General features: G+C 36.4%; 6 protein-coding genes and 1 long non-coding RNA gene across 17 annotated transcripts in view; 3 read left to right on the forward strand and 4 right to left on the reverse strand.

Annotated features, from left to right (window-relative positions):
* Positions 1-4,418: 4,418 nt before the first annotated feature.
* LOC113492265 (pantothenate kinase 3-like) lies at positions 4,419-46,277 on the reverse strand. Of its 5 annotated transcripts, none has more exons than XM_026869700.1 (13): positions 46,091-46,277; positions 38,618-38,715; positions 32,854-32,924; positions 17,301-17,392; positions 15,849-15,967; positions 14,905-15,083; positions 14,028-14,201; positions 12,935-13,066; positions 7,800-7,951; positions 7,111-7,287; positions 6,629-6,764; positions 5,730-5,845; positions 4,419-4,606 (listed from the first exon to the last, which is right to left on the reverse strand). In XM_026869700.1, the coding sequence occupies exons 2-13, from the start codon at positions 38,625-38,627 to the stop codon at positions 4,513-4,515; spliced, it is 1,452 nt and encodes a 483-aa protein (XP_026725501.1). In that variant the 5' UTR covers positions 38,628-38,715; positions 46,091-46,277; the 3' UTR covers positions 4,419-4,512. The 5 variants fall into 5 exon arrangements, with proteins under 5 accessions (XP_026725501.1, XP_026725500.1, XP_026725503.1 ...); XM_026869699.1 differs by having other exon boundaries at positions 12,923-13,066; XM_026869702.1 differs by lacking the exon at positions 32,854-32,924 and having other exon boundaries at positions 12,923-13,066.
* Positions 46,278-46,652: 375 nt separating this feature from the next.
* On the forward strand, positions 46,653-86,705 carry LOC113492259 (charged multivesicular body protein 7). Of its 4 annotated transcripts, XM_026869684.1 has the most exons (13): positions 46,653-47,074; positions 47,572-47,791; positions 48,305-48,479; positions 49,088-49,254; positions 49,732-49,868; positions 50,387-50,474; positions 51,436-51,583; positions 53,152-53,328; positions 53,872-54,051; positions 54,741-54,897; positions 85,413-85,521; positions 86,031-86,137; positions 86,620-86,705. In XM_026869684.1, the coding sequence occupies exons 1-13, from the start codon at positions 46,803-46,805 to the stop codon at positions 86,621-86,623; spliced, it is 1,941 nt and encodes a 646-aa protein (XP_026725485.1). In that variant the 5' UTR covers positions 46,653-46,802; the 3' UTR covers positions 86,624-86,705. The 4 variants fall into 4 exon arrangements, with proteins under 4 accessions (XP_026725485.1, XP_026725487.1, XP_026725488.1 ...); XM_026869686.1 differs by lacking the exons at positions 85,413-85,521; positions 86,031-86,137; positions 86,620-86,705 and adding exons at positions 55,549-55,717; positions 56,040-56,272 and having other exon boundaries at positions 46,803-47,074; XM_026869687.1 differs by lacking the exons at positions 85,413-85,521; positions 86,031-86,137; positions 86,620-86,705 and adding exons at positions 55,549-55,717; positions 56,066-56,272 and having other exon boundaries at positions 46,803-47,074.
* A 3,004-nt stretch (positions 86,706-89,709) lies between these two features.
* LOC113492288 (major facilitator superfamily domain-containing protein 6-like) lies at positions 89,710-109,235 on the reverse strand. Its single transcript, XM_026869727.1, has 10 exons — positions 108,587-109,235; positions 96,198-96,343; positions 95,051-95,666; positions 94,570-94,754; positions 93,996-94,132; positions 92,872-92,987; positions 92,289-92,407; positions 91,801-91,927; positions 90,885-91,034; positions 89,710-90,301 (listed from the first exon to the last, which is right to left on the reverse strand). Exons 1-10 carry the CDS (start codon positions 108,648-108,650, stop codon positions 90,180-90,182), a joined length of 1,782 nt encoding a protein of 593 aa, XP_026725528.1. The 5' UTR covers positions 108,651-109,235; the 3' UTR covers positions 89,710-90,179.
* Positions 109,236-109,514: 279 nt separating this feature from the next.
* On the forward strand, positions 109,515-121,615 carry LOC113492290 (PR domain zinc finger protein 5-like). 2 transcript variants are annotated; one of them, XM_026869731.1, is made up of 12 exons: positions 109,515-110,585; positions 112,027-112,138; positions 112,690-112,806; positions 113,698-113,893; positions 114,432-114,544; positions 114,913-115,040; positions 115,483-115,618; positions 116,696-116,829; positions 117,437-117,569; positions 118,121-118,234; positions 120,787-120,914; positions 121,252-121,615. In XM_026869731.1, exons 1-12 carry the CDS (start codon positions 110,457-110,459, stop codon positions 121,318-121,320), a joined length of 1,509 nt encoding a protein of 502 aa, XP_026725532.1. In that variant the 5' UTR covers positions 109,515-110,456; the 3' UTR covers positions 121,321-121,615. The 2 variants fall into 2 exon arrangements, with proteins under 2 accessions (XP_026725532.1, XP_026725531.1); XM_026869730.1 differs by having other exon boundaries at positions 109,516-110,585; positions 113,695-113,893.
* Positions 121,616-121,689: 74 nt separating this feature from the next.
* Positions 121,690-124,629, reverse strand: LOC113492289 (cytochrome P450 6B7-like). The gene is made up of 2 exons (XM_026869728.1): positions 122,978-124,629; positions 121,690-122,302 (listed from the first exon to the last, which is right to left on the reverse strand). Exons 1-2 carry the CDS (start codon positions 124,347-124,349, stop codon positions 122,109-122,111), a joined length of 1,566 nt encoding a protein of 521 aa, XP_026725529.1. The 5' UTR covers positions 124,350-124,629; the 3' UTR covers positions 121,690-122,108.
* Positions 124,630-129,636: 5,007 nt separating this feature from the next.
* Positions 129,637-140,400, reverse strand: LOC113492291 (E3 ubiquitin-protein ligase RLIM-like). 2 transcript variants are annotated; one of them, XM_026869733.1, is made up of 6 exons: positions 140,100-140,400; positions 139,386-139,794; positions 134,776-135,141; positions 134,165-134,206; positions 131,757-131,934; positions 129,637-129,842 (listed from the first exon to the last, which is right to left on the reverse strand). In XM_026869733.1, exons 2-5 carry the CDS (start codon positions 139,562-139,564, stop codon positions 131,766-131,768), a joined length of 756 nt encoding a protein of 251 aa, XP_026725534.1. In that variant the 5' UTR covers positions 139,565-139,794; positions 140,100-140,400; the 3' UTR covers positions 129,637-129,842; positions 131,757-131,765. The 2 variants fall into 2 exon arrangements, with proteins under 2 accessions (XP_026725534.1, XP_026725533.1); XM_026869732.1 differs by having other exon boundaries at positions 139,964-140,400.
* Positions 140,401-140,570: 170 nt separating this feature from the next.
* Positions 140,571-144,179, forward strand: part of LOC113492292 — a 4,725-nt gene continuing 1,116 nt past the window's right edge. The window contains exons 1-2 of one of the 2 annotated variants that reach the window (XR_003400485.1): positions 140,571-140,729; positions 143,904-144,053. This is a non-coding gene — a long non-coding RNA (uncharacterized LOC113492292). Of the gene's footprint in view, positions 140,730-140,909; positions 141,018-143,903; positions 144,054-144,179 lie in introns of those variants that run through there. The other variant, XR_003400486.1, reaches the window with a different exon arrangement.

The raw sequence follows: 144,179 nt of genomic DNA on the forward strand, positions 1-144,179 counted from the left end.
CCCACGTTTTCAAATGTCACTCCATTCAAATTTTATCAAAATTGGTCGAGCCGTTTTTATAGTTGTAAATTGCATTGTCATCGGGTTTGACGCTACCCTGAAAATTCACGGAAGTGAGTTGCAGAAAACCAACCGGAACGATAAACAAGCTAGAAAAGTGAGTGTATAAAAACGTGGGAAAATATAGTCCGTCAGATAGATAATAAAGAAATATTAGACACGTATTTTTGCCTCTCAACAATAAAAATTGACAAAGATAAACTGTTTTAAAGTATAGAATAACTTGCGACGTAACGACTTTATAAAATTTATACACAATCGTGACGTCACAGAAAGTTTCATTCACTGTAATGCGATCACGGATCAATGCGAAGGACAATAAAAAAATACGTATCCATTATTATACAGAAAACTACAAGACGGACACAGCAAAAAGAAATTGTCATCATCATCATCATCACCGTAATATTACTTTAAGAAATGATGATAGGAAATTGTGAAAACTTGCCTCTTCATTTATATATGACTTAAAGTGATCAAAAGGATATATTAAACCCAACACACGAAACTAAATATAACGGAACAATCATTTATCCATTCAAAAGCAGTTCCTTTGCTAAACAAAAGAAAAAAAAAAACAATTTTCTCTGAATTTTTGTGACGTTTCCTAAACCCCCATTTATTAAAGTCAGATTAAAAAGGTAAACAGGGCTGCCAGTTCTTTAAAATGAGGTGAACAGAGTTTCAAGGGGTGAAGAGGAAATATTTGACAGTCGTTACAGGTAGTCAGAAGCTTGAAAGTCTGACAACCAGTCTAACTAAGGGATATCGTGTTGCCCAGGTAACTGGGTTGAGGAGGTCAGATAGGCAGTCGCTCCTTGTAAAACACTGGTACTTAGCTGCATCCGGTTAGACTGGAAGACGACCCCAACGTAGTTGGGAAAAGGCTAGGCCGATGACGATGAATAAAAAATAGTGTGTTTTACCCCATGCTTGCATAAGAATGCTTTAAAATAACAATTTTATGAAATTCTTGACAATTTTAATATAATCTTTATATTTTATCTTGTTAAACGTTCAAATTTTTTAAAAATCTATTTCTATCAACCCCAAAAATACTTCTACTCACCCCATTTTACCGTTAACAAAAAACTTTATTAATTTAGCAACATAGCATTTTTTTGTGATACAATATCCAATACAGAAAAATCTGTATTCTCATCATTCATCAATATAACAAAACAGTTATATTTTTAGCAGAATTTTCAAAATAAAATTCTGTATCTTTCTTCGAAATTTTGAAACACCGTTTACCTTTCAAACCCGTTCAATGTCAAAATACCTTTAACGATACATAATTGTCTAAACCTAAAACAATAATTAAAAAAGAGGGTTTTTTTATCCCATTTACCGCCATCTCAACATATATTAATAAACATATTATATATAATCTGTAAACTGCATAAAATTAATACGAATTGAACGATTTAAGCTAATATTAAAAAATCTTTCTGTATGTGTTTTGGTTGTAACATATAAGAACACTGTAAATGGTCCCTATTCTGCTATTTACAATGGCCGATGAATTAATAAGAAATTAGATTAAATTTACACTATGCGTAATATTCTGAGCATTTTTTCAACGAAATCATTAGAAATTCAGTACGGGGCGGAACACTCAATACATACAATGAATTTCCAATTATTGTGTTGGCAAAATGCTTAAGAGAATAGGAATAATTTCAAATTTAATTTAATTGCTGTTCATTCATCGGCCATTGTAGAATAGCAGAATCGGGGCCCTGAGTCGCGATAACTTCATTGAGGCGACTTTGAAGTAAAACTTGTTTAGTCGCAACTAGGAGGAAACTGGACGACAATGCAACGGAAGTCTGTTAGGACAATATGGCGTCTGTATGAAGGATTGCAACGCATTGCCATACACCGACACAAAAACGCGGATGACGTAGCACGGTTCAGGTTTAGTCAATAAGAGTCTGACGCCATTTCCTCCCCCGAGGGAGTGGGTGTCCATGAGGATTCCCCCGCCTTACAAAAAAAAAGAAGGACAATATGGTGTCACGTTATCGTACCATCCGGTTTTAAAATATATTTGATTTTGTCAATAGATACTTTATAAACAAATCAATCAAAAATCTTTGAAAAAGAAAATATTAAATTGTACAAAAATGAAGAAGAAGTTTTACTCAAAATTGCGTGTGACGGTAATACGATCTCTTTATCTAGTTTATGACATTCGCAAATAACATGGCTTTCTTTTGGTAAAGGAATTATCGATATCGGTTCAGTAGGACCTGAGATTACCCCTACAACATAACAAACTCATTAGCTTTATAATATTAGTGTATACTATTTTTGTCTAAATACTTAAAAAGGGAAAAATTGGTGTGTCCTTTTATCTAAAAATTCAGTTTAAAAATAAAAAGCGACTAAAAACAAACGTAAAACAACAATAAAGATTACCAAATCAAATATACCACTGAAATATATCAGTCGTTTATTTATTTAATATGTGTTTGTATAAAAAGACACACCGAGATTGTTTACCATTTTAATAACTTTAACAAATGGATGAAAGATAGCCTTTGCCCAGGGTTTTATTTAAGATCTCCGCGATTAAAAAACCTATATTCTGCTTTATAATTTAAGCTACCTCGATACAAAATTTTATCAAAATCTGTCAAGCATTTTAGCTGTGAATGAGTAATAGAATTGTATGCAAGAACGATGATTAAATGAATTATGTTTGAAAATGTAAATTCGTCTTTAAGACAATAGGATATTTTACATAGGCCCGATTTTTCAATCGCCAGATAACTTTTATCTGACGAATATGTTTGACGTTTTGACAGCTTTTGTATAGAAAATATGTCAAACGGCCATATTTATTTATCAGATAGAAGTTAAGTGATGATTGAAAAATCGGCCTTTAAATAATATAAATCTGTTCCGTCCCTCAGAGAGATTTCCAAAAAATATTGATTACGTATTTTTAATTTTATCACATCACTTAAAAGCAAGAAAGATAAAAAGCACTTGAGTTTTGGTAGTGGTGGCTAGTAACATCAGTTGCTAGTAAAAAACGTACTGGTAAGTGACGTCACACGAGATTTTAAATCACTGTGTATCCCCTACATTTTTCGTTTCCGAGATAAACGAATAAATACGTATCCAAAATTTTTTGGAAATCTATCTGACGGGTATGTCAAATACTCAATTAAAATCGCCATTTTCTTTTCGTTCTTGCGTACATATTACTTTCAAATGTCTAATATTCAAGAAAAACTAACCTAAACTGTACAGTTACACCTATAATTAAGGTTAAGCAACCTTCGGAGAGGTTTGTCTAATGATGGGTGACCATATACTAAAACTTTTGTGCTTTCGAAATGAAAAGTCGTTGTTACTGACTGTCATACGTTGATATTTGTCAGTCGTGATGACATTACAGTTGTGACGCAGTCTTACTATGTGATACTGTGTTACAGTAACATGTGTTGTGATGTCAGATAGACAGTCGCGAGGTAACATACGGGGCTCAGCTATCGGTGGAGACTGGAAGCCTAAAGATACTAATATATCTTCGGAAAATTACTTTGAAGGTTAAATTAGCTTGAAACTTTAATTATTCCTTTTTCTTTGAGATATTAATAACTTGTTTTGGAAAGATAAAAATCTTTGTAACGGCGAAACTCTGTCAAAGTCTGTTCTCAAACCAGACCATTTTAATATTAAGTGGTTCAACTTTGATTCGATTTAAGACACGTTTCTTTATTTCTATTATTTTTTTTGCTATAGAGAAATGGGTATTTGACTTAGGGCCGATTTTTCAATCAGTTAACTTCTATCTGAGGAATAAATATGGCCGTTTGACATATTTTCTATACAAAAGCTGTCAGAACGTCAAACATATTCGTCAGGTAAAAGTTATCTTGCCATTGAAAAATCGGCTATAAATAATCTAATTAATTCATCCATCAGATGGATTTCTAAAACATGCAAGAATACGTATTTTTTCTTTTAAAATAAACATGAAAATTATATCAAGTTGAAATCGCTTATGACCTCACTTATCAGTACACCTTTAACCGACAAGTGACGTCATTAGTTAGACTTTCATAGCTTTCAACATTTTTGATACATTTTAATTCGAATTTCTTTAATGATTTAATAAAATAAATAATATATACCGATTATATTTGAAAAATCTTTCTGATGAACTAATTAATTCTGTTAAATACCCAATTGTATGAAACATTGAAATACGTCAACAATATGAATTTATCGGACGGACTTTATATTCTAAAACTCATAAAAACGTGAATATTTAAAACCCAACATATATAAAAACTCTTGCTACTCAAAATTCAACTTTAACTACAAGAAATAAGTCACAATAACGTTTGTACATTGCTTTATATGGTACAACCAATACATATAGGCGCATCGCGATTTGAGTCTTATAACAATGGAGTTAGGGTTGTGTTTCGCTCATCTGTCCGCTTGGTTCTCGGGGGGCGGGCAGCGGTTCTGCTTGTGGTTCTTCGTGTCTAGGTGTAGGAGGCAGCCGACGGCGCCAAAGTAACTGTTGAAAAAGTAAATAATGTTATGTATAGTTATGGGCAAGTTTTGTCCAGCTGTGGGCATTTAATGTGGGCTAGAGCCAACAAATACTATTAAAAATATCAAATTAATTAAAAATACCAGAGTGTATCGCGACTTAGAAGCTGGGTTTATAAAATATTCCGAAATACATACGCGTATAAATTTAGTTGGCAATATTTACAATTACCTTTCTAACATTAATAGATACTTATATAAGTGTAAAAAATGTTGGTGCCAAAAAAAAACAGGTAAAAATACAACTCGACTAAAAACAAACGTAAAACAACAATAAAGATTACCAAAATAAATGTAAATCTGAAATATATCAGTCGTTTATTTATTTAATATGTGTTTGTATTAAAAGAAACACCAATATTACATTTATAAGTACAAAAAAAAATTGAGTACAGATATTACAAAATGAAATTGAAAAATTTACTCATTTACTATTAATTAATTGAACGAAAATAATGCATCTTTCCACCTATTACATAATTTTCTTGTTCAATCACTGGACCGTTGGTAAGCTTTGCTGAGTTTGATACTAGATGGCGTTGTGTGACACTTTTTTTTTTCTTTTTATTTACGGGGTTTTTTCTAAGTAGAAGATGTCACCCCGATGATATACAGATATTTTAAAAATTAACACTTCCATAATATAATAATCTAACTAGTGGCCTGCCCGCAATTTTGGCCTGATACTTTGGGCATTCCACTGTAAGACATTTAATTTAATTGGTTTGTTAGCCATCAAACCTTAGTGTGACACTTGTAGAATATTACAATAGCTGTTTTTAACTATATCTTCTAATCAATTATATATAATTCCCGTGTCACGATGTTAGTTACCGTACTCCTCCGAAACGTCTTAACCGATTTTTACCAAATTTTGTATGCTTATTCAGTAGGTCTGAGAATCGACTAACATCTATTCCTACCCCTAAGTGTTAAGGGTTGCTCACACTAAAAAAATATTTTATTTTTGGACGAAATCTTTTGTTTTTATTCTTTTATAATGTGGCATTAAAAATACATACAACTAGAAATAATTCATTAGGCAAAACAACGTTTGCTGGGTCAGCTAGTAAGGCTATACAACTCACCCCTCATGTTCCAAGAACAATGCTTTGAGCGCGCCTCGAGACCAGTACGACATCGCGTAAGACAACAACTTCATAGAGAGAGGGTTCACGCGGAGGAAGTTACCGCAGAATACCACCTGCAAAACAATATGTAGGTTTAATTCATCTTTTAAATAAAACTTAAATAATTGAAATGAAACTACTTTTACGGATTTTATCGCGGTTTAATTTTAGATTTTAGTTGCCGACGTTTCGGAACCTTTGCAGGTATCATGGTCACGGGCAGACTGAGAAAATTAAACCGCGATAAAATCCGTAAAAGTAGTTTCATTTCAATGTCTAACATTTGCGTAAACCTAAGAAACCACTAAGGTTTACTGTGTTTAATAAAGCACAGTAAAGAATTGTCACGTGACAGTAATTCGGTATGTAAGGATTTCATATTCAATGGCCCAGGGGCCAAGGGGTAAAAACAGAAACCTGCTCCGTGTCCTGGTCTGTGTCCGGACTGTATCTCATGAACCGTGATAGCTGAAAATTGAAATCCTAATTTCCATAGATGATTTTAGTCTAAAACTATATTTGGCTAATGCTATTATTACTCCATTCAACCTTAAGCTGTACTCAGAAACCAAGCCTCACTCTCTCGACTTGCTCGTAGCTGGCGCATAATGGCGCCCAACATGGGGCATACTATACTACCATCTCCCAAACTCCATACAACATTAATCTCCACTCAAACGGAAGCAGCTTTCACCCTCTCGACAGCTCATTACTATCATTACAGACACCTTCTCGATCTGCTCGTTGATAACACAAAGCCAATTAAACCAATGTCATCAATAATGGCGCCCAACATGGGACCCACTATACTACGACCTCTCAACACTAAGCCCTACTCAATGGCAAGGCCTGCTCACCCTCTCGATGTGCTCGTTGCTGGCGCAGAGCCTGGCGATGGAGCCGATGTTGTTGGTGATGGTGACGAGCGTGGCGCGCGCCAGGTCCGCGCGGGACACGCGCGCGCGACGCTCCGCAGAACACATCTGACCGAAACTGGTGGATGCACAGGGGTAGGTTAGGATATAGTTTCAAAATGGTAGTTAGCTATGTCTAGGAAACGATTGGTAAGGTTTTTTTATGAGAAATAGTGTAATTAATTATTATTATTATGAATAATTAATACATTTAATAGATCTGAGAGTCAGTAACCATCTATTTTTAAAGATAAGGGCTGTCCAGCATAAAATTTTTCATTCGTATATACACTAGAAACTACGTTTGCCGCGTCTGAAGCTATATGAATCGTTAAAAAAAATCATTTTTGTGTATGTCGATGAAACTCCCCGTGAAAATCCGTTTATCAATGTCTTTTATCACCACTATCCCAAAACCCACCCACCTGCTAGCCACCAGGTCCCCGGGCAACCCGAACCTGGCGTAGTCCCCTCCGTAGATGTCCCTCACTAGTTTATCGACAGTAGTGTTGTCACCAGACGCTGCTAATGCTATCGCTTCTTCAAAACTACTGCATCCTGTCAGCAAGCAGCACAGCCCTAGGAAGGTACCGCCGCCTAGACTGTGGGAGAAAGAGAAAGAGAAAGATATTGTTAAGAAAATAGTCAAAAATCAAAACGGCTTGTTGAAAAAAAATGAGGGGGATACAACGATTTATATGTCGCTTGACATCACTTACCAGTACGTTTCCTTACTAGTGATGTTTTAAGCTCCAACTACCAAAATTTAAAGCTTTCTATCATTCTTACTTTTTAGTGATGTAATACATGAAAAATAAGTATTAAATAAGTATTTTTTTATCGTTTTTTTTAAACGACTCCCTCAGTAAGGTATTTAATCCTTGTATCGCGGGGGCTTACACAAACATACAAGTCACGTGCACAAAGACACCCAGACTAGGGACAAAGGTCCATGAGGATTCCCCCGCCGCCGCCGCACCAAAAAGAAGGCATGCATACGAGATACGATGTTATTTTTGTTTTGATTTGTATACGTATGTTATGCTGTTGGTTCACTAAATGAATAATGAATGATGATGACACACAACCCAATAGAACCCTCCCCCATCCTGACCTGGTCCCGCTGACCCTGTAGTAGTCGTTGGGCGCGTTGACGACGAGCACGGACACGCCGCTGCCGACGTTGACGAGCAGGAACGGGTACGGGGACGAGAAGTCGAACGGCTTGCGCACGTACACGCTCAGGGCGGCTTCGGAGTACGGCGGCTAGAGGGAGGAGAGGAAAGGTTGATTAATAATGTCCGTATGGATTGAGGAGCCACTTTCGATTTAAAAAGGAAGCTCGCCCCCTTATTTAGTAGGGAAATCAATAATTTTGTAGACCGAATTCTGAAATTTGTAGTATAATATGTCTAAAGTTATGTAACTGTGAATGTGGCTCCTCAATCCAAACATCTGAATTGAGGAGCCACCTGAAACACGGAAAGTATTCCATGTATATTTTTGAAAATTTTGTATCATTTAGTAGCAATTGTGTATAGTGTCTACTAAAAATTTGAGCCCAGTACTGTTTATATTCAAGAATATACAATACTTTTAATGTGGCTCCTCGATCTATACACAAGAGCATGAATTGCCATGAAAGTTATTGGTCAATTTATATTCCACTCTAAAGACATTTAGTAGTAAGTGTGTTCGAATTTGTAGTATATGGACAAAGTAGTAGACTGAGCGAATTTAATAAATAAATGCATTTCATTTGGCTCCTCAATCGTGACGTCTGCATAATAAATAATTGACTGTACCTACCTGAGATCAAAACGGAATAAAATACCAGAGACACTAACATTTAGTATAAACGGTCTACTAAATACATATGCACAGATCAACATTGTATATGTTCGGTATCTGAAAAACAAATCACTTCTAAATATTCCTTACGAATTCGCAATTTAGGGTGACCATGTTATATGAATTAAACTAGGATGATTCATTTTTGAAATTTAATTTTTCGACAATATTCGGTACAAAGATTCTTCATAGGTTTAGGATATTTAGTATCTAGTCAATTTCGACATAAGTTAAAGAATGAATTAATATTGGTTGGTCGGTGCTTTTATGAATTCTACAGTGAGAATCATAGTCATCATAACAAAACATCTCATCATTCGCTGGGTAGTGACATTTATAGTGACCCATTCCAGCTTCGCTAATCGCAGGGATAAATTCTATAACGCCTATTAAAGTATATAAGCTACTTGAAATCATTATAGTTTCTGGTACCTCGTTTACTCTAAACCTCGTAGAAACATTTAGTTCAAATGACACTGTTTTTGATACAGTATATTTACACGGTTACAAGATGTGCAAACGTTATTTTCTTCTACAATACAAATTGCATCTTCTAAACTTTGGATTCCAAAAACATACCGAATATTGTCGAAAAATTTAATTTCAAAAATGAATCATCCTAGTTTAATTCATATAGCATGGTCACCCTAAATAGCGAATTCGTAAGGAATATTTAGAAGTGATTTGTTTTTCAGATACCGAACATATACAATGTTGATCTGTGCATATGTATTTAGTAGACCGTTTATACTAAATGTTAGTGTCTCTGGTATTTTATTCCGTTTTGATCTCAGGTAGGTACAGTCAATTATTTATTATGCAAACGTCACGATTGAGGAGCCAAATGAAATGCATTTATTTATTAAATTCGCTCAGTCTACTACTTTGTCCATATACTACAAATTCGAACACACTTACTACTAAATGTCTTTAGAGTGGAATATAAATTGACCAATAACTTTCATGGCAATTCATGCTCTTGTGTATAGATCGAGGAGCCACATTAAAAGTATTGTATATTCTTGAATATAAACAGTACTGGGCTCAAATTTTTAGTAGACACTATACACAATTGCTACTAAATGATACAAAATTTTCAAAAATATACATGGAATACTTTCCGTGTTTCAGGTGGCTCCTCAATTCAGATGTTTGGATTGAGGAGCCACATTCACAGTTACATAACTTTAGACATATTATACTACAAATTTCAGAATTCGGTCTACAAAATTATTTACTTTCCTACTAAATAAGGGGGCGAGCTTCCTTTTTAAATCGAAAGTGGCTCCTCAATCCATACGGACATGATTAATAGATGAAAAAATATCTAAAAAGTAAAAAAAAAATCCTATATTTTAATATATTTTTGTTTGTTTAGCCATTACTGTCTAACTGCAAGGTAAAGGCTTCCCTTAGATTCTTCCACTTTGTGTGGTCTATTGCTTTTTTTCCAATCCATCTTTCAAAAATTGAGTTACAAAAATCCAACCGGAACGACAAACAAACAAGAAAGTGAGTGTATAAAAACGTGGGAATAAAAAATCTTAGCAACCCACGTATTTTAATGATTTCAAATGGGTTGTTATAAATTGTATTGTCATCGGGTTTGAAGCTACACTGAAAATATCAGCCAGCTAGCTTATCGGGAAGTGCCTCAAAATTGAGTTGCAGAAATCGAAGGACAAAAATACAAACAAAAAAGAAAGTAAGTTTATAAAAACGTGGGAAAAATTAAAAGCCCAACAAATCAAAACAACATTTATGAATTATTGAATTAAATATAAAATCGGTCCAGCCGTTTTTATTGTTGTAAATTGCATTGTAATCGGGTCTAAAGCAACTATGAAAATAGAGTCTATTTAAATAAAAAAAATGTTAAACCAAATCAAAATTTAGTTGTCCCAGCAAACGTTGTTTTGGTGTACAAACGAGTTTTGTTGAGATTTTTATTCCATTTCAAAATACGGGGCATTAAATACATTGTCAGGACTCGAACCTGAGACTGCTTGTGTAACACAGCTTAGCCATTGTTGTATGTAACAAGTATCACACAAATATTACAAGGTAAAGTTTTAATGTATATTTGTTGCCACTTAAGCTGAAACAACCAGTCCATTTTGATAAAATTTAGCGTAAAGGTAGTTAACGATATATAAGATATTGAAATGAAACTACTTTTACGGATTTTATCGCGGTTTAATTTTAGATTTTAGTTCCCAACGTTTCGAAACCATTAACCCTAACCATTAGCCAGTCCTTACCATCCGTCAATTGTCACATACCTCTACAAGATGCAGGAGTATACAAACTAGATTGTGACTGCGGCCTCTCTTACATCGGTCAAACCAAACGAAGCATAGGGACCCGCGTTAAAGAACACATAGCTGACGTCAAACACCGCCGCTCAACGAAGTCTGCAGTCGCCGAACAAGCTGAAGGTTCCAGCCATTATATTAGATTTGACCAACCACAGATCCTTGCTAAAGAATCCAAATTCCTACCTAGGATGTTTCGCGAGGCTATTGAGATTAAAAAACACCCTAATTTCAATAGAGAAGATGGCTGGAAGATATCACCTACTTGGGATCCTATAATAAATAAACTTAAGGCCAAACCCAAAAGCAGCGCTGCAAGACATCAAGACACAGTGAGCTCATACTGCGTAAGTCGGACCACAAATAATTAATTAAAATATGAAGGTAGAACGAGCAACATCTTCCGTCAAGACGAACGCCATCTCAGTCTGCCCGTGACCATGATACCTGCAAAGGTTTCGAAACGTCAGGAACTAAAATCTAAAATTAAACCGCGATAAAATCCGTAAAAGTAGTTTCATTTCAATGTCTAACATTCGCGTAAACCTAAGAAACCACGATATATAAGATATTTTTTCTTAATTTAATAAAGAATCCCACATTAAATTAGTCAGATGAATACTGGATTTAAAAAAAATTAAAAGTAAAAAGATGTTTCGTGCCTCAAATTAAAAATATAATACTTAGATTTGACTTTTCTGAATAATTAAAATTGTATAGGAGAGGCGGCTTGTGACGTAACGATATCGTAAAATTTATACACAATCGTGACACAAATACAGTGGCTGGAATTACTTCCTGCCACTGTATTTGATCAATTTGTGTTTCCGAGACAAATTACAAATAAGTATCCTATATTATTGAAAAAAAAACCCCATTAGTATTTAATCACATTCACAAAGACACTCACGTGTCTGATGACTCACTCCAAGCCATATTTTATCAAAACTGGTCCAACTATTTAAGAGTTACGAGATCACAAACATACATACACATTTTGACTTCGCCTCTATGATATAAGTGTGATATTATGATATAGATGAAACAACGACCATACAACCCTTAAACACCTCACATCAGTTGAACAATGTCAACAAATCAGACTTTTTAATCTTATTAATTAACAATTTTTAATTGGTTTCGACCAGTACCATCATCATCCTAGCCTATTACCAACTATGTTGGGGTCGGCTTCCAGTCTAACCGGATTCAGCTAAGTACCAGTGTTTTACAAGAAGCGACTGCCTATCTGACCTCCTCAACCCAGTTACCTGGGCAACACGATACCCCTTGTTTAGACTGGTTGTCAGACTTTCAAGCTTCTGACTACCTGTAACGACTGTCAAAGATGTAGGAATAACAGCCGGGACCCACAATTTATATATTAACTAGCTTTTCGCCCGCGGCTTCGCCCGCGCCGAGGTCGGTTATATCGCGTTTCTAAGAGAACTCTTCAAAAGTCCGGGATAAAAACTATCCTATGTTCTTCCTCAGTAATAAGTAAGTAATCAATTCAGTGGTTTAGACGTGAAAGCGTAACAGACAGACAGAGTTACTTTCGCATTTATAATATTAGTAGGTTTTCCACAAACTTTGAAGATGAATAATTTTTACTTGAATTAAAGTGATTTAAAATAGCATTAAGGTTACAAACTTACAAACAAACATAAAGGTGTAGCTAATAAATGCGCTATAAAAAGGGGCGTGACGTTATATATGAGTTGATGTCACCATATCGCATCGTGGTCCAGTTACCTATTAGCCGGGCTTTTATTAAACAAGTTTTGACGACCTCCGTGGTCGAGTGGCGTACGCACCGGTTTCAAGGTGTCGCTAGCTCTGAGGTCCCGGGTTCGTTCCCCGGTCGGGTCAATGTAAATATTCAAATTTCTACATTGTCTCGGGTCTGAGTGTTTGTGGTACCTTCGTTGTATCTGAATTCCATAACACGAGTGCTTTCGCAACTTACTTTGGGTTCAGAGCAATGTATGTGATGTTGTCCGCATTTATTTATTTATTTAAGTTTTCCTGAGGTGTGTATGTGTTGTATGGCCGTCGTAAACTAACATACCGAGTCACACACATGTGTATGGACGGGCTGCTCGTCGGGCGTGGCCCAGTAGTAGCACTCCTGCGCGTTCATACTGTCCACGTACAGCACGCCCGCTATTAACGCATCCAATTCGTCCATTTTCGATAGACGCATGTTTACTTCCTGTAATTAAAAGGATTCTGGTGTTAATTGGGTATAAAAATAAAAAATCTAATTAGTCAGTTAAATAATTATAAAGTATTAGATAGGTATTTTTTCGTTGAACAGAAAAACTTGACAAAGATTAACTGCGTTAAAGTTAGGAGACATAACGAGACTTGTGACATAACGTGCAACTAGAGTCACTAATGTGACGTTTTAAAAATGCCAAGAAAACGGCCTATTTGAAATAAAAACTTTTGATTTTAATTTTCAACGATATGGTTTCATTCACTGTAATTTGATCAATTCATGTTTGCGGTAGAAATTAAAATAAACGTATCCATTATTATATAATCAACTACAAGACGGACACTGGAAAATAAATTGTCATCATCCCTATTGACTGAAAGTAATTAAAGTGTTGATGAATAAAGTGATTGTTTTTTCTTGGCCTCACAATTGCATATTGGTTTTGAGTCCAAGACACTTAAAATTCTGTAAAAATAGGCTAAAAAAAAATACACTAGCTTCACAGATGTATGAGACAATTTCAACTGTTTTTCACGGTTCAAAAGTAAGAAATATATATGTATTTATTAAATCTATACTAATATATGAAGCTGAAGAGTTTGTTTGTTTGTTTGTTTAAACGCGCTAATCTCAGGAACGGAACGGTTCGAATTGAAAAAACCTTTTTGTGTTGAATAGGCCTTTTTTCAAGGAAGACTATAGGCTATATCACGCTGCGACTAATAGGAGCAAAGATACAATGGAAAATGTGGAAAAAAAACGGGGAAAATTCTAACCACGTCGACAAAGTCGCAGGCAACAGCTAGTTACCTTTAAGAGGTAATACGATATTTTTAAGCAATCGAAAACTTTCGTTCGGCATCTTCCCTACGGTTGTCAATTATTGCCTGTATTTGCATATCATCATAGAGCGCATCACCTATAGTGTGCTTTCAAATGATTGAGCTGTTACCTTAATAAAATCCTCCTCAAATTTGTAGGCCCCGCCGCCGGTAGCGTATATGGTGTTGACGAGGTCGGCCATGCCCTTGGAGCGCGCCAGCTGCAGGAACGCGCCCACCTCCGAGGTCGGGAACCGGATGAAGTGCAGCGTCCCGCGACGACCGCGGATCTCGACGTTGTCCATCTGATGAGGGACAGGTGTTGGACGTTACAAGACTTACATCATCATCATAATCAACTTTCCTTGGTTTTTAGAAAACTTACATCATGATAATAACTTTCCCCCAACTATGTTGAGGTCGGCTTCTAGTCTAACCGGATGCAGCCGAGTTTTTTTTCTATGTAAATGTTTCCCGCAGTAAGAAATTTAATCCGTGTATCAAATATACAAGTCACATGCACAAAGACAACCAGACTCAGAACAAGTATTCGTGGATCACACAAATGCTTGTCCTACGCGGGGATCGAACCCGCAACATGAAGCGCTCAGTAGGTTTGGCTTGGCGACCTTAACCACTCTGCTATCCGTGCAGTCAAGTATACCATCATCCATCATCCTAGCCTATTCCCAACTATGTTGGAGTCGGCTCCCAGTCTATTCGGATACAGCTAAGTACCAGTGATTTACAAGGAGCGACTGCCTATCTGACCTCCTCAACCCAGTTACAGGCAACACGACACCCCTTAGTTAGACTGGTTGTCAGACTTTCAATTCAAGCTATCTGTAACGACTGCTAACGTATAGCTTAACCTCGAAATATACAACTCACTCGCCGCGTCAGCACTCCGGTTAGGTCTAAAACTAGTCATGCGATCCCGATACATACGCGTGAGTAAACCGTTGCATGATTTAATAATGAATCATTCTCACGATAGTTACTCCTTACCTGTAAGTGCACATCTCGTCTTCCAGTCTTCCCATACGCCGAGTTTCTGGTGAGATACCGTCTGATGTTCTTGAGGACTTCCGTTTCCTTGTCGATCTCGCGGCGGTTGGTCTCGCGCGGCTCGAAGTACACCAGCTTGGTGAGGGTGCCGCCGATGTCCATGCCGAACCAGGGCATAGCTGGGAGGTGGGAGGTGAAATGAATTAATGTTATACAACGCCCTCTAAGTTTTAAAGTAAGGAAAGCGTGTTTTATGAGGATAAGATAATTGATAGACATATTAGAGAAATTACATTCAAACACAGAATAATTGGAAGCGCTCATCACACAAACACTTATTCTGGGTGGGATTCGAACCGCCGATCAGGGGAAGTAACCACTGTCAGCTTATAAATCTAAATTGTGGTTTTGACTAAGAGGACACAAACAGACAGACAGAAAGACATACAAACAGAAATGCAAACAGAAAGAGAGATAGGCAAAGTCACCAACATACAGACAAATAGACAGATAGGCAGACAAAAAGACACACGCATAAACAGACAGACAGACAGACCGGCGGAGAGACAGACAGATAGACCAGACACACTGCGAGACAGACAAACGCACCGACATACAGAAAGCCAGTGAAATATACAGACAGAGAGATAGGCAGACATAAACACATAAACACAGAAACACAAATAGACAGAAAAAGAGTCAGTCAAATACCCGACGTACAAACAGTTGGACAGATAGGTAAATTAAAATACATACGCATAAACAAACACACAGACAGAAAGAGAGACAGATGTTAGACAAACAGACAGACGGACGGACACACAGACAGACAGATAAACAGATAGACGGAAAAACAGACAGATGGACAAACACGCAAAAACACAGACAAAAGAGATACGAACAAAGACATCGACATATAGACAGTCAAACAGTCAGACACTCACGTGGCGCGTCGGTATCGGGCGGCGTGGGCGGCGTGGCGTCCACCATGTCGACGCAGTTCTTTTTACTCATCGCGGCCAAAGTGTAGGGGGTGCGGCGACTGCGTTTGTATAGTTTAGTCCTGAAAGTATACATATTTAATATTATATATACACCGTAATTTTTTTGTCGTCTTACAAAAGCAGCCCAGTTCATGTATCCAATGACTAGAACACGTCATGATAAAAAAGTAGGTATTTATGAGATTTGAAAACAAATTAAATGCAATATTTATTTAATATTATGATGCAATTCGTAGTTTTTTTAGAAACACGGTGAAGGGCGCGGGCGGCGGCAATTTTATCATTTTAAGAGTATATTTCAGATTTATTAATTTATTCCGCATTTATTTATTTATTTATTTATTATTTCTCTTGTTTAATTTTCTGCGTATTTATTATCTTAGTTGATGATAAAAAAAAAATCGCGCCTAGGGGTATTTTACGTCGGAAACATGAACTGCTTTTGTAAGACGACTAAAAAATCACCGTGTATAAATGCGGACAACGTCACATACATTGTTCTGAACCCAAAGTTAGTTGCTAAAGCACTTGTGTTAAGGAATTCAGATACAACGAAGGTACCACAAACAAAAAGTCCCGAGACAATGTAGAAATGTGAATTTTTACATTGACCCGACCGGGTATCGAACCCGGGGCTTCAGAGCTAGCGACACCTTGAAACCGGTGCGTACGCCACTCGTCCACGGAGGTATTATGGTTAGACACGGAAATTAATAAAGAAATCGACTCGGAAACTAACATTTTTGAACCGACTTCAAAAATGAGGCTTTTAAATCGTCAGGTTTTTTTTATGTTTACTCAGAACTTCGGACCGGATGAACGTTTTCAAGTTTGGCTCAGCAGTATTTATTTCAATACGGTTGTATGTATGTATTTATTTTAATTAGCCTTCAATTGTAATGGTACCTAATACAAAATATTGAATCTCTATTTTGAAGTATTTTGATAGTAGGTAACTATCGTGAGAATGATTAATTATTAAATGATGTAACGATTTACTCACGCATATTTAAGGACCCGGAGTCCTTAAATATGCTTGAGTATGGGTCCGAAACTAGTCGGGCTACCCCGATAAATACGCGTGAGTAAACCGTTACATCATTTAATAATATTGAATCTCCCCATTTTTTCTTTATTCTGTTAATTTCTGAGCCTGTACCACAGCCTTTACTGACGAAATCGTCCAATAATTTGGGCTATGGGCGTAATTGGGGGTAATTTATCACTATCTAAACTACTTAATATTATAAACGCAAGTTTATTATTATAAATCTTCAACTACAAAACGACTTTACCAATATTCAAGAAATTTAGTATAGAAATTTAGTTAGCTGATACCTTTAAATAATAGAGACCCTATAGTTTTGCCCAACAGTGGGATGTGATACTTACTTAACTAAGGAGCGTGGTAGCGTGGGGAGCGGCGTGGCGCGGCGCTGGCGGCCGCACGCCGCAAGACAGCCCTCACAACGGTGCAGGCGCATCTGGAATAACAAAACCATATGTACATTGAAATGAAACTACTTTTACGGATTTTATCGCGGTTTAATTTTAGATTTTAGTTCCCGACGTTTCGAAACCTTTGCAGGTATCATGGTCACGGGCAGACTGAGATGGCGTTCGTCTTGTCTTCATTTCAATGTCTATCATTCGCGTAAACCTAAGAAACCATATGTACATATCATATACAGCGTGGTGCTACATTGGTGACATTAATTTCACATACAATCAGTTCGATATTACATTCAATAAATTAATTTAAATAGCGCCACGTTGTATAAACATACTAGCTGTTGCCCGCGACTTCGTCCGCGTGGTTAGAAGATATAAGTTATGAATTTTTGAACGGAAACCCTCGAAGATAAATAATTTTCCCGGCTTTTTTCACATTTTCCATTGTATCTTCTCTCCTATTAGTCGCAGCGTGATGGTTTATAGCCTAAAACCTTTCTCGATGAATGGTCTATTCAACGCAAAGATTTTTTCAATTTGAACCAGTAGTTCCCGAGATTAGCGCGTTCGTAATGTGACATCATGCATACCGTTTTAATCAGCTGATGGAAATCCATTCTATTTTGGAAAGAACCGTTATCTTCTTTCTAATTATTTTGATTGAATCCTATTAAATACGATTATCTACGCATTTGCTAGCCTTATGTCTTGGTATGTTTGTAACTACGATTTATTATTTTCACGTTTGTCAGTTTTAATCGGTTGCAATTGTTAATTTTTGAGTACTAACTGTTACGCGTGACTTTGCGTGCGTGTTTAATATAATATAATATTCTACAACTATCACACAACGCCATCTAGTCTCAAACTAAGCAGTGCTTGTATTATGAGTACTAGACAACTGATAAACATACTTAATAATCTTCAACTTACTAATCTTCTAACCACGCGGACGAAGTCGCAGGCAACAGCTAGTAATATAATATACCACAACTTTCACACAACGCCATCTAGTCTCAAAGCTGTAATTATGAGTACTAGACAGATAGCGGTTAAGCTATAACCGCATAAGTGAATCGATCACAAGTTAAGGTGCGCTTGACGCGGTTGGTCCCTGGATGGGTGACCATTCTTGTCATAACGAGTTCCTCCGTGTTTCGGAGGGCACGTTAAATTGTGTGTCCCGGCTGATTTTCCTACATCTTTGACAGTCGTTACAGAAGCTTGAAAGTCTGACATCCAGTCTAACTAAGGGGTATCGTGTTGTCCAGGTAACCGGGTTGAGGAGGTCAGATAGGCAGTCGCTCCTTGCAAAACACTGGTACTTACCTGAATCCGGTTAGACTGGAAGCCGACCCCAACATAGTTGGGAAAAGGCTAAGCCGATGATGAGACAGATTTTTTTAGTCTAATATCCTATCGTGTATTCGCTGTGGAGTTTGTTCTTCATAGTCAGAGTCACTTTGAAAATTTAGTTTTGTTAATCTATATCTAAACTAATATTATAAAGAGATAAAGTTTTGTGACTCGGTTACGTTGTAAGGATTTCGGAAATACCTTTACTAATAGAAAGCCACGTTATTTGTGAGTGACAACGCCTATTTTCAGATAACCAAAAAACATTGGATACGTTTTCTTTATTTTGTAAATAAAAAATGAAGCATTAAAAATTGTATGACGTCACTTACCAGTACGCTGTTTACTAGCAAGTGATGTTAATAGCCCCCGCTACGAAACTATAGTGCTTTTATGTACCTTATTTTTAATGATGTGATAAAATAAAAAAATACGTATTAAATAGTTATTGAGAATCTGTCTGACGAACTAAACAGATTTATATCAAAAGATTTAGTCAAATACTCTATTGTTTAAGTTTTTTACAACAAATTATTATACACTTTTTATTCATATTATTTCTGTAATGACAGACTTACGTCAAATAATAAAACATATAATAATATACTCACTTATTACTTAATTAATTATCACACACAAAAGGAACTTAAGTTTTAAATTAAAATTAAAAACTTTATGACAATTAGTTTTTTTCTTGACGAATTACGGACGAAGAATAAAGTATGGCGTAGGACTTATAACAATATATATTATTATTTACAATCTTTGCTATCATATAAATATTATAGAATTATAGTGATAAGATTAAATTCAAGTCGTTTATATTATTTGACATTGTTAAGATTAAATATGGCGAATATCCCCTGCAAAGTTATGTCATTTTCTCTGTATGAGAGGCCTGCAGAGGGACGGTTACAGGCTGGTGTTATTAACAGCTTCGGTAATGGCGCCCCACCGTGGGGCAGCTCACAAGCGTGGTGATCAATGCTCGTTCTCTGTATGAGAGGCCTGCAGTGGGACAGTTACAGGCTGGTGTTATTAACAGCTTCGGTAATGGCGCCCCACCGTGGGGCAGCTCACAAGCGTGCTGATCAATGCTCGTTCTCTGTACGAGAGGATTCCAGTGAATTTTTACAACACAAAAAATCTTCGCAACTGAACAACTGCCTCACACTTGGTAACTAATTATTATTCAGCGTACATTTAATTAGAATAAATTCAATTGTATTTATGTATGCATGGAGCCAGAGGTCAGACAATGGTCTGGATTTAACAGCTGATGTTGAAGATACAAATTCATTTGCTTCTAGAAAATTCCAAACGAAAATAAATAAGACTACCGCTGCAAAGAATTTAATCTTAATATCGCGGGGAGTTTCACTACCATCAAGTCACATGCACAACGACACCCAGACTCAGGACAAGCATTCGTGGATCACACAAACGCTTGTCCTACGGGGATCGAACTTACACGTCGCGCAGTGGGTTTGGCGTCCTCAACCACTCGGCTATCCGTGTAGTCAAATTTTCGCCTATTTTTGTTTTATATAGAACAATAATCTTTAAAGAGGCTCTTTTTATGATTTGTTCATCAAGAACCCCAGCTTGGGTATAGATCTCCTCCAAAGATACCCATGCGTCTCGGTCTTTATGCTACGTCAGTCCAGTTTGGGTCAATATCGAAATCAGTTCAGCCGTTTACGGGGTAAAGGTAACAAACATACACTCGTACAAAAACTCAAACTTTCGCATTTATAATATTATGGCTACTTTTTTGCATCTTGCCATACTGTATCCCTTTCCGGGCAAAGGCTTCCCTCAAATCCTAGACTTAGACTTATACCTAGATTCTGATAGACTAGTAATCTATACTAATATATAAAGCTGAAGAGTTTGTTTGTTTGAAGGCGCTTATCTCAGGAACTACTGTTCCAAATTGAAAAATTATTTTTGTGTTGAATAGACCATTCATCGAGGAAGGCTTTAGGCTATAAACCATCACGCTGCGACTAATAGGAGCGAAGATACAATGGAAAATGTGAAAAAAAGCAGGTATAAATCATAACTTATATCTTCTACCCACGGGGACGAAGTCGCGGGCAACAGCTAGTATAATAAAAAATGTCTAGACTTTAAAAGAGACTGTGACCCCTGAGTTTCTTTCGACATTTCATCTCAGGGTAGTCAGATAGGAAATGTCGCCTCCAGCGTTCTCAAAAAGACATGTAAAAGTGATGATATATCCTACTTACAGAATAAATTATGTCATTTCATAAAATAAATTTAATTATTAAATGATGTAACGGTTTACTCACGCGTATTTATCGAGGGTGCCCGACTACTTTCGACTCGCGATCCCGCCGCGTCTGCTCATGATTAGGAACTCCGGTTGGGTCCGAAACTAGTCGGGCTACCCCGATAAATACGCGTGAGTAAACCGTTACATAATTTAATAATGAATCAGTCTCACGACAGTTACTATAAAAATAAGTCTAATTCTTCAAAGTTTGATAACATCAATATTTCCTTTCTAGAAAAACAGATAAAGCCTAATTATTTTTTTATAGATAAGTTATATAAGATCTATAATTGATAACTAGATTTAATAATTAGACAACAATCGTTATGCAAAATTTAAAGTATAATATCACCATTATTATAGTAACTCTTTTCTTTAGGGGATTGGAAGCTCGTGGCTAAAGCATAAGTGAATCGATCATAGGTTCAGCTAAGCTTGACGCAGTTGGTCCGTAGATGGGTGACCATCTTTGTCACGAGTTCCTCTGTGTTTCGAAAGGCATTTTAAATCGTTGGTCCCGGCTGTTATTTCATACATTTTTGACAGTCGTTACAGGCAGTCAGAAGCTTGAAAGTCTGACAACCAGTCTAACCAAAGGGTTCCGTGTTGCCCAGGTAACTGGGTTGAGGATTCGCTGATTAAAGCACTGGTACATAGCTGAATCTGGTTACATTAACAACAAGCAGGGAAAGGATCCCTTAATGTTTCTGTGGTCCTCAATATTTCACGCAAAAATCGTTAAATATACCTAGTGTTGATGTACTATGACCATCAATATACAATGTGACCTTGTAATAAATGATACCTAATACATAATGGATTGATAAGTAAAATTTTGAAGGTTATTTACATGAATATTAAAAACTTGAATTACATCAAGCAAAGTTGGACTTTGAAATTCATAGAAATATACAGTACTAGAGGAGCTCGTGGCTGTGCTATAACCGCATAAGTGATTCGATCACAGGTTAAGCTATGCTTGTCGCGGTTGGTTCGTAGATGGGTGACCATCTTTGTCATAGCGAGTTCCTCCGTGTTTCGTAAGGAACGATAAATTGTGGGTCCCGGCTGTTATTCCTACATCTTTGACAGTCGTTACAGTCATGTAGTCAGAAGCTTGAAAAGTCTGACAGTCAGTCTAACCAAGGGGTGTCGTGTTGGCCAGGTAACCGGGTTGAGGAGGTCAGATAGACAGTCGCTCCTTGTAAAACACTGGTACTTAGCTGAATCCGGTTAGACTGGAAGCCGACACCAACATAGTTGGGGAAAGGCTAGGCCGATGATGAGAAATATACAGTACTAGCTTTTCGCCCGCGTCGAGGTCGGTTATATCGCGTTTCCAAGAGAACTCTTCAAAAGTCCGGGATAAAAACTATCCTATGTTCTTTCTCAAGGTCAACTCTATCTCTGTACCAAATTTCATTAAAATCAGTTCAGCGGTTTAGACGTAAAAGCGTAACAGACAAACAGAGTTACTTTCGCATCTATAATATTAGTTGGGATAGTGATATATACCAAGTACCAAGTACCAATTTATCAAGTATTAATAGTATACACACTTATACTTGTACTAGCTATTGCCCGCCCGCTACAAAATCGAAAATGATCCCACAGGAACATAAAATCGAGATAAAAACTATCCTATGTGTCAATCCTGGTTATAAACTATCTGTATACCAAGTTTCGTCTAAATCCGTTCAGTGGTTTTCGCGTGAAAGAGGAACAAACATCCATACATACAAACTTTCGCTTTTAAAATATAAATAGGATCTCTTAATCATTACAACAGGATAACACGTCATAAATAACTATTTATGACTCAAGAAAGATAATTCGTCTATCTTATCTGTGAATTATATTTACAAGAACGATTTAAATGTGTAATCGTTTAACATTGCATGATTGCGACGTACTTTCATTATTTTATCACCAAATTTGAGACCGTAACAACGTCGCTTAACCTCGGCCTTCGATCAAATATAAAATAATTTGACCGAAAAACTCTAGTCAGTCCTTTACTCCTCTCCTAATTATTTCCAAAAGATATCGGATACGTAGAAATTATTATTTTAGTAAAACCCTCTTGCGTTCCACCATCTTTGATTCATTTTATATACTTTACTAGCTGACCCAGCAAACGTTGTTTTGCCGAATATATTTTTTTCTAGTTGTATGTATTTTTAATGCCACATTATAAAAAAATAAAAACAAAGAAATTCGTCCAAAAAATAAAATATTTTTTTTTAGTGTGGGCAACCCTTGTCGCTTAGGGGTATGAAAAAAAGATGTTGTTCTATTCTCAGTCCTACCCAATATGTATACAAAATTTCATAAGAATCGGTCGAACCGTTTCGGAGGAGTACGGTAACTAACATCGTGACACGGGAATTTTATATATTAGAAGATTAATATTTAAATTAATCTGTAAATCTAAATCTAAACGTTTTAAAAAGGATTTCAAAGGAAATCCATTGATCATTTTATTATTTATCTTTGTTTTTTGTTGATAATTTTTTCGATTTGAAAAATGTCAAAGTCACCATTCACATTGTATCGAAATCGGTCCAGCCGTTTTTATAGTTGTAAATTGCATTGTCATCGGGTTTGAAGCTACCCTGAAAATTTCAGCCTGCTATCTTATCGGGAAGTGCCTCAAAATTGAGTTGCAGAAATCCAACCGGAACGAAAAACAAACAAGAAAAGTGAGTGTATAAAAACGTGGGAAAACACCCTATCTAACCGACTGCAAATAGGAGTATTATCTCAAATCATTCATAATACTTTAATAGTTTATTGGGCATTAATATTCGTATTTATTTAGTCGTTTTACTAAAATAATAAAAACTTATTTACCTCTTGTTTTAATACTTCATTATAATTACGTGTACGTTAATAAATTAATGTAAATAAACACGTGACCCTGAAATTGAAGTAAGCAACGACGAACACAAATAATATTTATTTTTAAATTACTTTAGCGAATATTTAAGTCTTATTTTTTATTCCTGACGCAAAAAGAGGAGTTTTTTTTACTTTCAAACTACGCCATCTAGTCTCAAACTAAGCAAAGCTTGTATTATGAGTACTAGTCAACTGATAGACTTACTAATATATCTCTAGATACATACACATTATATATATAGATAAACTACACCCAGACACAGGACAAATGATCAAGTTAATCACTCAAAAAATTGTTCTGTGTGGGAATCGAACCCACAACCTCTGGCATGGCACTCAGGGCGACCAACTACTAGATCAACAGGCCAAGTATAGAGCGACTGTCTATCTGACAACACAACACATGTTACTGTAACACAGTATCACATAGTAAGACTGCGTCACAACTGTAATGACATAACGACTGACAAATATCTACGTATGACAGTCGGGAGTAACGATTTTATATCTATACTGAGCTATGAAGATGTAAACAGTTTGACATTTCGTCACTCGAAGCAACTGAGTAATTTTCATTACAGGAAAATCCATATTTAAATTAATTAATAATAATTAGACATCATACACAACAACAACAATAACATTTTAAATTAATTATCATTGTACTTGATGTTGCGCGTGAGCCCGCTCGCTTTACATTGAAAATGATCCCACAGGAACATAATAAGGATAAAAACTATCCTACGTGCTAATCCAGGTTCTAAACTATCTGTGTACCAAGTTTCGTCTAAATCTGTTCTGTGGTTTTTGCGTGAAAGAGGAACAAACATCCATACATACAAACTTTCGCGTTTATAATATTAGCAGGATTATTAAAATTGTTTTACAACAAATCTTAGGAAAGGGCCACCGCCATCCAACGTCTAGCATTTAGCCGGTACGTCAACTATGTTGGGGTCGGATTCCAGTCTAAACGGATTCAGCTAAGTACCAGTGTTTTACAAGGAGCGACTGCCTATCTGACCTCCTCAACCCAGTTACCTGGGCAACACGATACCCCTTAGTTAGACTGGCTGTCAGACTTTTTCAAGCTTCTGACTACCTGTAACGACAGTCAAAGATGTATGAATAACAGCCGGGACACACAATTTAACTTGCCTTCCGAAACACGGAAGAATACGCTATGACATATCATCAACATAGTAATGCATTGCAATTCATCACACACCTAATTAAGTTTACATATATAATATACAATAGTTCTGCATCTACTTTGGATTCTACATGTCTGTTCTGCCATAGAACGGGGATGAATAATCCCTGGTAGATACCCCATCATTTTAGATTAAAGTTCTCAACAAGGCCTCTGCATGTTGGACCTGTGTCCCCGTGTACGGCTTTAAAAAGGACCGGGTCCCTTCTCATGAAGTTAACCCGTGAATGAAAAATAAATAAATACAATATCAAAACAAATTAATTGTAAATATTTTCCTTACTTGATGTATAGTTATAACTCCAGCTTGTTCCGTCATTTTTCTTTAAATAAATTAACACTAATATCACAGATTGAATAAATAAATAAATAAATATTAAATCTTAAAACTCAATCACATCACTTAATCGTCATCAATCTCCAAGTCCCATAAATTAGCTAGACCACTTAACAGATCACGTAAAACTGAATCAACGATTTTATTTAAAAATATACAGTAATAGAATAATATCCACCAGAATTCGATCACTACGCGGAAGTCTGTGGACATTGACACGGCACGTCCGCGCGCGACTGTGGCTCGGCGGCGACTGTTACGTTTTCAGCGCTTGATTTGTATTTCGAATAAGCGCGGGCGCAGATAGCGTAGCGGTTATCAGTCGATAGTCGGTGAATTAATTGATTTGAGGTCGTAGCTACATGTTGTGGACTTTAAAATAAATAAAATTGTTTCGTTGCTGAATGGAATAGAGTTAAAATGTTTGCTCATTTTTGAGAAGTTAAAACATAGTATAGGGAATGTTTTTGCAGATGCATTAAACGCTGTGGGAAATTTCAATTAAATGAAAATCTTTTTTCAAGACACTATACCAATTCTGAAATATTAAGCAGAATGTCAACCAGTATTAATTTTCTTTGACAGGCTCATCTAATTCAGTCAATAGCTTGGCATTTGACATTACTGCCGTGACAGCTCATGATTAAGGACTCCGGTTAGGTCCGAAACTAGTCGGGCGATCCCGATAAATACGCGTGAGTAAACCGTTATTAAATAAATAATCTAGAATCCTAACAAAAGGTATTATAAAAATAGTTTCTTCAGAAAAAAAGATACTGGTCTTTGTATACATCTATACCATTATCTTGCAGACAAAACAAAGTTTCAAATAAAAAAAGTCCAAGACAGCTCAGCCAGCATATCTCAGGATATTTCAAGGGTGTGTTGCGTCACGTCAGAGGTCTACGGGCGGTTTGCACTCTGACACCAGGTTGCACATCAACCAAACGATATTAACAAGTGTAATAGCTCAATCAAATCTTCCGAGTGTTTATTTCTTATTTATAGCCATAGGAACACTATTTATACATTAGGCAATTATCCAATTAATACATTCATAAAATGGTTATTAAATGCATGAGACATTCTTCGATCAGGGTCAGAGGTAAAATACTTATTTTAAGATGTTACAATAGTCATCGCGAAATCCAACTTCCTAATCTAATATATAAAATTCCCGTGTCACGATGTTAGTTAGCGTACTCCTCCGAAACGGTTCCACCGATTTTTATGAAATTTTGTATAAATATTGGGTAGGTCTGAGAATAGAACAACATCTATTTTTCATACCCATAAGGGTTGCTCACAATAAAATATATTTTTTTTTATTTTTTGGAAAAACTTGTTTGTTTCTATTGTTTTATAATGTGGCATTAAAAAAAATCGACAAAACAACGTTTGCTGGGTCAGCTAGTAATATTATAAAAGCAAAAGTTTGTATGTATGGATGTTAGTTCCTCTTTCACGCAAAAACCACTGAACGGATTTAGACGAAACTTTGTACACAGATAGTTTAATATAATATAATATAATATATCCTGGGACAACTCACACACGGTCATCTGATCCCAAGCTAAGCAGAGCTTGTGTTATGTTAACCAGACAACTGATTAACTTACTTATACATTTCTAAATACATACATATTATAGATAAATTACACCCAGACACCAGAACAAATGATCATGCTCATCACACAACATATGTCCTGGGCGGGAATCGAACCCACGACCTCCGGTATAGCAGTCAGGGTCACTAACCACTAGACCAACTGGCCCGTCAACCGCCCCAGTTTATAACCAGGATTAACGCATAGGATTGTTTTTACCCAGATTTTATGTTCCGAAGGGATCATTTATGATTTGTAGCGGCCGGGTCTGCGGGCACCACCTAGTCACTGGTAAACAGTGAAGGAAAACATCGAGAGGAAAACTGGATTCTAAGTATGTGACGCTGGAGGTTTCACAAACATTCAAGTCACATGCACAAAGACACCCAGACTCAGAACAAACATTCGTGGATCACACAAACGCTTGTCCTACAGAATGGAATGTCGATACGTCGCGGAAAATTTGGCGTCAAACACTCGGCTATCCGTGCAGTCAATTTTCATTTAGTTTATAATATTAGTACGATTAAATGGTTACTTCACCCTATTTACATCGCATAGCCGGGTAAGATCATAGGCCAATATATAAGATATTCAAATCGATGCAGTAACAGTATTATAGAAACTAATTATTATGTATTTGACGTCATTTGTCACTAATCTAGCAATTAGAAACAGTTTAGGGCAAAAGTTTATCTAGAAATCTTTACTAATGTTAAGCTGAAGAGTTTGTTTGTTTAGATCAAAATCAAAATTTTTTACTGCAAGGATAGCTGAGTGGTTGATGTCACCACGCCAAACCCACTGAGCGACGTGTTAGTTCGATCCCCGTAGGACAAGCGTTTTTGTGATCCACGAATGCTTGTCCTGAGTCTGGGTGTCTTTGTGCATGTGACTTGAATGTTTGTTATGCTCCTCGACATAAGGATAAAATTCCGTCAACGATAAAAGTCGTTCACTTTTATGTTACAATAGTGACTCTAGATTCACGGTTCCAAAATGTCATTCCTATGGAGAAGAACCGGCAAGAAACTAAAAAACTATTGGTTCAATTTAAAAAAAAAAAAACAGTTTTAGATAGCCCACATATTAAGGAAGGCTTATAGGCTATCATCAAGCTATGATTAATAGAAGTAGATCAGTAAAAAAATGCAAAAAGCATTCTCGGATCACACAAACGTTTGTCCTACGGGGATCGAACCCGCGTCACGTCGCGCACTGTCGGTTTGGCGTGGTGACCTCAACCACTCAGATACTCGTGCAGCATTATTATATAAGTCCTGTTACCTAGCAACATACATTTCACATTTATATATAGTTAACCAACGTGATTGACTCGGTCACCAGTCAGCGCGGGTTAAACACGCGAGCACTATCTTTATTACCTGTAAAACATCTTATATAACTAATATGTACTATGTTAACGAGATGAAAACCGATAAAGTGCGAGTCGAACTCGTTATTGTTAAACAATTCGGTTCGATAAAATTTGTGAGTAGCCCTCAAAATTCTTGAAATCTTTTGCTACACGCTGATCCGGGTATAAATTACTAGCGAAAATGATCCCACGGGAAAAGATCGGAATAAAATCAAAAGGTTTTATCTCAAATAGGCCGTTTTCCAGGAACTTTCAAAACGTTACAATGATGGCTCTAGTTGCACGGTTCCAAAGTGTCATTCTTATGGAGACGAACCCACAAGAAACTATACAAAAATCCTATGTGTTAATCCAGGTTATAAACTATCTGAGCACCAAGTTTAATCTAAATCCGTTTACTGGTTTTGCGTGAAAGAGGAATAAACATCCATACATACAAATTTTCTCGTTTAAAATATTATTAGGATATGCATGTAGTAACAATACCGTTATTTCAATATCACAGATAGACTCTCCAATATGATTTGATGGTTTCGGAAGGCACGTAAAATCGTGGGTCCCGGCTGTTATTCATACATCTTTGACAGTCGTTACAAGTAGTCAGAAGCTTGAAAGTCTGACAGCCAGTCTAACTAAGGAGTATTGTGGTCTGTAACTGTGTTGAGGAGGTCAGATAGACAGTCGCTCCTTGTAAAACACTGGTACTTAGCTGAATCCGGTTAGACTGGAAGCCGACCCCAACATAGTTGGGAAAAGGCTAGGCCGATGATGACTCTCCAATATTAGATAGATTAGTAAAGATATAGTTCTAACAACAAAAACAATATTTTGCTAGTATTTTAATCGCTATTTGTTTGCTATGACATCTGTCATCAACATATTATTCAAATGATGTAATACAAACGAATATAAGACCATAAACAAAATGATTAACACTCAAACATTGTAGACGATAATCCGTCTCTTTCTAACCCGTAGCAAATGTAATATGTTAGAGTGAGACAAAAGATCCTTTACGTAAATATTTTGCCAATATTGTTATCGTTGCGAATCTTTGTCGATAAATATGTTTAGAAATTCGTTATAACTTTGTTTAGGAATTGTTTTTAACCATTGATATATTAAAAAAACCCGAAACCCGAAAACAAAAAGGGTTTCCTTACCCCAAAGGGCTCCGCTCTGCTTTTTATTTAATAAGTTATCGTGGTTTTGCATTTATTTTACAGAGGCAGGGTTTTTGTAAAAAAAAAAGATTTTTTTTTAATCCCGCATTAATTAATTTAATCCTTGTGTGGCGGGGAGTTTCACAAACATTCAAGTCACATGCACAAAGACACCCAGACTCAGAACAAGCATTCGTGGATCACACAAACGCTTGTCCTACGGGGGGATCGAACCCGCGACTTCGCGTACAGTGGGTTCGGCGTGATGACCTTAACCACTCGGCTATCCGTGCAGTCGAATTAAAACTTTTTTTTAACTTTTGTTTAACATTTGTGTTTGAGCAAAAAAATCACATAAAGATTATTCACCTTTTAATACTCAATCAAACAGACACCTGTTATATCTAAGACATTATATTCGTATGTTTGCACAGACGTATCTCATAAATAAATAATTTATGACCGCGTCCAGTTGACTTTGTCCTAGTTTGCAAAAGTTCTTGGTCCATTGCGTAAATGTAATAATTTATTATACGTTACACAATATCTATACGTAACTTTTTAACATTGACATTGGGTTATTGGCAGTTTCTATAATCTTTATTGTATGTCTAATACTACTGTAGGTATGTATATCACTGAACTCCTAAACGGCTGGACCGATATGCGAAAAATTATTTAATGGTTTGCGATGCGATTCACAAAACGACTTTTTTTTCAACATTACATAGTCGCAACTTCGTCCACCTTCTGGAATTCTTTTAAAACTGCAAAAATTAACGCGCCTTTGACGAAACCAGACAAAAACAGCATATAAGTATTTTGATCCAAGACGTTAGCTATCTCCATACCAAATTTCATCGATATTGGTCTCACCGTTCGAGCGTGAAGATGTTACAGACGGACACATTCCTACGTTCACATGTTTAATATTCGTGTGATAATATACGTCCTAATATAGAAGTTATTATATCGGGTAAACAGATACGTAGCTTTGCATATATTGAGCCCTAGTTTCCACAAGAGATGTGCGATGGAAATGTGTCGTGCGAGGATGTCCGCTGAGTTACCACCAGAGCTGTGCTGACCTAGGCAAGGTAAATGAAGCGATTCTGTTGCTTCTCTTAATAAAATAAACGCGAACAACATCACATTGTTCTGAACCCAAAGTAAGTCGCTAAAGCACTTGTGTTATGGAATTCAGATACAACGAAGGTACCACAAACACCCAGACCCGAGACAATGTAGTATGAATTTTTACATTGACCGGACCGGGGATCGAGCCCGGGACCTCAGAGCTAGCGACACCTTGAAACCGGTGCGTACGCCACTCGACCACGGAGGTCGTCTTTACAAACACATCCCTCGCTACGCATCTGGTGATAAAACAACATAAGCCTTGGTATAAAAGGACCATTTCAAGGTCAATTTGCAAGTAATTTGTTATTATAACGCCCTTGACCTTATTTACTCTATTCGAATGAGGTTTAAGTGATAGTATGTGTTAATTAATAAAAACATTAAGGCGAATGTCAACACATTTTTGCATTAGTTTTGGTTAGTAATATTTAAGATTCAAAAGATTAAGACGAAAAATCTGAAGCTAGCTGACCGTACGAAAAGACTTAAAGAAAACAAATCCCTTGCATTATCACAATTGAATTCGAGGGTATTTTATTAAAATCGCGAAAGTTTCCAAAAACATTCAAGTCACATGCACAAAGACACCCAGACTCAGGACAAGCATTCGTGGATCACACAAACGCTTGTCCTACGGGGATCGAACTAACACGTCGCGCAGTGGGTTTGGCGTGGTGACCTTAACCTCTCGGCTATTCACGCAGTCAAGCTAGGTTTGTACCTAGATTACATACTTCACCGACAGTCAGTCACTAGATCAGAGAGACAGTTACATATGATATACTAGCTGCTGCCCGCAACTCCGTCCGCGTGGACTTCAGTTTACAGCGCGCGCTGGTTCCCGTTTCCGTGGGAATGCCGGGATAAAATGTAGCCTTCGTTAACATCAAATTACATAAAACCCACTGGTCTCAAATTTCATCATTTTAAATAAACAACATTTAAGCCAAATTATAAAGCCGTAGTCCGTTCCAAAAAAAATGTTTCATATCAAATTTCACTCCCCTATCCCCCGCCTTACCATCCTTTTCTCCAGTTAAAAAGTAGCGTCTATCCTTCCTCAGGCTCTACACTATCTGTGTACCAATTTCATCAAAATCGGTTCAGTAGTTTTGGCGTGAAAGCACGACAAACACGCATATATACTTTCACATTTATAATATTAGCATGGAATACAGATAGGAGAGTTCTCACGTTGTACAGGAAGGTCAGAGGTCACTGTAAAGAGACCTCGTGCATAACCGCGTGCAGGCGCCCGTGTCACGGTCCTGTCATGTGTCACCTTTAACCTATCATATCTTTATAACGACGCTGTAAATCGGCATAGAAATAAAATCATTTATTCTGCATGGAGGATATATCATCATTTTTACATGTCTTTTTTGGGAATGTTGGAGTCGACGTTTCACATCTGACTACCCTGAGAAGAAATGTTGAAACAAATTCAGGGGTCGCAGTCTCTTTTAAAGTAACGACTATTTTAAAATGCGAGTTTAAGTGTATAAAGTAAACTAAATAGATTTTAAAGAGTACAGATTTAAATATAATGAAGGTTTAAATCAAGCTTTTCAGACGTTTTTTTTATACACTCACTTTTCTTGTTTGTTTGTCGTTCCGGTTGGAGTTTTGCAACTCAATATTGAGGCACTTCCCGATAAGCTAGCAGGCTGAGATTTTCAGGGTAGCTTCAAACCCGATAACAATGCCAACTACAACAGATACAATAAATACCTGCGAGGGTATTTAATTTTTTTTTAATCTATTATTTATTACACCCAGTCAGCATCCCTATTGACTATAGCTAAGTAAAAATGTAGGTAATCAAATTCTACACACTAAAAATATATACCACATTTATTCTAGACTTACATGACAAACTATGACTATTACAAATAGCTATTAAGAACTAATATAAGCAATCAAATTTTGAACTACCGGGTTCCCCCGCTGTTAAATTTGTCTCCGGCGAATCTGCCCCTAAAAAGTATTCAAAATCGAAATTTACTACTAGGTACTAAAGACTATATGCCGCATAACCAAACTAAGAAAAAACTAAAATAAATCTTGTACTCTATGGAATTAGTTTGACATAAGCTCACAAGTCGTATTAGAAGATAAATCGAGATATTTTGACAGTTCACTTGGCGGGAAAATAGGAAAAACGGGATGCCTGCGGAAACAAGGATTGGATTAGGTTAGGTTATTTTGTCGTTGGACTCCCCTCCACTCAGGCGAGGTCGGAGTGCCGCTGGGTCTTTTTAGTGGGTATACCGGGAACGTCGTTTACCGGGGAGTACCGGGTAGTCCCACATACCCATCTCTCGCCCCCCGGCGGGAAGGGGATGCGTAATAGCATGTTTTCCCAGCGACAAAAAAAAAAGTTTATTTTGTCGTAAAGATTAAAAATCGCTAAATTAACTTTGAAAGAAGACGTATCTATTGAGGGATATTTTTTTAAAACACAAGACTCTATCCCACTATTTTGTCATCAAACGAAGCTAAGAACTTTCTTGATTAAGCCATCAATATTCTATTTAACTGCACTTTCATTTGAGTGCCCACTTGAGTATATATAAAGAAATTCTGATATTCCTCCCATTCCCCCCCTCCCCACAACTTTTAATACAGGCCTAAGAACACTCACCCGTAATTCACCTTTTACAGAAAAAGAAAACTAAATTGACATTGCTCCCGTTCGGTAGATATTATGCCACCGACAAAAAGACACTTCAAACTTATTATTTTGTGACAGGGATAAAAAATCCTAAAATTGAATTTTTTCTTTGGTAAAAAAAAGTACCTAGTCTATACTAATCTATACTAATATATAAAGCTGAAGAGTTTGTTTGTTTGTTTGAACGCGCTAATCTCAGGAACTACTGGTTCAAATCAAAAAATTCTTTTTATGTTCAATAGATCATTCATCGAGAAAGGTTTTAGGCTATAAACCATCACGCTGTGACTAATACGAGCGAAGATACAATGGAAAATGTGGAAAAAACAGAGCAGATATAAATCATAACTTATATATTCTAACCACGGGGACGAAGTCGCGGGCAACAGCTAGTTTGATAAATGAAATCCTTTTAGTAAAATTCGAATTAGAAAAGGAGTACCTATCGAGAAATATAAGCAAGTTGTAAGACTAAAAAAATACGAAAACTAGAGCCCGCGAAAACGAAACAATATGGCGCATTAATGACATAATTCTAAACCAAATAGGTGTGAAGCATATAGGTTATGTTTCGTAAAATATACAGAGGCTGAATGTTAATTATTATATTATTATTCTGAGAAGTAAATAGAGAGCGGTTGGTGTTGAAAGTTTGTCAAAATATGCAATGCAATTTTCTTAATTTATGCTAGGGTTTTTCGCGGTAAATTGAAAGATGGTTGATAGTATTTCAGTTTGTTTGTTGGCCCATCACTATTTTAAGGCTTCATACCTATGCAGCTATGAAGCAATACGGTAATTAGGGAATACGCATAAAATTTGAAATGGCCTAAAATATTTTTTTCTCGAATACCTACTTATTATCGTAATATTATAATGAAAAGGATTTTTTTTATTTACTTATTATTTAAACCCCTAAAATAATATGCAAAAAGTGCAAAATAAAGGAGCGAAATTCAAACTTCCAAAACGCCACTATTGGTCGAACGAAATGTGACGTCATCTGACACGACATTGTATTCATCAGCTGAAAAGTCCACAGTAAACACTAAGGTAAACACCCACTGGACGTGTCATGTGACGTCACGCAAAGCGCGCGCAAAATGGCGGCGTTTGAACTGCTTACATTTTTTGAAAGTTTTAAATTTCATTTTAAAAAGTATCTAGAGTATTTTGAAAACCATTAATATTTTTTTCTACGTTATAAAACAGTAAACTATGAATTTAAGACAAAAAAAGAAAAACATGAATATTCCCTATTTATTTTCGTAGGTCTCCAAGAAGAACTTTTGTGAAATGTCAATAAATAAAAGTAACTTCATCGCCATCTATTAACAGTTTACGACACTAACTAGATAAGAATCGTTCTAATCTGCCGATACTCGTATCAGCGCCATCTATGATTTCCGTCGAGAACTAACTCGTAGATCACGCGATGAAATAATGTTTTATCTAGCGTCCAAATACTATGGCGCGAAATAGATGAATTATCTATTTTTAAATATATTTATTAAGCAATCGTATGTAATTTAAATGTATTACATACATATGTTATTACAATAGCAAATTTTTATGCTGTAATTTCATACAGCATTTGCTATTTGATAATATTAATTTAATACTAAAATGATACAAGTTCTCTCTTTAGTTGCGAATTGCCATAAGCTAAAAGGAAGAATATTATTTTCAATTCAATTGTACTGTTTTCATCTGTTTTATAACTTTTACTGTTGCAACAAGCGTTGCAAGATTTTAATTATTCTTTTGTCTTTGCAAAGAATACACATTTTTTTATTATCCCTAATAATGTGTTTTTAATGGTCTACACGAGGAAATTTTGAATCAAAACTATATAAAGACATGAAACGGCAAAACAAAATAATTTCGTCATTTGCATTTTTGAAACATTTTATTTTGAGTCACTTTTCAATATAATCGAGTATTAACGTCTAAAAACGTCTATCAATCTTATCTACAATCAAAAACGACTTACGGCCGCTTTCTATATTCGATCTCAATCCCTAATTTACGGATCGAGATTGACATTTGAATCCATTTACAACTTTTAGTGTTTCTATAACCGATCCATGGATCGTTTTCTCGATCTTTTTCTTCAATCTATCTTTGGGAGGGCGGATCGAGATTTTAGATTGGTATTTGTATGAAAGTGACAGTTATGCGTTTTCTATAACCGATCTCTGGTTTTGACAAATCGATTTTTGACGTTTTTGATCTATAATTGCGATCCCCAATTTTTTACGGATTGTACTGAGAAATCTGTGAAAATGGAAATATTTTCAAGTGATAGTGATAGCGATCTTGAAGTATTAGCTCGGCTATCGGACTGGGATAGTAGTAACAGCGACGAAGAACAAACTCTGTCCTCAAAATTTGTAATTGTGATTGTGATGTATAGAGTGGCTGTTTTTTTTCTGTACTTTACTTGTAAACGGGGGTCAAGGATTTAAGCTGAAGACCAGCGCTCAGTAATTCTTTTGGATTGCTAAGCATAAGCTGATGCTTAAACTTTTTTGCTTTCGGTATTATAGTTTTTGTGTACTAAGTACACTTTTACCAATATCTGTAATACTGGAATCAATAGATAACGAATAATAACGATTATAATATTCTCGATTTGATTTATTTATTTAAAAACATGAAGTATCATTACAGGGTTTACCCTAATGCGACAACTTAGAACTTAAACTAAACAAAAATTGCAACTCACTACACTATTAAAAACACATAAACACGTCAGTCTGATTTTGAAGAAGTTGGTGGTGTGGAGAGCTCTTGTAAGAGGTGCTTTGGCGAGCAAATTTGTTCTCGCTGTAGGTGCGGGCTTCGCCGCCGCCACACGAAGGGGTCCGGTACACACGCTCAAGCGCTGCAATACTTCCGGGTGATTCTCCACTCCACGAATCACCTTCACCAAGAAGACGACCAGTGCAAACTCCCGTCTCATATACAGTTGATCATTGCCAACCATGCTCAAAACAAACAGAGTGGGATCCATGAGTAGGTAGAACGGATACACCCCATACAGTTTCTTGGACAGATGGCGCGTGAACTTATTCTGAACGCGCTCGAATATTGCCGCTGTATTCTATTCTATAACTGAGACATCGGAAACACAAACAACAAATAAACTTGCGATTTTAAAATATATTATGTTAATGTCAAACTGACTGACAACTTTTCGATTGACTGACGTTCCGTTACTGATCAATAAACGTTTATTGTCGTTTATACTTTTTCTAATCTTGAGGTAGAATTACAGAATTTTACCGCTACGACTTGCCAATCATTTATTTTTGTATTTTGTGCACTTACTAGTGATTATACATAAAATAGATAAGCTTTAAGAAAAAAGTCACCATTTTACACATTAATAATCGCTGAAGTACTTTTTCTGCACATGCGTAAAACAAAACGTTTAGCAGGGCGATCTATCCGTTTTTTTTCGATGGATTTCGAGACGAGATCGATTAATGAAATGCAGATTCAAGCTCAATCGAGGGATTGAGTAAAATCTGGATTGATCGGAATCTTAGATTCGGGATCGAATATAGAAAGCGGCCGTTAGTCACAAACTCATGACGCGAAAACGCGCGTCATCGCGCGACAATGCGCTTCGTGAATGAGGAAAACTGTCAACAGTCATTTCAAATTTTGAAATGGCTTGAGTAAGACTAGGTATTCTATACCATTATTTACAATGGCCGATGAATGAATGGATATAAGATTAAATTTAACGCTGTTCGTATTCTCTTAGGCATTTTTTTAGTAATTATTTAGCTTTTACGTATTCTCCTAAGATTTTTGACAACACAATAATTATTAAATGATGTAACGGTTTACTCACGCGTATTTATAGAGGTAGTTCGACTCGCGATCCCGCCGCGTCTGCTCATGATCAAGGACTCCGGTTGGGTCCGAAACTAGTCGGGCTACCCCGATAAATACGCGTGAGTAAACCGTTACATCATTTAATAATGAATCATTCTCACGACAGTTACTATCAAAACATGATTGTAAATTTATAAAATTCACAGTGAGTATTTTTCCCTATACTGAATTTACTAAGGACTCTTAGGAGATTATGAATACTGCCCAGACGAATGCTGGATAGAAAACGTATATCCGGCTTGAATGTTAGCCGAATACCGGGTATCCGGAAGACAAACCTCTCATCAATTTCATCTCTAATAGAAATACAAAAAAGACTAGAGATGCGCCGAATAACTATTCGGTATTCGGTATTCGGCATATTCGGCAATTTTTTCACTATTCGTATTAGGCCGAATTATTCGGTTTGGTGCCGAATATATTCGGTCCTTTTTCTTCTCCGCCGCATTACCCGATGTAGAACTAAAAGATATAACTTATTTTGTTATAAGTCTACGAAATACTATGAAAAAATTGTTGAATTAAGATAATAAAATAAAAGCAAATAAACTTTAACTCAGTATTTATTTTTAACCAAAAATCAACATATTTATTTCTTAAACAACAACATTTTACTAACAACTTTCTAGTCAATATTTATTTTAATTTTAAAAACGCTTTAATCAGTCTTCAGTTATAAATTTTACTTTTAGACCTCCAAACAAAATATTTCAACCATAGATCAAGATAATAATCCCTACTAATATTGTAAATGCGAAAGTAACTCTGTCTGTCTGTCTGTCTGTTACGCTTTCACGTCTAAACCACTCAACAGATTTTAATTAAATTTGGTACAGAGGTAGAGTTGACCTTGAGAAAGAACATAGGATAGTTTTTATCCCGGACTTTTGAAGAGCTCTCTTGGAAACGCGATATAACCGACATCGACGAGGGCGAAAAGCTAGTAATATTTATTTCTGAAACTAAACAGTTAAAACTTAAAATTAACATTTTTTTTAATGTTTAAGCAAGTAAGGACATGTTGAAACCTGTTTACGCGGCGAGGCAATACAATTTTGAACCGAATAGTTCGGCCGAATATTCGGTTCGGTAAACTTTAAACCGAATAGTATTCGGCATTCGGTTATTCGGTGAAACCACTATTCGGCGCATCTCTAAAAAAGACCAATACTCGCTCACATTCAGCCAACAATTGTGACCGTCAGCGTAACGCGAGTTATAAAGGTTATACGTCTAAGGTCACGAGGTCATATAAAGGTGAAAGGTTAACGGTGACTCACCTAACACCATACTGGTACGGATCCACCACCAGCAGCTGCGGTTATCATGTCAGGTGGCAATTGTTTCTAATGTCACCGCAACAACGCCATCTGTGTACCTGGAAAGGAAACATATTTTAGAATTAATTAATAGATTTAAAAAACCTACGTTTTGTAGAAAGGTTTGAAGCTACCCTGAAAATTTCAGCCTGCTAGCTTGTAGGGAAGTGCCTCAAAATTGAATTACAAAAAACCAACCGGAACTACAAACAAACAGACAAGTGAGTCTAGAAAAACGTGTGAAAATTAATATTTATGATTTTGGAACCTTAAAGTTCTAAGACAGGTTAATAAAAAAGTATTGAATGCGTATTTTTCGATGATTACATAGTAACTTCACTTGCTAGTTAAAAGCGTACTGGTAAGTGACGTCACACGCGATTTTATTTCACTGCATCCCTTATTTTTTTATTTACTAGGTTAAAGAAAAAAATCTTAGTCAATATTTTTTGGAAATCATTTTTTTTTTAAACTTTTGAAATTGCAGTTATAAAGAAATAAGAGCGTCAAACTTAAAAAAAAACAAATCCTACCCAATAAAATGAGATTCTCTTGCCAGTAACCCGAACTTAATATCCTCTCTCTTAATTATCTTACGGCTGATAACCTGGTGTCAGACTTTAAGCTTCTGACGTGACTTGACGCACCGTTGACAATTCTCAAGTGTGCAGGTTTTCTAACAGCGTTATTTATCACATAAAAAAACTTATAAAATTTATATACGCAAGAGGTTAACCAAGAACAATATAAGTTATTTTTTTAAAACACACTGACACACAACCATACAGCCAGAAACGTCAATAACAAATAAAAGGCGAAGTGATTGAAATCGCGATAAGACAATTTATTCTTTTAACGTTTAAGATAAGGGTATTTTTATAACAATAACAATAGAAAATGATTTAGAAAGAATATTAGGCGGTTTTCAGATGGAACAACTTTAGTAGACAACTGGAAACATTTTCAAATTGACTGCACGAGTGGTTGAGGTATCCACACCAAACCCACACAGCAGGACGTGTCGCAGTTTCGATCCCCGCGTGTGAAAAGCGTTTGTGTGATCCACGAATGCAAATTCTGAGTGTGGGTGTCTACGCTCATATGACTGAAATGTTTATGAAAACCCCGCGACACAAGGCGGGAGTCATTTTCAAGAGACACTAAAAATCTCTTCGGCAAAATAACTAAAAACTACCGCCTAAAGAAGTCTGCAAATATGTTTGCTACAATAATAACTGCACGCGTGCGATTGACGACAATAAATTGTTTAATGGAAGCTCTAATTAGTGTGACAGTGACACACAAATGACAGCTGTGTTAGTACACAACGTCACTGTGTTGACAAGGGTTAAAACAAAGATGGCGGCATGTGTCAAAATGAAAAACTAACTTTTGAATAGTTGTTTCATCTGCATAGCGCCTTAGAAAAAAATTGACGGTGATAAAATCGTATCCGGTGTAGATTTTATCTTGGATGACATTGAAATACACAGGTCATCAAGATTCAACTGTGATTTATGTTCAAAAATAAAAATAGGTACTAAACACCTTTAGTAACCTCTTTCTAAATGAGTAATGTTTAATAATAGACCCCTTTTTTTTGGTAAGGCGGGTTCGTCCTCGTGGACACCCACACCCTCGGGGGATGGAAATGGCTAGTGTCAGACTCTTACTGACTAAACCTGAACCGCCGTGCTACGTCATCCGCGTTTTTGTGTCGGTGTATGGCAATGCGTTGCAGTCAAATTCAAATTTATTTGTTAAACATAGGTGGTACACTTGGTTGAAAATTACAGTCCTACATAGACTAATAATAGACCCTTGAGTTGGTTTCGACAATAGGTTTGACAAAGATGAACTGCTTAAAAGTTTAGGTGAGGAGGTAAAATTTATATCTACCATATTCTGACGTCACTCGCAATTCACATTCGCATTCACCATAATTTGATCAATTTATGTTTGCCAAGGTCAAAAGAGGAAATACATATGTACCGTGTCGGATGATAAAAAAAAAAATTTACCATCCCTATTCCTTTAAGGATAGTCAGGAGGAGTCAACGTCAGCGAGCTTAGAAGAATTAAAAAAATTAGTCAAGTACGAGACAAACTTACGACACTAAGGATTCCGTACAAAATAGCAGCAACCAACCAATTTAAGGACGTATTAACTTTTGCTTAAAAAGTGATGCAACGGTTTACTCACACGAATTTATCGAGATTGCCCGACTAGTTTCGGACCCAACCGGAGTCCTTAATCATGAACTGTCGGCGAGCGAGAGAGTCGAACTGGGTCCGAAACTAGTCGGGCACTCCCGATAAATTCGTGTGAGTAAACCGTTGCATCATTTAATAATGAATCATTCTCATATTATTATAGACTGCGTCACGATAAAAATTCTTTAAAAATTGGAATGATTTGTTGCTTCTTTATCCTTCAAACTATTTGTCATGACTATTCCACAGATAAAGATTTATTTTCCCGCGCAAATAGCTATTTGACAGTTGAGACCACCATGCGAAATGGACGATTTTAGAAAAAACATTACGATAACGTTAGGTAAGAGATAAAAATGACATTTATTAAGATTGTTTTAACTTTTTTAAGACGTCTGTTCTTGGAACATAATATGACGCAAATCTGATTGCAGTGAAATCTATGCTACATAAAGCTGAAGAGTTTGTTTGAAGGCGCTTAGTTCAGGAATTACGAGTACAACTTCGAAAAAAGAAAGTTTTAAATATAGATGTAAGCCCATTTATTGAGCATACCATTTATCAATAGGAGCAGAGCAGTATCTAATGATATATGTTACAAAAACGGGGAGAAGATGCGTGCAAGCAGATCGACTAGAAATTGTACCGCAGAGGTCCCCACGCCGAACCCAACGCACGTAACGTGTCGCGGGCTCGATCCAAGCGTAGGACAAGCATTTGTGTGATCCACGAATGCTTGTCCTGAGTCTAGGTGTCTTTGTGCATGTGACTTGAATGTGTACGCGACACAGGGATTAAATTCCATAATACGAAGGTCGATTTTGGAAAAAAAAACACGTAAATAATATAATACCACATCTTACATAAACCGTACTATTTCTTATCATTGTCACACCTTTCACAGTTTAATCTGTGTTGACAAACATACCTGTTAAAGATACGATTATCATGATAAGGATTCCACGATTGTAACAAACGTTTGTTTAGAAATGTTTTATTGATAAGAGCTCGGTATATCTGCTAAATGAGGTGAAGTATTTCAAAGAACTCTTTCTTTTTCAATTGAATAGCGTATTTGACTAAGGGCTGATTTTTCAATCACCAGTTAACTTTTATCTGAGGAATAAATATGGCCGTTTGACATATTTCCTATACAAAAGCTGTCAAAACGTCAAACATATTCGTCGAATAAAAGTTATCTGGCAATTGAAAAATCGGCCCTAAATCTTTTAATAAATATCTGTTGAAATCTAAATTGAGCAATTTTAAGTTATGTAGTTTATTCTGTATTTTAAGAGGGTTTAAATGGAAATTCTTTTATAAATGGAGTCTAGTTTGTTGTATTATAGACTACATAAAATTTCGACTTAAATTGGTTATTATTGAAAGGGCTGGGAAGATAACCTGGAAATAACACGTTTATTTAATATACCCAAAAGTGTAGTATCCCTAAATGCCTTCCACCACATCATAAAGCAATATTATTTTAGTAATTTCTAAGGTTTAAGCGAATATAAGACATTGAAATGAAACTACTTTTACGGATTTTATCGCGGTTTAATTTTAGATTTTTGAGAAGAACGAGTAGCATCTTCTATCAAGACGAACGCCATCTCAGTCTGCCCGTGACCATGATACCTGCAAAATTTTGAAAAGTCGGGAACTAAAATCTAAAATTAAACCAAGATAAAATCCGTAAAAGTAGTTTCATTTCAATAATATTATTGTATTGTGGAAAGGTGACAGCGCAATTAATACTTTAACTACTCCGTTGTCTCCGCGACCCAAAATGTATCTTGGCCTCTGATACGAGAGAGCGCCACCTCACCCGATCCTTGGCCACTTCTCGCCAGTCATCGGCGTGAAGCGCCCGAAGGTCCGCCTCATCTGTATCACTCTAGCGATACCTGGGTCGACTTCCAACACCACAGGGCGACTTCCTGTTGGTCGTCCCAGATACGCTCTCTTCACACCGCGATCTTCTCCCATCCTTTCGACGTGGCCGAGCCAACGGTGTCTGTGAGCTATTATTTCTCCAATGATGTTAGAGATGACTGCGAGTTCCAATGCCATGTCAACTACATCTCTCTTCTTCATACGCTATAATATTATTAAATAATGTAACGGTATACTCACGCGTATTTATCGGGATCGCCCGACTAGTTTCGGCCCTAAATCATGAGCAGACGCGGCGGGATCGCGATCGCGAGTTGAACTGGCTACCCCGATACATACCCGTGAGTAAACCGTTACATCATTTAATAATGAATCGTTCTCACGATAATTACTATCGCTATAATATTAGATACTTTCAGACATGGGCCCTTGAATTGAGTAAAATACAATGTATCTGTCTAACTTCAGAGCGTAGCTAGTTAATAAATAACAAAGCAAGTTTATTAACGTGCAAATAACGTTGATTGCTTTAAATTGTTTGATTATTAATGGCGCAGTAGTTAATAGTAAATGGCGCCCGTGCACACGGCGGCATAGCTGTGACAGATGACGTACGTCGAACAAAATTAGGATATCACCTATTTTTTTTATATCTTCACTTTTATTTTATTGGCCGGCAATAATCGAAAAAGAAAATACGTGGATAGTCTGTTTCGGGTTTCCATTTTCATGGACAAAACTCTTCCTTATGGAAAAGGGAATTAAAGTCGAACAGTTGTCGTTTAATCTATATCTATACTAATATATAAAGCTGAAGAGTTTGTTTGTTTGAACGCGCTAATCTCAGAAACTACTGGTTCAAATTGAAAAATTATTTTTGTGTTGAATAGGCCATGCATCGAGGAAGGTTTTACGCTATAAACCATCACGCTGCGACTAATAGGAGCGAAGATACAATGGAAAATGTGGAAAAAACAGGGCAGGTATAAATCATAACTTATATCTTCTAACCACGGGGACGAAGTCGCGGGAAACAGCTAGTTTTCTAATAAAATTAAAGAAAGTGTCCGAGGGTCTTCTTGCAGGGGCACGGGCCCGGGGTGTTTTTAGTCGGTGAAAGTCCGATATATCGCCACACCGTGCTTTAGGCGTGAACCTCAACAACATAGTTTTTTGCCGCCTAGCCACAGTACAGGCCTGTTTTTTGGCAAAGTGAGTTTTTATCTTCGTGGTCTTTATGAACTCTTCGTGCCCAGCCACTCGGTTAAGGAAGTGGGTAGTGTCACACTCTTACTGGCTAAACCTGAACCGTGCAACAACTCCCGAGTTTTTACGGCGGCAATGCATCGATTCATCGCGCTCCAGTCAACAGGCTGTTTACAAGGCATACCGTTGACAATGCAAAAAAGAATATACACGAATTTAACTGCGTATCATACGAATTCGCGCGCTTTTGCAAAAATCACCCAACATGAAAAAATCTGTAGCTTGTAACATTCGTTTACGGAATTCCCTAATAGCTTCAGGGCAATAACATTACGAACAAGTATTTTTTTTAGTATTAGCTTTTGTTCGATCATCAGACCAGCTCGGCGTACTATAATATCGTATTGGCGCCAAACTATGACCAAGTTATGGCTGTTTCCCATATATTTTTCGACTACACACACGACACACATGGATAGCCGAGTGGTTGAGGTCACCACGCCAAACAAACCGCGCGCGACTTGTCGCTGGTTCGATCTCCACGTAAAACATTTGATTGATTGACGAATTTTCGTTCTGAATTTGGGTGTTTCGAATTGTATCTTGAATATTCGTAAAACTCGACAAGGATTAAATTAATTGGTGTAGGAGCCATTCCTGATATGAAACAAAGTCTTTATCAAGAGTGTCTATGTTTAATTCAGCCATTTTATCATGAAAGGGTCACAAATATACACACTGACTCTCAAATTTTTGGTCTCAAATGCGAAAAATTTCAAGAACTCCATGTTTTCAAGAACTTTTCAAAGTTTCATCCATACATACATACATTGCAAATTGAATAAAATATAAGCAAAAAATGACACATATGACAAGGTCAGAGATAATAAATAATCATTTCACATCAGAGATAAAAGTGTAAAACAATAAAAACTACTCATGATAAGATTTGACCTTAAAATCAAAATGGTGGAAACGCTGACACTATCATTGTGATAAAAGCAGAAAAAATGTTGATATAATATAACAAATTATGCTCTTGAAAATGTATTGCTGATTTTGTTTCTGTTTAAACATTACTTGCATTTTTTTGCATGACTGTCTACAAAAACTGAATTTAAAGTTAATTTTTATATGTGTAAAAGTTTATTTTACAACATTTTTATTGAAACTGAAATGTTTTTCCATGTAAGAGGTTTCGTTGGAATCTCAACATAACAAAATGTTTTCCAATAAGTTTAACTTATATTTTATTTGTACACCACCACAATGTATATGAATGTCAAAATTTTCAAGCAGTGTTTATTTTTTTATGATTATGGTTGTACACTACCAATTATTTATTTTATGATTGAATCATAACAAAAATTGACCTTTGCCTAATTTAATCAATTGCAAAAGTAGGGCAATTTTTATCTTAGATAATTTAAGCCATTAAATTTATAATCTTAGAAATTCTTATTTGATTGTTAATTTTGATTATTAATTATCAAGCCAAAATAATAGATAGCCATTTCATTATTAAAAAAAAACGTTTTTAATTATTTGGTTCCTGAAAAATTAATAAATAAACTTTATAGTTACACTATATTTTAATTCTAGATTGTGTTATTAAAATATGTCAGCAATAAAAATAAACCTTTTGATTCATAATATTGAAAATGTACGTCATTAAAATAAATAAACTGCAAATAGCTATTCAAAACGTAAACACAACACAACAAGAGCATAGACATTAGCAATAACGTCTACTTTAGGAGTTACAACAAGCCAAGGTAACAGTTATTCAACCTAATACTTTTTTTATTTGCTCAACAAGCAAAGTAAATAATACACGACCAAAGATCATCGTAATTACGAGAACCGAGTACAAAAACCAGTTTCGCAACTTTGAGTACACATAACTGCACAAATACACTGACAAATAACGCTATACCTCACTGACGTGATGTAATACGCCCATATAAATCGACAAGTAGAATATTTAAGACCTGAAATTTCATTTAGCTGCGGAATTTACATAAAAAATACGATACATTATGATGTGTGTGGCGAGACCAACCTGATCTTTCGCAACACCCGCTGAAAACTTAGTCTGAATTAGCGTCAAAAACTTACCGGTAGTGAATAATAAAGCGTGTCCTTGATTCACTTGTAATATTTAATTCTTAAAACAACGTGGAAAATTAGGAAAATACCGTTTCCAATACATTAAGAACGATGCACGAACGTAGACACAGATTAAAAAATAATGGTAAAAATCTCCAAATTGTATGTGTTGACGTTTCAGTTTGATATTGCAAGCAGTGATATTTTGTAATGTCAAATACGTATTCTCGAATCATGGTCACAAAAAAGTATTGATATCTCGATGTGCTCGTTGCACATTTTTATTTTAAATTTTATAAAAAGAGTAATTTGGCAAACGTGTATGTGTGCGTGTTATAATTTGAAGTATATTTATTATAATATACTCATCAATAAAATTGTAACATAAGGAGAGATAGCGTAGAGTTTTAGGCGTGAAGAAATAAAGATTATCAAAGCGTTCTATGAGTAATTATACCACAAAACTCCTAAATCTGATAACTAAAGTTCTACTGCTTAAATTTCTTATTTCGTACTAAACTAAACAAAATATTTCCAATTTATATGATTCTTACATTGTAAAGCGTTTTGTAACGTTCAATCAGCTGGCATCCCTAGCAAACGTCAAAATTTTTCGCACGCCATTGTGTGCGGAAGTCACCCATTTTTAAATTCCAAAAATCACAGTTTTACAACAACAAAAATCAAAATACAATCATCAAAATAAACTTGTTAATCAAAAATGGGTTTGCCAGGTTGTGGTATACCCGAGAGTGAGCTGCCGCCATGCTGGTCTGACGACGTTCGGATGAACGCGCTATTCGCACCCTTTCGTATAAAAACTGCTAATCCCGAGTCTTGGGATATGAAGATGAAGTTCTGGTCTGATATGCTTAGGCAGTGGTGTAGAAGTAGGAAAGATCCTATAGTGTCTGCAGCCGACGCAAAAGCAGCATTTTGCAGAAGAGGTCGCACCCCTGCGTGTATGGACATCGTTATCGAAGAAATGTTTCGGTGAGCATTTGAATTTTGATCTATTCTATTGCCTGATAACATTAAAAAGATAATAAACGTCTATGGTGCGCCTGGCGCCATATTTAGATATTACCGTGTTATTTTTGCGAATGTAAACAAAGCATGTTTTTTTAAATTAGGGTATTATTGGCTCATTATATGGTTATTAAATGTATTAACATGGTGTAATAGAACCTTGCTTTAGTAAATAGCAACATGATCAAATTAATAACACTTAAAATGTATCTTAAGTACCTATCTCAAAGCAAATGCAAAACTACATGTCTCGTAATATTTTTTTTGCCTAAAATCACCATGCTTGTTTTTTTTACGTAGTCTCTATTTATTTTAAAGTATCTTGTTAGACTTCTAACTGCAGCAGTGGACTGACGAAGGTTTAATTAATTAATGTATCATCTATCATAGATGTTAGAAGCCACTGATGATGAGCCAAATTAATTTTCACTAAGCAAAAATCTTTTCCTATTTCTCTATAGAAATGGCGACCTTTCCCCCTTATCAAAATATCACCAAATACTTCACAACGGACCTGAAGGCTGGGTCAAGTGGGGTGCTCGGCTGGCGTTCAGGCCCGCTGCCTTTGCTCTGACTGCTGTGGCATCCTTCATGCCATCCCGACAGACGCTAGACAATGACGGCTTGCCGAAAGCCAGTATTGATTCCACACAGCGGTTTGTGCTGGAAAGTGCTGTCAAAGTGAGTATGTTTGTTAATTGTGAGAGATTTTTTTAAATGAAAATTATATATGAAATCACATAGAATAGGGCAAATGTTGCATTGTAGTACTGTTTAAAGCTAGAGAAACAGTTTTGGAACCAAAATGAATGCAAAAACTTAATCAGTAAGAAAATATAATTGTGCCTTAATGTCATTGGGATGTTTAATAACATATTATCCTTATATGCAGGTATAGGCCTTGTCAGTGGTCAGCGCAAGTGCCAAAATAAAAAAAAACTAACAAGACTGCTATTTCAATCATCTGTCATAGATGTTAGGGTCAAAGTAGAGGCCACTGATCCTACTATGATGTATAATGTATGGGTGTATGAATGATTTTTATCTTTCACTCAAAAACCACTAAACAGATTTAGTTGAAACTTGGTGCACAGATAGTTAACACGTAGGATAGATTTGATTGCCGGGGCCTTATAGCAAGTGGGCCTGCAGACAGCAGCAATTTGATTCATAACATTGCTCTCTATATTACAGGAGCAAGCCACGGAACTACTCCAGAACTTCCCGTCCGACTGTGAACGCATAGGTACAATAGAGGAGCTGATGAGCCGCTGTGAGTGGAACCGGGGGAGGGAGGGCTTTGAACTGCTGCTCGGATACCTCGTGTCACAAGGAATGGCTTGCAAGAAGGGAGATGTTGTTAAACTGGGTAGGTTATGTATTTTTCTTTCTAGGTTGTAATGCTAATGACTAACCCAGAGGTGTGGTTGTGTGATGTTGTGTTTCTTCATAAATTTTATGAAATTGTCATGTTACAAGCCTCTGTTAAACTGCACTTTAAAGCAGTTTATTTTTGTGAATTCACATGTTGGTGTTTGGTAAAATTAACAATATGTGTCTAATATTTTTCTTAAAGAATGAAAACTGATATTTCTTTTTATACCCAGTCATTATCTCTACATTGATGGGCATATTTAGTTATTGATTCAGCTATAGGCTCATAGCCGGTCCTGGTACTGGCTAGCATTGTCTAAGATGGCAATAGGATATTTTACTAAAGAAATCTAAGTAGTCAGAAAGATGTCCTAAAAAATTTGAAAGCTGGTTTTTTATTCCATTACTGAAGAAATAGGAATGGTAGTAGGGAGTCGACGTCACAGAACATTTTAAATTTCCCTTTTTTTGTGTACAATTTAAAAGAAAAATTACGTATCCAATGTGTCTACGATCTGTTTCGTGGACTAACCAGATTTTTTTGTCAAAGACCCTATGGTATCACTACGAAAACCATAACATAATGAATGCTATCATTGTCAGCGGAGCCGGACAAGAAAGCGACCCCGGTAACAGAGTCGGACGAGGCGCTGGCGAAGCTGGTGTGCGCGGAGTCGCGCCTGGAGGCCGCCGCCGCGCGCCTGCTGCGGGAGCGCGCCGCCGCCCGACACGACGCGCGCGCCGCGCTCGCGCTCGGGAACAGGCTCGCCGTCAGTACCACACACCAGATAGGCACTAACTGAGCACAGCTTGTATTAGGACTACTCTCTCTCTCTCTCTCTTAATCAGTCCCTCATATCTGAGGATCGTGGTCAGCATCAGGGCCACATTTGGAGCGGATGATTTTGAAATGATCACGCTCATCATGTTCGCATGGAGACTGTCCATGGGAAGCGGTAATCGATTGACATCCTTGGCTTCATTTCTTTTTTCCACATTTTTATGCACTCACTTTTTTTGTTTGCTTGTTTTTCGTTCCGTTTAGATTTTTGACAACTCAATTTTGATACACTTCCCGGTAAGCTAGCAGGCTGATATTTTCAGTCTAGCTACGAACCCGATGACAATGCAATTTACAAATATGTGGATAGATTTTAAGATTTTTTGAATCTATAAATTCTTCCTAAACCATGGCAAAACAACGTTTGCTTTGACAGCTAGTATTACTTATGTTTTTACCTCACCAGGCAAAGAACCACCTTCGTCGGAAACACAAGACCGACCAGCGCCTAGAGAAGTGCACGAACGCTTTGGACAACGTTCGTCAGCTGTTGCAGCAGATGAGGGATGTTCACGTAAATGTCGCCATCGTCGATACTTATAGGTCAGTGGTTTCATAATCTTTATATATGAAAAAAGGATAGCTGACTGATTGACATAGAGCAGACCCACAGAGAGCCCAAACTGCTAGGGCTAGGATGGTGAAATTTGGCATGCAGGTCCCTGGCTTCGAATTCAATCCCCGCTTAGGAAAAGCATTTGTGTGATCGACGAATACTTGTTCTGAGTCTGGGAGTCGTTTTGAGAAAGAAAAAAAAACTGCCTAAAAAAATTGAGAATAGTAAATTGTAAGGTGACCTTGTACAGCAGTTGTTTTTCCAAGAAACTCATAACCAAAAAACCTTCAGACATACTTACAAATCAAACGTCTTTTATGAGTCGTTTAAAACACTAAAACCTTCTCTTGAAAGTAACAAATACTTTTCTAAAAACCGCATCCAAATTGCTTCAGCTAAACGCGAGATATTTTAAAACATACATACTTACAAACAGGTCAAGCTGAGAAACTTCTTTTTTTCAATGACATTATTTTACTTCAAATTGTGATGTTTTTGTTCGCAGGACGAGTGCAGACGCTATGAAACGCAACATGACCGAGAATGGCATTGACGAAGATGCCGTACACGATACCATGGACGATCTGAAGGAGGTCAGTATTGTAGGACGGTTGAATATGGCTAGTTATGTCACTGTTGGACAAAGGTACCTTCTATTAAGTGAGACAGGTATTGATTGGCTGTAATTCATTCTTCAAAAAAGTGTATTCTTCAAAAAACATGTATATTTTCATAATAACTATCGTGAGACTGATTAATTATTAAATGATGTAATGGTTTACTCACGCGTGTTTATCGGGGTAGCCCGACTAGTTTCGGACCCAACCGGAGTTCTTAATCATGAGCTGACGCGGCGGGATCACGAGTCGAACGATGTATGTATATTTTGACTTCTTATCAGATGAGATGGGATAGAACAGGCTTTAATTAGTTGTAATTTATGCTATTTACGACTGAGGAATCTGTGAATGCAAGTCACTTGTAAACTAGGGGCGGAATAAAACAACGGACGTGTCGATAGCACACAGCAAATATTCGCAGTCTGTTGCGGCGGTGGTGACAATCTTAAAACTAGTTCTAGTCTAGTTTTCTAATGTCTAAATATTAAAACATACATCACAACAACTAACTTCAAAATATTTACATATTATTGATATTTAAAATCTACATATATACACATAAAATAAGTTACAAAAACAATAATTAAAATAAGGTATCAAATATACTTTAAAAAAATTAGATATGAAAGCCTGAAAGCTAAGCCAAGAAAAAATTACTCATTTTAGGGTAAATTCATACTCTGGCTAGCTTCAAACCCGATGACAATGCAATTTACAACTATAAAAACGGTTGGACCGATTTTGATAAAATTTTAATGAACTTTAAAAACTTAGGTATTTCGATTTTTTAAATCTATTAATTCTTTTGACTACACCAATAAATTGCGATGAACCAACAAAACGTGCAAATCTCTTTCTTACGCTATGACATTTTATCATACTTACCTGCTAATAAAATAAAATAAAGTTGGTTAATAATTTTCGTATCTCACAGGTAATGGAACAATACAGCGAGGTTGAGAAGGCTCTCGGTACCAACATAGATGACCTGGACACAGCCGAGCTGGAGGACGAGCTGCGGGACCTGCTGGCGGAGGCCGGGGGCGCCGGGGCCGGCTCCCCGGGGCCCGCCCAGAAAGCTGGTAAGGGTACTAACTGTTTCAACAAAAGAAAGGGAAAGATTTGTTTGTTTGAATAGGCTTCGAAACTACTGAGCATGGGCTATAATTTATTTTGAAACATGTTAGGGATCCGTAAAAAAATTGCGATAATGTAACTGTTGATATTTAGGTAGGGGCTGATAATAAAAACACTCAGAGTCACTTGTACGATAATTTTATATTGCCTTTTAAAACTTGGAAGTATTACGACTGGATCCTACCACACGGTATGACATGAATTAAAAGCGTTAGACATAGATTGAAGTAGAATAACAAGATGCGGACAACATCACATACATTGTTCTGAACCCAAAGTAAGTTGCTGAAGCACTTGTGTTATGGAATTCAGATACAACGAAGGTACCACAAACACCCAGACCCGAGACAATGTAGAAATGTGAATTTTTACATTGACCCGACCGGGGATCGAACCCGGGACCTCAGAGCTAGCGACACCTTGAAACCGGTGCGTGCGCCACTCGACCACGGAGGTCGTCGGCGACCTCGGCCGGCTTAAATGTGTCATTCTAAGAACTGTCATCTTTAGTCACTGGTGATGGGCTCCTTTTTCCGCACGTAGGCTCCAAGTCGGCCCATTGTGCGTGTCATCTTTAGTCACTACAAAGATTGTTTTTTGCAATCTCAATGGAACAAATCAACGGTAACCAAAGGTGTAAAATCGGAATCCTATTTCTGCGTGCGCTGCTAATACTATTGACAACAGAACAAAATTATGTACTACGGGTACATGGTGTGGTACATGTATCACGGTATTTCATATAGGCCGTATCACAGGCACTTTTAAAACGTTACAGTAATAGCTCTAGGTGCAATGTTACGAAATGTAATTCAGGACAAGGAGAGGACAAGAAACTTCATAAGTCACTCTTTTAAAATATAATTTTTCTAGCTGTTGCCCCCGACTTCGTCCCCGTGGGTAGAAGATATAAGTTATGATTTATACCTGCCCTGTCTTTTTCACATTTTCCATTGTATCTTCGCTCCTATTAGTCGCAGCGTGATGGTTTATAGCCTAAAGCCTTCCTCGATGAATGGTCTATTCAACACAAAAATATTTTTTCAATTCGGACCAGTAGTTCCTGAGATTAGCGCGTTCAAACAATCAAACAAACTCTTCAGCTTTATATGTTAGTATAGAAGTATAGAAAATAATATAACATTGGTTCCACAACTTTCACACAACGCCATCTAGTTTCAAACTAAGCAGAGCTTGTATTATGAGTACTAGCCAACTGATAAACATACTTATATATTTCTAAATATATACATAATATAGATAAATTACACCCAGACACAGAACAAACGATCTTTCTCATCACACAAACATTTGTCCTGGGTGGAAATCGAACCCACGACCTTCCGGTATAGCAGTACGGGTCACTAACCACTAGACCAACAGTCCCGTCAAGTTGCTGAATAAACGTCTCTTTTATTTCATTTCAACATACAGACGGACAAAAGGTCCCACTAATAGTCCCAGTAATCCAACACACTGAAAATTGAGTATTAATATTAAAATATCTTTCCAGCGACGAAGCTACCATCACCGCCGTCGTCGCGACCTTCTCGCAAGCTCTCCGAGCGGGACTTCGTGTTCGACGGAGAGGAGCGGATGTTGGCGGAGCTCAACGAGCTGGGGATAGAGGACGCCAGCCCCCGCGGCAAGGAGCGGAGGGAGAGGGTCGCCCTGGCTGAGGGGGAACCTGGTGAGAGTTTGGTTTATGGCGGAGCTGATGGCGGAGAGGAGGAGAGGTTGGTGGAATGAGGAGGCTGGCGGAGTGAGAGAGAGAGAGATAAAGGTAAGTGGTGGTTTGTTCAATTGAGGCGGCGGAGAGGAGCGGAGGCAGGTGGAATCGAGTCTAGACTGGTGGAGAGAGAGAGATACATGTGGGTGGTAGTTTGGCTTCTTGATGATGAAGAATCTTAGATATTGGCGGAGTTAAACGAGCTGGGGATAGAAGACGCTAGTTCCAGAGGATTATGAGACAAGTGAGTGGTAGTTTATAAGATGTTTGATTTGGTATCAGTTTTAAAGGCTATGCCCATAATATATGGTCATATCAATATGAGCTAAAGTTTGTTTCCTCTTCACATTATAACGGCCTTACCAATTTCGATGGATTGATCACACACGCAAACGGACTCGCTAGAAAAGTGTCACTAATAGAATTTCTACACAACCATCCTTCAAAATTTCTCTTGACATTAAACATTTCACCCCAATTCTAATACTCCCATCGTTATTCCAGAACCATCAGTCGACAAGCCTCGCTCCCCGAAGCTGGCCAGCCCCAAGCCCACCGTCCCCATGAAACCCTCGCAGGCGTGGTACCCGGCCGCGCGCGAGTCCCTCCGCGCCGGCGTGTGGGACAACAACAACGACGCAGACCTCAGCTTCGAGCTGCGACAGGACGAGAGGCTGCATCCAGGTATCATATACTTATTTATTTACTAGCTTTTCGCCCGCGTCGAGGTCGGTTGTATCGCGTTTCCAAGAGATCTCTTCAAAAGTCCGGGATAACTACTATCCTATGTTCTTTCTCAAGGTCAACTCTATCTCTGAACCTAATTTCATTAAGATCAGTTCAGTGGTTTAGACGTGAAAACGTAGCAGACAGACAGAGTTGCTTTCGCATTTATAATATTAGTAGGGATTCAAATTAGACTACAAAGTACTGGCCTGTTGGTCTAAAGGCCAACCAGACGAGATAAAAAACGTAAACAAGCGGACCGTTACTGAGTTACATCGCGATAGCGAGGGATTATTATCCCTGTCCTTATCACTCGTACGCGCAGTTATGGCGTGAGTTGGTCGATGAAAGCTGTCGTTATGTGTTTCGTGGTACAAGAAAGCAGTCAGTACGGCAGTTGTCAACATTTGATCCGCAAGGTTGAGACAAGTTCATTCCTTCATTTTTGTCAAAATTCGAACTTTGGCAAATGTCATGAACCCCTGGAAGTTTGTTTACATTCTTTATCTCGTCTCGTTGGCCTTACTACATATAGTGGTTAGTGGCCCTGGTTGCTATACCGGAGGTCGGAGGTTCGATTCCCATCCAGATAGTATTTTATCATATCTCTATCCTATTATCTACACCCTCGTACCTCTCCGACCCAGGCCAGCAGCTGAACGTGGACTTCACGAGTCCCGGGCGGCTGTACGGCGCGGACTTCCAGGTCCGGGACCACACGCTGAGCGGCGGCGTGTGGCTCTACAACACGCGCGACACGGACCTCAACCAGAACTGCGGACTCCCCAGCACCGACCATGTCAGGTCAGTCCACAACATAAGGGATTAGTAGATTAAGTATAGTATTCAATATTGAAATATTTTCATATTCAAATTCAAATTCAAATTTTATATTCAAATTTTTGACTGCACGGATAGCCGAGTGGCTGAGGTCATCACGACTAACCCACTGCGTGTTAGTTCGATCCCCGTAGGACAAGCTGGGGTGTCTTTGTGCATGTGATCTGTGTGTTTATGAAACCCCCTGCGACACAAGGATTAAATTCCTTACTATGGTAGTCTTTTTTTTAAGAAAATAAAGAACACGTCGGGACACATCTATAGCTCTGACTATGGGCCATATTCAGAGCTATAGATGTGCCCCAATATGAGGCGACGAGGCCAATGCTCTTTACATGTCGGCCTCTAGAAAGTGACCCACCGGCTCACACTACTGGCCGGTGGAAGCCCGCGGTCGGTGTTTGAAGGATTGCAACGCATTGCCACACACCGACACACAAACGCGGATGACGTAGCACGGCGGTTCAGGTTTAGTCAGTAAGGGTCTGACACTACCCATTTCCTCCCCCGAGGGAGTGGTATAGGAGGAAGGGTAATATCTTACGTCATTAACCGCCTTGGTTTAAAATCAGTCAAAACAATACTATTAATATACATGTTTTATTCTGCTTCCAGTACTGAAAGTCCTGGCAAGTCTACCGTCCCCGGACAGTTCCAAATGGCCCCGGGCGGTGAGCGTAGGAAGTCCACCCAAGAGTTGTCCAATCAGAAACCAGAAGCGAGCGTCGAAGAGTTGGAGCAGAGGCTCAACAACCTCAGAGGATTTAAGTTATAATATTAGGATGTGAGTCACTGTTTTATATGACTATAGTTTAGTTTAAAATTAAATTAATAGATTAAAAAAATCGAAACACCCACGTTTTTAAACATCACTGCTTTAAAATCTTACAAAACTCTGTCCAAACCGATTTATTCGAGAATAATCGTGGAATAAGTTATTCCTGGTAGTTACTTTTGTATAAGTTCGGGTTTGGTCAAATCGACCCTTAAAAAAATCTAAAAACCTTAAATGTCAAAAACTACAACAAATCTTAAATGTCACTGCATTTAAATGTTATCAAAATCAATCCAGCCCTTTCTATAGTTGTAAATTGCATTGTCATTAGGTTTAAAGCTACCCTGAAAATTTCAGCCTGCTACCTTATCCGGAAGTGCCTCGAAATTGAGTTGCAAAAATACAACCGGAATGACAAACAAGAAAAGTGAGTGTATAAAAACATGGGAGAATTGGTAAAAATATAGGTAGATATATCTGGTTAAAGCAATAGATAAATTATAATACATATATGTGATGGTAAAACGGTGTGAATAGAGTTTCAAGGGGCGAACAGAAAATTGTGTTTTTAATGGGGTGATCCGTTTTCAAACATAAATATGCTTAAACACAATTATTTTATGAAAAGCTTGAGAATTTTCATTTATAATGTTTATATTTTCTCTTGTTTAACGTCCAATCTTTAATAAAACTCTGTTACTATCCACCCAAGAAATACCTCTATTCACTCCGTTACAAAGTAAATAACTCGAAAAGGAAACTTGGTTATCAAAAAATTGACTTATCAAAAACAAAAAAAAAATGTGTACCCCATGAAACTTACTGCGTCTTAAAAGTAATATTATTATGGTCGTGGAAGTGTGACGGCAATACACTGTCGTACTACGTGACTACTCTGACCGGCCTGTTGGTCTCGTGGTTAGTGGCCTTGACTGCTATATCTGAGGTCTTGAGTTCGATTCGTACTAAGGAGAAAATTTTATGTGATGACCCTTGTAGTTTGTTTCGTGTCTGGGTGTTATTTATCTATATTAATTAAAGTGTCAAGTACAGGTTACCGTCTAGATGATAATATATGTATATCTAAAACGTCCAATAAAACCCGGTGCGTACCTTAGAATCGAACTCAAAACCTCTATGGTCGCAGTCTTACCACTAAGCTATAACAGCTTCATCATCATCATCCTAGCTTTCTCCCAACTATGTTGAGGTCGGCTTCCAGTCTAACCGGATTCAGCTAAGTACCAGTGTTTTACAAGGAGCGACTGCCTATCTGACCTCCTCAACCCAGTTACCTGGGCAACACGATATCCCTTGGTTAGACTGGTTGTCAGACTTTTCAAGCTTCTGACTACCTGTAACGACTGTCAAAGATGTAGGAATGACAGCCGCAATTTAACGTGCCTTCCAAAACACGGAGGAACTCGTTATGACAAAGATACGCGTCAAGCGTAGCTTAACCTGTGATCGATTCACTTATGCAGTTATAGCTTAGCCACGAGCTCCTCCTCTTCTAAGCTATTACAGCCGCACTCTAATAATATTACTTAAAAAACTGAAAATATTCATACTGACTCGAAGTTATAAAAATAATTATAAAGTGTAAAATGTATATTGATATTTGACTGAATGTTAGACTAATGATCTGATATTTAATTATAGTTTTAGATAAATAATAATACAGGGTATTTGACTAAGGACCGATTTTTCAATCGCCAGATAACTTTTATTCGACGAATATGTTTGACGTTTTGACGGCTTTTGTATAGGAAATATGTCAAACGGCCATATTTATTCCTCCGATAAAAGTTATCTGACGATTGAAAAATCGGGCCCTTAATCTTAAAAATAAATCTGTTAAAACCGTCAGACATATTTCCAAAAGATTTGATGATTTTCAATAAGTATTTTTAATTTTATCACAACATCAAAAAGTAAGGATTAAAAGCACTTTAGATGATTTAAATGTATGGTAGTGGTGGCTAGTAACATCACTTGCTAGTAAAAAGCGTACTGGTAAGTGACGTCACACGAGATTTTGAATACTGAACTTTTTGTTTACGAGATAACAGTGAAATACGTATCCAATATTTTTTGGAAGTCTGTCTGACTTATTAAACAGATTTTTTTTAGTCAAATGCCCTATTATCAGCAATAATAGTATGTGTTGTGATAGTGAAAAACATGGCGAATAGTTTTATCGTAATGTGACTGTATGAACCTTCTTGTATAACACACGGCTTATATTATATGCCTATAAATACATACTGGTAGTCTGATTAAGCCCATGCCTTGGGCGAAAAGATTTCATAATCATCTTTGTGTAATTCGAACAAATATAGTTCATTTTCGACAAATTAAAATTATTTTGCCTTCATCAAATACTTATAATCTATTTCTTTAGGTATTTAAAAAAAGGTTGACAATATTGGTGTTTCTTTGACAAAAAACTCAGTTTTAATAATAAAATGCTACGAAAAATAATTAAAGATTACAAAATCAAAATGAAATATGTCAGTCGTTTATTTATTTAATATGTGTTTGTGTAAAAAGACACACCCGTTTAAATTATCTATTATAAGATTGTTTACCTTATTTTAATTACTTAAACGAATAGGTATATACGAAATGTTCACATATAGCTAATCAAAGCACGCTTATACCGTGTACTAAGTGATAAAATCCAAGAGTTGTCTTACCTAGATTCTTTCAATCATCAACTTAACCCTTGTTAACTTCTATCTGAGGAATAAATATGGCCGTTTGACATATTTTCTATGCAAAAGCTATCAAAACTTCAAATATGTTCGTCCAATAAAAATTATCTGGCGATTGAAAAATCGGCCCTTAATATTATACCGGCCTCTATCCCACTGTTGGGCTAAAGCCGCTTCCTATAGCAATAATGTGTAAGCATTGATCACCATGATAGCTCATTATGGATTCCAGATCTCTAAACGATGTTTTCTGATTAAATATTGTTATGTGTTTGCCAGGATAAAATATTTACGTTATTGTTGCAACACCAAAAAAACATGATAATGTTACAATAATATAAGTATCCCTTTATGAAGACAGTTAGAAACATTACCTACACTATCAACAATATTAATTAAATATAATTGGAATATAGAAAAAAAAAACATTTGCCATATTAGTTAATAAAAAAATGATAGATAAATAAATAATAAAATAAAAATATAAAAAAAATGGTTTCGTTAACTCATATCTATTCAAATGTCATTAAGTTTTGTAAATATATTAGAGAAATATGGCTGGTTCCATTTAATAAGTAATGAAAGGTGTATTATTATTAATTATTATAGTATCTTAAATCACCTGAGTAAAACATTGTTGATTCTGCCACCAGATTGACAGTTGTCAAGACTTCTTCAAGTTTTTTAAATGGACAGTTTTAAATGTAAACTAAATACATTTCAAACGATCTATATCTGTTTTAGATATCTAGCAAAAACGATATGGCCTCAAAATGAACTAATTATCCTATTTTTTTATCCATATTGTCAACTACCTTCATACCAAATTTCATCGAAATTGTTTTAGTCGTTACAGTGTAATAAAGTCACAAACTTCTTTTTAATATTAACGTGATTATTTTGACAAAATGGTGTTTAAAAATGTGTTGGTAATACAGTTGTTATTGCAAGTTCAAATTTTACAGTTAATTGCTAAAATATTGCTTTTGCTAGATACCTAATACATGTGGCAGTTATTCTTGTAAGTAATTGTATAAATAAATAGTTGATAAACACTGGTTAGGTACTATTAGATAGGATATCAAAAATTTTTGGAAAAAAATACCAAAAAAAAATTCTAATGTAAAAATTAAGGGTTACATTTTAAATTGTGTAAAATTTCGGTGAAGGCAAGAGTTGGAGGTTTATTGCTATTCATATACTCAAAAATCTTTGAAATTTGCCAATATTGTTCAGATTTTAGTCCTATTAAATAAGTATTTGACTGAATATACGACTGGCCTGTTTATCTAGTGGTTAGATGCCCTGACTGCTATACCAGTGGTCGTGGGTTCGAGTCCCACCCAGGACAAATGTTCGTCTGATCAGCTCCATTATTTGTTCTGTGTCTGGGTGTAATTTATCTATAATATGTATGTATTTAGAAATATATAAGTATGTTTATCAGTTGTCTAGTACTCATAAAAGCGTGACAGACATCCACACATAAAAAAAATGAGTTATTAGTTTTTGTAGGGTTTAGCATCACCCAATAACTCTTGCCTTCACTTTATTATGGTAATTTTCGTTTTAATTGACTAATAATACCCCTATTGAGTTGTGACGTGTCTCGTTTTAATATAAATAATTATTAAATTAAATTGTAATAATGTAAATACTCAATTAAGTGCCTTTAAAATGTTCTTACTTGCTAGACAAATTATATTTTTAGAATCTTTAATAGGAACCTCTTAAAATACAGAAACGTAAGTCTTTAAAAACTATATGCTGTCTTTTTGGTCTAGTGGTTAGTGACCCTGACTGCTATACTGGAGGACCTGGTATCCATTCCCAACCAGAACAAATGTTTGTGAGATTAGCATGTATGTTTATCAGTTGTCTAGTACTCATAATACAATCTTTGCTTAGCTTGAAGTTGTGAATACATTTCTATTCATTCAAGTGATTTGATGAATGTTAAAGCTTATATAAATGTGATTTGTCTAGCAGTGTTGGTGTAAGGTAGATTAAAGATAACACTGCCAAACAATATTAATGTCATATAATAAATGTAGTTGCAATACTCATATAGAGAACGAGCATTGATCACCACGCCTGTGAGCTGCCCCACGGTGGGGCGCCATTACCGAAGCTGTTAATAACACCAGCCTGTAACTGTCCCACTGCAGGCCTCTCATACAGAGAACGAGCATTGATCACCACGCTTGTGAGCTGCCCCACGGTGGGGCGCCATTACCGAAGCTGTTAATAACACCAGCCTGTAACTGTCCCACTTAACTTTTAACTGCAGTTAACCCATGTCTCGAAATTAAATACTGCCATAATGTATCATTGTAGTTCAATCTCAAAATAAAAACCAATCTACCCTACACAAGAGGACATTTAATAATTTTAATAATAAATATAAAAGCAAGGAGCTACACGGACGCTATTATCGGACCCTTCACGGGGCCGATGTAGATTTCTTAGCGTCCGTGGCCTGGCTACGCTTCGGAGATCTCTTTGGAGAAACCGAAGGGTTTGTATGTGCAATTATGGATGAAGTTATCATGACGAATAACTACCGAAAATATATAATTAAGGATGGTACAGTTGACATCTGTCGGGCATGTCACTGTCCCGGTGAATCCTTGAGACATATAGTTTCGGGATGTTCTCGTCTTGCTAACGGTGAATACTTGCACAGACATAACCAAGTGGCCAGGATTATCCATCAGCAGCTTGCTCTGAAATACAAACTTGTGGAATCTGAGGTGCCGTACTATAAGTATGTGCCCGACCCAGTTCTCGAAAGTGGTCATATCACACTGTACTGGGATCGATCTATCATCACTGACAGGACTATTGTTGCCAATAAGCCTGATATAGTGGTGATCGATCGATCAGAGCGTCGGACAATGATTGTTGATATCACTATCCCCCATGACGAGAACCTCGTGAAAGCAGAAAAAGAAAAACAATTGAAATATTTGGATTTAGCTCACGAGGTTGTCGACTTGTGGGAGGTGGACTCGGCAATCATTGTCCCGATAGTCGTAAGTGCCAATGGCTTAATAGCCAAGAGCCTCGATCAACATCTTCGGAGGCTCTCGTTGGGCGTCTGGGTCAAGGGTTTGATTCAGAAAGCGGTACTTCTGGACACGGCGCGCATCGTGAGGAGGTTCCTCTCTCTGGAGCCCTGACCACCGGCAGCTTGGGCCCTGTACCCGTTGCCGGTTGGACACTATTTTTTATATTTTTAAATGTATGTTGTTTTTTATATATATTTAAAAATGTAATTTATATGTATTTTAATGAAATAAAGGAGAATATAATAGTGTGATATATCCTGATAATTATAAGTGGCTTAATACTGATTGTGAACAAAATGTAATTATTTTTTTAATATGTTTGTTTCTATATGATATATGTTGCGTAATAAAGTCGCGAGCGTGGAATGTAACGTGTTGCTATAAAGAATGGAAAAGATCAGTGTCTGTAACTCTTAAAGCAGAACAGTGGGTGAGGGAGATAGCGCCATCCCGCGACTTCGTCCTCGTGGTTAGAAGGTATAAGTTATGGTTTATATGTGCCCTGCTTTTTCCACATTTTCCATATATCTTCGCTCCTATTAGTCGCAGCGTGATGTTATATAGCCTAAAACCTTCCTCGATGAATGGTCTATTCAATACAAAAATATTTTTTCAATTTGAATCAGTAGTTCCTGAGATTAGCGCGTTCAAACAAACAAACAAACTCTTCAGCTTTATAGATTAGTTTAGAAGTATAGATATAGCGCTGTCTCGCTTTAGCAAAGGTTAGCTCACGCGTATTTATCGGGATTGTCCGAGTAGTTACTGAAAGTTGATTGTAGCTATAAAAAATAGTCGTTCATTAGCCCGGAGTGTCGTTATAATTGAAAAGCTTTAATGACAAACGTACAGACACGTCAAACTTATAACACCTCTGTTTTTGCATTGCTGGTTAATAACAATCCTTCATAACGGATTATATCGATATATGTTTCAGTAATTTTGGCGTTTAGTGTCAAACATTTAAAGACAGAAACTTGCATTGTTAAAATATTCGATAAATTCACGAGTGTATCTCTCAGTCATGTTAGTTGTGCTTTAAGAGTTATTAGAACACAAATAGGGTTCCGTATTGAAATTATTACACTTGTATGTATCCTCAGAATGTCAGCCATATTAAAGAACTTTGTTTCAGCAAAGTACTTAATTACTAATAAGAAAATTCTCGCTCTTAGCTGTCATTTTCTCTATGTTAGGTAAAATGAAGTAATTATATCGCTGTCGACCGTCATGCTATCCTCGTCATAAATAGGCATTTCGTACGGAACCCAGATTTAAATCGAATTGAACTAACATAAGTGCGTGTTATAAAAATAGGAAGAGACTGGTTGTATGGTGTAACAAATATAAACTGATTTATTAAGATATTATTTTAATAATTGTTGTGAGTTTGTAATTTTAAAAAGTGTTTTTTACAACTGTCTCGATGATCTGAAACTGTTTGAATTTAATTTTTCGTATGGCAACAAAATAGTTGCGCGACTGTCTGGCAACTGTTGACCGACGGAAATAAAACTTTTTTGTTGGCAATAAAGTGGCAGATTAGACAGTTTTAATTGAAAGATAATTGCCAAACTTGCTTGCTTGCTTGCTTGCAGGGGGTCTGGAATCATGCCCAGAACCCCTGGACCACGGGATCGGTATGACGTCCCTTCCACCCTGTATAGAGTATCGGGTATCGGTGAATTGTTTTATCTCCCGTTATAAGTTTAACTCAGCTATGATATCAAACAGTTTTGGTAAAGACAGTTTATTATTTTATTAGTTAATATTTTTGTATCGGATAACTTTATTATGGTCTAGTGATATATTTTGTAGCTTTATTTATATATGTTTTGTTATGCATATCGACTAAATGTAAATAGGATGTAAATATAATATACGGACGTGCCAACTTGTGTTTTATTTAGAAACTAGCTGTTGCCCGCGACTTCGTCCCCGTGGGTAGAAGTTATAAGTTATGATTTATACCTGCCCTCTTTGTTTCACATTTTCCATTGTATCTTCGCTCCTATTAGTCGCAGCGTGATGTTTTATAGCCTAAAGCCTTCCTCGATGAATGGTCTACTCAACACAAAAATAATTTTTCAATTTGGACCAGTAGTTCCTGAGATTAGCGCGTTCAAACAAACAAACAAACTCTTCAGCTTTATATATTAAAGTATAGAAAGTTTACGATTAAAGATTGGGATTTGTATTTTAAAATCTTTACAGTATGGACTAGTGTTACTACTTTCTGATATATTTCAAATCCGTTGGAGTCTTAGAAGCTTTTCTTTCGTTTGACTCAAACAAAAATATACATGTTTGAGTAAAATTATTTGATCACCGCCCTTGAAACTACGAGACCACCACGATTTATATAAATTACATTAGCAATTAAATTAATCTTAGGTTCACGATCATGGCGGCAAAAACACATCCCATAAGCAATTTGTGTTGTTTTTTACTTATAATAATGACATCCTAACCTAATTGAATGCGGCCAATGTCATATTGTCAATATGGTGTTTCGTAATTGTTTTTAATATCTGTCAGGAAAATTAACAAATAATATTGGATTAGTAAGTATTTTTTCTTTTGTCAGAAAAAATATATCTGTAAATTATTTGTAGTATAATTTAGACTCTTTAACTTCCAAATTTTTTATTTAATATTAGCTTTGCGCCCGCGTCGATGTCGGTTATATCGCGTTTCCAAGAGAACTCTTCAAAAGTCCGGGATAAAAACTATCCTCTGTTCTTTCTCAAGGTCAAGTCTATCTCTGTACCAAATTTCATTAAAATCAGTTCCGTGATTTAGACGTGAAAGCGTAACAGACAGACAGACAGAGTTACTTTCGCATTTATAATATTAGTAGGGATCACCTGGCTGCTATAAATTACTAGCTGTAGCACGCGATTTCGTCCATTTGGTTGATATCGGATTAGTAGTTTAATAGTAAATTTCTTTCTGTTTTTGTAATATTTCATTACTACTCTGCTCGTATTAATTAAAGCGTGATGATAATATATATGGGATATCTAAAAAAGGAAGAATTTACAAATTATACGGTGGTTCTGAGATTAACGCCTTAAAACAAACATACAAACTATATTTTCAGTTTAAGCGTAAGTATAGATTTCAGCGGCTTAATTTATACAATACTTTCAGTCTATCCGGCTACATTTCTTTCATAATTTGATGTTTTGAGGGTCAGATTGCATCCAATGCCTCTTCGTCCCAAATGAGATTAAAAATAACATTCAACTTATACTTAAGCCAAGTAAAGTGTTTCATCACTTGCCAATATCGCAATAAAACCTCGTTACTCTTATAAAATTTTAATCTTAAACTTGACAGTTCGATAGTTCAAGCAAATAATCGATTACATAAATCGATTTTAAATATAGGTAAGTTATCGAGTAATCTTAAGCTTTTAAATTATGTAAGTTTCCCTTTCTATAGCTAGAATAGAGCGGTAACGTTTAAGGTCATAGTTCATATCTTGAGACTGGCTGTGTCACTATTTGTCAGTTGTCTGTACGAAGCGGTAGCGTGTCTGTTTAAAAAATAAATCTGTCAACATTTTTAGCGGGAATTTTTGTTTACAGATATTCTTGTTTTTGTTAAACATATTTTTTTTTATAAATTTGAGTTATTTGTGAATAATTTATTTTGAAAATTTTAAGTTCAGTTTTCAGTTGTTATTTTGTGATTTTTAAAATGCATCTCCTTTCGGCTGTTTTAATGGTAAGTGTATTGTTTTTATATTACTTTATTTTTTATTTTATGGTTAATCAAATTTTCTATGTGTAATAATATATAACGGTAAATTCGAATACACCCGTTTTGTCTTTATTAATTGCAGATCCACATTACTGTAGTTATTATTTAATAGCACCGACGATTGTAATAATAGGTATCTATTAATTAGATATCTGCTATAATTGCGATTTTTAAACACATATTTATTTATTTTTATAATAAAATTATGTTTTATTATTTTTTATCTGTCCTAATTTCAATAATGAGACACAGTCACTAGTCATACATAAATAATGTTTTTTTTTTAATAATTTGCCACCATTTTACTTTTTAAATTTAAATACTGAAATGTATATTGTCTTACCATCTTAATAGACTCCAAATATTTTTAGGTTATATTTCATGAGTTGACATTTTATATAACACAAAACATTTACATCTTCTGGCTATTGTTAACAATGTTTACACTTACGCAAATCGGTCACGTACTTACGGCGCGACCATTGTCAAATCATTGATCTAGCTAACTCAGTATTTTGTCCGTTAAATACCTATTTTAAATCTAATATATAAAATTCCCGTGTCACGATGTTAGTTACCGTATTCCTCCGAAACGGCTTTACCGATTTTTACCAAATTGTATCAATAGGTTTGAGAATCGGCTGCTATCTATTTTTCATACCCCTAAGTGGTAAGGGTTGTCCACCCTTAATATTTTGTCTCCACTGTGATCATCGACAAATCAAATCAAATCATTTATTTCGCTTTAAATATGGGTACAGACAGATGTTAGTATTTAAGCCAAATTTAGTTCCACACATTATGCCTTATGCAGCATGCGAAAGTATGAACACCAGACATGGTGTTCATACTTTCGTGACTGTCAGGCGGTACGTAGTTCGCCGGGACAGCTAGTATTATACATATATAGTTATCCATATTAATATAATAAATGTATCTCCGTCTGTTTTGCTTTTACGCCAAAACTACTGAACCGATTGTTATGAATTCTAGTACACGGATAGACTAAAACCTCAGAACGGAGGCTACTTTTACTAACAGGAAAAGAGGGTTATATAAATTATCTACGTGTCACGTTGTTTTTCCGCGGTGGAATCCCGCTTTCCCGATTTCAATCGAATTTAAACACCGTGTGTAGCTTGGTACAATTTCAAAGATGGATAGATTGCATCCCTAATAATAGTTCCTCCTAGGCCCTTACTTACCACGCGGATTATTAATTTATCACGCGGATTAATATAGATTTTATAATTTATACAAATTGGTAAATTGTTTGGTGGATGTTAAATATATCTAGGTAACAAAGCGACAGCGTGCTATGTTGTGGAGTTTGTTGCGCCGTTTCTTCTTCACAGCTAGAACACTTGGGAAGCGGTGAAGGGTGGGCGATACGGGGAGCTTTCTGTGTAACTATGACGTGCAATAAGTGCTAGTTTGTAGCCTATTTTAAATAAATGGATTTTGATTTTTGATTTTGATTTTGGTATAGTATTTATTTTCGTTGTTATTTATTATTATTAATCTTGAATCTTATCTTATAATCGAGTTCTTTCGCTTTTCGGGTACGTTAAATTGTGGGTTCCCAGCTGTAATATGCACGTCATCGTTGACAAGAAGGCAGAAGCTAGAAAGTCTGACAACCAGTCTAACTAAGGGGTATCGTGTTGCCCAGGTAACTGGGTTGAGGAGGTCAGATAGACAGTCGCTCCTTGTAAAACACTGGTACTTAGTTCTTAGTTGCATCGGGTTAGACTTGAAGTTGACCCTAACATATTTCTGAACAGGCGATGATGATTATGATTATAAATATCTTTATCCTATGTGAACGGAATGGCTGCGTGCTGCTGGGAAGTTTGTTGCTCTGTTTCTTCTCTCACAGCAAAAGCACTTAGGAAGCGGTGAAGTGTGGGCGAAACTGGGTGCTGTCCAATGTAATCTGACCTTCAAAAAGTGCTACCTAGTAGCCTAATTTGAGTAAATGACTTTTGATTTTCAGTTTGAGCCAGCCCTTAGATCCTGGTGAAGTTATTTCCATAATTAATGATGGAGATTCCTTATGATGTTGTAACGTATAAATACATGTTTAACACTTAATTAATACTCTAAGTTAAGTGTTTGAGTTTAATTAATTACGGATTTGAGTCTCGAAGCATAAAGACAAGTTTCCAGTGTACTATGTTTGTAGCACCATAGAGTTTAAATGGCTGAACCGATTTCAATGCGGTCTTTTTTTTAAGTAGTTTCGTTATGGGCATCTCGATCTTGTAGATTTGTAATCCTTTTCTGATTTTTCAACGTGTTTTATTGACATCCCTACTTCCCTACTAATATTATAAATGCGAAAGTAACTCTGTCTGTCTGTCTGTTACGCTTTCACGTCTAAACAACTGAACTGATTTTAATAAAATTTGGTGCAGAGATAGAGTTGACCTTGAGAAAGAACATAGGATAGTTTTTATCCCGGACTTTTGAAGAGGTCTCTTAGAAACGCGATATGACCGACCTTGACGCGAGCGAAGCCGGGGCCGAAAAACTAGTCTTGTATAAACAATACATATTATTACAAAAACAAAGAAATTGGTACATTCATGTTTGAGAGTTCCGTAAAATCTGAACCATATTAGGTACTAATGCTACGTTGTCTATCCGTTTGACCCTAGTGAATCTCACAGTGAATCTCAGATAACAAATAATAAAAAATAAAGTTCGACGTTAAGCATACGTATCTACCAGTCAAACCAGTGCCGGCGTTGGGGGGGGGGGGGGCGTGATGGGGCGATGTCCCAGGGCGACAAATTCTGGGGGGCGCCAAGGTCTGAAGATGGAGTCTCTTGCCTCTCCTGGCGCAAACCCTCAGAACTGTGCTCTACTGTAGAGGTGGAATACTTCCACCGCCAAAGGTAACGCTAAGGAAAGATGAAATTCTTAATATCATTTTACTTGGGATCAGCAAAAAACTAACACTTGATATTGCTTCTCTCAAGTCGGCGCCACAATATTTTCGCCCGGGTGTCAGTGGCCCTTACGTCGGCACTGAGTCAAACATTTATTTCTTTGCTAATATGTATTTAGCAGCGGAATAGCCTTCAGCCTATTTGTACGGAATCCTCCGTGTCACGAGTCCGACTCGTAATTAACGGGTTTTTCTTTATAGGTATCACCTGTCATTCGAATTGCGCCACGGATTATTAAGAGGTAGACTTTTTGCAATAATTTATTTATTTTAACTTTTGCTGGCGACCGGACACACCCAATTGTTACAAAAAGTGAATGTTAAAGGTTAAATATATAGATTTTAAAATTAGACAAATTAGGCAATAGAAAAGAATCTGTTTCTGTATGAGAGGCCTGCAGTGGGACAGTTACAGGCTGGTGTTATTAACAGCTTCGGTAATGGCGCCCCACCGTGGGGCAGCTCACAAGCGTGGTGATCAATGCTCGTTCTCTGTATGAGAGGCCTGCAGTGGGACAGTTACAGGCTGGTGTTATTAACAGCTTCGGTAATGGCGCCCCACCGTGGGGCAGCTCACAAGCGTGGTGATCAATGCTCGTTCTCTGTATGAGAGGCCTGCAGTGGGACAGTTACAGGCTGGTGTTATTAACAGCTTCGGTAATGGCGCCCCACCGTGGGGCAGCTCACAAGCGTGGTGATCAATGCTCGTTCTCTGTATGAGAGGCCTGCAGTGGGACAGTTACGGGCTGGTGTTATTAACAGCTTCGGTAATGGCGCCCCACCGTGGGGCAGCTCACAAGCGTGGTGACAATCATGGGCTGGTGTTATTAATAAAATCCACTTATTATTCATAAATAATTGAGACTCTGATCTCAAATATTTGATGTTTACGTAAGCCATTATTATGTATATTGATTGGCGTTAAAATCATAATGTGTTTGATTGTAATTTGCATAAAATTGGTTTTAAGGTTATCCATATTACCAGTTAAGAGTTAGTAATAGTTTAAGCAGCTTAGGCGGGTTCAAAGTTTTTTTTTACTTGCAAACCCAACCTCCAATCTGCCTCAAATCCGTCCACAATTCGCTATCGTAGTCCACATGACACCTGTCCAAGCAGTAAGCATTTAGATTCACTCTTCACCGCTTCCTACGCCGTCCATCCGCTGTCTCCCTTAGTGTGGTGACTTTGGCCCAGGGATCATAGATTACACTTAAAAACCTTCCTCATGAATCACTTTAACTATTAAAAAAAAACCTCATCAAAATCCCTCGAGTAGTTTCAAAGATTTAAGTGGTCAAGAGGAAATGGGAATGGGGACAGAAAAAGCGGTTCTGTTTTATAATATGTAGTGGTAACCACGCGGACGAAGCTGCAGGCAACAGCTAATCCGATATAAAATACTAGCTGTTGCCAGTTCGAAAATACCACGGGAACATACAATCGGGTTAAAATCCATCCTATATGTTAATCCAAGTTATAAACTATCTGTCAATCAAATTTCGTCCAAATCTGTTCAGTAATTTTTGCGTTAAAGTGTAACAAACACCCGTCCATACTTACAAACATTCGCGTTTATAATATTAGTAATATTCATTGTTTACGCTTAAAAAAGCTGTGTGAAACCTAAAACTTTTATTTTTCTATGAATACTTCTACACAGGTTAAATATCATAGAAATCTAGACAAACTTGATATTATTACGCTAAATATATTTGAGGTCAGGGGGCAACGAATCAGGAATAATAATTAGTTTCCAAGTGTTGCCAAACACTAAAATATCTTAGTTATCGATTTCACATTGAAAACTGGCAGAATACATCGTTGGTTCTTGTAAAAAAACTGGGAAAATGCGAGTCAGGGAATATACTGAGGGTTCCGTAAAAGCTATAGAAATAAATACTTAATTTGCAAAATGGAATTGGACTCCCGTAATATTTATAACTGTACCAATCGTTGCAGAATCTCCATTTTTCCGCGTTTTTATACTAACACCTTTCTTGTTTGTTTGTCTGTCGTTCCGGTTGGATTTTTGTAACTCAATTTTGAGGCACTTCCCGATAAGCTAGCAGGCTGAAATCAGGGTAGCTTCAATTTCGATGACAATGCAATTTACAACTATAAAAACGGCTGGACCGATTTTAATAAATTTAAATGGAGTTATATTTAAAAACGTGGGTTTCTAGATTTTGTAAATCTATTAATTATGTTCTTTATCTATACTCCTTCTCAATTTACATCTTTATTCATTTTTATTATTTTTTCTCTTGTTTTTCAGCAAAATAATGGATTTTGCCACATTCTCTGACTCTAACGGCGTAAACTTGGAGTTTTAATTTTCTCATAACTTGAAAAAAAAATTACGTACATTTTAATAACACGTTTTCAATGATCTTGAGTGACAAAAAGTGTCTTTATAAATGTTCTGTTTTTCTGTTCGTCGCACGGAATCCAAATAATAGCCTCAATTATTTTTACAAAGTAGAAAATTATACGAAGGATGTTGAATTCAAAATTAAATATAAGTAATAATTCATAACTACATTGTGTCTTGCGGTTTTACCCGTGTAATACCTATACAATTTTGTGTAGTTATCGGGTAAAATTAAAAAGAGTGGACTATGTCTGTAATAAAGTCTACTTACCTTACCAATATTAAAAACGCAAAAAAATGTATCTATGTATGCATATTTGGTCATCTTTCACGCAAAAACCACTGAACGGATTGAGACGAAACTTGGCACACAGATAGTTTATAACCTGGATTAACACATAGGATAGTTTTTAATCCGACTTTATGTTCCCGTGGGATCATTTTCTATTTGTAACGTTCGGGCCCGCGAAAACAGCTTGTTTTGTCATAAAATATTAAGTAGTTTTTGTATTAAATATACGAAACATCTATTCATCACTGCAGAGACATACAAGGTTAATATGACCAATTTTAACTGCACTATAGCCAAATGGTTGATGTCATTGATGCTGGGTTGGAATCGAACCCACGATCTCCGATATAGCAGTCAGGGTTACTAGCCACTAGACTAACAAGCTAGTCAAATACCTATTCCTTATATTATCTATACTAATATATAAAGCTGAAGAGTTTGTTTGTTTGATTATTTGTTTGAACGCGCTAATCTCAGGAACTACTGGTTCAAATTGAAAAATTATTTTTGTATTGAATAGACCATTCATCGAGGAAGGTTTTAAGCTATATACCATCACGCTGCGACTAATAGAAGCGAAGATACAATGGAAAATGTGGAATAAACGGGGAAAATTCTAACCACGTGGACGAAGTCGCGGGCAACAGCTAGTTTAATTTATAAAGTATTTATTTATCGAAACTTTTTTATTTTTGTTGAAAGCAGACGACGTTTATTAATTTCAACAACATTTTAACATTAGAAATAAAAAAGTTCTTTAAGTATATATTTTAGAAGTTTTATAGTGTTTTACTTATTCTAGAAGTTATTTAAAGTTTTTGTTTAAATTATAATTTCTTAGATTTAATCTCTTCTAATATATAAAATTCCCGTGTCACGATGTTAGTTACCGTACTCCTCCGAAACGGCTTAACCGATTTTTACCAAATTTTATATGCGTATACAGTAGGTCTGAGAATAGAACAACATCTATTTTTCATACCCCTAAGTGTTAAGGGTTGCACACACTAAAAAAATATATTTTTTAAACGATTTTTTTTTGTTTTTCTTTTTTAAAATGTGGCATTAACAATACATACAACCAGAAAAAAATATATACGGCAAAACAACGTTTGCTGGGTCAGCTAGTTTTAATATAAATCTCACGTTACATTGTGAGTGCCGATTGTTATTCATACATCTTTGACAGTCGTTACAAGTAGTCAGAATCTAGATAGTCTGACAAACAGTCTAAGGGGTATCGTGTTGCCTATAACTGGGTTGAGGAGGTCAGATAGGCAGTCGCTCCTTGTAAAACACTGGTACTTAGCTGAATCCAGTTAGACTGGAAGCCGACCCCAACATAGTTGGGAAAAGGCTAGGCCGATGATGATGATATTTGTGAGTTTATGACGTTGTATCTCATTATCTATTGAACTCATTTTGGAAATTCTTTTAACAATAGAAAGCCACGTTATTTATGATGTGTCACAGACCATATTAACCTAAAAATACTCCCTAACGTTTTGGGTAGGGTCAGAAAGATACTTAAAAATTTCGCCATTTTTTTATAGTCAATTTGCATAGATTATTCCTTTTTTATCTGTGCTAATATTTTTATTGTCTTTGCCTTGAGAAAGAATACGATATTTATAAAAATTAAATATGTATTATCTTATGAATTTTAATTGTATTTCGTAATCGGGTTTGGTATAAGTAGATAATTATCTATTATATTATTAAAACATATTTTTTCTGTTCATTTATCTATTGTTATGCAAAATATGTAAATAATTAAATTAAAACTATTAGAAATCGTCACAAAATCCGGTAGTTTTGTCTAGTTTCTCGCAAAGAGCAATTCTATCGAAAAGTTTAAATACTCAAATGTATTGAACTGACAAGTCAAAGTTACGTCACTTGTCGAAAAGGAACGTCATTCTCATACATTTAAATATTATAATAAAATATAATATATCCTGGGACAACTCACACACGGTTATCTGATCCCAAGCTAAACAGAGCTTGTGTTATGGTAACCAGACAACTGATAAACTTACTTATATATTTCTAAATACATACATATTATAGATAAATTACACCCATACACAGAACAAATGATCATGCTCATCACACAAACATTTGTCCTGGGCGGGAATCGAACCCACGACCTCCGGTATAGCAGTCAGGGTCGCTAACCACTAGACCAACAGGCCCGTCAAATTTGAAGTTTTCTACTCTATTATAATGTTACATACATGATATACATAAGATTGTCAATGCGCCATGTTTAATGGAGGGCATAATGGTGTTTTAAACACTTTTGTATACGACTTCGAAGAAGGTTCAACTTTCAAACAAGGGCTTTGTGTTACTATCCCAATAATTTTAAACATATTATCATTTACTAGAAAACAATCGTTTGCCAGCACAAAAAACAAACGTCTTTCCCATCTAGAATGAGCAGTTTTGTAATCCACGAATGCTTGTCCTGAGTCTGGGTGTCTTTTATTATTTATTTATTTATTAAACAGTTGTCATAAACATTTAATTAGTGCATGTGACTTCAATGTTTGTGAAACCCAGTGCTGGCGTTAGGGGGGTGCGTGATGGGGCGATAGCCCAGGGCGACAAATTCTGGGGGGCGCCAAGGTCTGAAGTTGGAGTCTCTTGCCTCTCCTGGCGCTAACCCTCACAACTGTGCTCTACGCTAGTGGAATACTTCCACCGCCAAACGTAACGCTAAAGGAAAGATGAAATTCTTAATATAATTTCACTTGGGATCAGCAAAAAACTAACACTTGATATTGCTTCCCTCAAGTGGGCGCCACAATATTTTCGCCCGGGGTGTCAGTGGCCCTTACGCCGGCACTGGTGAAACCCCCGCGACACAATTTATAGAAACTTCCTTATAAATACAGACAAATCAACTTACTTGATCGTTTTAAGTAAGCAGAATAAACTTTGTGTACAAAACACTCAAGTAAAACATTTAATTTTCCAAATAAGTTGGCAATCAATTTGTACAGTTAGAAACAGAAGTTCTATCCTTCAATGAGCTTTAAAAAACAACTTAATGCGGATAAATTCAATGTGTCCCTGTTTTATTTTATCCTTCTTATCGTATGGTTGATGTACAACCTGGTGTCAGAGTTTAAACCGTTTGTCGACCTCTGACGTGACGCAACACACCCAACGCCGGCGTTAGGGATGATGACTGGGGATAAAAAGTAAAAATCGATTTAGTCCCTCAGTTAGATTCTTCTTCTTCTAATATATAAAATTCCCGTGTCACGATGTTAGTTACCGTACTCCTCCGAAACGGTTCGAGCGATTTTTATGAAATTTTGTATACATATTGGGTAGGACTGAGAATAGAACAACATCTATTTCTCTTACCCCTAAGTGTTAAGGGTTGCTCACACTAAAAAAATATATATTTTTCGGACGAAATTTTTCGTTTTTATTTTTTTATAATGTGGCGTTAAAAAATACATACAACTAGAAATAATTTATTAGGCAAAACAACGTTTGCTGGGTCAGCTAGTAATTAATTAATATTAGACACATATTTTTGCCTTCATCTGAACAACTTAAACGGATAAAGATTAACACATATTAAATAAATAAACGACATATTTCAGTGGTATTTCATTTGGTAACCTTTATTGTTGTTTAACATTTGTTTTTAGTGGCGTTTTATTTTTAACTGAGTTTCTAGACGAAGAGGCACGTCAAGATTGTTTACCTTTATTTAAATAACTAAAAAATGAAGTATATTACAGTTAAAACATACAAAACACCAATTCCTAATGTCACTGAGAAACATTAGCGTATAATAAATTTATTTGTGTTAACCCACTTTTGTCACCGACAGTACTTAAGTGGCACTTTACTCAATAATCGTTAAGTTATAGAAATAAGTGATTCTTGCAAAATAACCATATTTTACGGAATTAGACAAAAACTTGATTATAAACTTAGGTTGTGTGCACACCTGATGAATTGTGATAAGTTTTAAATAAATCGTTTTTGTTTTTCCACATCATTGGCATCAATTTTAGTTTATTACACAATATTACTAGTTGTCCCAGCGAATGTTGTTTTGCCATGGAGCTGAAAACCCCCTTACAAGAATGAAGAAAAAAATATTCTTATGTGTATTAAATAATAGATGTTGTCCCATTCTCAGACCTTATAGTCCAAGCACACAAAATTAAACTGTAAGAAATGGGTCGTGCCGTATCAGAGGAGTTTCAATTTAGTACAACATGACACGAGAATTTAAAAAAGATATATTTTCTTTTCTTTTTTTTATAAAAAAACGACTCCCGCATTAAGGAATTTAATCCTTGTGTCGCGGGGGGTTTTACAAACATACAAATCACAAGCACAAGACACCCAGACTCAGAACAACCATTCGTGGATCACACAAATACTTGTCCTACGGGGATCGAACTGACACGTCGCGCAGTGGGTTTGGCGTGGTGACCTCAACCACTCGGCTATCCGTGCAGTCAACTATCTTATGAATAGTTTCGAACTTTTATTTGTATTAAGTAAATAGAATAGATTATTCTTAGTACTCATAATGCAAGCTTTGCTTAGTTTGAGACTAGATGGCGTTGTGTGTAAGTTTAACTAAAGAAAAAGTTGAAGTTATTTTCTATTACTGTTTTTTTCTACATGAGTGGATTTTTCGTTTGATTAAATAAAATTTGTTATATTATCTACGTTACTACATACCCTTACACTAAGTGCACTACGTAAGTAACTTGACCTCGAAACTCGGATAGTCTAAATGATGACTGACTTTCATAAGTGCTTCTCGCGTAGTTAGGAATCGCAATCGTTATTAAATGATGTAACGGTTTAGTCACGCGGCGGGATCGGGAAACTAGTCGGGCATCCCTGTTAAAAACGCGTGAGTAATCCGTTAAGTACATCATTTAATAATGAATCAGTCTCACGATAGTTCATCATCGGCCTAGCCTTTTCCCAACTAAGTTGGGGTCGGCTACCAGTCCAACCGGTTTCAGCTAAGTACCAGTGTCTTACAAGGAGCGACTGCCTATCTGACCTCCTTAACCCAGTTACCTGGGCAACACGATACCCCTTGGTTAGGCTGGCTGTCAGACTTTTTCAAGTTTCTAACTACCTGTAACGACTGTCAAAGATGTAGGAATAACGGCCGGGACCCACAATTTAACATGCCTTCCGAAACACGGAGGAACTCGTTATGACAAAGATGGTCACCCATCCACGGACCAACCGCGTCAAGCATAGCTTAACCTGTGATCGAATCACTTATGCGGTTATAGCTTAGCCACGAGCTCCTCTCAGTCTCACGATAGTTATTATAAAAATATTGCAATCGTTTTTGTGTAACCCTCATATTGATAACTGATTTCAATACTTTTCAAAATCTTTTGAAAGCTTTTTCAAACTCAGAACTTAGACTGGATGAACCGATGTTTGCATGATGATTTCTTTCGGCTATTATTAATACATCTTCGACAGTCGTTACAGGTAGTCAGAAGCTTGAAAGTCTGACAACCAGTCTAACTAAGAGGTATCGTGTTGCCCAGGTAACTGGGTTGAGGAGGTCAGATAGGCAGTCGCTCCTTGTGAAACACTGTTACTTAGCTGAATCCGGTTAGACTGGAAGCCGACCCCAACATAGTTGGGAAAAGGCTAGGATGATGATGATTTTAGACTATTTGAATGGAACTGTTAATTTCGCGAATCTGAATCGCAAGTGCACGAAACTTTAATATTCTATCTATGAAGCAATTGTTAAGGTTTTGTAAAACTTAACTTTGATTACAATTCGTTAAATAATTATAAACTAACTATCATAATACTAAAATATTTGAAGACGCAAAATTCTATGAGATCAGAACTATACTATAATGATGCATGATGATTAATCATTTTAATTTTATAACGTCTGTGGTTAATTAAGTATTTATTAATGAGTAAAATGAGATTGCCAACGGCCGTAGTGGTTAGTGGCCCTGACTGTTATACCGGTCGTGGGTTCGTTTCCCGCTCAAGACAAATGGTTGTCTGATGAGTTTGATTATGTTTTCTATGTCTGGGTGAAATTTATCTCTATCAGGTGTGTATTTATAAATATATAAGTATGTTTATCAGTTGTCTAGTACTCATAATACAAGCTTTGTTTAGTTTAAAATCTAGATGGCGATGTGTAAAAGATTATAAAAATCTCTCTTTAAGATAAGGCTTAATTCTAAAACTGGTGCACAGTAATGCTTGCCCTGCGCGGGGATGGAACCCGCGACACGTTACGTGGGTTTGGTTTACAATTCCACTCTGGTATCCGTGGAAGTACCTAGGCAAGACAGTTTCGACGTTAAAATTTCTATTCGTTTATGGGCTATAAAATTTTGCTTCTAATTACATGAATATTATTTTAGAAACAAGTTTATTTTATAGATTATCTTGTTATTTAATCACGATGTTATTTAATTTCATTGGTTTACTGTTTTTACCTATTATATTATATTACTAGCTGTTGCCCGCGACTTCGTCCCCGTGGGTAGAAGATATAAGTTATGATTTATATCTGCCCTAATTTGTACACATTTTCCATTGTATCTTCGCTCCTATTAGTCGCAGCGTGATGGTATATAGCCTATAACCTTCCTCGATGATCGGTCTATTCAACACAAAAATAATTTTTCAATTTGGACCAGTAATTCCTGAGATTAGCGCGTTCAAACAAACAAACTCTTCAGCTTTATATATTACTAGCTGTTGCCCGCGACTTCGTCTGCGTGGTTAGAAGATATAAGTTATGACTTTTTCTTCGCTCGTATTGGTCGCAGCGTGATGATATATAGCCTAAAACCTCTCTCGATGAATGGTCTATTCAACACAAAAATATTTTTTCAATTTGAACCAGTAGTTCCTGAGATTAGCGCGTTCAAACAAACAAACAAACAAACTCTTCAGCTTTATATATTAGTATAAGTATATTAGTATATAAATAGATGCCAACGATATCTTCGCTACGTTTCATCGATTTTTAATTTCTCGCGCGGAGATTTTAATATTACGATAACTCATTACCTATTCACTTTTTTGGTGTAGTGTAAAAGGCAATTTTGTTCTATATTACATGTATAATATATCTAACTTATTTATTTGGATAAGGATTAATACTGTATTGTTAAAAATAGGTTCGTAAATAACCCATAATTTAACTGTATTAAGAAAACACATAAAAATGGTTATTGTGGGTTATCCTTGGAAGATAGACATATACCACCGCGGATTTTTTTGTAGATTTATTAAAGAGGTACAAACCCGCCATACATAGTTTTGTTGTAACTCAAAAGGTTTTGGCAGCGTTCTCGAGGAAAGCTCTCGAATGGCTTAATTTTTTCCGACATGTTTAACTAACATCGTTGTAATATTGTCAGTTTACACAAAACCTAAACTTATTATACACTAAAACCTTCCTCAAGAATTGCTCTATCTATTGTTGAAAACCGCATCAAAATCCGTTGCGTAGTTTTAAAGATTTAAGCGTTCATAGGGACATACAACATGACACATGACAGAAAAAGCGATTTTGTTTTATACTATGTAGTGAAGTATAGAAGTATAGATTAAACTAGCTGTTGACGCGACTTCATTCGCGCGGCCATGAAGATATAAGTCAGGTTTTTATCAATCGGATCATTAGATTTAGAGTCCACGCATCTTCACACCTTTTTCCCACGTTTTTTTATACACTCACTTTCTTGTTTGTCGTTCCGGTTGGATTTTTGCAACACAATTTTGAGGCACTTCCCGATAAGCTAGCAGGCTGATATTTTCAGGGTAGCTTCAAACCCGATGACAATGCAATTTACAACAATAAAAGCGGCTAGAACGATTTTGATACAATTTGAATGGAGACACAGTTAAAAACGTGGGTTTTTGATTCTTTAAATGTATTTTTTTTTTGTAATATTTTTGATTACTGCTCTGCCCCTATATTTAAAACATAGCGTGATACGATACAACTACGTTTGCTGGTTCAGCTAGTAGGTAGATATTATTAAATGATGCATCGGTTACCCCCACGTATTTATCGTGATTGCCCAAGTAGTTTCGTACCCGACCGAAATCGTATGAATTTCAATGTTAAACAATCTCGGTTATTCACAACAAAGTTCGCTGCGAATTTCAATAAAGAATACATGAATTTTACACTTCAAATTACATTCACAATCGCCATTTTGATTAAACTTTGACAGATGAAACGTCAGCTATCCCGCCAAAATGTCACGTTCGGATACGTTGACAAAACAATGGTACATATATAATTACATTGTTTTGAATCGTGAATGGCAACCTTTGCCCTTTTTGATGAAAACGATAAATTATTTTGAGTTATCTATTGCTTGTTAGCTATTTCAACGTCAAATGTCAAATATTTTGTATGTTTAACATCCATCTTGGAATCTGTTTGGAGTTTGACAAGAATTGTAGACTCTGAAAGGTAGGTACTTAGATAGAAAGATAGCTTCAACCAGTATGATTTTAAATATTTAACTCAACTATTCAAAGCAGTATTTGGATTTTGTGTAATTGCCTATAACTCTATTTTTTATAATAACTATCGTGAGACCGATTCATTATTAAATGATGTAACCGTACGACTCGCGATCCCGCCGCGTCTGCTCATGATTAAGGACTCCGGTTGGATCCGAAACTAGTAGGGCTACCCCGATAAATATGCCTATAACTCTCTTGTATTTAAAATTGTAAAAATAGTTTATTGGACTTTTCATAGAAATGACGTCCACGGGGATCGAACCTGCGACACGTCGCGCATAGTGGGTTTTATAACACCGGAACACAAAGGTCAAAAGAAACATGGGTGGGTTTTAGTTTTAGTTCAGTAGAAGTCTGACACTCCCTTCTGTTCAACCCAAAGCGAGAGGTGTCATTTGATAATTTCCCATCCGAAACAAAAACATCTATATAAGAAAACTATATATAAAATGAGGAAATAAGTACTATGTAAAAATATATATATATATATACAAAAAATATTTAAATCTAAGTATATTGTAAATTAATTCATTAAAATATGTAAATCAATCATAACTCTTTCATAAAACGTTTTATTTTTAATTAATTGTTACTGTTTTAATGACCAATCTGACAGTTTTTGTGTTGACTAATTGGCAACAGATTATAAAATAATAAATTATCTCAATACGGATAAATCAAATTGGAGTTGGTATCATCATTCCCCTGCCCTTATCCCAATTATTTTATTTGGGGTCGGCGCAACATGTCATCTTCTTCCATACCTTCCTATCGGCCGTCATCTCACAAGAAACACTCTTTACAGCCATATCGTCTTTCACACAATCCATCCATCGTTTCTTTGGACAGAATAAATTGGAGTTGGTATGAAATGTCAAAATAAATTATTTTTTACCAACAATTGCCAGTTGCTACGCCCGGCCCGTTACAAATTGAAAATCATCCCACGGGAACATAAAATCTAGATAAAAACTGTTCTATGTGCTAATCTAGATTCTTTAAATGTAAAAAAGTTCTGCCCTGGCCCTAGCCAAAGCAGTTAGACATAGCTCACATACCTATCGAACTCCAAGTCGCAAAAAAACTATTAGACATAGCTCAAATACCTACCTAACTCCAAGGCATAATAATTGGTGTTGGAAATCGATCTCACGACCTCCGGTATAGCAATCAGGGCCACTACAACTACACCATAGGTCCTGTTAATAAAATTAATAAAGTATAACAATAATATAATGACTTCCAAAAATGAACTGCCTACGTTCACAATCCCACAGCAAAAGTTTGTTTCAAAATGGTTTAGCAATTTAGCCTAATATGGTAACAAACATATGCAATGTCAACACTTTAAAAGCTTTATTAGTAAATATTTTAAATTCCCTGTTTCACATTTTACGGCCGCTTAGTCATAAAAACTAATGTCTTATGTAAATTTAAATTACTTTGTTATAAAATCATTACCTGTTGGGATTTGTTAAATAGTCGTAGATAATCTTATAACATCAAAGAAAACGGTCAAGTTCGAGTCGGCCTCGGACACGAAGGGTTCCGTGCCAATCTATTTTTATTAATGGTTATGGCAGCAAGATAACACTAATATTACTATCATCACTATTTTAACTCATGATTAATTAATTCATACTAATGTTATAGATGCGAAAATAATTCTGTTTGTCTCGCTTTTACGCCAAAAGTACTGAACCGAATGTAATGAATCTTTGTAAACATACTATAAGTATGTTTATCAGTTTGTACTTTTTAAATAAATACATATTATAATAGATTTAAATTACACCTAGACACAGAGCAAATGATCGTGCTCATCTCATTAACATTTTTGTCCTGGGTGGGAATCGAACCCACTACCTCCGGTATAGTCAGGGCCACTTACCACTAGACCAAAAGACCAGTCAAATCAAATGATTCTTACATTTCTTACTAATATTATAAACGCGAAAGTTTGTATGTTTGTTCCTCTTTCACGCAAAAACCACTGAACGGATTTAGACGAAACTTGGTACACAGATAGTTTATAACCAGGATTAACACATAGGATTTCATGTCCCCGTGGGATCATATTCGATTTAACTGCTAGTCTTACATAAAAACATACAACGAAACCAAAATCAACTTTAAGGTCTTCACACACAGCAGCTATAATGCATATTAATGTACATTACATCCCGGGATGTATAGCTTTAAATTATCTTAATGTATCACACACACAACAGGCAATTTCATGTATCTTTTCTATATTTTTGAACATCCTTTTCGAAGAGAGATATACGGAAATGAATTGAGATGTATTAAGATGTATCGAAATATCCTACTACTATTATAAAGGCGAAAGTTTGTAAGTATGGATGTATGGATGTATGTTACTCTTTCACGTAAAAACTACTGAATGGATTTGAATGAAACTACCACAATATAGCTTATACATCAGAATAACACATAGGCTACAATTTTTGAGGTTTCTAATGTGAGGTCGTAAAAAAACTCATTTTTTGCGCTTACATTGCAAACGCTAACTGAATCCTACAAGATAGATAGAAGGCAGATAGATAAATAGAAGGCAGGAATAAATTATAACTTATATCTTCTAACCACGCGGACGCAGTCGCGGGCAACAGCTAGTAAATGTATATTTTCGTATCGCTCTGTACTTTAAGATTCGAAGATGTAAAAATATACATTATAGTTGTCGTGTGTGGTCTCCTGACGGTTTCTATGGAAAGATGTAATGAGATGTATCGTGCTGTAATGTACATCTCTACATCATAGCTGCTGTGTGTGAAGCACTTTATCTATACTTCTATACTCTATACTAATATATAAAGCTGATGAGTTTGTTTGTTTGTTTGAATGCGCTAATCTCAGGAACTACTGGTCCAAATTGAAAAATTCTTTTTGTGTTGAATAGACCATTCATCGAGGAAGGCTTTAGGCTATAAATCATCACGCTGCGATTAATAGGAGCGAAGATACAATGGAAAATGTGAAAAAACCAGGGCAGGTATAAATCATAACTTATATCTTCTACCCACGGGAACGAAGTCGCGGGCAACAGCTAGTTTATAATATAATAAGCGTAGATATCGGCGTTTTAGTATGTACTATAAACGAATTTACATTTTAAATTTCCCTGATTATCATAAATACAACGAAAAATCTTTTTTACGCAATTTGACTCAGTTTAGCATTGACCATGGGAATTATCATGGAATGAAGGAGTGGTTGCATGAATCATATGCGAGGTTGTAGGCTCGAAGCGTGGTGATCAATGCTCGTTCTCTGTATGAGAGGCCTGCCGTGGGACAGTTACCGGCTGGTGTTATTAACAGCTTCGGTAATGGCGCCCCACCGTGGGGCAGCTCACAAGCGTGATCAATGCTCGTTCTCTGTATGAGAGGCATGCAGTGGGACAGTTACAAGATTTAATTACAAAACAATTTTCAAATCTTTTAATTTGCTCGTAAACCTATTTACACATATTTTTAACGTTAATTAATGCATTATGTGTGAATGTTATGTGTCAACTATTTTATTGACTATTACCAATTGACAGACCTGTTACCACGTCTTGAAGTATTATTATTACAGTGATGAAAAGAGATAGCTCTACGCTGTGTATTGCGCTGTCCTGCTTTCACAACCATGATTATATTATATTAACACGTGATGGTAGACCTTCTGTTACATACTCATAAGTCGGTTTTCAGCTTAATATTTAATAACGGTAGAAGGTAAGTAGTTGTTGCCCGCGACTCCGTCTGCGTGGACTTCACGCGTTCGGTGGTCCCCGTTCCATGGGAATACATCCCTTTAGCGATCCCATAGCTTTTAAATTTTCCTCGGGAACTATTCCGAAAATGGGGATAAAAGGGTAGCCTATGTTCTGTTCCATGTCAATGGCTATATGCATGCCTAATTTCATCCAAATCCGTTCAGCCGTTTTTGCGTGATTGAGTAACAAACATCCACACTTTCACATTTTTAATATCAGTAAGGATTGTAGTCACTGATTGATCAAAGTACCGTGCCACAGTAATAATATTTGACAAAAATGATTTGATGGATGAAGGGATACAGGGAAATAAATTCACTTGTGACGTCACTTACCAGTACGCTTTCTACTAGCAAGTGATGTTACTAGCCCCCACTACCATACATTTCATCACCTTAAGTGCTTCCTAACTTTATATATAAATGAAAAATATGTATACCTACAATATTTTTGGGAAACCTGTCTGACGGACAACTTACATTTTCGTAGTCCAAAAATTCAGATATTCTTTATTTACAAGGAACGGAACAGATAAATAAATTCTTTAAAGTTGTTTTACGAAGTATGGTTTTGTCAAATTACCATATTATTTGTGCTATACACCGTGATTTTTTAGTCGTCTTACAAAAGCAGCCCAGTTCATGTATCCAATGACTAGAACATGTTCATGATAAGAAAATTGGTATTTATGAGATTTGAATAAATTTAAAATGCAATTGTTATTCAATATTATGATGCAATTCGTAGTTTTTAAGAAACAGCTCGGTTGCGAGCGCGTTCCGTGCCTTGTAACAATGGTGAGGGGCGCGGGCGGCGGCAATTTTATTTTTTAGATAGCATTAGCATATTTCAGATTTCTCTTGTTTAATTTTCCTTCGTACTTATTATCTTAGTTGATGATAAAAAAAATAATAATCGCGCCTAGGGGTATTTTACGTCGGATACATGAACTGGGACGATTAAAAGAACACCGTGTATAAAAACCTAATTTCGCTTAAAGTATTATTAAAAATCCTTATTGACTTCAACTGTCACAATGACAAACAACCTAAATTATTTAGTTACAAATCAATGTTACTATTACAAAATTTAATTCGCTTTAAAGAATTACATAAGTAAACATTTCTTATATTGACAAAATTAATTGGCAAGTCCATTTATATACGAACGATAATTCAATGGAGAGGTGTTAATAAATTTACTTTTATGTAACTGTCAAGAATGACAGTATTTTGAAAGGTCTTTTCTTGTATTTTTTTCGTAACTACGGACTTTATTTAAATCTATACTAATATATAAATCTGAAGAGTTTGATTGTTGGTTCGTTTGTTTGAACACGCTAATCTCAGGAACTAGGTTTTTGTATTGAATAGACCATTCATCGAGGAAGGCTTTAGGCTATATACCATCACGCTGCGACTAATAGGAGCTAATATACAATGGAAAATGTGGAAAAAACAGGTTAGGTATAAATCATAACTTTATCTTCCAACCACTCGGACGAAGTCGCGGGCAACAGCTAGTAGGTCGATAAAGGTCACCGCTGCAAAGCCATATGGCGAGACGTGTCGCGGTTTCGATCCCCGCAGTAGAAAAATAAAGAATAGAATAGAATATAACTTTATTTTCTATGAATCCCGCCGCGTCTGCTCATAATTAAGGACTCCGGTTGGGTCCGAAACTAGTCGGGCTATCCCGATACATACGCGTGAGTAAACCGTTGCATCATTTAATAAGGTACATAATTATTTCATAACTTATTCCTTATATCGCGGGGGGCTACACAAACATTCAAGTCACATGCACAAAGACACCCAGACTCAGGACAAGCATTCGTGGATCACACAAACGCTTGTCCTACGGGATCGAACTAACACGTCGCGCTCAGTGGATTTGGCGTGGTGACCTCAATCACTTGGCTATACATGCAATTATCATTGTAAATAGCAGAACTGGGCTTTTCCTTGGGATGGTGAGCTTCATGAAATGAAATAATTTATTCTGCAAATAGGATAGACGTCATCACATTTACATGACGTTTTGTAGCTAGCTGGAGCTGAAGTTTCCTAGCTGGGTACAGTGACTACCTTGAAAAGAAACGACTCACTCGACTATTCATATCGGCTATCCCGTTCAAATAATAAGATAGTATAAGTTATAATAATTTAGATTATATTGCTTTTCTTCCGCAGATGCTGGCGGCAGTATCCTTGTCTTCAAGCCAGAGTGATGATGAGATCATTAGACAAGACTTCGACGGACCACACGAGGATGGCTCTTACAAATGGGCATTACAAACTGGTAATATTAAAGAATAACTTTATTTCGTATTTTTACACTTTTGCTAGGATTCCATGGGTGGAAGAGAGTAATGGTCAAGCCTGCGGGTGGTGGCGAGACCCTGTCACTCGATGAGCTAGAAGCCAAGAAGGAGACGGGTGCAACGTTTTTTCTTCTCTGGATGTCAGTTGTTATAGAAAATCTTAATATTGCTATTTGATACTTGTTTTCCTAATTTACGCTGTTTTTGCAGACATTATTAATAATGTAAAATGTTACTATAATATTATATTTTGAAAAGAGTAACTTATGGAGTTTCTTGCCGGTTCTTCTCCATAAGAACGACACTTTGGAACCGTGCAACTAGAGTCAGTAATGTGACGTTTTAAAAGTGCCTGAGAAACGGCCTATTTGAAATAAAAACTTTTTGATTTTGCGCAATCGTTCTTATGAGGAGTTAAAAATGGGCTCATTATACCCATCATCGGGCCAAAAAATATACAAATGAATGATCATTATGTTTGTATTAGGTGGTGGAATATTTCATGAGCAAAAAGGAGGTCTGCAGCCGAGTAGCTCCGGGGAGCCGAGCCTGTTCGTCCAGGGGCAGTATCAGTACACAGCGCCTGATGGACAGGTATAGTTACACGGATCTTGAGCGCTGACCTTGACCTGCGCAGAAGTGATGTTTTGGGTCCCTTTTGCGGTATGAAGTGAGGATATATAAAAAGATTGATTGCAGGCATTGTGGGTCAGTTAGTCCAGGGCCCCAATTCCGCTATTTACAATGATGATTGCATGGATAGCCGAGTGGTTGAGGTCACCACGCCGAACTGAGTGCGACGTGTTAGTTCGATCCCCGTAGGACAAGCGTTTGTGTGATCCACGAATGCTTGTCCTGAGTCTGGGTGTCTTTGTGTATGTGACTTGACTTGGATGTTTTAGAAACAGCCCGCGATTCTTTTATTTAGTTATTAATCTGTTTAAATTATAACACTTATTTACTTTTACATTAAGCCCCACAAAAATATTTGCACAGTTTGCCTGTGTAACAAAATATTATAAATCTAAAACTATATCGAAATCACTCAAATAACGTTATTGTTTCTTCATCCTCAGGTGATAAACGTTCTCTACACAGCTGGAGAGAACGGGTTCGAGGCCCGGGGCGCTCACATCCCCACCCCTCCCCCTATTCCTATCGCTATACAGCGAGCACTCGACTACCTCGCTACGAAACCACCGACAACTGTTTAAAGTGACAAAAATACACAAGTGACATTTCTCCATTCCAGAATGACACTTTGGAAGTGACAAGTATTTTAATTCCAGAAAGACACTTTGTTTAATGTCAGTTCAAATATCATATGATACGGATAGCCGAGTGGTTGACGACAACACGCCAAACACATTGACCATGATGGTTGACGATTTGATCCCGTAAGACAAACATTTGTGTGATCCACGAATGCTTGTCCTGAGTCTGGGTGTCTTTGTGCATGTGACTTGAATGTTTGCAAGACAAGAAAAATATCCCTTACTGTGGGAGTCATTTTTCTTTATAGAATAGAGGAAAATTACTGACTTTTAAGATTTTAATATTCATCATCATCAGCCTTGAATCCCACTGCTGGGCATAGGCCTCTCTTTGTCTGCATTGGCTTTGAACTGTCATTTCCATAAAATCAAGTGTTTTCTTTTGACTTAAACGATTGTTGTAAAGTGGAAATGTCACTTGGTGAAGGAGAAAAACAGAACATATCGTAATATAAGTGTTTCTAGTTTATATTCATGAATTAACTTTGGCCAGTTTTAATTTGTAAATATATAATAATTATTTTTAATAAGATTTTTTAAGACGTTAATATAATTATTTTCATTTTTTATATTTTATAACATAGAATTAAAGATTTTACATGTTAATATCCAAGTTGTAAATAGAATAGAAAAAGAAGGCTTTATCAATCTGATTTTCAAAACTAGACTTGTTCAATGAGTTGCTATTGTATTATGACACATCATCATCATCCTAGTCTTTTCCCAACTATGTTGGGGTCGGCTCCAGTCCAACCGGTTTCAGCTAAGTACCAGTGTTTTACAGAGCGACTGCCTATCTGACCTCCTCAACCCAGTTACAGACAACACGATACCCCTTAGTTAGACTGGTTGTCAGACTTTCAGTCTTCTGACTACTTGAAACAACTGTCAAAAATGTATAAATCATAGCTCATAATTTAACGTGCCTTCCGAAACATGAAGAACTCGTTATGGCATGATGGTCACCCATCTATAGGCCGACCGTATCAAGTGTAGCTACACATGTGATCAATAATTTTCCAGTTACAGCTACAGAGAAATACCAATATTCTCATATACATACATATCTGTTAAATAAGTACAAACAAGATTTATTTTAAATATATCTTTGTATTAGGTATAATCACGGAAGAAAGGTTTAACCTAAGATAAAACGAATTTATATAGTCATAAGGTGAAAATAAAACAAAAAGAAAAATATAAAAGTCTTTTATTTATTTAAAAATATGAACATTAATAATATATTTTAACAATCATGAAATATGTACAATTTATTATAAATAAACGAAAAAATTCAGTCATTGCATCAATTCGATCCCGATAAATACGCGTGAGTGAACCGTTACATCACCTAATTATTATTAATTCATGATTATCCAAAAAAAAAATGGAAAATATAACTACATTCGGATTTGAATACCCTGTATTTCTTATTAAAAGTGACATAAAGACTTACAAACATGTTTCTCAACTGTTTTTAAAAAATATAGACAAATTAACATTTTATTTAATTATTATTGTGTTTGTTCCAAAGTCACTTCAAGAGAATCTATAAATTCCTAAAGAAATTATCAACCTAGTCTTTTCCCAACTATGTTGGGGTCGACTTCCAGTCTAAGCGGATTCAGCTAAGTACCAGTGTTTTACAAGGAGCGACTGCCTATCTGACCTCCTCAACCCAGTTACCTGGGCAACACGATACCTCTTAGTTAGACTGGTTGTCAGACTCTCAAGCTTCTGACTACCTGTGACGACTGTCAAAGATGTAGGAATAACAGCCGGGACCCACAATTGAACGTGCCTTCCCAAAAGGAATATAGATATATTTGGACTAGCAACACAGTCAAAAAAATATAATTCATAATTTAATTAAATATTTGATCGTCATTTCCCAAGCTATGTTGGTGTCAATTTTCAGATTCACAGATTTATGAACACGTAATTATTAAAAGAAACTTTGATCGCTTCAAAATATTAAAAAACGACAAATTAAATAAAACCCAAATATACAATTTAGTCGAACACATAATCAGTTCATTATTTTTAATAATAGTCCTATAATTTATTTAAACATTATTGCTTTCGTTACATTCTTTTATGAATTTGAATCAAGTTAGCTATTTACATCAACTACATATGTACTTTAAATAATTAATTCCTGATCATTTTACACAAAATAAAATAATTCAAGCACCTATTCTTTTCTTATTTATGATCGTACTAGCTGTTGCCCGCGACTTCGTCCCCATGGGTAGAAGATATAAGTTATGATTATTATCTGCCCTGTTTTTTTTTTCACATTTTCCATTGTATCTTCGCTCCTATGAGTCGCAGCGTGATGGTTTATAGCCTAAAGCCTTCCTCGATAAATGGTCTATTCAACACAAAAATATTTTTTCAATTTGAACCCGTCGTTCCTGAGATTAGCGCGTTCAAACAAACAAAGAAACAAACAAACAAACTCTTCAGCTTTATATATTAGTATAGATATAGAAGTATAGATTACAAAGTAATTATCTCTAAGTGATGAAAAAACATAAGAAAGATGGTCTTTTTCAAGGGTGTGTTGCGTCACGTCAGAGGTCTGCGGTCGGTTTAAACTCTGACACCAGGTTGTACATCAACCATACGATAAGAAGGCTTAATTAATATAATATTAATAATATAAATAGTTGGTTCCTTTTGGTAAATTTCTTTACACAAGTGACATTCCTAAAAGCGCTGACAATGGTCAAATAATAAATAAATAAAATTTGACAATTGTCACACAGCGCCATCTAGTCTCAAATTAAACAAAGCTTGTATTATGAGTACTAGCCATAATATAGATAAATTACACCCAGATACAGAACAAATGATCATGCTCATCACACAAACATTTGTCCTGGGAGGGAATCGAACCCACGACTTCCGGTATAGCAGTTAGGGTCACTAACCACTAGAACAACAGGCCAGAGAGGCCAATATACTGGAAAGACAAGTGACGTGACTTTGACTTCGTCAGCGTTAGCGCGAGGAGTAATGAAACTTTTCTACAAGGATTGTACAAAAAGTATAAATTCAATAATAATGGCACAATTATTGCAAGTCTTAAAGCTATTTAAATTAAAGATTAGTCACACAACTGACCTATTATTAATTTGACGACATTTCATAATGCTTCCATGATAAGCAGTAAAATGAGATAATCTATCTTTAAAATTCTACTGAACCAAAACTTTAACATTATATAAAATCTGTATATAAAAATTAAAACGACTTACACCAAAAGTCAGGGAATATATAAATTACAAAGATGTAAATAATTTACGCGATTCAGCCGTTGTTTAATTAAAGCTTAATACAACGCCATCTGTTATCAATTACCTGTCGTCCTTAGTTTCACTGTTGAGTGGTACGACCGTGTCCTGATAGATGGCGTTACTGTGCTCTTGAAGCATTTTCACTCCTTCTTCGGGGATTGATTCTGGCGCTGATTTTTCAGCTGAAAAATTATAAAAATATTTGGTGAATAATGCATTTATAATAATTTTATAAAGTTCTTAAGCTTTCTGGACTTTAAAAGGCTTTCAGAGACATTAATAAAATTAGGATGGATTTTTATTTTTTACACCATCATAAAGAAAATATATTAAATTGGATAAGATGGCAAATTAAATTTAGAGCAAACTTTACATAAAAAAAACAACAAAAGTCATAAACATCAACAAAAATTATGTAAGTATATCTAAATTGAAAATTACTACCAAAAATTGCTAGAGAGAATCGGTAGAGCCGTTTCGGAGGAGTTAGTTAAATCACGTACCGTAAAACGGTGAATAGTTTCAAGAGGTGAATAAAAAATAGTGTTTTTTAGCTGCATGAATATTTTGTCACATAAAAATGCTTAACAACAATTATTTTCGTTTAATCTTTCTACTTTGTCTTGTTAAACGTGCAAATTTTAATAAAAAAAAACTCTATTTCTAACCACCCTTAAAAAAAACTCTATTCACCCCGTTTTACCGGTACACCGAGACAGGAGAATTTTATATAATGTATTAGATATACATAACAATATTAATTACCTTTCCGCTCATCACTCCTGGAAACCATTGCGAACAGCACCGCGTGGAGTCCTGACCCCAAGATGGCCGCTACTGCCATCACCCTGAAGGATCCTCGTCCGCCCAGCCAGCTGTATAGCTGACCCCCCACCAGGGAACCTATGGCGAAACCTGGACAACAGGAAAACAAGAACTCAAAAAAATAGATTTATTAAATTCATGTGATTTAGGTATAGGTACACTATACATAAATAAATATATATATATTTTTTTAAATGCGGACAACATCACATACATTGTTCTGAACCCAAAGTAAGTTGCGAAAGCACTTGTCTTATGGAATTCAACGAAGGTACCACAAACACCCAGACCCGAGACAATGTAGAAATTTGAATATTTACATTGACCCGACCGGGGATCGAACCCGAGACCTCAGAGCTGGCGACACCTTGAAACCGGTCCGTACGCCACTCGACCACGGAGGTAAAGGTCTGTAATTTATTTATTTATTATTGGATCTCCAACAAAGAATGCACAAAAATACATTTACAAACAAAAAATACATTTGTGTTGTGCTCCCTCAATTACAATCGATCACAGCGATAATGTTGAAGTAATCGTTTTTTATTTATATACGGTAAATATACAGGACAAATATAACATTATCATATGAGTTTATTTATTGTGCACTTAGCAAAACATCCACATTATTTACAGTTTTTGTCTGTCTGTTATTTGTTCCGGCTAATCTGAAATGGCTGGACCGATTTCGACGGGACATTTATTAGCATATCAAAAATTAGCAGACGGAGATACACTAGATACCTTAATTTCAGCTTAATTTTCTAACCCTCTATTTAACACAGATTGATAAGTCAATAAGTCATATATTCCACAGTCACGCGAGTATCTTTGCCCAGCAGTGGGCTGCACTCACCGACGCCGTCGTCCATGCCAGCAACGATCCCCTGCACGGTGGCGGAGTACCCCTCGGGCGCCACCGCCGCCGCGTAGCCCACTATAGTTGAGTAGCATAACGCGTATGTAGGGCCTTGTAGCAGGGCCTGAGAAACAATATATAGGTATACTATGTTGATATCGGCTTCCAGTCTAACCGGATTCAGCTAAGTACCAGTGTTTTACAAGGAGCGACTGTCTATCTGACCTCCTCAACCCAGTTACCGGGGCAACACGATACCACTTGGCTAGACTGGTTGTCAGACTTTCAAGCTTCTGACTACATGTAACGACTGTTAAAGATGTATGAATAACAGCCGGGGCCCACAATTTAACGTGCCTTCCAAAACACGCAGAAACTCGTTATGATATAGATGGTCACCCATCCATGGACCGACCGTGTCAAGTGTAAGTAAATGTTATTATTTGACATAAGAAACCGGTATTTTAAATATAGGAAGAACTTACCGATACCACAACAAGATGCCATGGGTTCGTTATAAGAGATATGCAGACCATGCGCAGTCCGTAGAACAATAAGGACACAGTCAACGTGGTCCCGTAGCCGAGGCGTTTTATTATTTTACCTACGGAACGTTAAACATATGTTAGATGGTTTTCGAAGTGAAATATGATTGAATTATTTCTTTTTTATCTATGCTAGGATAAATATGGAAAGGGGAGAGGCCTGCAGTGGGACAGTTACAGGCTGGTGTTATTAACAGCTTCGGTAATGGCGCCCCACCGTGGGGCAGCTCACAAGCGTGATCAATGCTCGTTCTCTGTATGAGAGGCCTGCAGTGGGACAGTTACAGGCTGGTGTTATTAACTGCTTCGGTAATGGCGCCCCACCGTGGGGCAGCTCACAAGCGTGGTGATCAATGCTCGTTCTCTGTATGAGAGGCCTGCAGTGGGACAGTTACAGGCTGGTGTTATTAACAGCTTCGGTAATGGCGCCCCACCGTGGGGCAGCTCACAAGCGTGGTGATCAATGCTCGTTCTCTGTATGAGAGGCCTGCAGTGGGACAGTTACAGGCTGGTGTTATCATACCTGAGAAGGAGAAAAACACCAGTTCTCCTAGGAAGCTCTCGGCTGCTATAACGATGCCTTCAATAAGTTTGATCTTAGCCGTATGACCAGTTTGTTCTGCCAGCTCTTCTAGAAACCTGGAAAAATGGAAAAACATATAAAATCCCAGTACAATTTTAATGTTTTATTTAAATATCCCTAAAAATTAAATGGATTAATCCATATTGAATTGCTATTCGTTCACAAATTGAAAAACTAGTCCAAACAAGAGTAGTACAATTTTGAAATATGTATTTGATTATAATAAGTGGGAAAAATTGGAGTAAAACGCGAAAATCATTATTCACACCCTAAATTATTCACACTCAATATCGAAATGGAAAGCTTTTGTAACAAGAAGGCCGTTTCCAGGCACTTTTAAAACGTTACAGTAATAACTCTGCACGGTTCTAAAATATCATTGTTATAAAGAGAAACCGGCAAGAATCATTTTAAAAATAAATTATTACACTAGAATGGTATAAATGTTATCTAATCAAGTCGTGGTGGCCCAAGTTCAATCCCAACGTAGGTAAAGTACTTTCGACTATTTTAATGATTCTAAGACGCCACTGGCAAACGTTTCACTTAATTACGGAGAGGAAACTTAAATTAATAACATTGAAAAGGAAATCGCAATAAGCTAGTGTGGCGATCAATACTTTAGACTTCATCATCATCATCGGCACATATTCGTCCACTAAACACAGTCTTCCCCAATCACACGCCATGAAGATCAATCCTCGTCATCGCATCCAGCTCCTGCCATCTAGCACAGATCAACACTCCACCATGCTTGAGGGCTAAACTTATTCTAAACTACCTGTTGCCCGCGACTTCGTCCGCGTGGTTAGAAGATAAAAGTTGGGAAATTTTTAACGGAAGCCCTCGAAGATGAATATTTGTCCCGGTTTGTGCCACATTTTCCATTGTATCTTCGCTCCTATTCGTTAGAGCGTGATGTTATATAGCCTAAAACCTTCCTCGATGAATGGTCTATTCAACACAATAAGATTTTTTCTATTCGAACCAGTAGTTCCTGAGATTAGCGCGTTCAAACAAACAAACAAACTCTTCAGCTTTATATATTAGTATAGATAACTTACCAAAACATATAATAAATGATGAAACTATCGAAGGTGCCGGCTACCACGGCGAATATTATGAAAACGATCACTTTTGGTATTTTCAAAACGTCCCTCAAAGCCTTGCCCGAGTCCTCCGGACTTGATAACGAAGGTAGCTGAAAGAAAAAAATACGAAATCTAGTATATATATTTATATTTATAATGAAAATCGTTTTCACGAAAATGAATTTTCGTGTCATGATGATTGAACTCCTCCGAAACGGCAAGTTACACGCCACGTTAAAACATAATATAATGGAGAGATTTGAACTCTCGGTCAGTGACCTGAAATCTATTGGCATGACCAGTTTATGTTCAAAATCGGTTGAAATTCCTCCATTGCATTTTAAGATCTCACTAAATTCAAAATTTATCAAAATCGGTACAGCCGTTTTTATAATTGCAAACTGCATTGCCATCGGTTTTGAATCTACCCTGAAAATTTCAGCCTGCTAGCTTATCGGGAAGTACCTCAAAATTGTGTTACAAAAATCCAACCGAAACGACAAACAAACAAGAAAAGTGAGTGTATAAAAACGTGGGAAAAACTCACTGTAAGTTTCCTACAGCTATACAGATCTACGGCGGTGGCTATCAACGCCAGGATGAAGGCTGGTGTGAAGTCCTTGTATTCCCCGGAGACCACGTCTATGAGCCAGCCACCCAGGAGAGCTGTGGCACCATACCCCACTGTACCCCATGCACGCTGGGCCCCATACTTAGACCCACGGTCGGGACCTGAGAAATAGCAAATAAGTTTATTTAGTCACTATAATAGATAGATATTTTGAAAAGAGGGGAGAGAAATACTATTTTAACTTCATAAAGGAACTTTTGATTTGGTTATGTTTAATTTTGTCACCTTGGTTTTGACTAACTCATTTTTTTTTGGAACTAGCCCGCCACACATGCCCGTCATTGCAACTCCTGTAAATCAGGGTCTACCAACGAAAACCACCGAAACACTTAAGTTGGGTGTATCCCAGGGGGAATGATAAACATACATTCTGTAAAACATTCAAAATATAACTTACCCAGTACATCGAAACAGACAGCATCTCCTATACAATTAGCCACGTTAAACGCGACCGTACCGACACACATTAGTATCACGAACGCCCAAAAAGTACCAGTCATATAGAAACTGTCACTGTTCTCCACCACAACAACTTTAGTCCGACTATCATTCTTATTAAAATCGACTAAAACATTATCCATAGTCGATTTCTCGATACTTCTTTTAGTCCGATTCGATTCAACTAAATCGATCTCGTAACATAGCAAATCGCAATTTTCTTTCGGAATACAAGTGTAGTCGCCATTTTGGAAATCGTTTAAATCCATAGACAATGTTGAACAGGATTTATTTGACACTTCATTGTCTATGTATATAGTGTTTATGAACGGTGTGCTTGACAGGTAAACTTCAAAATGGTCGGCAATAGTGCAGTTCCAGTGACATTTGTACTTTTCTAAGTTTGTGTCGTTTTGGTATTGTTTTAGGTATATAGTGTTGTTCAATTTGTAAACGGATTCTAGAATCTTCGTGTCGTTGCTTTCTTGAGGGTCTGGCATCGGGAGAAACCATAGGCCACAATACGAGCTTGTCATTACAATGATTAGCAGCATGAATACTAGTTTTCTTTGCGCCTGAAAAAGAAAAACATTTACATTTATAAGCATATTTAATTACAAATGGAAAAATATGGAATTACTTCACCTAGCATATTTAACAAATAATCGGGGCAACAGAAGTCAGAAACATTCAAGTCACATGCACAAAGACACCACATCAGGACAAGCATTCGCGGATCACACAAATACTTGTCCTACGGGGATCGAACTAACACGTCGCTTACAATTTGGCGTTGTAACTTTTACCACTCGGCTATCCGAGCAGTTATATTGTGTTTGCACATCAACGATACGAATAGCAGACTAAATTTATTTAATTAAGATAGGTGGACTAAGGTAGACTGAGGCGGTGACAGAATCTTGGCCAAGACAAGGCAAAAGAAGCGTCGGTCGTCCGGGAGCAACATGGGTCGAAGACATAATAAAGGTCTCGGGTGGAGTCTGGATGAGGCTAGGACAGGACCGTAGAAATTGACACGAAAGGGGAGGCCCAGCAGTGGGAGGATAAAGGCTGGATGATGATTATGATGATGAATAATTTCTTACCGGCCAAAAATCAACAACATAGCCAAACAGGGGCTTGGCAGTTGCCCAAAGAAGTGGCAGAACAGCCGTCACAAGCCCCATGACGGCTGGAGACACTCCTAACTGACGTCCGTACACATTGATCTGAGGCAGAATCGGTCCTAGTGCTGTAAAAGAAAAAAAACTCTCATTAATCCTTTAGCAGTTAGTTACCAATCAATAGGGATGATGACTGGGTATAAAAAGAAAAAATCTCATTAGTCCCTCAGTTAGATAATTGAAAAGTATGAGACACGTATTTTTTCCTTTTTCAGAAAAACTAGAATTGACAAAGATTAACTGCTTTAAAGTTTAGGAGAGGGGGCTTGTGGCGTAACGACAGAGTAAAGTTTATACTCAATCGTCACGTCACGCGTAAGTTTCATTCACTGTAATTTGGTCAATTTATGTTTGCGGGACAAATTAAAAAATACGTATCCATTATTATACAACAACTACAAGACGGACACTGCAAAAATAAATTGTCATCATCCCTATTCAGCCTATGCTGGGCATAATCCCTCTCCTAACGAGAGAGCGCCACAACACCAGGTCATCCGTCTTCTGCCGTCCGCATGGAGTCCGAGCCGTTATAAACTTACGACTGAAAAAGAGGGATGTTTGTCTGTCTGTGGCAACACAGCTCGCCGGCGGATCGAACGATTTCAGCTAAGTTAGTTTTGTTGCGCGCAACTTCTTCATCCTGGTTTCGAAGATTAAATCTTCGTAAAGAATTTTTTGAACCAGATTTATAATTAAAACTGCTGAGACCTTATCTCTGTTTTTGTAACATATTTCATTACTGCTCTGCTCCTATTAATTAAAGCGTGATGTTAATCGTTCAGCCTTCCTCAGTAAATGATCTATCTAATATTGAAATAATTTTCAAACAGGACACGTAGCTTCTGAGAATAAAGGCGACTGCCCACTACACCGTACCATACCATGACCGTGCTATGAACGTGTCAGGCAAAAAAATATTCTCTATATTAAAAAGGCGACGATGCTGGTCGGTAACGGCACGGGCTAGTGGGCATGGTCGCATACTTTTGAATACAGAGAGGCAGACTCCTTTACTCGTTCAAAAAATACAAACACTTGAGGTTTATAATATTAGTAGATATAGATATATTAGACTGGTTGGTTTATAGATAGTGCGATGACGCATTTTATAATGTACAGTCCCTCAAGACTAATATTAGCGTGATAAACAAACATGCTTATTGCATTTTATGTTATTATTTTTATACATGTACTAGCTGTCTCACCAAACGTTGTTTTGCCGATTTTTTTTTCTTGTTGTATGTATATTTATGCAACATTTAAAAAAAAAACAAAAGCAAACAATTTAGTCCAAAAAATAAAATATATTTTTTTAGTGTGAGCAACCCTTATCACTTAGGGGTATGGTAAGTAGATGTTGTCCGATTCTCAGACCTACCAAATATGTACACATAATTTCATGAGAATTGGTCGAGTCGTTTGTTCAATTACGTATACCGTGACACGAGAATTTTATATACATACTAGCTGTTTCCCACTGTTTCAACCGCGTAGTATTTTTTTCTTTGCCACAATTTTCTCACCGTTTAAGGGTGATTCTCCGGAAAAAAGTAACACAAATTAAGAACATCATTATCCTCACCACACTTTTCATACAGCAGATTGCTTGTTTTAATATTATTTTTATCTAAGCTTGCAAAGTACTACGGCTATTACTAGATGACGTAAACATTTTAGCATCACAGTGACGTGAACCAGTTGGTGAGGATAATGACGACCTTAAATACCCTTAAACCTTCCCTGGACTGGTACGAATATTTCAAGACTAAAATTAGCCAAATCGGTTCAGCCATTCTCGAGTTTTAGCAAGACTAACAAACACCAATTCATTTTTATATATAAGATTTGAATAACTGAGGGTCCACCACGTCTTATTGCGAGCTTTTAGACGTTGTCTCTTTACCCGCTGTTCACAATACAAAGACTCAAAAAACTCTTAAAAGTTTTAGAGTGTCTTAGTAATAAAACTTTTGAAATATGCAGCTATAAACAAAAACACGGTTCCAAGAATAAAAAAGGACATTCCTACCTGACGTTTTTCGGATTTGTTTTAAGGGTCGTGTAAATTATTAGGGACTCATTATCAACCTTGATATATAGCCAAAATATTCCATAAATTGCCGGTTGAGTGATTATCAAAGAGCGTTTAGTTATGACTTAAATTAATGGATTTAGAATATCTAAAACCCCACGTTTTTAAATGTCACTCCATTCAAATTTTAGCCGTTTTTATAATTGTAAGTTGCACTGTCATCGGTTTGAAGCTACATTGAAAATTTCAGCCTAGCTTATCGGGAAGTGCCACAAAATTGAGTTGCAAAAATCCAAACGGAACGACAAACAAACAAAATAGTGAGTGTTTAAAGACGGGGGCAAAATACGCAGTTAGAAACAAAAAAAATAAGAAAATAAACGAACAATTCTACCTGACTTTTTTCGGCTTTGTTCTAAGGGTCGTGTAAATTTTTAGGGACTCATTATCAACCCTGATATATGTGGACTGAAACTACTGAAAAAAAAACCGGTTATGTAAGTAAAAAATAACCTGCTAATAGAAGACCGACCGCGACGTCTTAAAAGTAATATTTGACGGGCCCGTTGGTCTAGTGGCTAGTGACCCTGACTGCTATACCGGAGGTCGTGGGTTCGATTCCCACCCAGGACAAATGATTTTGTGATGAGCATGATATGTTGTACAGTGTCTGAGTGTAATTTATCTATAATTTGTATGTATTTAAAATATATAAGTATGTTTATCACTTGTCTAGAACTCATAATACAAGCTTTGCTAATTTGAGACTAGATGGCGTTGTGTGAAAGTTGTAAAATGTTAAAAACAAGATGGTTTATTCCGACTGCCGCTTTAACAACAAATATTATTATAGTGTAAGTGTGACAGCGCAATACATCTCACTCTCTCCCACCCTATATTACGTTGAAACATATAGGTCCTGTGAAACTAGAAAGACATGCTTATAAAACAAGTGTTCAACTTAGTGAGAATTCCCGATAAATGTTTATAAAATATTCATAGAAAGGTACTAATTATTAAACTACTTATTACGTGTTCAAAAAAACTCCCACACTATGTAATTTAATCGTTCTGTCGCGTACGTGTCGTGGCTAAGCTATAACCGCATAAGTGATTCGATCACAGGTTAAGCTATGCTTGACGCGGTTGGTCCGTAGATGGGTGACCATCTTTGTCATAACGAGTTCCTCCGTGTCTCGGAAGGCACGTTAAATTGTGGGTCCCGGCTGTTATTCCTACATCTTTGACAGTCGTTACAGGTAGTCAGAAGCTTGAAAAAGTCTGACAGCCAGTCTAACCAAGGGGTATCGTGTTGCCCAGGTAAATGGGTTGAGGAGGTCAGATAGGCAGTCGCTCCTTGTAAAACACTGGTACTTAGCTGAAACCGGTTGGACTGGTAGCCGACCCCAACATAGTTGGGAAAAGGCTAGGCCAATGATGTCGCGTAGGTGTCACATAAACAAAGATTACCGGAAGTAGGGCAAACATTTGTCTGAATTTGACATGGATAGCTATGAGTTAACGCCAAACCTACTTCGCGAAGTGTAGCGATTTTTATCAACGGAGGACAAGAGTTTGTGTGATCCACGAATGCTTGTCCTGAGTCTGGGTGTCTTTGTGCATGTGACTTGAATGTTTGTGAAATGGTGACGATTATGGTGTTAAATATGTGAGGAAAAAAAAACAGATAAACAGAGCGTTTATAATAAAATTGATTAGCACATAGAATAGTTTTTGCTCCCTTGGTATATTATTTTAATTTTTAGCGGGTGGGAATGCTGGCAACAGCTAGTATCAAATTATTGAGACAAGTAGAAATTTTACAAACACAATTTCGTATCCAAGATTGACGGATTTTTTTATACTTTTTAACTGTCATAACGTGACAATATTATACTGCTCTCTTAGCGACGTAACTTTAAAAATTGACGAGACGTGCAAATTACATTGTCTTAATCTGATAATCATCATAATTACTGTTATAAAACATAACAATGCCATCTTAAACTAAGAAAACATTTTATCTTTTAGTTAATATTGTACTTAAATTAGTACATTAAATACTGGCTACATGATAAGAGTGCATTAATGTATAAATAATAATATAATTCTGTTTTGATTCACGGGATAACTTCATGGGAAGAGACCCGGTCCTTTTGAAAGGCGTGCACGGGGACACAGGTCCAACATGTAGAGGCCTTGTTGAGAACTTTAATCTGAAATGTGATGGGGTTTCTACCAGGGGCCATTTTAGAACATATACGACTTTACGTAAAAACTATCTGACATTTTTATAGGACCAAATGGCAGCTATTTCCCATTAATTAAAAAAAATAATCAACAAAATCGGTTCATTCAGGCAGAAGTTCTGGTTACAAACAAAAAATACAAACGAATCCTACTACTATTATAAAGGCGAAAGTTTGTAAGTATGGATGTATGGATGTTTGTTACTCTTTCACGTAAAAACTAATGAATGGATTTGAATGAAACTCTACCACAATATAGCTTATACATCAGAATAACACATAGGCTACAATTTTTGAGGTTTCTAATGTGAGGTCGTAAAAACACACTTTTTGTGCGCTTACATTGCAAACGCTGACTGAATTCTACAAGATAGATAGAAGGCAGATAGATAGATAGAAGGCAGGTATTAATTATAACTTATATCTTCTAACCACGCGGACGAAGTCGCGGGCAACAGCTAGTTGAGAATATAATTTTTTAAAGTACGTTTTAAGACTAAAAGAGACACCAAGATATTTTACCTTCAAGTACCATAACAAATCGACCTGGTAGAAATTACTAAAACTATTAGCAGATTGCCATTACCTTAAAAAATGGAATATAGATCAGATTGCAATAAGGGAAAAAACCTAAACAAATGGATTATAGACATACTAGCCGCGGACCCGTCAGCTACAAACCGAAAATGATCAGACAGGAACATAAAATCTTGACTAAAACTATCCTATGTGTCAATCCTGGTTATAAACTATCTGTATACCAAGTTTCGTTTAAATCCGTTCAGTGGTTTTTGCGTGAAAGAGGAACAAACATACATACATACACACTTTTGCGTTTATAATATTAGTAGGATAAATAGTCAAGCATTATCCTCATCTTTATTGACTTAAATCTTTTTAATGACGTTAATCTGTCATCGTAAGGAATTAAAGTGAGAATAAAATGGATTTTACAATGACAGAGATTAAATTAACTGCGTAGATACAATTGTAAACACTATTATGAACTCGTGATAATATATTATACACCGTGATTTTTAGTCGTCTTACAAAAGCAGCCCAGTTCATGTATCCAATGACTAGAACACGTTCATGATAAAAAAATAGGTATTTATGAGATTTGAAATTTCAATTCGTAATTTTTTAGATACACAGCTCTGTTGCGAGCGCGGTCCGAGCCTTGTCACAACGGCGAGGGGCGCGGGCGGCGGCGTTTCTTCATTTTTAAGACAATATTTCAGATTTCTCATGTTTAATTTTTCTTAGTACTTATTATCTTAGTTGATGATAAAAAAATAACAATCGCGCCTAGGGGTATTTTACGTCGGATACATGAACTGGGCTGCTTTTGTAACACGACTAAAAAGTCACCGTGTATAATGAATGACTCGTAAGCTATGTAATATGTTTTGATAACTAAATGGTAAAAAGTTGACGCCGACCATCTTTGCGCGATTTGTCAAACGTTTGACTATCGCGGTCTAACTCGCATGCTAATCTCAAAAACTATCTCTTTCTATCTGTCCGTCTCGCGTTCACACCAAAAATACTGAACCGATTGAAATGAAACTTGGTGCACAGATAGGCTACTTTTTTGGAATGGACGACAACTTTGAAATACTCGTGTTTTACAAGGAGCGACTGACTATCTGACCTCCTCAACCCAGTTACCTGGACAACACGATACCCCTTGGTTAGACTGGTTGTCAGACTTTCCAGTTTCCGACTACCCATAACGACTGTCAAAGATGTGTAAATAACAGCCGAGACTCACAATTTAACGTGCCTTCTAAAACACGGAGGAACTTGCTACATCATAGATGGTCACCCATCAACGGACCGACCGTATCAAGCGTAGCTTAACCTGCTATCAATCAACATATGCAGTTGTTATTTAACCACGAGCTCCTGTGGATGCAGCTGAATAAATATGTAAATAAAAAGCAGGTTTTATGCATAGATGACGTCACGATTAAGCAAAGTTTAATCACCTTGTATGAGGAAAGAAAAAACAGTATTTATGAAACAAGTCTTTGGACAAATACAGGGCCATGGAATTACATTGACAGCGAGTGTCGACCATGCTTGTAAAGGCGGGCAGCTTACGTAGAATCTAAAAAAAATATGTAAACTATTACACTAACTGAAATTAATAGGTTTGAAAAATCTAAAAACACACGTTTTCGAAGCTATCCTGAAAATTTCAGCCTGCTATCTTATCGGGAAGTGCCTCAAAATTGAGTTGTGAAAAACCAACGGAAAAGAAAAACAAACAAACACGAAAGTGAGTGTATAAAAAAAAACGTGGGGGAAATGCGACTACATGTGAGAGTGTGGCATGTGTATGTTTGTTATGTCTAAACGCTCAAACGGCTTTACCGATTTCGATGAAATTTGGCATAATGGTAGCTGAAACCTTGGCTTTTATCACACTTTTATTAGACTGCATTCAACTAGGTTTTTGTTTATCTGGCACGGTAACTACACACTTATATATTATTATTATCGTCTAATAAAAAAGTGTGTCCGGAAAAAGCGGGAAGTTTTTTGCGCTGAATTTTCTCCCGAAGCAAAAGCGTTTAAGATATTATAGAGTGGGCGAATCTGGGTGATGTATAATGTATCTCGACCTTCAAGAGCTATTTAGTAGCCAAATTAAATAAATGACTTTTGATTTGCTTAAGACTTTCGACCGACTAGACATGTATTAACAATGAAAACTAATATATACATTGACATACTAGATTTTTTAAATGAAATAATTACCTTTCCAGAAAATCATTTAAGCATTATACTCCTGATGGAACCGGCAAACTGACATACACATCTTCTAATATATAAAATTCCCGTGTCACGATGTTAGTTACCGTACTCCTCCGAAAGGGCTTAACCGATTTTTACCAAATTTTATATGCGTATTTAGTAGGTCTAAGAATCGACTAACATCTATTTTTCATACGTGTCAAACTGAAAAAAAACATATTTTTTGGACGAAATTTTTTGGTTATAATGTGGCATTAAGCAATACATACAACTAGAAATAATTTATTAGGCAAAACAACGTTTGCTGGGTCAGCTAGTATTAATATAAATTACTACTTTTAAATTATAATATACTAGCTTTTCGCCCGCATCGAGGTAGGTTATATCGCGTTTCCAAGAAAACTCTTCTAAAGTCCGAGATAAAAACTATCCTATGTTCTTTCTCTGTACCAAATTTCATTAAAATCAGTTCAGTGGTTTAGACGTGAAAGCGTAACAGACAGACAGAGATACTTTCACATTTATAATATTAGTAGGGATGTATGGTATAGTTACATATATATTAATTATTTAAGAGATCATTTTAACAGGAAAATCTTATAAATGATCACATCTTATAAGCGTTTCTTGAGGAAAACGTTGACGCAAGACACTCAATACATATTTAGTTTAAATGCACATCGGCAAGGACATTCAGGACCGGAATTTGGAAATTCCCTATGCCTACGTAAAAATGTTTAAGATTTTAGCAACGTGAATGATATTTTTAGGGACTTTACCTATAAATATTATAATTATAATATTATATTATTATTTGAATTTATTTATTTATTTAATTATCACACTAATCTACCATAACAGGTTACTTAACCTAATGCGGTAGCTAGGACTAAACAAAGGTTTCAAACATTGAATTATTATGCACATAGTTGCAGGTCTAATTCCAGCAACTGTTTTAATATGTAATTTTCTGATAATTCTCATATGCATAGGCAATAAGTTAGCCTGATACACATGCCCATCATTGCTCCTCCTGGAATTGCTTATATAATTTATATAAGGCCAGCGTATATACATCCCAGTGCTAGGCACCGGCCTCTTTTGGTATAGGAAACCTCTTTATTATACGTATTTGTATAAGTTTATTATCACTAACGACTTTCAAGTGTATTTTCGGATTGTCTCATCCGTAAACTCATTGTGTTTTATTATACAGATAATTATTATGCTGTAATTACGACCTAAATGATTGTCTTAGCTGATAAGACAACAATTATTGCTTGATATCATAATCTAAATAGCAACTTTGATAATAACTGTAACAACGTTTGATATAAAATTGTTATGTTTCGACTTTAAATCGATTTGTATTCACGAGGATCTGATCTCAATGCAGGCAAAGTACTATTCATTGGCCTAGCCTTTTCCCAACTATGTTGGGGTCGGCTTCCAGTCCAACCGGTTTCAGCTAAGTACCAGTGTTTTAAAAGGAGCGACTGCCTATCTGACCTCCTCAACCCAGTTACCTGGGCAACACGATACCCCTTGGTTAGACTGGTTGTCGGACTTTCAAGCTTCTGACTACCTGTAACGACTGTCAAAGATGTAGGAATAACAGGCAAAGTACTAATATACGTTTTTAAAAGTTATAGGTACTTTTTTAATTATTCCAAGACACCACTGACAAACGGTGAAGGAAAACATCGTGAGGAAACCTGGATTACAAATATTGGAATCTGAAATCGCCCACAGTGAGCTAACGTGGTGATCAATGACCAAATCTGTGACTAGTTATGAGAAATTAAATACAAATATGATATGATTCAGGACTTAAAGATATTTTGCAAGGGGTGTATTCTTTTTCCTTAAAAAAAAAACGACTCCCGCAGTAAGGATTTAATCCTTGTGTCACGGGTGATATTCACAAACATACAAATCACGTGCACAAAGACACCCAGTCTCAGAACAAGCATTCGTGGATCACACAAATGCTTGTCCTATATGCAGATCGAACCCGCGCCACGTCGCTCAGTGGGTTTGTCGTGGTGACCTCAACCACTCGGCTGTCCGTGCAGTCAAAAACTAAGAAAATAAATTAAACTTTGAAAATTCACATTCTTGCAGCAGCAACTTAATGCAAAATCAAAATTCATTTATTCAAATTAGGCTCCTAAGTAGCACTTTTTGAAGTTCAGATTACATTGGACAGCACCCAGTTTCGCCCACCCTTCACCGCTTCCTAATGCTTTGGCTGTGAGAGAAGAAACGGCGCAACAAACTCCCCAGCAGCACTGTCATACCGTTACCGTAAAATAAGCGAACATTGAACCACAAGGTTAGGTTAGATAGTACTATTAGATACTATTATGAGTCATTGGGGTCTCCCGTGGCGGGGCAGCGAATTATATTACATAATGGAAGGATATATCAACAGGGGCCTGTAAGGTCATGAACATCATTTTCCCAGGGAATGTGACGCCCGGGCCTGCGCGCGGTGAGTGATGGATGGCTCAGCGCCCCATCTTAAATGTTTTGACAAGCGTTGACAGTCCTGTTAAGGATTTCATTAGGACTAGGTATTATTTAATGTGCATATGTAAAATGTTTTGTATACGGAATTCTTTAGGAATTCGGAGCCCGTGGCTAAATTATAACTGCATGAGTGAATCGATCACATGTTATGCTACGATTGACGCGGTTGCCCGGAGTCGGCTTCCAGTCTAAATGGATGCAGCTAAATACCAGTGTTTTACAAGGAGCGACTGTCTATCTGACTTCCTCAACCCAGTTACCTTGGCAACACGATACCCTTTAGTTAGACTGGTTGTGAAACTTTCAAGTTTCTGACTACCTGTTACGACTGTCAAAGATATATGAATAACAGCCGGAACCCACAATTTAACGTGCCTTCCGAAACACGGAGGAACTCGTTATGACAAAGATGGCCGAACATCAATGCGTCAGAAAAGAAGTTTAAATTCCCTCAGCTCAAGTCATTGGTTCCGGTAATTACCTTAAATTGAACAATTCTAGAAGCATTTATCCGTTCCCATGGTATATGCTGGTTAGATTGACGCGTCAGGAAATAACACTGTACTCCAGATCACTTGACAATTTGTAACGAGATGAATGAGAGAGAGAAATAATAGCTGAACACAAGGCGTATACAAGTTCACATTCTGACTACACGGATAGCCGAGTGGTTGAGGTCACCACGCCAAACCCACTGCGCGACGTGTTAGTTCGATCCCCGCGTAGGACAAGCATTAGTGTGATCCACGAATGCTTGTCCTGAGTCTGGGTGTCTTTGTGCTTGTGACTTGTATGTTTGTGAGACCCCAAACATTATTATTATTTATTTGTAATTATTATATAATACAGAAAATATAAAACTTATGTTAGTACATTGGTCCACATAACTGTTTTGAACAGTTTGACTGTGGACTCTGGTTGAGTCTCATATAATAACGCAAAAATGTTAGTACAATATAATCTAAGTAATCAGGTTTGTATATATAGGTATTCATGTATTTATATTATCTATAGTTATATATAGGTATTTATAATATATGTAGTTTGTAAAGGTAATTATGTAATTATATTATCTAAAAGGTAGTTTTTTAATAACTTTTTAAATTTATTTTTATTAGTTTCATTCTTGATGTCCACAGGCAAACTGTTCAATATATATGGTTACCGTTTTCTTAGGGTCCTATCCCCATGGATTAAATTCCTTTGCGGCGGGAGTAGTTTTTTTTTTAATTGTCGTGCCGCTCTCGGCTTGCGAAAGAGTACGTTCTTAATTCGTCTTTATTTATTATAAGTTCTTTTGATCTTCGGTCTGGACAATACGACTATTTTTAATCTTTTTTAGATTAACGTGAGATAGCTGTCATTTGGTTCCATAAGAAAATCATCTACGTATTTTGTTTCAGTAGTTTTTATTTGCAGCTTGTTGTATTAAATGTTTTGTTGTAAAAAAAATAATATTATTTAAATTATGTTTAAATAGAAAAATTATGTTTATAAAAATACATAGACCATACAATAACTATTGTAAAAATGGATCTAGTTATTGTAAAAAAATGGCTTCCCATAGATATAACGTTATTTCAATTCTTACTGTGCACAGTGCAACCAATCAGCATAATGCATACCTATTTCTTAGTTTATCTGACAATTCATATTAATAAAATATTTCAATGGTTGGCTAAAACAAAAATTTATGTCAGAGACGCAGACACATGCGGATGACCTGGATTCGTTTTTAATTTGTCATGGTAGCAAGTGAAAGACACAATTGGTAATATACTCCCTACAGCTATTCTTCCACATTTGCCCACTTTTGCCCAGCAGTGGGAAATTCAGTTACTTTAATTATATTATGTTAGCAGATAGGTATAGCATAGTTTTTAAATTAAAATAGCTATAAATAGTTTGTGTGTTATTCTAGTAAGTTAATTAAAATTGTGATATTAAATACTTTTTTTAATTTTGTTGTCTATACTATCACATTACAATTTAATTTATGTTAAAAAAGGTTTTATATAAATTACTGAGCTAGTGATAATACTAGTAATATTTTAATTGTGTGTGATGCATAACTAAGTTTTGCTAGCAAAGGTTTTTATTTATTATATAAGAATAAAAGTGTGGAAAATAATATTAGACACAAATTGACCTTGATCATTGTGTTTAATTTGTAATCTTTGCAAATAATTATATATAATTAAACCTAATGTATAATTTGTGGAAATTTTAAATTAATATTAATGGACATGGTTGATTAAGAATATGAGTAAAGTTTATTTAGCAGAAGAATGTAAAGAAAAAAATCCTCCATTTTGTAAAAAAGAATATCCATTCATAAAATTATAACAAAGTTGTTATTTATATCATGACATTGATAAAAATAGACTATCCTACAGTAATAACTTAAAACATTATTTATTTAAAGATAAGATAGTACAGGAATTTTAATAAAGTGCATTAGTATTTAAAATGTACAAAGAGTGTTATTAATTCCTGCGGGAGGTCAATAAAACACTTATAAAACTTTGACCCCAATTCCATGTGGCAGTTTGATGAAGATAATGTGTTTAAATTATTGCTCTTTCTCAATTTTGAGCACATACTGTCATAATTAATTAAATTTAGGTAAATACATAAGTCTTGAAAAACATAATTAGATTAATTAGATCAATCAGAGACAAAGTAAACAATCGTTATTAGATTATATTATCTATGTTTTTTTTTTTACTTACCAGCAAAGAAGAAGAAAAAGTGAGCCTTTATTGGCAGAAGTCCTTTGTCTATTTTAAATTTCATCTTTCTTGATTATATAAAAATATTATTAATTATAATTGTAATTATAAAAGTATGACTTCAATTTTTCAGCGGCAGATTTTTTTTACATTATCATAACTCGTTTTCTAGTCTACTTATTTTTTTATTTCTCACAGTACAGGTTTGGCACTTGCAACAACTTTCTCTGACTAGTAACTTCACTAATTATGATTTAATTCTTAGCACTTTTACAATCTTAGCCATAATTGATGACGCGACGAATGTAGACATACATTGTATTAATAAATCGGTAATTTATCGCGTAAAGTCGCGACGTAAACTTGATTGTTTATATGTCTGACTAGAACTATCAGATAGCTCGATGTCATAATAAAACTGACATTTGTTTGTTTTCCTCCGAGCAGTGTTGTCAGTTCATGATTGTAAATTTCCTTTATTATTTTGTTCAACTTTGAGTAACGAGTGGTATTTTTCAAATGATAAGTAGTCATCTGTTCTTTAAAAAGCCTTTCTGTTTATAAAGTTATAAAGAAAATGAAATGTTTATGCAGACTTTCTCAATATTCTGTAACGAAACAGGTTTTCTTAATAGGAAGAGCTATTGTAACTTTATTTATTTTTTAGTTACTTCTTTGAGCCGTTTGGGGTTGAAACTTTTGGGCCGTGGGGCCCGATCGCCAAAACGCTTTTTAAAGAGCTAGCAAAGCGTCTCGTTGACACTTCTCGTGACCCAAAGGCTGGCTTTTACCTCGCTCAGAGGATTAGCATTGCCATTCAACGTGGCAATGCTGCCAGCCTTTTGGGCACACTCCCAGCCGGCAGCGACGCCGATGAATTTTTTGATGCTTTAATTTAATATTTTTTTGTTTTTTAACTTGTAAAATTGTAAATAAATCCCAATTTAATATTTAATTTTAATTCATGAAGGTAAATAGCGGTAGTCTTTATTTCCCTATGTGAAGAGGTTTTTTTTGTTTTGCGTAGGATATTTTTTAATACATTTTTTCATATTGCCGAAAGCTTTGATGATAAAAAAGTCCTTTTATGTTATTTAAAAGCATCATTCTCAATTCGTTAAGTCGACAGGATACTTGTACGATATTTTCCGTATTTCAATGGAAAAATTCTTAAGTTGGCAATATTAAATTTATGCTTAAGATACACTCGTTTCAAACTTTCTATTGCTATCTCGTATTTTTCTATTTTTGTTCCTATTGCTGTCTCTTGTTTTCAGTACATTTCTTTGTTCTATGTTCTATCATGCTACAAATTCAATGATGCGAATATGGAACATGACCTTCGAAAGTGATGTCCAATCTTAGTTGGAATCGAGGATCGATCGATCCACAATTGCAATTTTTTTACAAAGATACATCGTTTATGTAGAATTTTAGTACCGTACCCACAACATAAATAACCATTAGAGAAAAATCTTTATGCACGTAATTATGAGCATGTTGGTAAATAAGGTATATTTCGATAACGGACTACAGTTCGCGCTACATTATTATTTTCATGTGCAGTTTTTTTTTTAAATATAAAACATCATAATGTTTATAAAATTATGTACCAAGGCTCGTATTTTGAATATTATATTATTATGGATACAGTAAAATACAACGAATTTTAAGAAGGTAGCAATTTTTCTATCTAACTTTTTTTTTATTATTCTTACAAACTCAATTTTAACGAAATCGATTGATTACAAAACTAGTACAACCAAGCCCTAAAGCGCGCGATATTCAATTATTTTTTCAATGTTCATTTGCATTCGAATTTATCATGGCTGGCCTCCTTTTGTAAATATATAAAAATATACACAATAAAATGGAGGACGAGGAGTTTGTAGGTTGCATCAGTTGCATGAACACCAACGATTTATGCGACCTATTTGCTTTGTACGCGGAAAACACGGAAACTTATGCGAAAATGTTTGAAACCTGTTTTGATTTAAAGGTTATATATTTTAATGCTTTTTTCTTATTACATTAGATTATATTTAAAGAGTACATAAATGTATTTTTATACAACCTTCTTCACAAGTTGCTGTATTTTGTAGATTAGTCCTATTTATCATTATAAACCGCAGAATTTCCGACATTTACAAATATTTGTATGAGTCGTAGGTAATTTGTATTTTCTTAGAATTTCAATATTGATTGATAATTTTCTGGCGTCATTCATAAAAATGTTTATGTACCTAGTAATAAAATTAGACTTTTAGTTTTACGCATTAGGTTTATTTTTAATGAGACTAGCAGTTTTTTGACTGATATTTTCATAATAGTGATGAATTTAAAATAAAATATTGACAGTCAATAAAGGAAAAGATCGTGACGACACCAAATTAATATTGAATTCTGAATCGCCTACAGTGAACCTTTTCTATCAATTTTGCAAAGAAAATGTCTTAATATACATCCCCTCCAGGCCAAAATACATAAATACATAAAGGAATTAAATAAATTTTACTGAATAATGACAATTCCCAAACAAGGTAGACCCATACAAAACGTTATCGAACTAATAATAAGCCGAATTTATTAAAAAAAACGTTAATTCATCAAAAAAAATATCCATTTCTGAACACAAAAAAATCTCGGACATCGTTGTTACACTTATAAGGGCCGATCACGTCTGAAAATAAGTTACAGTTGTAAAACACAGATGGCGCTGTACACATTGAAATATGCTTTTTCTGTTTGCAAAAGCCTCACTTTAAGTCACTTTACTTTCTAAACGCCATATTTAGGTACTTAAAAATGGTTACAGATTTTGTAGTAGAGAATCCTTGGTGTCTTTTTATACAAACACATATTAAATAAATAAACAACTGATAAATGTCAGTGGTAATGTTTATTGTTGTTTTAAATTCGTTTTAGTCGCGTTTTATTATCATAATGTTTTTATACCGTAAAGGTACAAAGATTGTTTACCTTTCTTAAAGTACCTATCTTTTTCATATGTTAGGGTCGGCTTTCAGTCTAACTAGAGGCAGCTAAGTACCGATATACATGAAGCTACGAGACTTCCTGTCTGTCCTGTATCTCCTCAACCCACTTACCTGGGCAGCACGATACCCTTTAGTTAGACTGGTAGTCAGACTCTAGCTCATACCCGCAACGACTGTCAAGATGTGTAAATAACAGCCGCGATCCACAATTCAAAGTGCCTTCCGGATAGTCACTTATCCACGTACCGACCGTATCTAGCGTAGCTTAACCCTTGACTGTTCCAGTTGTGCAGTTTTACTAAGCGAGTAATAAATACCCCATATATAGTAGAAAAAAAAACGCTTTTTTAACACGTCTTTGGTGATCGTGGTCTGTGTTACTAGATCACACCTTGCCTATTCCGTGGAAATAGCAAAATAAACTGACCTGCCTCTCATTTTAAGGTACCAAATCATCTGAAATACATTTGTTCGGACTGCGTGGAACATTTGGAGAAGGCTCTCGCATTCAAAGGGCAGACTACCAAAAGTCTGTCCATGTTACAACATGTCAAAGGTGAGGCTTTTTTGAAATATGTTGGTGTCGACTTCCAGTTTAATTCTCACTATAGCGCTTGGAGCCAGTGTTTTACAAGAAGCGACTGCTTATCTGACCTCCTCAAACCACTTTACCTAGGCAACACGATACCCCTTGGTTAGACAGGTTGTCAGACTTTCTAGCTTCTGACTACCTATAACGACTGTCTAAGATGTAGGAATAACAGCCAGGGCCCACAATTTAACGTGCCTTCCGAAACACGGAGGAACTCGTTATGACAAAGATGGTCACCCATCTACGGACCAACTGCGTCAAGCGTAGCTTAACCTGTGATCGATTAACTCATGCGGTTATAGCTTAGCCACGAGCTCCTCAAAGTCAAATAAAGCTATTGAGTAGCACTTTTTGAAGGTCATCTTTTCATGCTGGAGAAAAATAGACCCTTTGTTTACGGCAATAGTTATTAACTCCTGCAGATAGGAATTAATTATTCTGCTGTGGGGATGTTACGAACATTCAAGTCACATGCACGATGCAACCCACTTTAAACACCCCTAAACTAATTCTAGATGAAGAATACCTAGACGAGTCGATTCTAGAAGAAGCGGAAGGCAGTTCCAGCGAGGGTAAGAAACTGGTGGTGCTGAAGAACGTGGGCTCCGATGGAGAGGATGATGATCTGGATGGTAAGCAGAATTTCCTCAAATCTTCTTCATATTTTTGTGGTTAAAATGTAGTTTAGTGTAACGATTTAGTTAGTGTGACTGGTTTTATAAGCCGTACTTATTAAAGTAGATATATACACGGTGATTTTTAGTCGTCTTACAAAAGCAGCCCTGTTCATGTATCCGACGTAAAATACCCCTAGGCGCGATTATTATTTTTATCATCAACTAAGATATTAGGTACGAAGAAAAATTAAACAAGAGAAATCTGAAACATACTCTTAAAAATGATAAAACGCCGCCGCCCGCGCCCCTCACCATTGTTACAATGCTCGGACCGCGCTCGCAACAGAGCTGTGTTTCTAAAAACTACGAATTGCATCATAATAGTGAATAAAAATTGCATTTTAAATTTATTCAAATCTCATAAATACCTATTTGTTTTTATCATGAACGTGTTCTAGTCATTGGATACATGAACTGGGCTGCTTTTGTAAGACGACTAAAAAATCACGGTGTATATTTCTCGTTTAGGTCCGTATGAAGCAATTTTATCTTGATTTAAAGTTTTTTCTATTATGTTTTAAAATCTGCAGATGTTTTGATTTTTATTCGTAGTGCTGTCGAATGTAGACTTGTTGGTTAAAGGTCTATTTTGTGGCCTACTTAATTTCATAAAATGATTTTGAGGAGTTTATTTATGGCCCATAGGTAAAACCCTGAACCCTATTAGGCAGAGTAGACAGTTTTAATTTTCTCAGAATGTATATATCCGTTGTCGCTGGCAAACAACAGCCAAAAATTTTTGGCATAAAAATAACTATCTTCTCAAAAAAGACTTTCCTTACTTAGAACTTATGATTTTATAAATTTAGAACTATCTCTATATCTTCCATTTTCCTCATCTAGAAGATCTAGACGAAGAGCACGCTATCCAGGCTCTGGACGAGACCACCTGCATATACTGCGACCTTCAGCTGCCAACAGTTGAGGATGTCCATGACCATATCAGGACAGTTCATGAGCTGGAACCCCGGACTGGTCTGCCGCTCCGGGAGTGTTCCCTCTGCGGAGTTGCTCTGAGAGACCCTGCGGACCATCATAACAGGTAGGTTAGCAAGAGAAGATGTCTTCAACTCTACTTGGATTTTCTTCTGACGTACATGGGCGTAGCCTAAGGAACTCTACTAAGTGCAATTATAAAATCCGTAAGAAAATTACAAAAAAGGGAGATGGTAGTGGTGGATATGATTGATCAAGATCAAGTTGTCGGAATTGCAATTTTATCCCAGCGTAAAACTGCGATCGCTATTTTTCTTGCCCAGCCATGTCCGACTTTCCAACTGTCCAATAGAACGATCATTCAACACATTTCGGTGAAAATCGTCTAAGCGCTGTGTATGCTATGTGTGCAAAGAACGAGGATCATAGAGTACTTCTTCTACAAAAGATCATTTTGAAGAAGAAGTACTCAATTGGGGCCAGAAAAAAAATACCAGGGCAGGGGGGTGCCTGATGCTCCATCGTAGCCCCTCCAGCCCATAGCTAGCTACACCCATAAGGACGAATATAGGCTGGTATTGTTATTATGCCATTGCCCGCCTAGTTCAAAAACTTGTTCAAATATTTCAAAATTTCTACCTTAGATGTCATGGCGTCAAATCAGATTCAGATGGCCGGAAGTACCCGTGCCACTTCTGCGATAACATCTATGTTAGCAAGAAGGCTTGCTTCACACATCTGCGGATGAAACATGGATGTGAGTACATTTCTTATGATTTCCAAATGACCAAATAGAATAAGGTATTTAACTAAATGTCATAATGTTTAGCCCGTTACACGGAATTCCAAAAAATATTATTTAGTTATTTTTAATTTTAGGAAGATTAAAAAGGATTTTAGACTGCTAAGCTAGATTTGCTAGATTTCAAAAGCATACTGGTAAGTGACGTCACACGACATTTTAAATCACTGTATCGTCTGTAACCCCTTCATTTTTTGCTTACGAGATAAAAGAAAAAACACGTATCCAATATTTTCTGGAAATCTATTTAACGGACTAAACAGAATTTTTGCCAAATACCCTTAAAAATCTTTGGACTAATTTATTAATGAATATTTCTCTAGTAAAACTATGCAACGAACAGACACCGAAATACGTGCCACGGGAACGTAAGAAATGCCACATGTGTAATAGGGATTTCAGTCAGAAACAAATACTGAACAAGCATCTGTGGAAGGCGCATGGATTTGAGGTAAGGAATATTGGGGAAACCATGACGAATAAACTTAGTATATTATGAGCGTTATTTGTGCGAAACACGATGGAAATACAGGGGGTTTTTGGTGTGATTTATTGATAACTGCTTGAAAATAATACATTTTAGTCTAGCTTCTGAAGATTTATGACAAGAATTTTTGCAATAGGAATAATAATTTTCGAAGGCACGCATCTTCTCTCCGTATTTGTAACGCGTACTTTCACCTCGCGTATTTTATCTCCACATTTTTGTATCTAACACTGAATTTTGGAGAAATTTTCAAATCAGACATGTATTTCCTGAGATTATCAGTTCAAAATAATCTTTTATAATATTATTAGTAATGGACGTATCAATCAGTTGTCTAGTACTCAAAAGCTTTAGCTAATTCGGCACTAGATGGCGTTGTATTTAAATGCCGAAATGTTGCCATAAGGTGGAAAAGCGCAAAGCATTCATATGCCCGCTCTGTGACGAGCGTGTCAGCTACGGATCTAACTTCAGCGCGCATCTGTTGCACGCGCACCGCGTCCACGAGCAAGTTGAACAGTTGGAGTTCCACAATATGGATGGTGAGTCTTACCTGGTATAGTTACCGGCACGGATCTTGAGCGCTCGGCGGAAGACTGGGGATCGCTTTGCGCATCGTAAAATAAAACGCCAATCAATTTTGCGTCTTGAGGTGCATGCAAGATCCATGCCGGTAACTATACCCCTAGAATACTCTAGATAACGACCTCCGCAGCTCCGTGGTCGAGTGGCGTACGCAACGTTTTCAAGGTGTCAGCTCTGAGGGTTCGATCCCCAGTCGGGTCAATGTCAAAATTCATACTACTTTGTCTCGGGTCTCGGTGTTTGTGGTACCTTCGTTGTATCTGAATTCCATAACACAACTGCTTTAGCTAGTTACTTTGGGTTTAGAGCAATGTATGTGATGTTGTCCAAAAAAAAAGTGTGCTATCCCATATTTTCATGTTAGATTCAAATCTAGGAGGTCGATCTCGATGGCGTGCGATTGGGGAGGCCTGTCTAGTAGACGAATATGGGCTAATGATGATGTGATGATATTCAACAATGTCGACAGCACGCCGTGGGGATATGTCGGACTTTCACCGACTAAAAACATCCCTAGATCTCGTACTTGTTAAGCCTGGGTCACGGGATCTCTTGCCTGCATGGAGAAGGAAACGGCATCCATTTGTTAATGACTGTTAATGTTTAACACTGTAGAACAAAGCGTATTGCACACAGATGTTTGAAATCATTTTAAAAAACTTGACGATTCACTATTTCAAATCTGAATTCCATTATAATAACAATAAATAGTTTTTCTAACATTTGTTGTTATCCATCTCAAAAATCAATCCCCCTGTGTTCCACTCCCGAGCAAATACCTCCCCTAAATTATCCTTCCACGATTTCTCTATCAGTGGTTAATGGACCTGACTGCTATACCGGACGCCGTGGTTTCGCTTCCCACCAAGGACAAATGTTTATGTGATAAGCACGATAATTAGATCTGTGTCTGGGTGTAATTTATCTATATTTCATATAATATATTTAGATATGTTATGTTTTGCAGTTGTGTCTAGTACTCATAATAACTTGCATCCTTTTTTGAAAAACTTTTATCAAAAACCTACTTCTAGATTTCATGCTATTCAAGAGCGCAATACAAGAGAAAACTAAGTACCGCTTTAGGAAGACGACGGCTAGCAAGCAGACCATTGAAGGAGTTCGATCACATTATATGTGTAGCCAATCGGGAGTGTATGTGTACCAGGTAAGGGGAATACCGGCTGGTGACTGTCCCACTGCTGGGCAAAGGCCTCTGCCTGTATAGGGAAGGTTTGAGCATTGATCACGACGCTAGCATGAGACGATGGATGGATTGTGTGAAAGACGATATGGCTGCAAAGAGTGTTTCTTGTGAGATGACGTCAGATAGAAAGGTATGGATGAAGACATGTTGCGCCGACCCCAAATAATAATTGGGATATGGGAAATATGATGATGATGATGATGCTAGCTCACTGCGGTCGCCGTTTTCAGATTTCAGTATTTGGTGTCCAGGTTTCCTCCTTTTGAAAAATACTATTTCTGCTTGTTTTGGGATCGAATGTGGGATGAAGATTGTTTGAAACTGCTAAAGAATTAGTGTGCTGATCAATGCTTGTTCTCTGTATGAGAGGCCTGCAGTGGGACAGGCTTACAGGCTGGTGTTATTAACAGCTTCGGCAATGGCGCCCCACCGTGGGGCAGCTCACAAGCGTGGTGATCAATGCTCGTTCTCTGTATGAGAGGCCTGCAGTGGGACAGTTACAGGCTGATGTTATTAACAACCTCGCTTAACTTTATGGATGTAAATCTTACTTACCCGATGTTTGTAGGGTAAAGGCAAGCGCCCGGCCCCCGAGCGTCAGATATACAAGACAGGCAAAGCTTGTCCAGCTCATATGATAGTCACGGAGACCATGGATCGGGTCCTAGTGACCTTCTACAAGACACACGTGGGTCACGGCCGTAAGTATACTCAGTAGGACATATCTGTAGAATAGAATTGAATAGAAGTAGCTGACCCAGCAAACGTTCTTATGCCATGTGAAAAGAGGGTATGAGCAAAAAAATATGTATATGTTGTCCGATTGAACCTTGATCTGAATTTGAGGGTATTTGTAAAAAAAAATCTGTTTACATCGTCAGACATATTTGAAAAAAATATTGGATAAGTATTTTTCTTTTTTCTCGCAAACTAAAAATGAAGCGGGTACAGGTGGTTTAATATCTCGTGTAACGTCACTTACCAGTACGGCCTTTACTCGTATCAACTTGCATGTTTTAGCCCCCACCGCCACTTAAGTGTTTATTAAATCTTCCTTAGTTTTTAATGATGTGATAAAATTAAAATTAAATTTTTAATATTTTTGGAAATCTGTCTGACGGAATAGACAGATTTATATTATAAGATTTTGTCAAATACCCGATTGTATGACAGTAACAACCGACGATTAACCTCAATCCTTAATTCTTACCGTCGATGTAGCAGCAAATACATGATCTTGTGTTAATTTTAGCCTGCCCTTACTTTGAGCCACGCGAACCGAAGAAAATGAAGACTGATTCTCAAAGTTCCAATTCAATTGTGATACATGAAACTATGAAGTCGGATCTAGAGCCTAAAGATGAGAGTAAGTCTACTTCTAGAATGTTCTAGAATATGTTTTGAGTTTCAGGGAAAGGTCTGTAGACAGGGAGTGATTTGAAGAGTCGAATGACGTTATACTGCGACGCACGCTATTTTGAAAAATTTAAAGAGGGGTACGAGGGTTCGAAAATACGTTAAGGCGAAAACGCCAAAAAAAGGTCTTGGTTTCAAAGTCCTATGTTGCGAAACTAAATTTGTCTGGGGACAAATTCAGATTCGCACCATTCGCAATTTTTTTGACGTTTAATGTTGATTTTACGTCTTAATTTTTTTCGAAATAGCGTGTGTCGCAATAACGTCATTCGAATCTTCATATCATTCCCCTATAGACAAGGTCACCTCGCGTTAACGCTGACGAATCACTCAAATTTATTGAACTGTACCTCTACCATGAGTTGCCATCGAAAACGTCAATGACGTTACTACAGTCGATAGCGTATAAACGCGGTTCGAATAGTTTACAATCGGACTCATACCATGAGTTTAAAAAACCTTGACGCGCTCGCTATCGAGAGCTCGATTGTTATTGTAGTATTCGTGTTGTCATACTTGTCATGTCGAACGTGCCTAACTTCACGCCTAATGTAGTTGTTTCTTTCTAACGTTGCTTAAAAGACAGAGTAAGATATATATTCCCGAAAAAGCTTCAAATCTACATTAATAATTTCATGCAGGACTACGGTAAACTCGATCGAAACCTTATATGAATAACAAAACATAAAAAAATATTGATTTTGGGTCGACAACATACATATATCCGCAGATTTCGGATTATGGAGAATTTCGTTAAATTCCGATGGCAAAAAACAAACCGCTCAAGTCGCCATCTTTGCCGTTGAAGTTTCGCAAAGTGTTTTTTTTTTAAATTATGCGGTTGATGTAGATATACGAACTCTTTTGATATCACAAACAGATGGACACTTTTCTTCTTGCTCTTCTGGGTTTTAGTAATTTTTCATTATTAAATTGAAAGCGGTGTCGTGGGTACCAAGGAATGGTTATGTGGCGCAACTTTGGGGAGTACCTATGTCTTGCGATTGATCATATACCGATAAACTGTGCATCTATTGAAACTAATATTATGAATGCGAAAATTTCTCTGTCTGTCTGTCTCGCTTTCACGCCAATCCTACTGAACCGATTGTATTGGATTTGAGAGATAGCCTAATGGAAACTGAAGTCCACGTGGACTGAGTCCTGGGCTACAGCTAGTGTTTGAATAATCCTAATAATTTTAAACTTCATAGAGCATAAAATATTCAGTATATTTTAATATAATGTAATATTACTTAATGAACTATTGGTTGGGGTGGAGCCCTCTGTGAACGTTGACTTATTTCCAGCGTTTCCTTAATAATGAATTTATGTGTGTATGCTTCATTGTAAAAAAGTGACAGCGTGTATTCAATGTAAATTGACTTTTAACTAGTGCTACTTGATTTTAAATACTCTCTTGCCGACATGATTCTCACAAGAAATACTCAAAACTAAACAATTACTATAAACCGAATACCGTTTCACACCTTGTTTAGCAAGTGAGTTACTTAACTACAATCGTAATGGTATTTGTCGATACCATTTGTCAAATTTGTGACTCATGGTACCGTTTTCTTAAAGAAACCACCGCAAAACGTTACGCGCTCGCTCCTCGCTGTCGAAGACGTTTTGAATGTTTCGATAGGTTTTATTTGTCAACTCATACTACCGATTTTAGTTTGTCAAGTGACCGCTAGGGGCGCTGTACATTTTGTCATAGATATTTTTTACGCAGACGCTAGCGAGCCCGGTCGCTCAAAACTCATGGTAGAGGTACTGACAAGTCAAAGTCACGTCACTTGTCGAAAAAGAATGTCATTCTCTAGAACGCGCCTAAAGCCAGCAAAAATTGCACACATAGACTGTTGGTCTTGTGGTATGTAAGTGGTCCTGACTGCTATACCGGAAGTCGTGGGCTCGATACCCTCCCAGAAAATATGTTTGCATGATGACCACGATCATTTGGTCTATAAATTTGTGTGTAATTTATATAAATTATGTATGTATTTAGACTAGATGGCGTTGTGTGTCAGTTGTGTACATTTTGATAGTAACTATCGTGAGAATGATTCATTATTAAATGATGCAACGGTTTACTCAATGCATATGTATCGGGATCGCGCAACTAGTTTCGCACCCAACCGGAGTCCTTAATCATGAGCTGACGCGGATTGCTCATGATTAAGGACTCCGATAAGCGTGTGAAAACCGTTATAGTTACCGGCACGGATCTTGAGCGCTCGGCGGAAGAGTGGGGATCGCTTTGCGCATCGTAAAATAAAACGCCAATCAATTGTGCGTACTCGTCGTCTTGTAGTGCATGCAACTGCAGCAAAGAACGAATTTCAACTCGTCCCTCATGTCGGCTATGACGCGCACTTGAGTCCGCCGCAAATACCGCAAAAGGGACACAAAAAATCACTTCTGCGCAGGTCAAGGTCAGCGCTCAAGATCTATGCCGGTAACTATACATCATTTAATAACTCGTGTGCATGTTAGGTGACACAGTAGAGGAGTCGTCGCTGATGTGTGACGCATGTGGGATGTCGTTTGGTGACTCCGATAAGTTTAGGGACCACGTCGCCACTCACGGCTTGGAGCTGTTCCCCTGTCAATATTGTGATGATGTGAGTATTTATAGATTCATATTATAATAGGTAAATTAGTTTATCGTTGAAAAATCTTTAAAAAAATGTAGGTATCCTATTTTTATGATCAATTTCGCAAGGCGGATCCTTAATTGAAAATATGACAAGAGTCACATAATATTTATTTAATTGGTACTTAGACTTTACTCTTATGCTACTAGTATCGGTTTATTAATACGGGCCATGGATTCATTCTGTTGTGGGATCCAATCTCTTTTGAACACAAAAACAATTTCATGTTGCCATCTTCTCACAGCCTCGCAAAATTCAAAACAAATTATAATTATTTTTTTAAAGCCAAGTTTTCTTCTTCTAGGATTTTCAAAATCTGGACGCCTGGACACGACATGTTCGTTTAGAACACAATATGGCTAGTCTGTTTTAAACATCATAGTTATAAATCTTACACCTTGCAGCCATATTTAATATCGATACTCTGACAAATGCCACTCAAGTGTCAAACTGACATTGCACTTGTCAAGTGTGCAAAAAAAATAAAAAATATTGACGTTCTCTAATGTCTATGACCGACAGTAGAACCATAGATTATATTTCGCGCTATTTTCAAATAAGTGTCAAAGAATTATCAATTTTAGTTTTGTACAGAAGATGAATTTGTTTTAGCTTGACAATGAAGTGTTTAATTGTTTATTATCAATAAATAAATATATTTTGAAGTACATTTTTGTTATATTTTATCCTTTAAATATGATGCGTTGTGAAAATGTTCTGATGTTTTTGCTAATAAAGAAATCCATGCGACAATTCAAGCTAAAATACACAACACAACAACATTTTTGGTATATTGGTTGACATTTAGATTGGTCTAGTGGTCCTAGCTGAATATTATTTATAACGCGAATATATTAATGTATGGATGTTTGTCCCTCTTTCACGCAACAATAACTTGTCGGATTTAGATGAAACTTAGTACACAGATAGTTTATAACCCGGTTTATCACACAGTTCGTTTTTATCCAGATTTTATGTACCCGTGGGTTCATTTCAAAAATTTTAGGAAGCTTGAATTTTTCTAGTTTCTTTTAGATTCATTTTGAAAAAATAAAAATCTTAATTAATAAACTGAATATCTTTAATAATGTAGAGGGTCCGATTAAGCGAGACGTCCCATTCTGTTATATTCGACACACCATCATCATGTTTATTTTTTATTTACTTCACAAAAATTCTGGTTTCCCATTCATCCCTTTCGACAAACTTTAGTTTGACCTCCTCAGTCGGTGAAGTTACTGGTGATTTCGGTTGGAACTTTAAATCTCTTTTCATATTGGGTGCTAGCTCCACCCGATACTTCTTGAAAATCGTTATAAGACCAGCTGCCATCTGCATCCTTGCGAATCTCATTCCTGCGAAGAAAATTAGAAATAAAATTAGGTAGGTAAATAAAATCGAAATGACAAATGATCTTTAGCAGAATTGCAAAGACGAAGTAATGTAGTAATTGATACTCTCACATTGACAATCGGATTTCCAAATCACAGTTTTCCACAACCAATTTTCTCATGAAACGGAAGCCAAGAACTCTCTTGATTAAGTCATGAATGTTTTATTTCAGTGAGCTTTTTAAACACGTCAGTAAGTCAGAAGCTTAAAGTATGTAATAATAAATAAATAATTGTGAGGAACGTACGGAAACGAGGCTAATAAAGCCACTCCATTGCCGGCTTAAAAACAGACTTCAACTCCTTCACATAACATAAAAAATATTTAGTTTTTGTTTTTCCGTAATTACTTTTGTATAGTGAAACTTCTTATCTGAATTCCAACAAGGTTGCATTAAACGATAAACGCTACAATAAAGGGTGTATTCACATAAACTTCGACGCTTCTGGTGGATAGAAAAAGACAGAGAATGCGTGGTACTCGAATTCATTTTCACATTACGGAGTTTCACTTCGTCCATGTGGTCCCACATCTCATTTCCATGCACTTTTCTAAGTCCATTAAACACACAATTCTGTTCTCATACCTACACCCGAATTTAAAGATTTTTTATAACAAAAACATTATTAATAACTTACCGATACAAACTCTGGGGCCTTCTCCAAATGGCATATATGTATACGGCTTGATGTTTCTCTTCTCATCACCATAAAACCTCTCTGGGCGGTACTCCAGGGGGTCTGGGAAGTAGTCAGGGTTGTAATGAAGCTTGTACAGCGGCAGATGGACACGCATACCCTTCTCAATCTTCAAACCTGTGGGTAACACGTAGTTTTCTGTCGCCTCACGAGTTAACACACCCAAAACTGGGTATAAACGAAGAGCTTCGTCTACACAAGCTTCTAAGTACGATGTTTCGGCAATACACTCGTGATCCAACGTGTTTCCATGTTTCTGCAAGTATTTATCCACTTCTTCGATCGCTTTTGCCTGCTTTTCAGGGTTTTTTGCCAGTTCGAATAATGTCCACATTAAAGACGTGGATGATGTTTCGAAGCCAGCCCCGAAGAATAAGGCACATTGTGATATTAAGAATTCTGAGTCGATTTCTAAAGATACTATTGGTGCTGCTTCTGATTTTGAGCCTTTTAATCCAACACCGACTAAATTATTTTGTTTTAGTTTCAACATATAATCAATGAAGTCGTTCCGGGTTGTCGGCTGGTAGTTCCGATCTTCAAAAATTTGCGTCAGCATTTTGTTAAAGAAAACGTCGACCTCTCTCGACAATGTTCTTAATCCTAACCCGTAAAAAATCGATGGCCACGTTGTTCTGATGATGTTTTTTATAGCTGGGAATAATGTGAAATTGACAACAAGATCGCCCATTCGCTTGAAAACGTTATTTTCCGTTTTCTCCATGGTTTTCGTTTCGACGCCGAAAGCGCAGGAACAGATGCAATCCATCGTGTACCGGGCTAATATCGTTCTCACATCGAGGACGTTTGACTTCCCAACCTCTTGGTCCAACATATCCTCAAACACGAACGAACATTTCTTGATCAAAGGGAACATATTCTTCATTTTAGAGGAAGAAAAGATTGGGGACAAATTTTGGCGGAGCGCCTTCCATCTATCCCCAAAAGTGAAGAACAGATTTCGTGTAAACATCTCCTTGTGACTGTAGCTTGAGACTTCTCGGCCACTGAAGTAGAAAAAATCCTTTGTGGTGACTAGTTTGATGAGCTCCGGGTCTTGGACGATGAGAGCAGGTTCTGTTCCATAATAGGACCCGATAACAGGGGCATCCGGGAACTTTCGACATAGTTCGAGAGTATTTTCTCCCATATTCTGTTTAAACAGCATATACTTTGAGTAATTCCCAAAGATTGTTGTTGGTGGTAGATGGGGGATGTTTCTCTTCTTCCAATATGTGAACTTTCTCCTTGTGAATAGATACGCGGAGTACGCTATCAATATTAGCGTGGCTGGTAGAAATATCGCGATCATCTTTAGAGTAACGAGACGTTTAATTGTTGTTGATTATGAAACAGTATTTATATACCTTATCATCTGTTATGTAGGTTGGCTATGATTTTGAAGTATTATAGGGCATACCCATTGAAGATTTGTTATAAAATAAATTGCGGGTGAAATTGTATCCCATAGCTTGAAGGCGTTCGCGGGGATACAGGTCCAACATGCAGAGACCTTGTCGAGAAGTTGAGAGAACTTTAATATGGATTGGGCATCTACACCTGCTCTATAGAAGATCAGGTAAGGACGACCTAAGGTAGCTTCAAGACTCTTTCAATTTGTGAAGAATGTGAATTACAAAAGGTAAAATAAAAAAACAGAAGAGATTGTTACAGGACACCATGAAAAATCTACACGCCAAGTTTATAAAAACAACCGTTTTGCCGCCTACGACCTTTTTGGGTTGTAACCCCAAACATCCATCAAAGAGAAACTTGTTTGTGTGTAACTCATGCAAACATGGAGCTAACGTTGGCTTCCCTTAAACAGGCAGACATCATAGATTTCCCAAACTATCAGAGCATGCTTAATTTGTGAAGAATACTTATCAGGGTTATTGGTATAATTATATTATGTGGATTCATTTCATACACAAAATATGGAAAACTATTCCAGACGACTTTAAACACATGAAAATGGAATTAAATTTTACCTTCTGTTTAACCTATTAATATTATAAACGCAAAAGTATGACTGTTTCCATGTTTTTTCGTCTCTCACGCAAAAACCACGGAATGGGTTTAGACGAGACTTGGTACACAGATAGTTTATAACCAGGATTAACACATAGGATAATTTTAATCCCGATTTTATGTTCCCGTGGGGTAATTTTCGACATGTACCTAGCGGTCGGGCAAGTAGCCACAGCTAGTTTTCAATAATATCCACATCAAAAGATAATATATACTATTCATCAAAATACTATGTAATGAACTTTGCAACTGATAGAGACATTGTTGCAATTTACTGAACCCTAGCCACGTGGCTTTACAACGTGTTTATTTCGACGGCAATAATCAAACGTAAATATTTAATTAATTATAGTATTTACATTAACTAACATTGTTTTAAGTTAGATATTACTAATATGTAATAATATACTCCAGAACTCGTGGCTAAGCTATAACTGCAGTAATTGATCGATCACAAGTTAAGCTACGTTTGACGCGGTCGGTACGTAGATGAGTGGCCATCTTTGTTATTACGAAAGACAATATAGTTGTCGGTGGTCCCGGCTGTTATTCATACATCTTTGACAGTCGTTACAGGTAGTCAGAATCTTGAAAGTCTGACAACCAGTCTAACTAAGGGGTATCGTGTTGCCCAGATTGGGTTGAGGAGGTCAGATAGGCAGTCGCTCCTTGTAAAACACTGGTACTAGCTGAATCCGGTTAGACTGGAAGCAGACCTCAACATATTTGGGAAAAAAGGCTAGGATGATGATACTCCAGGACTTTATCGTTGGACACATTCAAAAGGTAGCTTTTCCCGTGACTTCGCTCTCGGGGATATCTATACTAATCTATACTAATATATAAAGTTGAAGAGTTTGTTTGTTTGTTTGAACGCACTAATCTCAGGAACTACTGGCCCAAATTTAAAAAATATTTTTGTGTTAAATAGACCATTCATCGAGGAAGGCTTTAGGCTATAAACCATCACGCTGCGACTAATAGGAGCTAAGATACAATGGAAAATGTGAAAAAAACCGGGCAGGTATACCTAAATCATAACTTATAACTTTTACCCACGGGGACGAAGTCGCGGGCAACAGCTAGTCTGTTATAATATTGATGATGTGATTGAGATACTGATGAAGTCTGAGAAAGAAGTCTAAAACTTAAGCCAGAGTGTCTAGCTATCTCCATACCTGTCACACTTAGCCTATCTATTTAAACGTCAAGAGATATCGTTCACAAACTTTAAAGTTCTCACTCAAATATAAAAATTAGTTTCTTTTTATATTTTGATTTCAGTTTTAGCTGCAAAATATTGTTTGAAAGTAGTATATGTGTTAAACCAAGTTCCTAAATACCTCCATGCCAAATTACATCAAAATTAGCCTATTCGTTTCAACGTCAATAGGTAACATTTAACGAACAAACATACACTCACTCTTACGTACTTCACGTTTATATCTTTGTAAATATTATAAATTCCTATCATCGTGACACCCAGAAGAAGTGGCGGGCAACAACTAGTATCATTACAAATAAACAAACAATTATATTCCGTAAATACCTTTATTAAGAAAAACTACATCTATTAACAATTTTACATCTAACATTATATCACTTTTGTCCTGGCAACACTGTTTCATTCACAAATAGAAGTTAAATAATTAACTTTGAGACACTTCCCGATAAGCTAGCAGGCTGAAATTTTCAGGGTAGCTTCAAACCCGATGACAATGCAATTTACAACTATAAAAACGTCTGGACCGAAAGTGATAAAATTTGATGATTTTAAATCGATTATTTTATTTCAAACTGTGTTGCCACGACTTTTGAAATGGATTATACCTTTCAACAGTTTTAATCACACTTATAATTTTATTGAACCTAACATCTAAATTGACTGTCATTTTATTTTGTCAGATAAATATACAATTACATTAAATGTTAAAGTATAAGCAAGATATGATATTAAAATTCGTGAATACACATTATTATAAAACTACAGTTAATTTTATCGACTTGAATTAATTTCATGACTAGTGTTAAAAAAAACATTTCATTAAATATGTGTTTTACGATTACATAATAGATCAGAAAGCTATACAAAATGAACTGCGGTTTAATTTATTTAAATATGATGACTCAATTTTCTCATTTCATGTTAAATTTAAAAAACCAATTTGTATAATTAAGCATAAGTAAACATTTATCAAATAATTAGTAAAGAAACCATCATTTCCGAAAGTCCATTATGCGATATTGATACATTTTTTTAAATATCCAAAAAACATTATAACGAAAGTTTTTTTACAAACAAATCCAAAAAAATAATAAGTTAAAACGCGTAACAGATGGTGAAAATTAAAAAGTTGTAATAACGTCACATGCCAGTAAAACAGTGCACTGGTAAATGACGTCACACGAGATTTCCTGATCCTTGTTTTCATTTACACCCAAAATAAAAAAGCGTATCCAGTACTTTTTAATATCTATCTAGAAAGACTTCTTAGATTCCATTAGTCAAATACTCAAAAATAACTACAATTTACGAAGAAAAACAATAATTTACGCGTGCATTGACCAGCAGGGCAATATTAAAAGACAAATTGGTCAAAAGCTGTCGTTAAATATTCTATAAATAACTTACATAACGAAGAGACGAGACAAAATCATAAACTTTCAAACATATATTCCTTTTTATAATCTTTGGAGCTAAAACTAAACTGAAACTATACTAATATTATTAAGCTGAAGATGTTCTTTGAACACACTAATCTCAGAAACTACTGGTCCGATTTGAAACAAACTTTGAGTGTTAGACAGCCCATTTACCAAGACCATAGGATATTAACCTTCACACTATGATTATAGGAACAGAGCAAAAAAGAAATGCATAATAAAATAATAGAGCTGTATGCGTCTACTGTATAAATATTGAATCTAATTAAAAATAATCTAAACTTATATAATGCGCGAACAACAGCTAGTTACTAAAATAATAGGACAGACAGAGGCTCGAATAGGCACAGAAAGATATGCAAGAAAGTAGACAAAACAACTGAAGGCAAAGGCAGAAGTGACACAACATATATAGGATGAAAGAGATGGCACAGGATAGAGAAAGATGTAAAATATATACCCTGACCAACACTTGACGCATATTTTAGATTTTATTTGTAAAGAATCTAAATTATCACAGTGGCAAAGATTGCTAAATTAAAAGTAGTGGGGTTGGGACAAATGTTTGTGTGATGAGCACGATCATGTGTTCTGTCTGTGCCTGGGTGTAATTTATCTATAATATGTATGTATTTAGAAATATATAAGTATGTTTATCAGTTGTCTAGTACTCATAATACAAGCTCCGCTTAGTTTGAGACTAGATGTCGCTGTGTGAAAGTTTAGGAATATTATTTTTAATTGAATATCATTTTGTCTCGCCTATAATTATTAATAATTAAATATATAATATAATATATAATATATATTATTATTTGTATCTCTTTTCATTCACGGGCTAACTTCATGAGAAGAGACCCGGTCCTTTTTAAAGGCTTGAACGGGGACACAGGTCCAACGCACAGAGGCCTTCTTGAGAACTTTAATATACAATGTGATGGGGCATCTACTAGGGATAATTCACCTCCGCTCTATGGGAGAACAGAGATGAAGAATCCAAAGTAGATGCAAAACTATTGCAATATGTATGTAAAACTAAATAGGCTATTATATAAATGAGACATGTTAAGTGGACCAGTTCCTTAAAATGATTCGGAGAACTATATTATTATTATTATTGCTTTATTAATAAATATATTTCGAGATCTAATTTTCTTTTGAGCCTTATCTACTTAAGCATTTTAAAGTTAAAAAATATTTGTAAGGCATGCATAGAAGGAAATACAAATTCTTTAAACAGATCCCTTTCATGTGACTTTTCCAAAGTAAAAATTACTTTCTAAATATTCAAAGACACCACTGACAAACGGTGAAGGAAAGCATCGCGAGGAAATCTGAATTCCGAATATTGGAATCTGAAATCGCCCGCAGTGAGCTAGCGTGGTGATCAATACTTATGGCAAGAGGCCTGTGCCTAGCAGTGGTATAGTTTTAGGTTGATATTATTATTCGTGGTCGATAGGTGTACGCACCGGTTTCAAGGTGCCGCTAGCTCTGAGGTCCCGGGCTCGAACCCCGGTCGGGTCAATGTAAAAATTCACATTTCTACATTGTCTCGGGTCTGGGTGTTTGTGGTACCTTCTTTGTATCTGAATTCCATAACACAAGTGCTTAAGCAACTTACTTTAGGTTCAGAACAATGTATGTGATGTTGTCAGTATTTATTATTATTATTATTTATTTTTAATCACAAAAGCGGGATCTTTTCAAAACAAATTGTATCAACTTTAAATATCTAAGTCGTAATTTATAATAAAGATAGAAATAGCTACAAATATTTACAAACGTCAAATTTTAGCGGCAAAATTGACAGCTCAGCTGTCAAAAGCAACAGATTATATTTCTACACGCGAGACTTCTACTCATTTCTTAAAACACTTTTTAGAAAGAGAAGAAAATACTTATTTAATTAACTCGCTTGATATACTTGAGTGCATTTGGTCGTTATCTATCACATAATATTAGTTACATTTCATTTTTATGAACAAATCGGAAGATTTTTAAAAACACAGAAGAAACTATACAATCATAAAATGGTTATCAAACTTTGGGCCCAATATTGGCCAAACCTGTTGGCTACGTTGGATCCATGTTGTCCGAATGCTTTCATCTGAAACCAGAAAAATTACAATTATAACTTCTTGCGTTCTTTTAAATTTAGATAAGGTATCAGCAAATTGTTGCTCTCAAGGTACACGCTCTTTATACACCGTGATTTTTTAGTCGTCTTACAAAAGCAGCCCAGTTCATGTATCCAATGACTAGAACACGTTCATGATAAAAAAATAGGTATTTATGAGATTTGAATAAATTTAAAATGCAATTTTTATTCAATATTAAGTATGATGCAATTTTGTAGTTTTAGAAACACAGCTCTGTTGCGAGCGCGGTCCGAACCCTGTAACAATAGTGAGGGGCGCGGGCGGCGGCGTTTTTATCATTTTTAAGAGTATATTTCAGATTTCTCTTGTTTAATTTTTCTTCGTACTTATTATTTTAGTTGATGATAAAAAAATAATAATCGCGCCTAGGGGTATTTTACGTCGGATACATGATCTGGGCTGCTTTTGTAAGACGACTAAAAAATCACCGTGTATATAAGACTACATTATTTTATAAATTACAAACGACGACCGCGAAGGTTTCATATAAAAGCTTAACTTAACTATCATCATTACGGACTCCGGTTGGGTCCGAAACTATTCGAGCGATCCCGATAAACACGCGTGAGTAAACCGTTGCATCAAATCAATAAGGAATCATTCTCACGATGGTTACTATCAAAATATAAAAACAAATAATCACTTATCAAAGACTTAATTTTTTTTAAATTTATTCTCAATATATCTGGCGGTGTCCTAGCAAAGTATCTTTCGAAATCGATCCCCTTTTAGGATAAAATAGTGAGTTTATATTATAAATAGCTTGCAGACAGTATGTACCAAAGTCCACGTGTAAGAAGTCGCAGGCGGCGGCTAGTATATTAATATTCTGTTCAGGTAGTCTATGCTGTGACGTTTCAAGGCGACATCTGTATCATCTATCAACGTTTTGACAGTTTTTTTACAGTTATGGAGATCCTATTGTAATATTAGTACCAGTCGTTTCTCGCAGGCCCGTCCACTATAAATCGAAAATGATCCAACGCGAACGGTAACATAAAATCTTACCTTTGATATCTTCTAATAGGGATGATGACTGGGTATAAAAAGAAAAAATCTCATTAGTCCCTCAGTTAGATAATTGAAAAGTATGAGACACGTATTTTTTCCTTTTTCAGAAAAACCAGAATTGACAAAGATTAACTGGTTTAAAGTTTAGGAGAGGGGGCTTGTGACGTAACGATAGAGTAAAATTTATACTCAATCGTGACGTCACGCGTAAGTTTCATTCACTGTAATTTGGTGAATTTATGTTTGCGGGACAAACTAAAAAATCCATTATTATACAAAAAACTACAAGACGGACACTGCAAAAAAAAATTGTCATCATCCCTATTCTAGATATAATAGTCTTTATTGTATACCACATTAATACAAGATTGTATACAAATAAATTATTACACGGTGTCACAATGGGCGATTCTATTTTTCTTTTACAACATCATCACTAGCTGTTGGCCGCGTCTCCGTCCGCCTGGACTTCAGTTTACAGCGCGCTGTCGTTCTCGTGGGAATGTCGGGATGAAATGTATGTGGTGGCTTGACCAACCCTTCTCCATTACCCTTCTTAAAATGACTGCAGGGATAGCCGAGTGGTTGAGGACATCACGTCAAACCCACTGAGCGCGACGTGTCGCTGGTTCGATTTTTTTAACGTCTCCCGCTCATGAATATAATCCTTGTGACGCGGAGGTTTCACATACATTCAAGTCACATGCACAAAAACACCCAGATTCAGGCCAAGCATTCGTGGATCACACAAACGCTTGTCCTACGGGGATCGAACTAACACGTCGCGCTCAGTGGGTTTGGTGTGGTGACATCAAACACTGGGCTGCATAAAAACACTAAATAGAACTCACGTATCTCAATCATTCAGCCACCTTCCTACAGTTGGGGCAGGTCTGTTTCTCCTGCAGCCAGGGCAGGATGCACTCCGTGTGGAAGTTGTGCGCGCAGGGGAGCGACGTGATGTCCTGGTTACGAAGCATCACGTCGAAACAGATCGAACACTCCTCCAAGGTCCAGCCGCGTTGACGACTGGAAAGAAAACATTGAAAGAATCTAAATACCCACTTTTTATGTCAAAATGACAAGGTCCGTTTAAATTATAAAAATCGGTACAGACGTTTTTGTAGTTGTTAATGCATTCTTATTGGGTTTGATGCTTTGAAAATTTCAGCCTGCTAGCTTATCGGGAAGTGCCTCAAAATTGAGTTGTAAAAATCCAAACGGAACGACAAACAAACAAACAAGAAATTGAGTGTATAAAAACGTGGGAAAAATATAGCACTTGTCCAGCATTGAGAAATTTAATCCTTGTTTGTTGGTTCACGAACATGCAAGTCACATGCACAAAAATAACCCAGACTTGGACGAATTTATGGATCATAATGTCTTAACCGAAAAAAAGGAGCTCGCGGCTAAGATATAATATGACGCGGTCGGTCCGTAGATGGGTGACCATCTTTGTCATAACAAGTTCCTCTGAAAGCACATTAAATTGTGGGTCCCGGCTGTTATACATACATCTTTGACAATCGTTAAGCTAGAAAGTCTGACAACCAGTCTAACTAAGGGGTATCGTGTTGCCAGGTAACTGGGTTGAGGAGGTCAGATAGGCAGTCGCTCCTTGTAAAACACTGGTACTTAGCTGAAACCGGTTAGACTGGAAGCCGACCCCAACATAGTTGGGAAAAGGCTTGAATGATGAATACGTCACAGCCGCTTTTAACCAACGATTTTTTTCAACAAGCAAATAATTAAAAACCTTAAACACGATTCCACGCAAGTTTAAACTTTAAACTGACAATTGTTTTATAAATATCACACACTTAACAACTACAGAAAAGGATAGGAACGTTGACAATTTATTATACATCCGAAATAAAAACAAAGAAATATTTTTACATACAACCGGCTTCAAATGAAAACTACTCAGCCAAACTTGATGAATAGTGATGATGACTGTGTATAAAAAGAAAAAATCTCATTAGTCCCTCAGTTAGATACTTGAAAAGTATGAGACACGTATTTTTTCCTTTTTCAGAAAAACTAGAATTGACAAAGATTAACTGCTTTAAAGTTTAGGAGAGGGGGCTTGTGACGTAACGATAGAGTAAAATTTATACTCAACCGTGACGTCACGCGTGAGTTTCATTCACTGTAATTTGGTCAATTTATGTTTGCGGGACAAATTACAAAATACGTATCCATTATTATGCAAAAAACTACAAGACGGACACTGCAAAATAAAATTGTCATCATCCCTATTCGCTAAATGGCAACTATTTCACTTTAAATATAAAAGAAACAATCAAATCGTTTCTTGACGTTTCTGAGGTAAAAAAAAAAACTGACGAATTTAACTTCCTTTCGAAGTTGGTTGAAAAATATATTAGCAGTGCCGGCGTTAGGGGGGGCGTGATGGGGCGAAGGCCCAGGGCGACAAATTCTGGGGGCCGCCAAGGTCTGAAGTTGGAGTCTCTTGCCTCTCCTGGCGCAAACCCTCAGAACTGTGCCCTACGCTAGAGGTGGAATACTTCCACCGCCAAACGTAACGCTAAAGGAAAGATGAAATTCTTAATATAATTTTACTTGGGATCAGCAAAAAACTAACACTTGATATTGCTTCCCTCAAGTGGGCGCCACAATATTTTCGCCCGGGGTGTCACGCCTTACGCCGGCACTGTATATTGGTTTAATCTGTTTTTAACTGTCGGACTAAACTGTCAACATTTCTATTACACCATGGGTTTCTTACTTCACAAAACTAGGCTTATAGAAAACCAACCATGCACCAAAACTACATCATTTCTTGATTGCACACACATTTTTCACACCCATACAGGTTTCAAACAAAATATATTATATTAAATTATATCTATACATCTATATTAAGCTTATCTACTAAACACAATTTATTTTATGAATTAAACAACAGAAACAAAAGGCATCCATGGTAGGGGTGCATTTCCTTATAACCTTTAATTAATTAAGTAATTTATAATTAATGTATTCTAATAATGTCGTTAATAAATAATTGAAGATTGTAAGGAATTACTTATTAGTATTTTTCTAGGTTAATTTATCGCCTAAAACACTCTCAAACTAGCTTTCTATAGGAGAAAGAATTTTCCAAAATTTATTCAGTATATCCGGAGATTACCCGTTACAACTTAACAAACTCACAAAATTTACCTCTTTATAATATTAGTGTTAATTAGTAACAAAAAAAAACTGTTAATTAATAAATAATTAATAATCTTACAACGCTTCCTGCCTGATTTGAGTCAATTGATTATCTTGTACCCTGTAAATTATAAAAAAAACAACAGAAATATTTAAATTGGTTAACATAATTTTCTTTCGACGACAATATATCAAATTGAACGGCTTTTAAAAACCCAAAGTAATTACTAAAATCGCTTCCAAAAATCATTTAGTTTTACAGAAAAAAATAAAAATTGGCAGCGAAATGGTTATAACTTTGCAAGTTTAAAAAAACCGGAGTGTAGTTACCGGCACTGATCTTGAGCGCTCGGCGGAAGAGTGGGGATCGCTTTGCGCATCGTAAAATAAAACGCCAATCAATTGTGCGTACTCGTCGTCTTGAGGTGCATGCAACGGCAGCAAAGAACGGATTTCAACGAATCCCTCATGTCGGCTATGACGCGATACGCTGCGGGACAATCACTCAGTCCGCCCCGCGCCTCACTTCATACCGCAAAAGGGACACAAAAAATCAGTTCTGCGCAGGTCAGCGCTCAAGATCCGTGCCGGTAACTATACCTATGTTTAACAGATACACATTTTGGAAACCTAACCTAAAAATATTATACAAAAAGAAGAACCCGCCACCTAAACAAAAAAGAAACTCACTTTTGCACTCTCGGACTTATTACATCACGCACATTTTGAAAGACCAACATGACAGAGGATCTCAGACTTTCATCCAGGTTCGGGAAACCAGCCGAGGACCTGGTCACGTCCCATTCAGCATCCTCTGACGCTGAACTGTCCGGAGACAACTCCTCCATGTCAATAGTACTACCGTTTGACGTCGAAAACTCTTCCGAATCAACAAAATCGGAATTACTTGTGGAATATTCGTCAGTCGTGAAGTCTGAAGAATGTGATGATTGACTGTCGTCTTCAATGCTGTGATCTGATTGGCTGTTCATACTGGTGTCAGTCGTTTCATTCTCGGATATTGTCGTGTACGAATCGTCCGAGTAATGGCGATGGCTGGCAGAAAGAGACAGAATGAGTGATGGAGGAATTTAGAAAGGAGGTTTGGGTATGACAGTGTTAAGTCATGATGATAAATATCTGATTATTACAAGGACCCCCGTATACAAAGGGCAAAAGGAACATGGGTGTAGGTCGGTAGAAGTCTGACACTCTGTCCGCTCAACCCATAGCGGGAGGTCTTTTGATGATTTTCCATCCGGAAATAGCAAATCGTTGTTCTATTAAGGAGTCTGCCCACTACACCGTTCCATACCATGACCGTGCTATGAACGTGTTAGGCAGTAGTGTAGGGCAGTCGCCTTTACAAGTATTTGCTTCAGTATATCATCAACATATGGTAAACAACCTAGGTAGACAAAGAAGAAAAATAAAACTAGACTAAAAACTATTTTTTAACAACATGTAAACACTTTGTGTAGGTTAATATTACTAAAATTATTACATTAAGTATTAACAAATGCATTAAACAAATGCAATGTTAAATTTATTATCCCATTAGGAAAGACACATTTTTCATTTAGATTCAATATAAAAAATAATATTATTTCTCTTGAATCTTACAACTGGAGAAAACACTCTTAATATATTAAGAAAAAAACTACATGCTAGAAACAGAGAAGGAAAAGATCGTAGAGGGGGAAGGGGGAGAGTGAGGTGAAAGGGGACAAGGGGAAAGAGTGGTGGAAGGGGGAGCGAGAAGAGGAAGTGGAGAATGGGGGGGAGGTGTCAGAAGAGAGGGGGAACGAGAGGGAAGACCGTGGAGTAATAAGATTCAAAATTAATTGAGTCATTCAGTTAAAAATACCAGCTACAGCTGTTTCAATGAAGAAAAGAATCACTTATATTATAAAAGTGAAAGGTGTATAATTGTAACATCCTCACACTGAAATGCCTTGACCCATTTCGATAAAATTTTATTGTGTGATGACACACAGAATTAACAAATCGGCTACTTTTCGTGGCTATAGATGACATTCACACAGGGGCTTACAAAAGGTACTCGCATTAAAAAAAGACGGGGAAAGCCCAGCAGTGGGATGACAAAGTCTAGATTTTGAGGAGTAGTACAAATACAAAAGTTTCGGAAGGCACGTTAAATTGTGGGTCCCGGCTGTTATTCCTACATCTATGACAGTCGTTAAAGGTAGTCAGAAGCTTGAAAAAGTCTGACAACCAGTCTAACCAAGGGGTATCGTGTTGCCCAGGTAACTGGGTCGCTCCTTGTAAAACACTGGTACTCAGCTGCATCCAGTTAGACTGGAAGCCGACCCCAACATAGTTGGGAAAAGGCTAGGAAGATGATGATGAGTACAAATACAAAAGAAATTGACAATCTACTCAGAGATAAAATACACTGATTTAATTATAATATTCGTATTAGCAGACCAAACGATGTCGCGATATACGGGAGGTCTGTCCATCAGTCAAAAATCAAAATGTTTTTATTTCAAACAGGCCGTTTTCTAGGTACATTTAAAACGTTGCGGTTGCTTCAATAGGAGACTGACCAACAGACTGACACTTCAGATTTTAATATTGCATAAATAAATTGTTTGAAGTTCAAAAGTGCCATATACTTTTCTAATTGAAATAAAGAATTTGACTTTGACTTGACAGTAATGACTTTAGTTGCGCGTAACGCTCTGTGGACTTCAATTCATTGAGTGACGGAGTTTCTTGCCAGTTCTTCTCCATATGAACGACAATTTTGTAGCCTGTAGTTTTGACCTATAGTCTAGAACAAAGTTTTCAGAGTGGTTAGAAAAGGGAATAATTGAAATAAAACCCTTTTAATATTGATTTTGCTTGAATTCTAATTAGTTGAATTTATACAGTCGTCAATTTAAATTTAACAATCTCATAATTAAGGTCAAATTTGGGCTCAGAATAAATTAGAATATAATCACCTTTTCAAGCAGAAGTACACAAATTTAGTTGTCCACATCAAAGAAAATCAAATCCCCACTTTATGAACTCATGAAAACCCATCATAAATTAAAACTAAATATGTTTTTGCGAGCAGCCGAAGATCCCGATGGCGTGCAATCGGGGAGGCCTATGTCCAGTCGACGAATATGGGCCGATGCTGATGATGTTTTTGTGACCTAGGTATATTTATTTAACTGAAATATACTTATAGGAAGCCCACTTTCAAAAATGTTTTAAAGTAAACCTTTTCGATTTGACAGATTGTGACACTTATACAAACATTCAAGACACCTGGACTCAGAACAAACATTCATAGATCACACCGCTTGTCTTAGTAGCGAAAACTTACCTAATATGAAGGCCGAAGTTAATATTTTTTGGATATTGATACTTTGACAGAATTGGACTGCCCGGTCAGACAGAGGCTCTTATAAAATACAGATTGTGTTATCTTGGTAAGATCACATATGTGAGAATTGATTGCATACCGCTGGTTGGGTTAGGTTAGGTTTCCAACTACAACAGTGTTCCTACTTTCAAGACATAGGTGGGTAAACATTAGAGAGCACACCAACAGTAGTTGCCGAAGAGAAATACCACTCTAGACAGTGCCGGCGTTAGGGGGGGAGCGTGATGGGGCGATGGCCCAGGGCGACAAATTCTGGGGGGCGCCAAGGTCTGAAGTTGGAGTCTCTTGCCTCTCCTGGCGCAAACCCTCAGAACTGTGCTCTACGCTAGAGGTGGAATACCTCCACCGCCAAACGTAACGCTAAAGGAAAGATGAAAATCTTAATATAATTTTACTTGGGGTCAGCAAAAAACTAACACTTGATATTGCTTCCCTCAAGTGGGCGCTACAATATCTTCGCCCGGGGTGTCAGTGGCCCTTACGCCGGCACTGACTCTAGACTACATAGATATCTGTCAAACAGCCAAAACTGAAATATTAGTTCAAGAATAGTAGATAGTGTAGACACCGTGTCATAATATGGGATAATGTTTTACCTAGTTGTGAAAGTCAGATAGACTGTCAAAATCAATAAGTTTTTATTACAAGTAGGCCTTATTCAAGCTATACTGAAATATTAATTATAGTCCGATTTTTAATTCGAGGCAATAAAATGACATTTCCAGTGTGGCAGGTTTTTAATTCCAAATAAATAGTGATGTGTTAGAATCGACTTATTACAATCAAAAGTTAGTCGAGCTTACATTTTTTTATTCAGATATCAAATTAACTCTGTATAAAAAAAATATATTTACGACAATTTATCAAAAGACATGGACGGTGACTGTTTTTAAATGTAAAAAAATAATAATATTAATTTAAATTTATAAAATTAAAGCCAAATGCGGTGCCGGTATAAGATGAAGCACCTTACCATGCAAGAAAAGTCGAGCGCATCAAACTCCAAATTCTGACATTATGCAGTGGTTGGATGAAGAACAAATTTAATATCAACTTACAATTATAAAAGCTCAATTAATAGAAATAGTAAATTTTTGATACATAATAAAATGAAGCATGAATGTCATCGTCGTAGTAAGATTTCCAAACATCACTATTGTAGCGGGTCACCTTTTTTTGTATAAATGACAGTTGCAATTGTCATTTTACTGCCTCGAATTAAAAATCGGACTATAGACTGTCGTTGACCAGTTTCAAATTGTCTTTCTTATGGAGAAGTAATGGCAACCTTCTATATCACAAACTAACACAGTATTGTTCTTTATAATAATAAATGTACAGATAATGTAACACAATTATTGAAATAACTTAAATATGAATGCTTTAATTCATAACAAAAGATGTTTAGGGTGTGATTTCATGAAAGTTCTTAGTGGGCAATGTTTTTTGATGGAAACTTAACCATAACGCTAGAGGTAGAGCAAATTACAGTAGCCCAGTAAAAACATTATTAATTTTTCTATAGATACCCTCTTTATAAAAAGTAAATTAAATTTTAAAATATATTAGTTAATGATCTATACTATAATTAGCATGATAACGAAGCGTAATAAAGAAAACCACAAAGTATTTTAATTATGATAAACACATAATGTCTATAGCATCAAAACATATTTTTTTTTTATTGTGACAAAGAAAATACTTCGTAAGTCCTTAAAACTATAAAGTTCCGATATCGATATACAACCTTTATATAAATACTCATTATAATTATGCCGTTAGTACAAATAGTGAAACTTTTCATGAATATTACGTTTAAAATTTGCTACCGTACATTGCAAAATAAAATTGGTGCCAAGTTAAGGGGTTATTGAAAAATAGACCTTATGTCAATACTCACAAGGGTGGCGGTTCATCGTTCCAATGGCTGGTCGAGCCTGCCGAGTTTGGAGTCTCTTGGCGTTTGTTAAATAGGTAATAGAACGCAGCTCCGAGGCCAACTCCTAGTGCTGTGGCCGCGATAGCCACCCCACGGCTGGAGCAGCCATTTTTTTTCTGATCGTCCTCACGCACACTCATTTTATTTTAATTTACTGCGTATGTGTATAACTCCGTCGAATGTCGAAATGTTTTCGTACTGTTTGGTTTGACAGTGTTTAACTCTTGACAGTATTTCTTTGTGAACTTCAAATTGCGTTCCGTTTCAAACAATTGTGAAATGTTTGTCATGCGTTCATAATGAAGTTAATGTATCCTTTTAATTATTTTAATGTCGATAAAGTTTGCCCAGCAGTGGGATCTAAAACAGGCTACATAAAAAAAAAAAAAAAAGTTTGACAAAAACTAGATTTTTGTATTGATTATAAATCAAAAAGTCATTTGTTTTTTAAATTTGTCGTATCTTGTAGGCTATAAATATTAACAACTTGTGCAACAAATCAAGGCTTTACCAAAAGAAAAAATATTTTTATTACATACTTGAGAAGGTTGAAGTCACAGAGTACATTTGCATAACTATAAGTTAAAGTTTTCAGCGACACATTAAAAATGCAAGTTGGTAGCAATCCAAAATGACTTTCAGATGAATCAGAAATATTATTTCGTAATCACAGACCAGCACAAAACACCATCACGTCGTTTTCGTTTTCAAGGGCATTTATTTAAGAACACAAAGCCAAGAAGTTATTAATTTATCGATAAGTTGTATTATATTATACAATTTTTCGCTGAAACCAAAAGGCGGTAACTTCACAAAACTTTAATTAACAAGAATCCGTACGCAAATAAATTACTGTTTTACTATCCCACACAATTTTCTTTTTATGCGGATTGAGCAAACCGATTTTGTATGGTTAATTTTAATATTTACTAATGTTTTAAAGAGCTTCAGAAACTTAAAGACTATCACACTGAAAATATATTGCAGATGTTGCAATGACAGTAAAATGTCATAATTTGCCTAAACAAAACAGTGCATCTAAGAATAGGAACGTCAAAATAACGTAACTGAAAATAAAATTACGTCCTTTCCATTCCTAATGTCATTTGAATCGAAAACACCTGTAAGCATAATGCATAAAAACTTCTATAACTCTATACTTTATTTTTAGTAAGCTCAATGTTTGGGGATTTACGCAGTATTAAAGTCGGTGTGATATCATTTTAAAATATTTTGATAACTTTTAATCAATTTCTTAAACTACAAACGGATAGGCGCTTTTCCAGTAGCGACGTTTAAAAATCGGTAAGTGAAATAAAACTGCAACAAATCTCCTTGGTAACGTTTTGTTTGGGCAGTACGTGTAATACCATTGCTTTTGTATTAAGAATTTAAATTATAACCTAAGACTGATTGTACGTTTGTGTTAACACTAAACATTTAGAAAATAAAATTGTTTGAATAACAATTTATAGTATAATTGATTTTATTTTGCATCTGATAGTTTAAGATTAATATAGTAGGTGCATCATTATCTATAAATAACTGCATCGTGGTAAAGGAATGACGTGACGCATCGTACATAATAAGTAGGTAAGTTACGTAAATATTTGCTGTAAATAATTGACGATTGGAAATATGCATTTATGCATGAGTACTATTAAAAAAATGCGATGTACTCTTTTTCGTCATTATTTTATGCTTATTTTTGAAATTCAAGACTTTGGTATATTTAGAGTTCCGTTCATATATAGCAAATAGAAAAAATTAACGCTTTTACTTTCCGTCCGTCTGTTGCCAGGCTGTATCTCATGAACATAGCTAGACAGTGTACATTTATACGAATGGTGTATATGCTGGTGTATTGCTGCTGTATACATACTTAAAAACTGTAGGTGTAAAGTAAATATTTAAAAATTACGAATTTAAGGCATGGGCATATAACAAACGTAATTTTTATGCTGTTTTTATTAATCGCCGACGCAAAAAATATTGATCAATTTAACGTGTCTGTCTGTGGCACCATAGCTCCCGAACGGCTTGAGCGATTCCGATTTAGTTTGTTTTGTTAAATGTGACTCAGTTGTGTTTGTTCCTTTATATGATTGTTCATTTAAAAGTTATGGAATTGTAAGTAGCAGCAGCCTTCAGTGGGGTTTTATTTTATTTTATCTTGCTGACAATGGAGAAGCTCGTGGCTAAGCTATAACCGCATAAGTGAAACGATCACAGGTTAAGCTTTGCTTGACGCTTGGTCGGTTGGTCCGTAGATGGGTGACCATATTTGTTATAACGAGTTCCTCCGTGTTTCGGAAGGCACGTTAAATTGTGGGTCCCGGCTGTTCTCCCTACTTCTTTGACAGTCATTACAGGTAGTCAGAAACTTGAAAAGTCTGACTACCAGTCTAACTAAGGGGTATCGTGTTGTCTGTAACTGGGTTGAGGAGGTCAGATAGGCAGTCGCTCCTTGTAAAACACTGGTACTTAGCTGAATCCGGTTAGACAGGTAGCCGCCGGGAAAAGGCTAGGCCCATGATTATCTTGCTGACAATGGAACGGAACGCGTCTTGTGCCAGTTCGATTACGCGTTGTAAATATATAAATGATATGTTATCTATATTATTATCGTATACTTAAATAGGCTGATATAAAGCTATCAAATAAACTTAATTGATTTTCTATTATCTAGATTAACCTTTGATTATTTGATGCACAACCTGGTGTCAGAGATTAAACCGCCCGTAGACCTCGGACGTGACGCAACACACCCTTGAATTCTGACTGTTGGCTTCCACACGATGTCTTCCTTCATAGCTTTTAGCAATTGAAGATACATTTGTAATAGAAACATTTCAGTGTTATATGCCACTTAAGAAAGAGCTACAAAGTATCCCTGTCTCTGTTTCACACAACTGATTTCATCTCATTCTAATAACATTTTATCTCTTTTCTGAAGCACCAGGTTATAGAGGTTTTTACACGTACATGAATGCAAAAAGACATAATTGGTACGTTGTGATGTGAAATATTCTTTGATTTTATAACGTTGTTGATCTCTGGTTTTAAACTCCTGCACTAAGGAATTTAATACTTGTGTCTTGGGTTTCACAAACATTCAAGTCACATGCACAAAGACACCCAGACTCAGGACAAGCATTCGTGGATCACACAAGTGTTTGTCCTACGCGGGGATTGAATTAACACGTCGCTAAGTAGGTTTGGCGTGGTGACTTCCACTGCTCGGCTATCCGTGCAGTCATGAAACTATAATAAACGAGGTGTTGCCCTCGACTTCGTCCGTGTTTAGTTTACAGAAAGATACAGACAGACTAGGATACTTTCACCACAAATTTCAAAGCCATGGTCGATTCGAAAAATGAGTTTTATATACCGTGATTTTTTAGTCGTCTTACAAAAGCAGCCCAGTTCATGTATCCAATGACTAGAACACGTTCATGATAAAAAAATAGATATTTATGAGATTTGAAAAAAAATTAAATGCAATTTTTGTTCAATATTATGATGCAATTCGTAGTTTTTTAGAAACACAGCTCTGTTGCGAGCGCGGTCCGAGCTTGTAACAATGGTGTGGGGCGCGGGCGGCGGCGTTTTTATCATTTTTAAGAGTATGTTTCAGATTTCTCTTGTTTAATTTTTCTTCGTACTTATTACCTTAGTTGATGATAAAAAAAAATCGCGCCTAGGGGTATTTTACGTCGGATACATGAACTAGGATGCTTTTGTAAGACGACTAAAAAATCACCGTGTATAAACTTTAACCCCCCGTTAAACCCTCTTAAAAACCCTTTTTTCAGTTAATAAGTAGCCTATGTCCCTTCTCAGACTCTAGACTATCTGTGAAACAAACTTCATTGCAATCGGTTCAGTAGTTTTGGCGTGAAAGCGGGACAGACAGACAGACAGACAGAGATACTTTCGCATTTATAATATTAGTATGGAAGTATGGATAGTAATTGGTTATCACTCTGACATATTGTTTTCTTCACTTATTTACGATTTTCAGTCGTGCGCCTCACATTTCAATTCAAAGAGTCATAGTAAATTTTAGTATGCCATAAAAACAAATGTGTACATTATCTTTTTTTAATAATCCTTTGGAATAGGTATTGAAAATAGAGGGAGTCACGCTCGCGCATAAAGCGGCAACGGAGGTACTTTTACATCATCATCATCATCGTCATCATCACCATCATCATCTTCACTTGTGAATAAATATTTCCAAGTTTTTCCCACGTTTTTATACACTCACTTTTCTTGTTTGTTTGTCGTTCCGGTTGGATTATTGCATAAGGGATTATGCGATAAGCTAGCAAGCTGAAATTTTCAGGGTAGCTTCAAACCCGATGACAATGCAATTTACAAATATAAAAACGGCTGGACTGATTGATAAAATTTTTATTAGCGTGACGGCGTGGGATTTTAGATCATTTTTTTAATGTATTATTTTCTCGTTTTCAGATTAAAATGGAGGTTCTTATGAAAGGTATAGTTATTGGAGCGGCTGCGCTAGTGGCAGCCCTGACTGTTGCCGTGCAGTGGTGGCAGTACCGACAAGTACCAGAGCCATATGCTGCCCAGGGTCGGAGAAGACCAAGGAATGATTAATCTGTAAGATAGAAAGAATATTCTTTATTGCACACCACACAATTACAGGGCCCCAATTCTATTTATGATGGCCGATGAATTAATGAAATTCAGCTTAAAATGACAATTTTCGTACTCTCTAAAGCATTT

This window comes from Trichoplusia ni, chromosome 3, assembly GCF_003590095.1.
Source record: "Trichoplusia ni isolate ovarian cell line Hi5 chromosome 3, tn1, whole genome shotgun sequence".
Classification (NCBI taxonomy): Eukaryota; Metazoa; Arthropoda; class Insecta; order Lepidoptera; family Noctuidae; genus Trichoplusia; species Trichoplusia ni.

Bases quoted from the DNA above. Each gene is read 5' to 3' on its own strand.
- LOC113492265 (XM_026869699.1), bottom strand. The intron at 17,393-32,853 runs GTGAGCTTATGT...TTGTTATTCCAG, and splicing joins TTTATCTTCTAATACGACTT to ATGCGCCTGCACCGTTGTGA. The intron at 13,067-14,027 runs GTAACAGCTCAA...TTTTAATTACAG, and splicing joins TTGAGGAGGATTTTATTAAG to GAAGTAAACATGCGTCTATC.
- LOC113492259 (XM_026869684.1), top strand. From the start codon at position 46,803: ATGGGTTTGCCAGGTTGTGGTATACCCGAGAGTGAGCTGCCGCCATGC. The intron at 47,792-48,304 runs GTGAGTATGTTT...TCTATATTACAG, and splicing joins TGCTGGAAAGTGCTGTCAAA to GAGCAAGCCACGGAACTACT. The intron at 54,898-85,412 runs GTCAGTCCACAA...TTTCTTCCGCAG, and splicing joins CCCAGCACCGACCATGTCAG to ATGCTGGCGGCAGTATCCTT.
- LOC113492288 (XM_026869727.1), bottom strand. From the start codon at position 108,650: ATGAAATTTAAAATAGACAAAGGACTTCTGCCAATAAAGGCTCACTTT. The intron at 95,667-96,197 runs GTAAGAAATTAT...TTTCTTTTTCAG, and splicing joins ATGTTGTTGATTTTTGGCCG to GCGCAAAGAAAACTAGTATT. The intron at 91,928-92,288 runs GTAAGTTCTTCC...ATTGTTTCTCAG, and splicing joins GGCATCTTGTTGTGGTATCG to GCCCTGCTACAAGGCCCTAC.
- LOC113492290 (XM_026869730.1), top strand. From the start codon at position 110,457: ATGGAGGACGAGGAGTTTGTAGGTTGCATCAGTTGCATGAACACCAAC. The intron at 110,586-112,026 runs GTTATATATTTT...TCTCATTTTAAG, and splicing joins AAACCTGTTTTGATTTAAAG to GTACCAAATCATCTGAAATA. The intron at 114,545-114,912 runs GTGAGTACATTT...ATATTTCTCTAG, and splicing joins TCTGCGGATGAAACATGGAT to TAAAACTATGCAACGAACAG.
- LOC113492289 (XM_026869728.1), bottom strand. From the start codon at position 124,349: ATGATCGCGATATTTCTACCAGCCACGCTAATATTGATAGCGTACTCC. The intron at 122,303-122,977 runs GTAAGTTATTAA...TTTTCTTCGCAG, and splicing joins AGGCCCCAGAGTTTGTATCG to GAATGAGATTCGCAAGGATG.
- LOC113492291 (XM_026869733.1), bottom strand. From the start codon at position 139,564: ATGAGTGTGCGTGAGGACGATCAGAAAAAAAATGGCTGCTCCAGCCGT. The intron at 135,142-139,385 runs GTGAGTATTGAC...TCTTTCTGCCAG, and splicing joins AACGATGAACCGCCACCCTT to CCATCGCCATTACTCGGACG. The intron at 134,207-134,775 runs GTGAGTTTCTTT...TATAATTTACAG, and splicing joins ATAAGTCCGAGAGTGCAAAA to GGTACAAGATAATCAATTGA.